This window comes from Oryza sativa, chromosome 5 (assembly GCF_034140825.1).
Source record: "Oryza sativa Japonica Group chromosome 5, ASM3414082v1".
NCBI lineage: Eukaryota > Viridiplantae > Streptophyta > Magnoliopsida > Poales > Poaceae > Oryza > Oryza sativa.
In genome coordinates this window covers 27,039,874-27,142,625 of record NC_089039.1, presented here as the reverse complement: position 1 = coordinate 27,142,625, position 102,752 = coordinate 27,039,874, and the positions used below count along the sequence as shown (strand labels likewise).

Here is a 102,752-nt window from a genome sequence, read left to right as displayed (position 1 = left end):
TCGGCTTACCAGGTGCTATATCTGGGGAGAATCCCATTCCAACCAACGCCAATTTGATATTCCTTGGCTCCTCCACGTTGTCGCTACTTCGTTTGGGTGACCGTTCTGAACGGGTGTTGAGCGGCCGACCGTTTACGCGCTCGAGGGTTGCCGCACCCTGATCGTTGTGTCCTCTGTTATCAGCATGAGAAGTCGATCACATTTTGGTCATGTGTCCGGAATCCCGGCAACTCTAGTGGCTCGTGCTCACAACAAACGGATAGCCCGGTTGCCTGCCAATGAATGAAGACTCCTTTCACCTGTGGATTTGCAATAGTCGGAAGAAGATTGATAAAGCCCACTGATGAGGTTTCAACACCATTGCAACTCTTGTAGTGTGGACGATCGATCTAGAAGGAAAGAAATAATCGGGTCTTCAGTCAACAACAGAAATCTTTGTCCAAGGTGACGTAGGCGATAGCTGCTGACGCAGCACTTTGGCGCTTGGCCAATGCGGTGGCACCGGCGATAGGATTGTAACTGCCTAGAGCCCATGGTCGCCAAATGCTTTTGTGAGAATAGGCTTTGGTTGCTTAGGCTGTGTTCGGCAGCCTTGGTTGGGAACCCATGTCCCGCGCACGGAAAATAGAGTGGTCCATTAGCACATAATTAATTAATTATTAGCTGTTTTTTTAAAAAATGGATCAATACGATTTTTTTAAGCAACTTTTGTATAGAAACTTTTTTTTTAAAAAAACACACCGTTTAATAATTTGAAAAAACGTGCACGCGAAAACGAGAGGGGGAGTTGGGAACCTGGGCAACGAACAAAGCCTTAGTCGTTCCTGTTTCATGTCTCCTTCCTCTTATTTTTCCTTTGAATTACCTTGTAATTAACCTTCATTTCTTTTAATACATATTCCTTGCGTACTCCCAAAATCTTTATGTGCTCTCACAAATTGAGAAATACAATTTTGACCAATCTCGCCCAGACAAGTTCTGGTGAGTTAAGTGTCTGTTGGTCTGACACTAATTGTTCGTGAGCTCGGAACCGGCGTGTGTTATGTTTTCATTTTCTGGATATAGGGAAAAAAATTGCAAGGCCCAGAAAACTCAGAACAGGATCCCGTGCCTTTTCCAAGGGACATGGACTATGGTGAAAATCTGACAAAAATCACGTGATAATTAGTTCAACACCATACCTACGGCTGTGTTCCTAGAACAGTGCAAGCACCCACTATGAGGTACCACAGGGTGACCCGTAGGATGAAGAGTTGCAAAGACATTTTCTCCACTGTGCAAGCACCGATAATGGGACCCACAGATACTACTTTACCAAATCCCCTCGTCAGAGCAGCATCCTCCCTCCTCACATTACGCCCTCACCTCCCCCAACTCCACTAGCTCTCCCCTTGCCCCTCCGCCGGCGCCGGCGCCCCTCCTCCCTCCGCCGGCGCCGGCTCGACGATGCCGCCTCTCCCCTCCCGGCCCTGGGCGGCGAGTTGACGAGCTCCCCGGCCGCCGCGCCGTTTCTCCCTCCTCCCCATCCGTCGGCGCACGATGCAGAGGAGCGTGGTGGCCTCGGGGACGAGCGGCGGCGGCGGTCTCGGGGCCGAGCGGCGGAGCTGGCGGCGGCCTCGGGAACGAGCGGCGGAGCTTGGCGTCGACCTTGATTTGTGTTACCGCGATTTGTGTTGGCGATTTTTCCAAATCCCCTCGGAGCCGAGCGGCGAGCGGCGATTTTGTTGCCGCAATTTTGGTGGGCGTGTTCCTTGATTTGTTGCCGCGATTTTGGTGGGCGATTTTGGGGAAAACCCTTCAATGGGCAGCGCGAGGGCACGAGCGGGCGGAGGCGCGGGGCAACGCGCTCCACAACGTAGAAAAGCTGTCAATTCCTCGCCTGGCATGGGCCTGCGGCAGGGAGGAATCGTGCTTCCCTCCGTGGGAGAGAACGTCTCTGCTGGGGCGCGGAACCTAGCGCCACGCAAAGCTCGATTCCGACGTGGCGCCCCATAGCGTCGGTCCACGGTGTTGCACTGTGAAGGGCCTTACCCCATGTTTCATAACCTATCTCTCTCGTTTTCCGCGCACACGCTTTTCAAACTGCTAAATAATACGTTTTTTTAAAAAGTTTTTATGCGAAAGTTGCTTAAAAAAATCATATCGATCCTTTTTTAAACAATAGCTAAGTTAATTAATTACGTACTAATGAACCGTTCCCTTTTCGGTGCGCACTGTTTTCGATTGGGAACACGCTAGAACACAACCCTAACGTCATATACTAATACTCGTATTCTTTGTTAGAGAGTTTTTTTTATTATTTTAATGGTGAGGAGTCGTACTCGTACTCGTATTCGGATCTTGAGTTATTTATCACGAACGTATAGCTAGTACGCACGCACCTGCGGACCTGCCTCTTGTGAAGGCCGTAGAGAAACCACAGGAACCGGGAGGATCGCCGCCGCCTACAGACAGGATGCCGTCGTCGTCTTCTACGCCTGCAGTAACGATAACGACGAGGGAAAGGTAAACTAAAAGCAACGTATCTCCGTTTTAAAATCCTTGTGTTTCTCGTTTTATCTCAAGTCAAAATATTTATATCTTTAATCATTAATTTTGAAAAAATTATATAGTTTAAAACCACATAATTTATGTTTTTTAGATTCATCATGAGAAACACATCCATAACACGTAATTCACAAGTTGTTAAACTACATAAATTTTAAAAACTTGATGATCAGAGATAGAAGTACTAAGTTCATGGAAAAACTAGAGCGTCAAGTAATTTGAGAAACGAAGCGATTATTTATTTGGTTGGCTCCGTCAAAGTCGAACCAGCAGTGTTATACCAAATTGTTATGGTTATGGATACCACATACCTAATAGTAGTTGACTAAACTTAGCAGGGTCCACCACATACTGTCTTATACGAAAACAAACCTCGTATACAGAAAGAGTTTCGGATAAGAAAGGACGAATAGAGTTCTATATGGAAACAACAAGGACTACTCGTATTGTATCTATATTGGTCTCCATAGGATAAGAAAGGACGAATAGAGTTCTATATGGAAACAACAAGGACTACTCGGATTGTATCCATATTGGTCTTCCTAGTTCTATATGGAGAAGGGGACATCTATGGGTATAAATACAAGCCCCCCTAGGAGGAGAAGGGACAAGTCACAAGACATAACACACACACAAGCCAACACACGCCGCCGGATATCAACATCAGAAATAAGCCTAGACATAACCCATCCGGTGCCTACGTAGGTTATCCCAAATATTGTATTTGCGTGATCCAGATGAATAAAGAGCAACACCTGCCTACGTAGGTTATCCCAAATATTGTATTTGTGTGATCCAGATGAATAAAGAGCAACACCGGCTTTGGCCAACAGGATATATGGCTATTACCTATCAGATAAGATAAGGGGCCCGAACCTGTATAAAAATCCTCGTCTTCATCTCTTTTACCTCAATCACGCATATACTCTGGTACCAACGATCCCCATACCATCCAAATACCGTAGTCGCGATCCCAACCGTCGACACAAATGATATAAAATTTATCAATAAATATAAATACAAGTAATTTAAAGTATTACCCTAACAATCGTCCCTTTTTAAACTTTTTTTCTTATCTCAAACAACCCCTCCTACTTCAATTCATCCCTTATTTAATACTCCCTCCATCCCTTATTTACGTTCTAAATCTCTACTATTATAAAAATTAAAGACGTTTCTGCCGTTACTTTAGTACGTCATCTATGTATGAGTCGGTTTTTAAGTTTGTTTATTTTTGGAAATACATATCTATATTTGAGACTGTTTTTAAAGTTCATTCGCTTTTAGAAATACAGAAGAAGTGAAATACAGAAGGAGTCGTATAAGAAATCTTTCTAAAAAAAACTCGCATGCTAACTTGAGACGAATGGACTCTTATATATAGCTCATGATTTTATAAAAAAATATATATCCAAGCAAATTCCCACAGTAAATTTTACCTTAACTAAACAATAAACAATAATAAGATTAAAATAGTATCCATCTGTTGTAACACATGGGCATTTTTTCTAGTATAAAAAAATACTCCATAAGCAAGGGCTTGTTTGAATGAGGTTTTTAGCTATGTGCCATTAAAAAAGATGACCCCTGCCTCTATGCCACTAAAAAGTTCTAGCCTCCCAGAATGCCATCGTCGAGCTTTATCGCGCCCTACACACCCTTCCGTCCGTTTTTGGTCCTAACGGTGTCAAATGGTGCAGCGAAATGACTATTTTGCCCTTAGGGTGAATAGGCCATTTTAACATGGTAGTTTCCTTGTGTGCCATTCGGACGGCACCCACAGGCCTATTTTTTTGGCGCCAAAGACAGGGCTGGTTGGCGCCAAAGGCAAGGCCCTTCTCCTTCTATATATAACTCTTCCCAATCCATCTCCATCTCATTGTCCTCTCTTCTTCTCCTATCTTCTTCTCACCTCTCTTCTTCTGTAGCCATGTCCCAAGCATCCAACAGCTATGGTGGTAGGGTGAAGCGGGTGCTTTGCCCCAACTGCGGTGTGCTTGCAAACCGGTTCATGTCAACAACAGAGAAGAACAACAACCGTGTCTTTCACAAGTGCCCTTATTTTGCAGTTTGTGCTTCATTCTTTGCTGACATCTTGTATTTTGGTTGTTTTTTTTTGCTCTTTGCTCACAATGTTTTGATGGTCTGGCTTTCAGATTGGGGGATGTCAGTATTATCAGTGGGAGGATGAGATGGTGGACAGTGCAGTGCAGGCACTTCATGCCCTTGCTTCAATGCATGCTGTTCCCATACAGGCAGTGGCACCACCTGGTGCTTTTCCTACTACACTGACTAGAGGCAATGCTCAAGTGGATGCAGCAGATTAAGTGGCTTGAAAAGCTGGTCTATGTTTGCATTTTTCTTGCTATGTATGCTATTTTCAAGAAGTAGGTGGCTCAGTAGTCATGGATGGATGTATGGATGTATGGATGCATGAATGAATGAATGAATGAATCAATGAATCAATGAATGAATTTGCAATGATAGTGTAATTGCCCAGAATGTAAGAAAATATCATAATTAGCTGTTTCATCACATGACAGCACCAAATGTGACAGCACCAAATGTCAGCAACAGACATTACATAGAAACTACTTAAGTGGTGGTTTGCAATGTTACAGACCAAAAGAACAGAACAAAAGATGTTTGACATCACAGAACAAAAGATGACAGAAGTTTTTCGCCATCACAGAACAAAAGAGCCCACAGAATGTTCAGAATGCTTTACTGCAGCTGGAGCTTCCTGCTCCTGGTATTTCTGGCGGGGCTGTCTGGGCTTGATGGAGTGGCTGCAACTTGCGGCTGGGTATCCTGTTCAATGGTCTCATCAGGGCAAGGTGCCACACATTGTAGTGGAACTGGATCATTTGAACCAGTTGCAGACCTTGTGCTAAAACAAAAGCATGATGCATTAGGTGACATGGATGGATTATTTGTTCTGGTGAGTTGAAGACTTGTGGCAAAAAGAAAACAAACATGTTGGACACACTGATTGGTTCTGAGGTTGTGGTTGTAATTGTAGTAATGGCAGATGACCCCTTTTTCTTCTTGTTGGCACCAGATGAAGAAGAAGTCTTCCTTTTTTTGTGGGTTGCATTGGCCACTGCTTCATTGGCTGGAAAGACCATCTGGGAGGGATTAGCCAACACTATACTGGTATCAGTGTTACATGGTACAGCTTTCTTCAACCTCTTCTTTGGTAGACCTGTCACACCCCAATCTGGCACCACCGTACAGCGGCACTTGATAGGAGTGTGTCGTAGGAAAAACGGCGCGAACCGATTCCTACGAAACCGCGATCTCGGTACCAGTCCCAGGACATAGTGCTGGTACCCACGGTGACAAATATGAATCATTGCAAATCCTTAAAATAAATAGATAACTTATTTACCTTAACTTAGGTTGTAGCTCAGCACAGCCCGAGAATGCAACCGACGACGCGGACGAGGAAACACCAACAACAGCAGCAGCAGTGGAACCAACGGTCTAACACCCAACACCACAGGCGACGGCTGGGAACCAGGACGAAACCCTATTCTTCACTTCACTTCATCTTCACTTCAAGGTGGAGGAACAATATATATATTTATATAGAGCAAGGGTGAGTACTTTCGTACCCAGCAAGTCACGGAAATTTAGGTGTTTGATGCAAGCTTGGAAGAGAGGCAAGGTTGTTTTGCAAATCCTTTATTTTGAAATCATTTTGAAATCACTAAGTAGTTTACTTCTTTCTAAGTTTGGGCCGAGAAGAGACTTGCGTCTCGATTCGACTTTAAGAGATGTTTTTCAACAACTCAATTGGTAATGTACCGACCCCCCGGGTCAGATCACTACTTCTCGGCTCCCAGAGCCATTTCACTTGATTAAGCGGCTCCCAGAGCCTTTTCATTTTCTCGGACTCCCAGAGTCCAACTACCCAGCAGTACAACAATCCGCTTCCATTCGGGAAGCCTAGTCTATGATGCCCGTAGACATCCCGAATCACACAGATTCGTTTCTTGACCACTCAGGTCATCCATCTGCCACGTAGGCTGATTCTGGTAACGATTCCCACACCACAACAACTTTTCACAAAGCACATGCAAACAAATCTACACTATAGGAAACACCTCACATCCGCCCATGACCGCAGGCACGGCTGTTCGAACAGTTAGTTAACCTCTGCAGAGGGGGTACTCTTTACCCACACGACATTACTAACCCGGATCACCCAACCCGTGAGATCAGCCACGTCGGGAGACCTTAAGGCTTTCATGACAAGGCATTTTGAAAGCCGACACAGGGTTGCCATATGCCAACGAGAGGGGTCCCAGACAGACAACAGGTTAGGTCCCAGACCATACTGTGCCAGGAAGCCCGAGAGTTCTACCCGACACCACCCCGTTGAATCCACATGTCTCTTGGCATCAAGGCTTCCCTGGTTTGCTATTTACTCAGCCAGGGGCATCCCATTGCACCCGTGTGGTCGCACTTGTTATATGCTCGGATGAATTTCCCACAGGAATCGGTCCTTATATGCGAATACGGGAGAATGCCACATAGGCACAACCCCCGCATCGCGAGTTTTCACAATTTATTTTATTTTCAAACACGCCGACACCATATGTCGTGTTTTTCAAGGTTTCTCAAACCCATTTCCCAAATTATCGACAAACAACGGTGTATGTGGAATAGTTGGTATACGCGCTCAGAGAGCACGAATACCGAAGTACCACAAGGGTGGAGCGACAAGGAATCAGGGTAGTACAGCCTACAGGAATTAGTGCGACTACTTGGGTAGGTCCGTCGGTTTGGCACACAAACCGAGGCCAAGCAAGTTAGACGGGTGATTCTAATAATGCAAGTTGCAGAAAATAATAATGTTTTTCCAATTATAGGAGCAATTGGTCAAAGGGTGACTTGCCTTGCTCAAGGTCTTCACGAAGCTTCACGTATCTTCGAGAAAACCCGCGATCGACGAAAATCCGGTAACCGCAAGTATACGCAAACAATTAAAAACCTACACAAGACCCAAAATAAAGATCCTATTTAGACTAAATAATAGTGCCATTATATAGATCACAATTTTAGAGAAAAACTGGAAGTGGAACGGAGTCAATCGGAATTACGGATCGCGAGATATGAATTTTGGAAGATTAATTGAAATTTCTGGACAAGGGAAGATATTTTGTGGAACAAGGGGAAAATGATTTTTTTTAAATTTATAGAAATAATATTCTCAAGAATATTATTGACAGTCATTGACATGCGGGACCAAGGAAAATGATTCATGGAATTTTGGAATAAGGAATTGATTTATGGAACAAGGGTGGAAAGGAAATCAAGGAGGGATATATACTAGACTTGTTTCGGGTGGCATTGGTGCGGCCCAAAGGAGATTGGCCCATTAGAGCCCGGGTGGGGAGAGAGAGGTGGTCCGGTGGACCAAGTTCACCTCGCAGGGTCCCGAGTGGGGCCCGCTTGTCGGTGAGACGGTCCACGGAAGAATGGGCGCACGCGGGACGCGTTGCCTTGGATCGTTGGATGCGGCTCACACGGTGTGCACCGGTTAGACGGGAGAGCGGCGGACCCACGCGCAGCCATTGGGCTCGCCATGGACCGCGCGCACGGGGGAGAGGGATGGAGGGGGAGGCTGACTAGGCGCCGGCTTGACTCGGTCAAGCGGGCCCGGGGGCTGAGGTGGCATCCACTGTCACGACCGGAAATAACCCAACGGGCGTTCCTTATGTGCGTGTATTATTCCTTGTCCCAGGAGGCAAGGTACACCAAAAGTTGATACAATTCAGAGTTTAACAAGCGGAAGCGTAAGTAAGTAATTTATTACATGGGCGGCGAAGGCCCAGCACACAAGAAGACAAACGAAAAACATCGGAAGACTAGGGCGACGACCACAGGCGCTTGACGGCAGGCACGAGCTAGAGATCAAAGCCTTCATCTTCCAGGAACTTCTCTTCTGGGTTTGGGAAAAATTGAGCAAGACTGAGTACAACCACCGTACTCAACAAGACACACCCATAAGTGCAGAATAAATGCAAGGGAGTACAAGGGGGTTATAATATAAGGGGTTAGTGTTTGCGGTAAACAGCTGTCACACCCCGAAGTTCTCCTCCCAAGCCTAAAATTTAATTTATAAGAGACCCTAAGAAAATACCGGTGCAAAGCAAGAGTAAACCCTTTTAAATCAATGCAAATAATAATCGGAGTGGGCATGTGGAATTTTTCTTGAGTTCTACATGTCGAAATTCACTAACAGGATTTTTAGTGGAATTTTCAGAGCGCTCGAAATAATTTTAACCAATTAAAATTGAGCAAGCAATATTTTAATTCCAGGGAAAATTCTTTTCTCCTTTTTCTTTTTCTTTTTCCCTTCCTTTTCCGAATGGGCCGCTGGCCCATTCTCTCCTTTCCTCCCCCTCCTCCCTGCTGGGCCGGCCGCAGGCCGAGGCCCAGCCAGGCCGCCCCGCCGCCCTTCTCTCCCGGGGTCGCCGACAGGTGGGGCCCACCTGTCGGGTCCTTCCCCAACCTCCCGCCGCTCCCGCCGCGCCGCCGCGCCCGCAACCGCCGCCGCGCCCACGTCTCCGCCTCCTCCGGGCCACGTCGACCACGCCCGCGCGTGCGCCGCGTTCCCCGCGCCCACTCCCCTCTCTCTCCCGCTCGCGCCCGCGCCCGAGATGGCCGAGATTCGATTTTCGAATCCCGTCTCTCTCTCCTCCCCCACTTCCCCCACGTTAGCCGGCGAAATCCCGCCTCTCCCGGCTATGTCCGGCCCCCTCTCTCCCTATTTAAGCTCTGCCGTCGCCCCCTCTCGCTTTTTCCCCATTTCGCCAAACTCCCTCGTGCTCCCCATCGCTCCCGCGCCGTGCAACCACCCGCCGCCGCCGTTTCCGCTACTCCGGCCGCCGCTAGCCGCCGCTAGGCTCGCCGCCGCACCGCGCCGTCGCCGCCGTCGGGTTCGCGTGGCCGAGATCCACCACGTCCACCCCTCCTTCGTCGAGGTCCGCCACCGGAGCGCCATTCCCATCGTGCGACGGTGAGGGTTGCCATGTCCGCCGCCTTCGGCCGGCATTCCCGTCTCCTATGGCCCCTCTCTTCCTCTCTAATCTATTTCTTTTCGTTCTTTAGGTCGTCCCGGTCGCCGTCCGCCGCGTGTCGACCTCCCTCCGTCGCTCCTCTTCGCCGGTCGCCGCCGTCCCATTCGGTGAGGACTCCCTCCCCTTTCCTTTCCTTCCCCGATTCCCCGTGCGTCGCCGCCGCCCGTGCTCGCCGTCGCCTTCGGTCGTTGCCGCCGTCCGCTGCCGCCGCTGTCGCGTCGCTTTTGCGCCGTCGCCTCCACCGCCGGATGCCATTACCGGCAACGCATTCGCGCGCGCGTGCCATCGCTGCTAGCCCTGGCCGGCCGGTCGGCTTTGATGCCGAGCCAAGCCCGGCGGCCGCCTCTATCGCCGCCCGTCCGATCGGCCCAAGGGCGATCTGGGCCGTCGGTCCCGTGGACCGGCGGTGGACCACCTGCGTGGTCCCGGTCCACGGTGAACCGCCCCCCCCTGAGCCGCTGACCAGTGGGCCCCGCTTGCCGGCGCCGCACCCCCTCCGTGCTGACGTCAGCCCTGGGAATTATTGCGCAATAAATGATTTAAGGTTTTTCTTTTATAGTAATAAACACAGTGAATCTTCTAAAATTCATAACTAATTCATCCGAGCTCCGTTTAAGCCCATTCAAGTCTCAGTAAATCAAGAAAAATGTGTAGAATCCATTAAAAATGGTTTTGTTCCCTGTTTCAGTAGTCTTATAGCCTGTTTGCAATGTTTGCTTTGTATGTCGCTAGATTCCGGTTCCTCCGACGCCCTGGTGTACTTCGAAATAGTCGCCGAGGTTCCTCCAGCAGCAGAGCAAGGCAAGTCATGCTTGTCACTTGAACATGTTGATCCTATATTGCAAATGCTCTATTGTTTTCCTTCAAATACTGCATCGTTTTATAATGTTACTAAGGGGTGTTTACCTATTGTCATAGCCATGCTATTGTTGTACCATGTCCCTTTGTCAGCTTGGGGTTATAACATGACTAGAGATTGGACTAGGGATTGCTTAGCCATGCTTAGATCAACTAGTGCACAATGGGGAAAATCTTATTAATGTTTAGACTGTTGGTTCTAATGGTATTGTTGGATTAGTGCCACCGCTTTGGTGTTGGTTAATTAAAATAAATCACATGGTGGGCTATGAGTGCATGGTTTTGCTGGTCGCACCCATGGCAGTTAAGGACCGGTTCGCGGGATGCCCTGGAAGAACTTATCGTACTTACCACAAGCCAGCGTGGGCAACGGCTGGGCTTGTAGCGTAGCTTTCCTCTAGCCGACGCATCCAGGCAAGGGTGGGCGTGATGGAGTTTGGATGGGCCCTGCGACGGCCTATGCGGCTTCCGGATTCACCTAGGCACGAGAGGGGACTGCCCGCTGCATTGCGAGGAGTGGGGGTGAAACCTGAGGTGTGGTGTGCTTGGTTAGAGGGGGTTATGCGAAGGGTCCTGTCACGGCCTCTTTCCGGTATGTCGTGGTGGCATGTCGGCGCACGGAAACGTGTCGTGGGGCTGTGTCTTGTGGGTACAGTTGTACACCTCTGATCAGAGTAAAACTATTCGAATAGCCGTGCCCGCGGTTATGGGCGGTCAACCAGATTCACCGTGATTAGTTTCACCCTAGTGTAATCTTTTGAATTTGTAAGTTTAGGTGGATGGTTGGGCCTGTTGCAACGTGGGATAGCGTTGGACAGTGGATAGTTAATATTAATTAATTATTACAACTGTTTAAATCTTTCAACTTCTGTTTATAAATGCTCGCTTTATGCAAATGAACCACTCTAGCTCTTCTGTGATAATTCCCTGCATCATACCCCTATTCCGGTATGACTTGCTGAGTACAGTGGGTAGTACTCAGTCTTGCTCTATTTTTCCCAACCCCAGAGTACGAGTATGTGTCAGATGGAGGTGTCTCTGAGGAGTAGGCTTCGTCCGTGCCGTCAAGGATGCCTGTGGAGTGGTGTTCCCGCTGCAGTTCTAGTTAAGGCTTAGCTCCTGTTGCCTTTCTTTTCTTCTGCTGCATTTATGTAAGACTTTTATGATGTTTATAAGACGTGGATCTGAATGTCAACATTGTCGTTTGTGTACCCCGGCCGGTCCTGGACGGGGATTTTGATGCACATTCTGCTTGGAATTCTATTCGGGAATTTCTGGGCGTGACAACAGCATTAAAAGACACTTAGTTGCTCAAAGCTATTTTGTAAGCACGATCCTAGAGCTATACGAGGTTATTAATCAAGGCCGTGAACCCACACGAACCTGCCTTAACCCAAGGCCTACGATAATTCAGACCGAACTGGCAACCCGACCCTGGGTCCCAGCTCGTCCCAAGCCAACCCAGACCAACCATTCTACATTTTAGTTGTTAAGCAGGTATTAAGAATTAAAACACTAACTTGGGTACATTGCTCGGCTTGCCCATAACCGAGGGCGCGGCTATTCGAATAGGTTATACTCTGATCAGAGGTGTACATCTTTACCCACAAGACACATCTTTCTCACGTGTAACCACGTGCCACATACCACCACGGTATACGGATGGAAGACGTGACATAGTTTCCAACCCATCCTAGCCATAAACAAGAGTACCGACCCAACCCCACCTACGGCCGGAACCCCCGGGACAGGTAGGCAGGACTGAGCCCCTAGCAGCAGGACACCAGCCCTGTACCATGACATCTCGACTACCGAGCCGCAGCTCGTGTAGCCTTCATTTGCCCTAGAGATGTCCATCGACCCCCAACTTCGTCCATCTCCATCCGTGTACTTTTGTTTATAACCAGACTGAGCCACAAACTAAGCCTTACCCACTAGACATGTGGAAGTACGGTAGTGCTTTGCAACAGAGGCCCGAAGACCGGTCCTTATATGGCCGAAGTGCTACTATCAAAACCATGCACCCCGAGCCCAGCCTAAAACCATTTTGAGGGTTTTGAATAGAGGGGGAGGTGTGAATCCAATTCCACAATAATTCAACCATTCCATAATGTCCAGGTGATGAGAATATTCCCAAAGTCTAGAGTTGTAAAACCACCTAATGTTGCCTAATTAACCAGCGAAGCATCTACCTAAATTCATACTAGTGGTACCATAAATTGAGTACCCACTAGTTGGGGTTTTGTTTATTCTAGGGTGAACAAGGTAATAATAACAATAACAACAATAATAAGGTCATACAAAGGTAAATGGGCATAGCTAAACAAAACAGTGATAACGCGGGAATTTAAGTAAAACGGTAATGTAATAATTTTAAATCAAAATAATTTTATAAACTGGGATTCAATATGTTCAAGGATGATGTGACTTGCCTTGCTCGCTTTCCCAAACGTCGGCTTCAACCTCCACGAAGAGCGGATCTTTCGAAGCTGCAGCGTCTACACGACTAACAGAAAAAAAAAAGTCTTTTACTCTAATAAACTCCATATAACAAGTAGGAACAAAGCACAAAAAAGGGTTTTTGACTTCTTAAGGAAAAATTAGAGACTTGAACGGTCTAATTCCGAGTTCAAATGGCCAAGTTATGGCCATTTGAAGTTTATATGCTCTTTAAATGAATATTTGCGAATTTCTTCATTTAAATTTTAATTTAAAAAGGGTTTATTGCGTCAGCCGAGGGGGAGGGGCGCGCGGACCGGGTCCATGGGAGTGGGGCTCACGCGGCAGCCTCACGGTCCACGGTGGACCGGGCGCACCCGGGCTCGCACCGGCCGGCGCCGCGGGCCCCACGCGTCAGCCGCACCCGAGGGCGCGGGCGGCTCACGGCCGGGCCCCACGCGGCAGCCACTCGGCGGGCCCGAAGGCGGCCATGCCGGCGCGGCCGGCGGGAGGCGGCGCCCGCGCCCCTATGGTCGTCGGCGGCGGCCATAGGCACGGCGGAGCGGCGGCCGAGAGAGGGGAGGGAGAGGGGGAAACGAGGCGGCGGTCCATGGCTCACCCCGAGGCGACGGCGGCGACGGAGGAGGCGCCCGGAGTGGAGGAAGGCGGCGGCGCGGCTCGGGTCGACGGGGACGGCGGCGCTCCGGCGGTCGGCGAGCTCGATGAGGGGGTGGACGGGGACGGCGACGGTGCGGCGAAGCCGAAGGAGGCGGCGCCGAGGCGGGAGGCGGTCCGGGGCGACGACGGCGGCGGACCGGAGCTCGGCGGCGGCGGCGGAGAGAGAGAGCGACGGCGTGAGCTCGATTCCGGCGAGGAGAAGGCGCGGCAAATGGTGGAAACGGGCGAAGGAAGTGCGGGGAGGGTTTAAATAGGGTTGGAAGGGGGAGAGAGCGGCCGGGGAGGAAGGAAACCGGCGCGGGAGGTCCGGCCGCCATCAATGGCGCCGGCGAGATTTGCGGGGGCAAATCCGCCCGTTTGAACACGAGAGAGAGAGGGAAAAATGGGGGGAAAGGGAGAGGGGATCACGGGGAGTATTTCTCCCCACTTTATTGCACGCGGGGACGGCGGGATGCTGCAGATTTGGCGGCGGCGGCAGCGCTTGGCGCGGGCGGGGCGGCGGGAGGACGGGGATGACAGGTGGGCCCCACCCGTCAGCGAGGGTGGCAGGCGGGCCCGCCCGTCAGCGGCGCGCGCGCGGGGAGGGAGGCCGAATGGGCCGCCGGGGAGAGGAGAGAGAGAGAGAGGGGGAAGAGGGAGATGGGCCGAGCCGGCCCAAGGGAGGGAAGGGGGACTTTTTAGGGTTTTTCTTTTTATAAAACCTTTTTAACTTTGTTTATTTCTTAATAATTATTATTTGTGCTCTGAAAATTCCACTAAAATTTATTTACACATTTTAGGCTTTTAGGAAATATACAAAAATCCTCTAAGCCTTGATTGACTTTTAACTTTGCACATTTTAATTTTTGAAGGCTTTCACAAGGATTTTAATTATTCTAGGCATAATTTAAAGGATATATTTTAGAGTCGTTTTGGGACGTGACATCCGCGCTGGCATGATGAGAGGGGAGGGGAAGCGCGCCCGGAGATCGGACGGCGCACGGCAGCCGACGAGTTCCGGCGAGCAGCGGCGAATCGGAGGGGGATGCGGGCACTGGAGGCCAGAGGGGGTCGAGGCGGTTCCATCCACCGGCTCGGAAGATGGGGAGGCAGCGCGACGGCGGCCAGCGAAGACAGTCATGCGGCGGCGGGATGGGTGGCACGGCGCGGGCACGTGAGGGAAGGCCGGCAGCCAAGGCGGCGGTTCGGGGAGGGCCACGGGAGCTCCAAGAGGGCAGAGGCGAGAGGAATCGACGGGGAATGGCCGACAACGGCGCGCGGTTGTGCGCGGCGGCGGTGGAAGCAGAGCGGCGGCGACGGAAGGGGATGGGAGGCCGGCGGCTAGAGGAAAGAGGCGGGGCGGCCAAAGGAGGGGGGGTTGAAGGGGTCTCCGGGAGACCGACAGTGGGGAAAACGTCAAGAGGAACCGTCGGCGACGCATGGCCGAGCGGCGGCGCAGTTCGCACGGCGGCTCGCGCAGTAGCGCCAAGCGGCGGTGGCGGGAGCGACATGGCGCGAGAAAAAGAGGGGCGCTGAAGGGGAGGGAGGAGCCGGGGAGCTCACCGGCAGCCATGAAGGCATCAGCGGCGGTGGCGAGGATGGGAACGCCCGCGGGACGGCGCGGCACCGAGTGAGCACGGCCGGGGAAGAAGAGAGAGGGAGGCGTGGCGCCCGGAGCTCCTCGTCACACGTCCACGCACGCAACGGCCCCTCCGGTGCTCGGCGACGGCGAGAGCGGGGCGACCAGCAACAATGGCGCAGCAACGTGGAGAGTGAAGCGGGAGGGATTGAGGGGAGGGGTTCGGCTTTATAGGCGGCCAGGAAGTCGGTTAGGGAGAGGGAACCGTTGGCGGTCAAGGGAGCTCAGCTGGTGTTCACGGGCGGCAGCGGCGGTTTCGGGGGCAGTGCGAAAGCGGTGTGGATGCGTTGGTCGGCAAAGGCGGTGGATTGGACGGTGAAAAATTGGGTCACGAGCGCGGGAGGAGCAGCGCGGCATGGTCAAAGTGTGGGTGGCAAGCTGGCGACTGGCGTCAGCGGCTCTGCCTCCGGAGCGCAAGGGCATGGATAGGAGAGAGAGAGATCGAGTCCGAGAGGGAAAAAGGGGGAAAAATGGAGGAATAGGGGAGGCTTATCCATGCCGTTCTGGGAGGAGGAGAGAGAGGGGAACGCGAGCACGGTCTCCCAGGTTTGGACGCATGCGGCGTGGAGCAGTAGAGCTGGCGTGGGAAAGAGAGAGCGAGGAAGAAGAAGAGAGCGAGCACTCTCTCCCGAGCGCGGCGCACGCGCGACGCACGTGCGAGGGGAGGAGAAAGAGCGGCTGAGGGAGAGAGGTGGGCTGAGGGAGAGAAGTGGGCCGAGGGGAGGAAATCCGGCCCACAAGGATCCGAGGGAGGCAAAATAGACTTTTTGCCGAGGAGATCGATTCCGAAGGGATTGAGATTTGGAATTTGAATTTCGAACTTGATATTTGGACTCATAGGAATATGGTGGAGTCAAGGAAGGGAGATCAAAGTGAAAACTCAATATTTTCGAATTGGTTTTGTATCTGGAGACCCGAAGAATTATTTGGGGAGGTTTCCGAAGAAAGAGGAAAAAGGAGGAATCTTGGAGGTTGAAGCTCAAGGCTGGGATATGTTTGGATTTACATCCTTGGAGTTGGGACAGGAATTCAAAGGTTGTTAGATAGACAGACGAACCGATGGATAAACATGTAGATAGATAGATAGATGGATGGATAGGTAGATAGATAGATAGATAGATAGATAGATAGATAGATAGATAGATAGATAGATGAACAGGTAGATAGATCGATAGACAGGGAGGGATTCAAGGTAGGGATTTGATATTCTCGGAATCGAGAGAAATATTGGCAAGGAATTTCAAGGACGGGATTGAATATCGATGTTTGACTTTGAAAGATGAATCGGGATTGACATTTTAGAGGTGGGGGATTTTGATGGCGACGGGAGGGAACAACGATGGATTTAAACTGAGATCCACGGCACGACTTAGACTCGCTCACAAGGAACGGAATTTTTGAAATTAGGATTTTTCTGAATTAGTTTTTAACGCCTCACGAAAAGCGGAGCGTTACAAGACCCCTACATAGCAAATGTTTGTAGTTAACAAAGTTATTGATGATGTAAATTTATATGCAAAATAAGTTAGGCAGAAAAGAATACATTTCTGCCTCCATTGCAGCTATATCTTCTGGGTTGCCATTCTTACATGTGTACCGGTGATGGCCTAACAGATGGCAGATTGGGCACTCATGTTTTTTTGATGATTTCTTCTGGCTGCTGCTTCCTCCCTCAAGTGCTGACTTCATCCTATTCTTATGCCTACCTCCAGCTGTGGACTTAAGCAAGGGAGGGTGCATGAAGAAGTCATGAGTAGCTTTGGGCCACATGCTCTTGTCTGGTATGCTAGGGATGGAACCCTCATATGCGGCTCTAAATCTATTGACAGAGAAGTAGTCATCCACATGGTCTTCTAGCTTTTCACCAGCAATGGATGTAATGAAAGCTATGGCATGCTTGCATGGGATGCCTGAGCCCTGCCAAACTCTACAAGAACAGGTTCTATCTTTTAGGCTGACCACATACCTAAACCTAGAGCCATTGCTGCCTTTTGCACACAGTTCTGCCACACCTTCTGGAGAGGCTATGATCACTTCAATATCCAGGTTGTAGCTCTCTTCCTTAAGCCTTTGCAAGATGTGAGGTAGAATTTTTCCATTGAACTTCTTGGCTACCTTCTTTCTTTGGTTCCATTTTATCAAAATTTTCTGCCTTATAGTGTCCAACAAGTCATCCAAGTGCTTTCCCTTCTTTAGCTTGATCCAGTTATTGAATGATTCAGCCAGATTGTTAGTCACATAATCCACCTTTGATGCAGTCCTGTATTGGCTCCTGGTCCACAACTTCTTGTGAGTTTCCTGCAAATACTTCATTGCTTCTGGTTTAGCTGCAGCCATTGCTTGATAGTGCTTCTCAAACATGTATGGGCTCCATGAATAAGAAGAAGCCCATAAATGATCATTAAATACCTTCCCACTGTACCTCTTCTTAAAATTCTAAACTAAGTGGTACATACATTCTCTATGTTCAGCACGTGGAAAAACATCACTAACCCCCTTCATGATTGCCTGCCCACAATCTGTGCTAAATGTTAGGCCATCTGGGGTACCTATTACTTCCTTCAATCTCTCCATAAACCAGATCCAATTCTCATTTGTCTCTGACTCAATCACTCCAACAGCTACTGGATACATCCAGTTGTGCCCATCTACTGCACAAGCTATGCACAACTGTCCCCTAAACCTGCCTGTCAAGAAAGTGCTATCTACTGCAAGATATGGTCTACAGCCTCTAAGAAAACCATCAACACATGCTCTCAGTGCAAAGAATAGTCTACAAAATCTGATTTTCTTGTTTATGGTGTGATGGTCAATAACAAGAAAGGATCCAGGACTAGATTCTTCTAACTGAGCCTTAAGCCTATACAGGTTATTGAAACTCTTGTCCAGGGCCCATAAATCTTATCCATGGCAAGATATTTACCTTTGTACACTCTCTTGTAGGGCACCACAATTTTATGGTGCTCCTTCAACCTCCTCTGCAGTTCTGTTGGGCCAATATTTCCATCTTCCTTCAGCCAATCAATGACCTGACTGCACACCCAGAATTGAGTGACCCCAACACATATTCCTTGCCTCCTAGTGCTCTGACATTTGTGAGGTAAGGGGACTTTTTTCACCTGCAAACTAGAGAAGCAACACATCAATGTCATAGTTCAATGAAAATTGTGAGCAATCAAAGAAAACAATGCACTACATCACCTTCACAGTGTTTCCATTCTTTCCAGTTGAGGCATGAAGTCTCCACTTGCAGCCATCACTCCTTTGTGCGCATTTCACCCTATATCTCCCTGTATCACTCTTCTCAATGTCATAGTTGAACTCATGTTTGATAGCATGGCTAGCTAAAGCAATCTTAAAAGCATCCATATCAGAATAAACAGTTCCTACTGTCATAGGAGGGTCATTCTTATCATAAAAAGCATCAGGCATATTTTCTGGCTCCTTGTCTTTAATTTCATCATCTATGTCTTTGTAGACCCCCGATTTTTGGAAATCGGAAATCTTCTGTGTTTATTCGTACCAATCCCTGGATCAGTAGTTGGTACACACATACATAGTTGGATCACAACATATCACGAATGAATCTAGGCTAAAAGAGTTAAATACTTACATTAGGGCCAGGTAGGCCAACAACTATCAGAGAACAACAGCGGAAGACAAAATAATATAAGGGCCCGGTTAACATGCCACAGGCAGTCGACTGGGGAACGAGACCTAGAACCAGACCGCACTCCGATCATCTTGTGGGATACGCAAGCGTACCGACAAGGGCTTCTCTTCAACACTCTCCTAAAAGATATATAAATAGCAAGGGTGAGTACCAACCGTACTCAGCAAGCCACCACAACAACAATGCGTATGATAGAAGGTATTTCAAGGAAAGGCTTCAGGTTCTTTTGCATAAAGCTAATTTTGCAATTCTTTTCATAAGCCTAAGACCTAGCATAGACTGATCAAATTTTAGTACCAGTGTTCACTTTAAACAACGACGGTTCTGTCCACCATCCATTGTGATCCCAAGGATAGCTTCCCGCCGTTGAATCGTCATGGTTTTCTAAGGATGTCCACCTTCCCTCCTCTCGGGATGTGGCTCCATCAGCATAAAATTCATCATGCAATATCCCATTCCCCACAAGTTAAGAATTTAGAGTCTAGCCAAGTGTAATACATGTCCCGGTGCTCAATAACCGCGAGCACGGCTATTCGAATAGATTTGGTTTACTCACACTGCAGTGGATGTACACTTTACCCGCACTCCGCGACTGCCCAACACATGAGCCTCGTCCCAACACATGAGACGCGTCACGGCAAAGCTTTTCGATAACCTCGCATTGGCAGTACCCGCTCCATGAACTTAAATCCTCATGCACTCTAGGCGTCCATGTTTCTAGCAGTGAGAGGAGTTCTGGCGCTCCCGGGAAAGAGAAGTCTCACACGCATATTAAATTATGGTTCAAGTTAAGTTCTCTCTCTCACACACTCATGGCAGTCCTACCAATGGCGACACCGATGTAGGGCACGCCTCTCGGCCCTACCTCAACGGTTATCCCATTGTAGCGCACCTGCCTCACTCAGGGGTGAACCATCTATGCAGGGATACTGCCTCCGCTCGGCTATCTAATCCGCTAGGTCTATACCCATTCGAGAAGTACGGTTGTACGGGGGTCGTTTCATGCTTAACTTCATGGCTCGGTCCTTAATTGACCGGGGACGGTACTAGCCTTTTCCAGATACCACCCAAATCCTCCGTCCGCCCCAGTCGAAAACAGTTGTTTAATTTTATTTCTCCTTTCACAAATCATGTCATCAACATCATGGCAATGTGGCGCTCATGTCTCCACATGCCGCATCTCAATTACCTTCCCAAAGGTAATTGCCCAAGCATATAGCATTTGATAAATATGAGTATGCATGATTCTAGAATAGCATTTCTAAGCAATTGTCATAATTGACTAGGGACTCATACGTAATCATGGTTACAAGGATTTTAAGGGTAAACAATCATCAAGGCATGGCATAATCACAAGTAGGATGTTCATCATTGCATGCAATTTTATTTGTAAACAAAACAATTTCGCAATTAGGATCAACATGTTCAAGGAATAGTGATGACTTGCCTTGCTCAGGATAATCCTTATTATTGATATAATCTTGATCAACCTTCACCTCCTGGAAGTTGCAGACGTTGCCTCACGACTAACCGATACACAAGGTCTATAATACGCGAGAAAAACCAATATTCAAACAACAATCAAATATGCACAAACAAAATATATTTGCTGAGGTCGAACCTAGGGTTGCTCATATTATTCGCGCTTGCTAATGGACTCTAATCAAGCTAAGAGCTAAGGTTTCTTAGTCTTTCTGTTGTCATGGTGGTTCAGTCTAGCTAATGGCTAAGGAAGGATTATGGTTACACATGCATCTATCTAAATAGAACGGTTATACACTAGAGGTTCTGTTGCCGGATGGATTTTGGATCGGTCAAATAATTACTGTGAATCATTTGTATTATTATTTTATTAATGGAGGCTTTATTTTAATTATGTACATATTTCACTTGTCAAAATAAATTATAAAAGGTTAACAATTACCCATGCTTTGTATGTTGGAATTGTTTAGGTTAATCATATTATGGTTACGGATTATCCCATCACCTAATTTTACAATGAATAATCCAAGTTTACAGTTGATCTGTAATTATACGAGGACAGGATGTATAACTAGTATTTATCTAATATTCATGTTTGTCATATACTCCCTCTAAATTAATATATGCAACAAGCAAATTAATACGATACCATATATCTATAACGGGATGTACAATATATGCGTGCATAATATCTTAATATATTGAATCATTTATTTGAATAGTTTCTATTTACTGCTTGGTTAACTAAGGGTTGCTCACCTTGCCTACTATATGCTATTTTATGGGATATGTCGTTGATTAATTTCATATAGGTGATTTAATCACACTAGCTCTGTTATTATTTGCCATAAACAAGCTTATGACCGATCTATGTGTATCTATATTTTACTTACCTAACAATTATAAGGCTAACTCTATTTAAATAACTAATAAGTCGTGGGTTTTAATTATATTTGGACATAGATTAGTAAATGGCACTAATATTTTCCTGTACACCCATTAATTTGAAGGATTGATTATAACTAATTTATTTAGTTGCTACAGTGACAAGACATGTTAAAGATAATTATGCCACTGTACAATATCCATTTTCGATTTATACATCCTAAACTATTTTGCGGGTATAAATATTTTGTTAGCATAAGTTTTTAATTTAATCTACCCGAGCATTATATCCATATAATAGGGTAGAAATTTTCTATCGCGAGCTAAGTATCGGACGAAATCCTGGAAATATTGTACGAATTAATTTAGTCTATGACTAAATGATTAAATATAATACAAGGGAAAAATCCGAATTTCTACCGTGAATTGATTATTTATAGGGATTACCCAAAAATAATCTATAATAATCTATAATAATTCATCTTATTTGTTTAGTAATTAACTACATCTAAATTATTACCGCGAATTGATTTCTTATAGAAATTGCCAAGAATAATCCATAATTTATATTAAATTTTGCAATTCTACGACTATAATTAATCCATAATTAAATTCTAATTATTTTAAATCTTCTAAACTTCCCTAATCTTCCTCTAATTTCTATTTATTTTTTTTTCCTTCTTTTTCTCTCCTCTTTTCTTTCTTTTCTTTTCTTTTTCTCTCTTTTTCTCTCTTTTCTCTCCTTTCTTTTTCCTTTCTTTCTCTCCTCTCTCTCTTTTTCCCTTTCTTCTCTTTCTTTCCTCCCTCCCGGCTTCTTCCTCCCTTCCTCTCTCTCTCTCGGCTCAGGCTACCCGGGGCGGCGACAGCGGCGGAACGAGGGAAGGGGCGGCGGCTTACCGACGACGGCGGCGGCGACGGCGGCGCAAGGCGAGGCGACGCTCGGCACGGCACACAGCGCGGTGTGGCGGCACCGAGGGCGGCAGCGCGGCGGCACGAGGGCGGCAGCGCAGTGGCACGAGAGCGGCGGTGCGGTGGAGAGGGAAGAGGGGAGGAGGAGGGAAATGGAGTGGGGGAAAGTGGAGAGGGGGTGGGGTATTTATAGGGAAGAGGGGGAGAAGGAGAGGGGAAAGGGCGGCGGCTTAATGGCGACGCGACAGCGGCGCACGGGGCTCGGGACGACGGCGACGCGCGGGCGGCGACGCGATGGCCGCGCGGGACGGCGCGCGGCAGCACGGGGCTCGGGGCTTCGAAGGCGCGGCAGCGCGAGGGGCGACGGCTCGCGGCGCACGGCGATGGCGACGCGACGGCGACGGCGTGCGGCGCGGCACGATGGCGACGGCGATGGCGGCTCGGGGCTCAAGGTGATGGAATGGCGATGGCGCGACGAGACGGCGACAGCGCGGCAGCGGCGGCACGGGGCGCAAGGTGACGCGACGGGCGGCAGTGGCGACGCGACAGCGGGCGGCGCGGCGCGGGGTGCGATGACGCGACAACAACGGTGATGGCGACGCGGCAGCGACGGCGATGGCGCGGCGTGGCACGGGGCTCGGCGCGCGGCGATGGCGACAGGGCGACGCAGGGCTCGAGATGACGGCGACATGACGGACGCAACGCGCGGCGTGGGGCGCATGGCAGCGGCGGCGCGCGGCGCGAGGCAGAGACGGCGACGGCAGGCGGCAGAGAGAGGGGGAAAGAGGAGGGCTGGGTTAGGGGACCACGTCGAGCACCTAGAGTGCAATGAACAGTGCCATTTTCTATTTAACCCGATTTTAGTTTATTTCCCATATAAATTTAATTCTATAATTTCTAAATCTTGCATAAATGAAGTTTACTCAATATTTGTGTTATTCTAACCAATGGATTCACCCTAGATTAATATTACTCATATTTTATTTTTATATAATTTATTTGAGTTTTAATTAGGGTTAATTCTTATTCCATCGTACTTAAATTTAATTGATCCAAATATGGTCGCGATAATATTTTATTTATTTCTATCCACACCTAATCTTTATTTTAATTTGTATTTACTCCTAAGCATTTGGGTGACCATATTAAGTGTTCAAATGTGAATTTGCCCAAAATTTAATATTGTCCAATATTTAAGGTTTATTAAAGATTCTATAATTTTCTAATGAGACCGTTATTAACACAATAGCACATTAGCTCAATTTATTTATATGTTAGTTTATTTTATATGGAGAGGTTTAATATATCAAATTTCAATCCCTAAATGCAATTAGTAACTTGGTGCAATATCGATCTACATATCGAATTAAATACTCCCGTAATTCTATTATATATACAGAGAGCTCAGTTTATTTGAATGATCATCATTTCATGTGTACACCTATTATGGCACCCACCTACATTATTTAAATATTTTAATATTTGATAAAATAGGTTAATAATAACTTTTTCTTTTATTTGATTTTAATATCTTGTGCATAATTATTTGTAGGATTAAATATATTCCCGTAAATCATATCTATTGCTTAAATGTAGTTCTTTTCTTTATTTTCTTGGTGATCATTTACGGTTTGGCAAGCAATAGCAATCATAACAACCAGCATGATGCAAAAGTTTAAAAAGTTCGAAATTTTCGTGATTTTCATTGTCTTGAATTTTCAGGATGTTACAGTCTTCCTCAGATGATTCATAATCAGAGTCAGTCTCATTGCAATCATCATCACCAGAACTTTCACCTTCCCTTTCTTCAGTCCCACCTTGGTTCTGAGGATTAGTAGGAGGAGGGGGCTGGTTTGGACCCATATCAATGTACAAACCTTCATCATCAACACCCACATGCTCATACATTGGATTTGGGTTACAAAGGTATTCAGTTTCATCACAATAGGGTTCAGTAGATTGGTGTTCAGCAAATTGATTGAGTGTGCCACTTGTTGCTTCAACTAAGCTTGGACATGCAATAGAAGGGGTGAATGGGGGTTGAGCAGGGTTCACAGTGCTTTGCTTAGAACAATCCCAATCGGGAATCACAGAAGGCTCACTACTTGGGCTATGATACGCAACAGTCAACAAACATGTTCTTATAGCCCTATGTTTTGCAAACATTTCAACCAAATCTTGGTCATTGCAAACTAGGATGTGAGATTTAGTCTCAGTGCAGAAAAAGAACAAACTGACTTTGTCACCGTATTTATGAGGATACTTCTCGACCAAATCAGCAAGCAGGTCCCTGAATTGAGTGCGGTCTGCATCCACCACTTGGTTCAACGAAAACCACCGCGCACGACAATTTCGAGCAACAATCCGGATTTCTAAGTTGAAGCTACTGTCTGGGTCCATCCTACAGATGAACAAGTAGCACGCAATCATTAAACCCTAACACGGATCGGAAGCGCTTGGCACTAAGCATCAATGCATCATGGGAGGCAATTGGGGCGAAATCAGCGAAATCAAAGGGGAAAGCAAAGGGGGAAGTAAAGAGGGAAGCAAAGAACTCACTCGTCTAGGAACCAATCCGAGCGGTCGTCGGCGCCGTTCCACACCATGGCTGCTCCTCCCCCTTCCTCTGGACGCATTGTCTTCCCCCTTCCTCTCGATGCACGGTCAAATCCACGCTCCCATGCTTCTCCAAGCCCCCGGATCTGCCGCCGCTAGGGTTTCCCCGCCACGGAGAGAGGGGAATTGAGTGGGAGGAAGAGAGAGAGAGAGCGGACTTCACCGCATCGGTCAACGGTAACCCTTATGCCAGCGACTGAAAGGGCAAGATGGACAATTTTCCTACCCGGGCCCATATGTCGGAGCTGTCAAACGGCTCAACCCTAACAGAATAGCGACGGAAGGGTGTGTAGGGCGCGATAAAGTTCGACGATGGCATTCTGGGAGGCTCAAACTTTTTAGTGGCACAGATGCAGGGGCCATCTTTTTTAATGGCACACAGGTAAAAACCTCTGTTTGAATGGGCCTAACTCTCAAGAAAGAAATAAAAAGAAATAAAAACGCCCGTAGTGGGGAGGGGAAAGCAAACAAGCCCTAGTTCCGCCGATGGAGAGGAGCGCCGGCGAGGAGGTTGGCCGTGGCGTCGCTTGCGATTAGGGTGGAGGCGCCGGACAGCAGGAGGGTGGAGGCGCCGGACAGCAGGAGGGTGGCGTTCCGATGGGTACAATCTGTTGTCTCCGATGCCGGCCAGGAGGGCGGCGTTCCGATGGGTGGGAGGAGGGGCGGTGGTGAACTGGTGACGCCGGCGTCGGCCAGAAGGGTGGCGTTCCAACAGAAGATATCCTAGCTGTTCCAGGAAGCTCGCGAGCACTGCTTCTCTCGCTTCTCTCTGATTTCGAGAAGTATATGTCACTCATCTCTACTTCTAGTTATCTCTATCGACATCTGTACATCTTCTAGTTACCGAAATCTGCACAGATTCAACAATTTTACTCTAGACAATATATAGAGTAAGAATGGGGAAATGGTGTACCTATCTCTATCTGCACTGGTTCATCTCATTAACTAGGATATATAGAATAAGAATGGGGCGATGATGTTTTTACCCAACTTAATTTGGTGCTCAATCATGATTATGTCCTCCTTTTTCTTACTTTGTGATTTTGTCCCTGTTTTTTTTTTTTTGCGAACTGAAGCTACCTTTTGCCCCTAGTTCAGACTTATGATAATTACAAAGTATATGCAATGGTTATTTCAGCGAAAGACAATCTTTACTACCATCTCTGGTGCCACTGGGCGACGTTCCGATGGGTATGAGGAGGGGCAGTGGTGGCGCTGGCGCTGACCAGGAGGGCGGCGTTCCGATGGGTGGGAGTAGGGGCAGTGGCGATGCCGGCACTAACAAGGAGCACGGCGTTCCGATGGGTGGGAGGAGGGGCAGTGGTGGTGCCGGCGCTGACCAGGAGGGCGGCATTCCGATGGGTGGGAGGAGTGGCGGTAGTGGTGCCGGCTTCGGCTTGGATTGGGTGTGGGACTGGCGTAATCCCAACAGGTAGAAAATTCTTCCATCAACACTGAAATGATTATTGTTGGTACCAGTGACCAAGCCTGAAATGATATGATTGATTGCGCAGGTCTGTGCCGCCACCACCAACAGAAGATATCCCAGCTGTCCCAGGAAGCTCAGGAGTACTACCTCTCTCTAATCTCCAGAGGTATATATGTCACTCATTTCTACTTCTAGTTATCTCTATCGACATATGTACATCTTCTAGTTACCACTATCTACGCAGATTCATCTAATCAACAATTTTACTCTAACAATATATAGAGTAAGAATGGGGCGATGTTGTACCTATCTCTATTTGCACAGGTTCATCTAATGAACTAGGTTATATAGAATAAGAATGGGGCGATGATGTTTTTACCCAACATAATTTGGTGCTCAATCATGATTATGTCCTCCTTTTTCTTACTTTGTGATTTTGTCCCTGTTTTTTTTCAAATCGAAGCTACCTTTTGCCCCTAGTTCAGACTTATGTTAATTACGAAGTACTATATGAAATGTTTATTATCGGTACCAACGACCTGACCTGAAATGATTGATTGCAGCAAAAGACAATATTTAGTATCATCTCTGATGCTGCTATCATCTCTGCCTCTCTCTGATCTCCAGAGGTATATATGTCACTCATCTCTACTTCTAGTTATCTCTATCAACATCTGTACATCTTCTAGTTACCACTATCTGCACAGATTCATCTAATAAACTATCGTCCTAACACTATCGTAGGGTAAGAACACTAACACCCTAACAAGAATAGGAGTCCAATTTCTTTTTTTTCTTTTTGTAATTTACACTCCCTCGTTGTATGGTGTTTAGACAACAAATACATGCAATGCGCACCAAGTTATCAAGTTTTAAAAATAAGGAAAAGGATTAGTTAATTAATTATGTGTATAGTTATTTTTCTTTTGTGCACACCTATAGTTTCATTGGTGTGTATACTTATAGCTTTGCATTTGGTTAGTCTAACATTTTAAAATTCTGTTCAAATTAGGCATTCTGAGAAATTATCTGATACACATGGATCAGATAAGGAAGATGAAGTGGTGGATTCTTCAGACGATGATTGTGATCCATATTTTAACTATTTGGTTGATAGCTTTATGACTGCAACTAAAGCTCAACCAAAACAGTTGTATGGCAATATTGATCTTGTTGCAGCTGCACAACGTCAGTCTAATGAGTATGCAAGTAGTGCTTTGGATTACTATAACAAGGATGAAAACAATAAGGTAAAATTTTGTTCCCCTTGATTGATTTGAGATGATGGTTCGCGTACGTGGATGCTTAAATTAAATCTCTGTCTAATTAAAATTATATGTTTACACTATATTAATACTTGGTCCTTAGATTATACACTAATGTGATATTGTAACCTTATAGTGATTTTAAATGGTGGTGTCACATATACGGATGCTTAATTAGATGAGTGGTTTTAAACTTCTAGCTAACTAAGATGCTATATTGCACTATATCATCCTCGGACCTCAATATATACTCTAGGTTATAATAGCATTGTATTGATACTAGGTTGTTGATGTGTGAGAGAGAAAAAGAGATTTTCTCGATAAAAAAGGTTTTAAGAGGAGATTTTGATATATTTGTTTAATATATATGTCATGTAGCTAAAATCATCCTATTTATATGCAAAATTATACCAGTTTGCCCACCTTAGGAGACCATATCCTAAAGTTAGATGTCTGGTTTCAAATTTTGTGGTGCTAGATGGACTTCCACTTTAGGTGGGTATATTGACTGTTTCCCTTTTTAACATTTGTACTAAAATGTCTTGCTCGTTTCACAAGTATTTGATTCATTTTTTGTTATTTGCAATGTGTTAGATTCAATACAGCTTAATCAAAGCCTTAAAAAGCAGTACAATTAGAGAGAAGGGTGAGAAATATGGACATGTCAACTTCATAGCATCTTTAGATTCAAAGGAAGAGCTATTTTTCGCCGAAGTTTGTTGGGATCCCAAGAACTATGATATGGTGCCGACCTGCATTGTATCTCTTGAGGAGAAAAGGAGAATTGGTTAGTATGGAATCACTGGTTAAAGTTCTTTGAACCATGTAATTATTATGTTCCTAATCCTAATTCTGTTAATAACAGGGGGACGCTCCTTTATTAATGACGAGTATGTGGTGTGTCTGGATCTCCAAAATCCGCCTATAGATGGCAAGCACTGCTATGGATGTAGCGAAGAGATTAAGCACCCAGAAGATGGATCTACGTTTAAGGCCGGGCATGTAGCCGCCACCGGTTTTTATGATTCTTTCATGTAGCTGCCATCAGTTACTATTCTTTCTTCCGAGTTTGTATAAAAGCTCAACTAATCTACCCTTAACAGCTGTTTTTACTGTTCTATTTATTTTGCATCTTGTCTACACTAGCAGACTTATTTTGTGGCTATGAATGGATGAATATGCTGCGTTATGTATACAGAGTTGAGGTGAAAGCTTTGAATGGATTACGATATTATAAATCATACAATATCATATTACTAAAAAAAGATCCATCCCGTTCATTATGAAAGAAACAAAAATTTTCCATGGGACATGGACTATGGTGAAAATCTGACAAAAAATCACGTGATAATGTTGGGTTTAGTTCACACTAAAATTGAAAATTTGATTGAAATTGGAACGATGTGATGGAAAAGTTGAAAGTTTATGTGTGTAGAAAAGTTTTGATGGGATGAAAAAGTTAGAAATTTAAAGAAAAACTTTGGAACTAAACACGGCCATCATCATGGTTTCATGCGTTTGATTTCTGGAAGTCTGAACTCATTAAGAACGCGGTTATTTATATTAGGATAAAGCACCAGAGATTTGTTAGCCCTGTCGCTCGAGTTCATCCGCGTATGCTTAGCCGCGTGCTGTCGCGTGTCGCCATCGCTGCGCCATCGGAGAAGGAAACAAACACTGATTAAATTAAATTAAACACTGAGAAAATTCCTCCCCAACTTCTTCTCGCAAACCACCTCTTTTATATACCTCCCAATTCACAACTCTGAACATCACAAATTCATTTCACAAGTTCAGAGCTCCCTGAACCTGAAATCTGTTCGAAACAGAGGCCCTCTCAAAATTCTCAATCTGCCACCGCATCAACGAGGTGGGGCCCAGCCTCCGTGACGTCACGACACTGACTTGGTGGGCCCACCTATCAGGCCTGTCCACGTTGACCACATCGCGTCACACCGTCCACGACTTTTTTTTTTCCCCTGATTCCCTCGCAGCCAGGGCACCACTCCTTCTAGAGGAAAAGGATCGATTTTTTTTCTTCCCCAATTTCTTCCTGGTGCTCACCTCCTCCTCCCCCGGGATCTTCCAGAAGCTTCCAGAACTGACCTTGGTAAAGAATCTTTCTCTCTCTGGCTTTCTTGGTGGAGGCTTGGTTTCTCTGTTGGTTTCTCCTGGTGTGATTGGAGGTTGGCGTTTGCAGGTGCGGGCGAGATCCAAGGAGGAGGGTTTCCTGCCATGGTGAAGGATACCGCGTACTACGACACCCTGGGGGTCAGCGTGGACGCCTCCCCCGCCGAGATCAAGAAGGCCTATTACCTCAAGGTGAATTCCTTTTTGCGCCTTTGATTTCTTCATCTTTTTTTTTCTTGATTGATTGATTTCGTGTGTCGTCATCAATGTAGAATTGCAGATAGCTATTGGCCTATTGAGCTAATCTTCGTGTGCCAAATTGATTTTTTTTTAATCTCTCTTCCAGGCGAAGCAGGTGCATCCGGACAAGAATCCTGGGAACCCCGATGCGGCGCAGAAATTTCAGGTAGTTTTTTTTTTCTTTTTCTCCCGTGCCTTCTGTTGATATCTGTGATTCTGTGCTAGTAATTTGATTTGTTGGATTTGATTGTGGAATGAAAAGTAAGACTACGTGTTCACAAAAACATGTTTTTTCTTTATGAATTGGAATAGTTTACTGCAAGTGTCAAAGCTATGCTATAGCTAGAAGAATGTGAATAGGCTGGAGTTTGCTTGATTTTTACCAAGTGATATCAGATTTTTGCAATGCAGCGCCTGTGTTACTTGTTAAGAGGCATAGTTTTATCGTCGGAGATGCCATGATTTTCAGTATGAGCATCTTCTGGGTGTTAAGAGGCAGAGTTTTATCGACAGAGATGCCAGTATGTTTTTTGAGCGGAATGTTTGGTTGTTTGGTGTATATACATTGAAGCTATTGTGTTGATTGTCTATTCGGCATCAAATGCCTGCTTAAATTATTTCCCTCTATGAATTATTGAATTAAATAGCTTGATGTTAACAGGAACTCGGAGAGGCATACCAAGTTTTAAGCGATCCTTCAAAAAGGGAGGCTTATGATAAGCATGGAAAGGAGGGGCTTCCTCAGTAAGTCACGAATTTTTTTTATGTCTGGTAAACAATGGGTGTTCTTCTCAAAAGATAAAAGGGTGGCAACTAAAAAACTGTTTAATCTTTAATCTGAACAAGTGTGCTGAGAATATAGAGCGGGCCAATTTGGTAAATTAATTGCACAGTGCAACAAGAAAATTGGAGTGTATTCAAATGACCTGTCAATTTCTATGGGTTGATACTTGGTAGATCACTATTTCCTTAGCTATAAAAGCACATCTGTTTAAAGGAAAAGGAGACTTCTCTAGGCACGTTATGAAATTCAAACAGTCAGTTATGGAACACAATATTTTCAGTTAAGATGATATTTATAGTTCAATAGAAACTAAAGAAATTATGCGTTGTGCTGTACCCTTTAAGTTGGCGTCTTACACATTTTACACGGCATTTCAGGGATAACATGGTGGATCCTGCTGCTGTCTTTGGGATGCTTTTTGGAAGTGACTATTTTGAAGATTATGTTGGACAGCTTGCACTGGCATCCATAGCATCAGTGGAAGTCGAGGAAAACTTAAACAGTCAAGAAGCAAGAGGGAAGGTTCAAGAGAAAATTAAAGTATGTTACTCTCGAAGTTCCCTACTGTTTTGCTTAAATAGTTTCATTAAAGTTAGCATTCCACTTAGGCTCTAGGATGCTGAGACACAAATTAAAACTAAAGCTTCCTGTGTGACAGGAGTTACAAAAAGAAAGAGAACAGAAGCTTATTCAGAGCCTAAAAGATCGACTTCAACCATTTGTGGATGAGAGAAAGGATGAATTTGTTAACTGGGCAAATGGGGAAGCTCAGCGGTTATCCCATGCAGGTACATCATGTGATTGTGTACTACTTTGTTTTTATTTGAGAGGGCTATATGCTTTCTGCAGTCACTTTTACTTTGTTTGATAAATCAGTTGCTTTCACCAGCAGATTGGCAAATTGGATATGATTACATCCACATAGACATAGATTTTGTGGGGTCTTAATTTTAAAACAAATTGTATAGAACTCATCGTTGCACGTTCCCTAATTCACTTTATTCATACGAGTATTTTACCATTGGCTTATCAAATGAATATTTTTCAGCTTTTGGCGAGGCTATGCTCACCACTATTGGCTATATTTATGTGCGACAAGCAGCGAGAGAACTTGGAAAGAGTAAGTTGTATATGGGTGTACCATTCATAGCTGAGTGGGTCAGAGACAAGGGCCACTGCATTAAATCACAGGTTAATGCCGCTTCAGGTACACCCCGAGACACTGTTTTGTTTCTGGTGCAATATACGATTCAAGTACTCCTTGATAATTAGCTCCTGTTGCAGGCGCTATCGCTCTGATGCAGCTACAAGAAGGGATGAAAAAGATGGAGGAAAGTGACAATAAGGAGGACCAGATTATGAAGAGTTTCGAGGAGAAAAAAGATGCCATGCTTAGTTACCTATGGAAAATTAATGTGGTTGATATTGAGTCAACACTTACACATGTTTGCCAAGCAGTAAGTTTTTGCGTATCCTTGTTAGTGGAAGAAGGCTTGCATAGTAACAATTATGCACTGTGCACGTCAAAGAAGAAAGAACTAAAAACATATGAGTTACTTTTGTGTAATCTTCTACCTTACAGGTTTTGAAAGACGCCAGTGTCCCAAAAGATGTTCTGAAGTTACGAGCAAGAGCATTGAAAAAGCTTGGGACGATATTCCAGGTAAGCTTATGTTAACGCCTTCTGCCTGTTTCAACCAAGTACTCATGGAAAAACCACATCAGATCTGCAAATGTCCTTTGTCTTATACTCTTATGCATGGCCATGGATGGACGATTGGCCAATATGCTTACTCTCTATGTAACCGTGCATCAAACCAAACAGCCAAAAACGAACCATTGTTGATTCACTGTTTCAATATTATTGATCATCAGTTGAAGTTTTGCGCATGAACCATCATAGATGATCAGTTATGCATAAAAGACCTCTAATCAACTAGTTCCAATATATAAGTTATGCATATGTGAGTCTTACCTCATATATATCGTACTAAAACAATAGAAGCAGTGGATTAATCCAGATTTCATACTTGTAGTGTCTTTCCTGTTGCAGTATCTTTGCGTGCAGCTCATGTGTTCTTGTTTTGTAGCATCTTATCTCGAGTGAGTTTGATAGCAGTGCATAGGTGACAGAGCACACGATGATTATATTCACATGGGTTGTTTTTCAATGTAAAAATCAGGGTGCGAAGTCTCTGTACCATCGTGAAAACAGCCTACAGGTGGAAACCAGCCCACGGCAGGGAGCAGCAACATCGAACTGAAGACTGCAAAAGTACAAAAAGGAAAAAAAAAAGTACACCTGACAGACGCAATTTCTGGTTTTTTGGAGGTGTCGTCTCTCGTGTCCGTTTATTCATTTTTGTAAGATTTTAGACGACGCGTATCGTTCTGGATAAAATTTGCTGTTTGATTTGGTCTCCGTTTTCTTTGTAAAAATGGTGATGCTGTCGTGAGCTCTGAACACGAAGATTTTGTTGGTGCTCTGCAACCTGCATATTACTAGCTTGGGCTATCTCGTTGTAAGATTTGCACCCTTTTGTTTTGTCTTTCAAGCTGGATGATCTCGTGTGTGATGATGCCGCCATGGCACCTGGCAGTGTCATCCATCTGGCCACGAGACCACGTGTGGCATCGTGAATAAGCTAAACACCATATTTAAATTTTTATATACATGTTTCTAGTGATCTAAAAACAAAAGCTGAAAAATAAATTTTGAAGAAAACACTAAAATCAACTTCAAGTTCAAGGCTGAAAATTTAAATTTTACTTAGCTGATAAATATAAGTATAAGTAAAAAGACGGGGCCTCACGACGGAGCATGAGCTGACCTCACGGTGCCAAGCTCATGCTCTCGCGGTGCCAAGTTGTCGCGCACTTTAGTGCTTGCCAGTAAGCTAAACCTCACCTCCGTACCCAAAGTATATATCCACCACCATTTTCTTGTGGCTCCTGATCACAAAGACAAACCATAATAACCATATATAATCACAAAACACAAATAGTGTAGTCGTATTAATTAGACAGCACATGAGCGGAGCCCCTCCCCTGGCTGGCTTTGATCATACTAAATATTAATCAGCTGCCTTTCCGCTCACTTGGCTGGCTTAATTGCTCACATGTTGCCCGCAAAAGTAGGCCCGATCGGCGCGGCTTAACTCCACCGCTCGCTCGCTCGCTCGCGTTCGCAGTCGCACGCACGCTCGCCTCGCCTCCTCTCGCGTTGTGTTTGTGTGTCGCGCGCGACGCTCGCTCGGTTCGTTTCGCCTCGACACGCGATTTGATGCGCGCGCGGTAGGATTCGCCGGCTTTTCATCCGCGTGCACACCGTTCACGTTGGTTTTTTTCTCGCGCGGAGATCGACTGCACTCAACGCAGCAACACTGTGGCGGGCGCCCGGGGGGGGGGGGGGTGGCGTGATTTCCGTGTACTTTGATCCCTTCGTTTCAAAACTGGAGTATGATGAAACTAGACATGTCTTACGTGCTGATTCTTAATCCAAGGATGAGTCCAATCTTATTCTGGAGTATTTTAGAATGGTTACGTACTGGTACCTCTTTATTCAACGTTTGGCCATCCATCTTATTTAAAATAGATTAGTAAAAAAATTAGTACATATAAATCATTATTCATATTTTATCATCTAATAACAATAAAAATAATAATCATATTTTTTTAAATAAGACGGACGATCAAAAGTTGGACATAAAAAATAAAAAAGTGTCGTCTTTCTAATACGGAGGGACTAGTTTTGTCACCATCATCGTCTTCGATACTGTGTCCTGGTATGTACGCGTTGGCCCGTCTGCCGAAAGAGACCTATATTTTGCAAAGAGGATTCCACGAGAAGCCAATGCCGCAATGGAGCCCTTCATCATAAATGAGGCCATGAACGGTCACGGACGCATGGATGTAATTAATTAATTAATTAATTAATTAATTAATTAATTTTAGTTGCACGCTACCATAATTGGGTCCTGTTTGGTTCCATGGGCTAATGTTTAGCCCTCACCTTTTAGCCTCAAATTAGCCCTTAAGAATCCAAACATGTGGACTAATTTTGAGCTAATATGAATTAGCCTCTCTCAAAACATTAGCCCCTCCAAGGGGTGCTAATGGGGCTAATTTTGTATGGGGACCATCAACAAGTAGCTCTCTCTCCTCTCTTTCTACTCTCTCTCTACCTTTTAGCCTTGAATTAGCCCATGGATCCAAACATACCACTCTAGGCTAATGTTTAGCCTACTAATTCATGACTAAACATTAGCTCTCAAAATTAGCCCTGGGCTAATCTTTCAAACAGGGCCCTGGTAGTTTCACAAGGAAACGCTAAATTGCAAGATTAGCCTAGCTAGCATTAGCATGGCATTGCATTGGCAATTTGGCATGGACAGTTTTAATCTTCCTTTCTTTAGCTGGGCCACACGTAGTACTACTATTTTTCAAGATGGTATAAGCAAATATATATATGCTATGCTAGCTTCCTCTCTCCGTTTTCGTGAAACACAAATCAAGGGAAAAAAGGCTAAAAGCGTGACAGCAACCTGTGCTGCGAGCTAAGGTTTTGATGATGTAGTAATTGATTAGTTCATCACACGGCGGAGGAGGACAAAAAATCAACAAAAAAGTACATGTGCTTTCTCAGTGACGTGCAGAAATTAGTAGCACAAAGCATGATGGAGGAGACGACTATTTTTCTCTCAAAAAAAATAATATTATTATTATAGTGCACAATGTTCTCGTGTGTATAGTAGTAATGTCTCTTATTCTAACCAACCAGAAAAACAGTATACATTTTCTCAAAAAAAAAAAGAAAAAAGAAACAGTGTGAGTAGAGTCCGGGCTAGAGAAAATTAACATGTAGTAGTAGTAATAATAATAATAACAATCCTAATCTTCCAATGGTTCTTTATCCTGTACGTGTAGAATATACTGTAGTGTGGTAAAAAAAAGGAGTGGTAAAAATTAATTGATCAGAAGTATTCCAAGTTGAAGTCGAATTGAGCCAAGCTCTGCTCATGGCATGGTAGCGAGAACTTGTGCTCCAGCGTGGCGTCGTCTTCCACCTGATACTCGCCGCCATAGCCACTGTGCTGCTGCTCCATGTCGGCGAAGGGCTCTGCCTTGGCGGCGGCGTCGGCGCCGGCCGAGGCGGCCCAGTTGAGCACCTCGCTGTCGAGCACATTGCTCACCTCGGCGCAGGTCCAGTTGCTGCTGTTGCTGGAGCTCTCGCCGTAGCCCAGGTTCTCCGACACGTCGAGCACGCTGCTGTAGTCGGCGACGAACCCGGCGCCGTCGTCGGGGTGGGAGCCGTACAGCGCCGCCGCCATGTTCGCCGCGCCGAGGTCGAAGCCGGCGCCGAAGTCGGTCACCGGGAACGGGTCGAACACCGACTGCTTGGCGTTCGCGGCGAGGCCGTCGGCGGCGGCGGCGGCGGCGGCGGCGCCGTGGGGCTTGTGATCCTCATCCACCTGGGTGACCGCCGACTCCGAGGACGTCGCCGCCGCGGCGGCGGCGGCGATGGGCTTGTGCGTGGCCGGGTCGAGGCCGCGTTGCCGGAGCTTCTTCTTGAGGCAGCTGTTCCAGAAGTTCTTGATCTCGTTGTCCGTCCTCCCCGGCAAGTGCGACGCGATCTGCGACCACCTGCACCACACCATTATTCCCCCTCAAATCCTTTATCCCTCCGACCAACCTCCATGGCTGCCGCCATTGCAAGAAAGCAAGCAAGCTCCGAAACGGCAATGCAGAATCCAAGACATGAAACCGACCTGTTCCCGAGGATCTCGTGCAGCGCGACGATGAGGTCCTCCTCCTGCTGCGAGAAGCTCCCGCGCTTCAGGTCTGGCCTGAGGTAGTTGATCCACCGCAGCCTGCAGCTCTTGCCGCATCGCTGCAACCCTGCACGACCCAAAAAACCAAAATTAGCCCAATCAAGCTCGCCAAATCGGCAATGGCGATCGATCGATCGATCGAACAGTTGGTGTCTCATTTGAATTGCGTGCGTTCTTGCTTGCCTGCGAGCTTGGGGACGGAGCTCCAGCAGCCGACGCCATGTCGGATGATGTGATTGTACAGCTTATCGTCTTCCTCGGGAGACCAAAGCCCCTTCCTCAGCTTCGCCTGCACGCCGCCGCACGACGACAGCCGTCCCATTCCTCCCCCTCCCTGCCTCTACCTCTAGATCGATGTCCACAACCTACGTAGCTACCACCACCACCACCTCGCCGCCGCCGACGACGACAACGAACACTAGCCGCTCGCCACGACGTCGATCGATGGTCGATCAGCCTCTATAACCCTTCTCCTCACTGGCTATATCGATCAACCGTTGCCCGGTGGTGGTCGGGTATATATGGGGAAGCTTGCCAAGAACTCCTGCAACTTCAGTTAGAGAGAGACACAGAGACAGCGAGCTAGAGAGAGAGAATAGGTGTTTGTGTGGTGTGGTGAGGTGAGGCAGCGATCAAGTGGTTTCTAAGCAAGCTGCCACTCCCCTCTCGAGCTCGCTGGATTAGAGCTCAAGATACCTCCATCTCGCTGGATAAAAATACTGCTAGTTCGCGCCAAAGAGCCTCACTTAATTTCTCTCTCTAATTACAGTGTTAGTTAGAGATCAGAGAGAGAGACAGAGAGATTTAGTTTCCATTTTCTTTTTCTTTTTTTTTTTGCCTAAGATTGATTTCTGCTTTGGACAGCAATATAATATACTAATCCAGCTAGTACAGTTAAGAGAGAGACTAAACACTGGTTAATGGCAAGTGTAACTGTAAGCCATCAATGAGCTCGATCGGGGACCTGTGCAGAGAATCGCGATGTGGTACGGAGAAAAATCGCGTCAGATCATCGCGTTTTACTTGTCCAACTTGATCACCCCCTGAAAACGCCCGTCGTGACATGATCGAACTGACTGGGAATCACTGTGTTTACTACTACTGATGACAGTAATCAGCTCACGGCCACTCGCTGATCTTGAGAGAGATAATTAATTTAATTAATTGATTAATCAAATTAAAGTCACTAATCTCACTGATCGTTTGATGGATGTGGCGGAGCGCAGGTGCTGTATTAGTTGATGGAAGAAAAGCGGACACACGGTAACGATCGGATTACAGTGGCGAAGAATGAAAAATGGAGGGAAAATTGGAATTTTAGACGATTTTGCTTTTTATGTTTCTCTAGCATTTCATTTTTTGTTTAAATCAGTGTTCTAATTATGTTTTTTTTCCTAGCATGATCCCTTTGATTTAGGCGTTGGGTTACGTGAGCATGACAACTCTATAACAAGCTTTGTGATCATGTTCATCTTTTTGGTACGGTCTTAAGTAATCAAGGCGGATGCCCTCTTATATATACGTACCTTTATATCTCCAGCTTGCCACAAATAGTTTTTTTTAGAAACAAAATAGTTATATATTTTAAAAAATATATAAATACGGAGTATACTGGCATCTGATAAAAATAAATCTAAACTCTATCTACAAAGTAAGAGGCAGAGAAGGCAAATACCGTAGTAAATAGTTCATGTAACAATCTGTAGATTTTTTTTATCTGAATGTGTAGGCTTAATTTAAACTTCAGAATTTTTTTAGGAAATTTAAGCCTTGAATCTTAGTAGATAGAACATATACTTCCTCCGTTTCACAATGTAAGTCATTCTAACATTTCCCACATTCATATTGATGCTAATGGATCTAGATAAATATATATGTCTAGATTCATTAGCATCAATATGAATGTGGAAAATGCTATAATGACTTACATTGTGAAACGGAGGGAGTATATGATACTGGCATCATCGCTTTTCATACTATTTTATTTTTTAAAGGAGGGCAAAAACCTTTTTTTTTGTGACTTTTACATAGGGTAAACTTTTTTATATCTTATTTACTTAAAAACATATCGGGAGTAATCGTATTCTCTAATGTTAAACTTGATACCCGAGATATCAAATCTATGACCGTAAAATTTCTCTTATACATATGGTTTAAGAAAACGAGGAAAATATCCTCTTAACACGTGAAAACACTCTCCCCATCTCTACTTAAAACAGAAATATCAAATATGGTACAACCACAAAAGTAGCCCGACCTATGTAGTGTATCACCGATCACCTCAAGCAACATAAGTTTACACATCCCTGTTGAAATTTTCTTTTAACATAAAATTTAGTACCGTTGATTTCCGTGGCCGTGCCTTGCCCTGCCGACCTTGGTGTGCCCATCGGGCTGTCTCGTCCGCGCGTCAATACAAATACGCCACATTTTTCCATCCTCGGACGCGGTCAAGTAGCAATTAACCCCGCTGATCGCTGTCTCGCCGCGTCACCCCCCCTCCTTTCCCGCCGACAGGTGGAGCCACCCTGCCATGCCAAGCCATATTTTATAACGTTTGCGTTAAATATGTGTAAAATGTATTATAAATTAAAACTTAAAGATGATAATAGATATAGTGTGTCTGGTATTTACGATCCTTAATCCAGCCAGCTGATCGAGTATCGTAAATACACAGACGCACTATAATTACGCTAAATCAAAAGTAAGCTTTTCGTAATCGGTATCTCAGGATGTAGATCTCGGCTAAACCTGCCTAACCTATAACGTGTCTCTTATGGTGTTCTTTCGTGTTTAGTTACCGTCGGTTTTATAACAACTTTCGAGAAGGACGAGCGCTCACTTGCTCGTGTGCGCGCACGCGCGCTTAGATTAGATAGTACGTCGCGCGCCTGGACACTGCTCCAGGCTGCGTAGGCGATCGTTTTCTGTTTGCGTCGTGGAGGCACGCGGCGACGACGGCGACGGATTTAACGTCTTGCCTGCTCACACCACAGCTGATCAAATCTCCAGTAGTAATCAGCAGTGGAAATGATCGATATGACGCGCGATTTGGGAGATCGACCAGAAACCAATGGGCGATCGAGCTGTGTCTGAATTCTGATCAGCTGTTCATTCTCTGAGCATTACCCTTGCTGTCTTTTATAATCTGTCGTACCGACAGAGAAAAAATATCCCTGGCTTATTGCCGTGTTCAGAGAAGGAATTAATTCAAACACATGTCGATGGAATTGTATGTAAATTCAGGCTTTGGCGCACGTCCTCGCGATTGTCCAGGAGTATGTTCCAAAATATATTACTTTTAATCTTAGGTAGATTGAAGTATTAAAAAAGTTGATAGAAATAATTGGAAAAATACTATCATTGATTGAGAAAAAGAAATGGGTGAGTTAATTAAATGGAGAATGGTTGTTGAGAGGAAGGGATAGATAGAATAGTTTCAGTCGGGGACAAGCTAAATGTGTTAGAAATAGTTATATTTTAGAACGTAAAAAGTACTACTGTAACAAATGATGAGAAAGTAAAATGAAGAAAAAGATGTGATGAGAAAGCAACGTGCGTACCTGCTGTCCTGCTGTAAATTGCAATCATTTTTGGGGGATCAGAAAAAGGAAAACATCGATCGTCGACAGCAGCGTGTCCACAGATACGGCGTTCAGTTTTTTCAACCCCCTTTTGATTTTTCAAAGGCCCAGTTGTTCGTTTTGTTCTTGTTCGTCGGTAGCTTATGTGGCACAGCACCAAATTCTGACCTTACCACGATGATGCCGTGTAAATCGTGTTACTCTTGTTCCCTTTTTTTTTAACAAAAAGGTAAACCGTGTTAAAAAAAACAAATAAGGGGGGTGTTTAGATCGAGGGGTGTAAAGTTTTGGCGTGTCACATCAGATATTATATAGGGTGTTGCATTGGGTGTTCGGGCATTAATAAAAAAACTAATTATAGAATCCGTCAGTAAACCACGAGATGAATTTATTAAGACTAATTAATTTATCATTAGCGAATGTTTACTATAGCACCACATTGTCAAATCGTGAAGCAATTAGGCTTAAAAGATTCGTCTCACAAATTAGTCTCAATTAATCTATGCAATTAGTTATTTTTTAGCCATATTTAATACTTCATGCAGATGTTCAACCGTTCGATGTGACATGGTGTACAATTTTTGGGTGGGATCCAAACACCCTCTAATATTACTCGATCGTAGTATAGTATATATAGCATCGTTTGATTTTTGTCGTGTAACCTGCTGTCACAAGGTTGTCTGCAGACGAAATCAAGAAACAAAAGCGATAGAAGCCTGAGAGTTACTGAAGAAAAAGGGTGAGAATTACACAATGTTTACTTTGGATTCAGAGCAAAAGGGATGGGAGGACAGAAGGACAGCAAATTGGGCAGAGAGGGACCAGAGATAGTAGCAGGGAAGAATAAAGAACAAAGGCACCATGATCCTTGTACTTGAAGGGAAAAGGAGATTTTGTATACAGATGTTGCACGAGGCTGTGATCATCATCAGATAACTCGACAAGAGGAGTAGATGGATAGAACAAAAGAAAGCAAACAGACAAGAAGGAAAAAAAAAAAGGTACAAGGAGTCGCCTGTACGGCATGGTATATGTGTCTGTAGCTTCAAATGTGATCGATTCTCCAATCATCCAGCTTCTGATCGACGGCGCCACCAGAAAGTGTTCTGCACAAATCAAAGTCCAAAACATCACGTTTTGATGAAGCATTTTCAACTAGGAATCTCGAAATGCAATTCATTTGTTTCTTTCTTTATTTTTATTTTTATTTTTCATTCAGGGGAAAGAGCAGAGTAACACGCCATTGCTGCTTTGCAATGCCCACATGTTGATCGAGATCTGCAATTATCAGCAGCCGTACCACACGCTGTCTCCCCACAATTTCTCTCTCTCAGCAACCGTTTCAACACAGGGTCAACCGCGCAATAATCAGAACCTGTGTTCATCTTTTGAATTTCGAGTAAATTGATGCACGAGTTGCACGGCCCTGATAATGCATCTAGGTGTAGCTAGAGCTATGATGACTTGAATTGCAATGTTGCATTGTTACAGTTGGATTTCTGTTGTTAGCTCCGATCCACGGCCGGCTGGTTGGTGAGATGAGGAGGACGGACACTGTCACTCTGTCAGTCTGTTACAGTGATCATCATCAGATGTACCACTTACCTTCTACCTCTACTAGAGAGTGTCGACAGGAAGTAGGAGTACTAATTAAGAACACGTTCTAAAGAGTTAATTGAGCTTAAGTACTTATTTTTCATTAGCATTCTTTTTTAATTGCTAAATTGTATGTTTCGTACGAAATCTTTTTATATAGAAAGTACATTTAAAAATGCAAATAAGTCTATTTTTAAAAGAAAGTTAATAATTAATAGTAATTAATCATATGCTAAACATGTTTCTCAATTAGCGTGTACCTATTCAGTCAAAACTATACTCCGAAAAGAAAGTGCCCTAATTAAGGGTCTGTTTGTCACAGCTCAAACTCCAACTCCACCTTTTCAGCACTAGTGCACAATCAAACAATTTTAGCTCCACGTTAAAAAAATTAGTGTAGCGAAATAAAGTGCTCTCACAAAATAAGTACTTGTTTGGTTTGCTACTATGTCAAAATATTGCAATACCAAACCATAGGCAAATTTTGGTACTACCAAATATTTTGACAACTTATGCGTCATCTTATTGGCATATTTTGATAGCAAATCAAACACTAGTCAAACTACTATTCAAAATACATGGTAGGGCACATTTTGGCATCAAACCAAAATGGCTCTAAACTAGTAGAAGGATGAAGTTGGATTTAGGTTACTTTATAACTCTATTTCAGAACTAACTTAAATTCACGAATTAGGATACTCCCAAATTGGCCATATTTGTACGTATGTACGTAGCTTGCGGGATAACGGCAAATGATAGCGTCTACTCGCTAGCACTACACCGAGAGCGAGTGAGAGATCGATCGAGTAGGTGATGGATGACTTGCAAATGCTACAACCACAAGCCAAGGTTGGAAGAGAGAGGAAAACGGAAGCCGTGCGGCTAGCTAGCGTGAGTTGGGGAAAGCTAGCTAAACCAATTTCTAGCCTGGCTCGCCCGCGTACTCGCGCCCGCGCGCGCGCGTTCGGTGGCGTGTCGCCGTCGCGCCCGCGCGCGCGCTGCATGCGGACGATGCGTCCATCCATCCATCCATGCAACCGGCGCGCGCGCGCGGCGACGGCGCTGGCATCATGCCGCCATCGGCGAGGGTCGCCGTCGTCGCTTCGATCGAGGCTGGTCCAAGAATCGATCGATCGAACGGCAGAAGAGAATGCAGGAGTAGCTAGCTAGCTAAGCTGATGACAACTGTAGCTGCTGCATGAGCTACGCGGATGTGAGTGATCAGCTTTGTTCGTTGCCTCTACTTCCCAGCTTGCCTCTCGTTTTTCGCGCGCACGTTTTTCAATCTGCTAAATATTGTATTTTTTATAAAAAGCTTATATACGAAAGTTGCTTAAAAAATTATATTGATATATTTTTTAAAAAAAACTAATACTTTCTCTGTTTCATAATGTAAGTCATTCTAGCATTTTTTACATCCATATTGATATTAATGAATCTAGATAGATATATATGTCTAAATTCATTAGCATCAATATGAATGTGAAAAATGCTAAAATAACTTATATTGTGAAACGAAGGAAGTACTTAATTAATTATGCGCTAATGGACCGCTTCGTTTTCGTGTGCGGGACATGGGTTCCAACCCAGGCTGCCGAGTCCAGTGTAGCTGGATGGTGAGGCGGCAGGCTACGTAGGCGTACGCGCACCGCCGGTTCGGTGGCCTGGCCGCGCAAGCCGCGGCGAGCCTTGCGTTTACGCGATCGTCGATCGTCGTGTACAATGTACCTAGATCGAGCTAGCCCTGCGTATGTTCGTGCGAGCATGAGACTGACAGTCATGTGATCGATCGATCTCAATCCTCAGGGGAAATGATCAGGGGTTCGATCGATTCGTGTTAAATTTCGGACTCGTCAGGCGACGCTGATAGGATCAGTTGGTACTATTGGTGACTAGCTACCTGGTCCTCTCTCTTTTTTCTAAGAAAAAATGATTTTATTGTTTGAGAAGATAATTAATGAGAGAGATCGCGATTTGTGGTGTTAATTATGGTACATATATATTGAGCATTCTAACATCACCAAGGGAAAAACATTAAAAAAATTGTCGGATAAACACTGTAACACTAAGGTAATAAGAATGTAATAGAAATATATTGAGTTTCAGACTCATCAGACGCTGATAGGATTAGTTTGGTCTTATTGGTGACTAGCTACTTGGTCCTCTCCTCTCTTTTTTTTTTTACAAAAAAAAGTGATTTTATGATTCTTACATATTGAGAGATATAATTTCTGGTGTTAATTATGGTACACCTTGAGCATTGAAGCATCTACAGAAAAAGCATTGTAACACTAATAAAAAATAATAGAAAAATCGGTACTATCCCTCCTGTCAATAATATTTGATGTTAGGATAGGGAGTATCTTTCAGTGCGACTGTAAAAAATATATTAAAAAAATATCTCCTGTATTTTTCGTTTTGTCCTTCTTTTAAGGAAAGTCGTTTCGGCCCTTTGACAGTGCAGTTTGCTCAATCTCAGACACTGCAGCAAGCAACAAAATTCAGGATAATCGACAACTCGCGATATGCATCCATGAGTGAAGTGAACAGAGGCATTAACAAACACCTCTCAGCTGCAAGCATTTTGTTGTCAAATAAGGACAGAGAGCCAGTTACCCATCACACATACGTACTATCAGGGACAAAATTAAGCTCGTAGGTTGTAGGGTTGTATCTTGTCCTGTTCTTTTGGCAAAGTTTCAAGCTACTTCACCAAGGTAGGAGCGATTTCATTTTCCAATCAAAGCTTCAAATTCAGAGCGGTTACAAAAACAAAAACAGTGGCCATTTTCAAACCAACCAAAAAGGCACGAGGAGACTGGGACTGGTGCTGCAGAAAAGGTATCGTAAACTAATCATCTCGTCCGAATTCATAAGTTGTCGGTTACTGATCGATTGGTGCTTCTACTCATTCACAAAATGCATCACTCCTCACACATGCATCTCGAGTGTGCTCGACCTAATTTTCAGATGTAGACTGAACATGATTTCAGAATTCAGTGCTCTAGCTTAGCTCCAATACTCCCAACAGTAATACCAGTAGGAGTTAAGTAGTACTCACATGTTGGGTTTTTCAATCAGTTCATAAACCCATCAAATTAAGATGTCATGGAAAAAAATTTCAGACGTACGTCAGTCGTTAATTTCTAGTCCCATCACAATACCAGTATAATCTGTTGACTAATAAGGCTGTGTGTGTATATGTACCTTTTGTTCTCTCCATTTCTTTAAGAAAACTCCATGCAGTTTGGTACTGGCTACCACAGTGTGGTACATTCAGTATTGCAGACAACAAGTGGACGAAGAACACGAGACCAGGGTATATTATAAGCTTATAATTACCAGTGTGACTAATACAAGGTCGTAGGTCGTGTATATGCAGAGAATTATATTGCAGATTCCATAACACGTAGAGTGGCCAATCGATTAGCTTCTACAAGTGCATGTCCCTATTGATGGACAAAAAGATCCAGCCAAGAATCTTACATGAGACCTGATCTTGACTTGCCTCCTCTAGAAAGGAAAGGGAAAGTGAAAAGCAGCTAAGAGAGAAAGAAAAGAAAAGAAAGCACAGGAAAGAAGCATGCATCATGCTGGCTCCTCTTTGAAGTTATGCAAACCCAAAGCTAGCTAGCTAAACTAAACACAAAAGGAAATTTTATATAAAAAAAACATTAGCATGTAGTAGTGTTAATTATTACATATCGGATTCAGAATCATATAAAACTATAAATTGGAGTAGCCACATGTTGATTGTTTAGTCATTGCGACGTCGCCAGAGGAGAGGAGGTTGGTGTGTGCAGTGCTATGCCGTTACCATCACAACAGATAGCGTGATGTGCACTTGCCTTGCATGAGTAACCTGCATGATTAAGCTGTTCGGTACAATGGCCGGAGAGCTAGTAGACAGTGGTGTTTATTGATTTAATTATATTCAAGCCATGCATGCAAACCAAACTGTGCACTAATTAAGCACCCCCTCACCTAATTTAGGCTGCTCTTTTTTCTTAGTAGGGCTACCACTGTTTCCTCTGTCATCAATCCTTTCTCTTGCTTGTTTATTTACAGCAAACTGATTAGAAAATTGATTGGACTGGTTAAGGTAGGTAATCATAGTAGCTAGTGAATTATCTGATGTCACAAGAAAGTTTGGGAACAAAATGAACACTGTAGTTAACATTGTGCCTAGCTAGCTTTGCTTGTTTTCTTCTGCTTTTAGGCATGCATATTGTGTTTTGGGTGCTGATCATAAAGCTTTCTCTTGCCCTGTTAGCAAGATCAGTTTTTTTATTCAACAACCATTGAGTAATCTAGAAAGGGAATCAATTAGTGTGTGATGAGCTTACCGACTAATAATTCAGTTGATTGATTTTCCAACAGCTGAATACAGGTGCTGACTGAAGTTTCACAGAATCTTCTTATTACCCATCTTGATTCCTGTACTCAAAATGATTTTGTGAAACTGAACATTCAGAATATTTGTACTATTGTACTGTACTGAATTTGACATTGAGCCTCTAGTTCATTACAAGTACAGCTTAGGTGTAAGATGGTACCATAATGTGAATCGCAAGCAACCACTATTGGAGGATCCTGCATATCTTTATCTGCTGGTTAAGCAACGATATATATTGGTTGAACTGAGCTCAACATCAGCAGTATAAGAAATCAATCAGCAAACGAAGTTTTTATTAAAAAAAAGAATAATAGCAAAAAGGTTCTGAACATTGTGGCTTCTGACAACCTTTGCTACTCTGCTCCATCATCTTCATGTGTTGAAGCTTTTTTTTCTTGTTTGTTTTAAAACTACTAGAAGCTTTACATTTCTTGCATTGCATATATAGGGCATATATACTCACTTGTTTCCTTCAAAAAAAGTCCATACACTTTGTGAGTTGTCCCTCTCTCTTGGTCACTGATCTTTAATTTCTCAAGTGATATTTTTGTTGGTGATCAGAAGATGCCACCTCTAATCCAAGTTTCCATCATGCATGTCACAAAGTAAAGGCACAATGGCAATTAAGCCATCGCAACCACCTTAGATAATCTTATCAAATAATCAATCCTATCTCGTCCACACACATAGCCAAGTAATATTCTAGCACTGTAAGGTGCAAGGAAATCTTGCATGACATAGTTGCTTCCCATGAAATCTTTCTCTGACATTGACCTTAAACATTTTCTTATCATTCATGGCAACCTCTGTGCATGCATGACTACTCTGTCAAATTAATTCCCCTTATCAAAGCCGTTGCTGTCCTCTGCTTAGTACTCCTACTACAACTGACAACCAGCAAGGTCTGTACTAGATGACTCAGCTACACTGAATTAAGTGCCAAAAACATCACTGCGTAGCAGTTGCATGTTACATCAGATACATGAGTAGGGATGATAGATTGACGAACTGATCAACACAGCAAATCAAGCCCTTGTTTCAAGCAGCCAAGCATGCATACCAAATGATAATGATATTATCTCCATGGAAGATGAAACTGCAACCGCATATATATATATATATATATATATGCAGATTACTATCATGCAAATTGGCATGCTTGCAGAATAATCTGCAGCAAGATATACTAGCAAATTGTGCATGGACAGGGATAGATGTTCCCTGCTTGCAATTGCAAAGTCGCTGGCGGCAGCACACAAGAAAGCTAAAGAGAGAAGAAAATGTTCAGAGAGAAAATATTCGGAATAACGACCACGACTGCCACCACCACCATGCGTCGTTTTCTCTGCATGGGATCGATGGACGACGTCAATGGCGGGAAGCTTCTTCCCGCCCTTTTGACATACGTGGCACCGGTCCATGGGCCCCACGTGGCATTTTCGGGAGGTTTGACCAGCGAATTCAAGTGTCGGCACCAACAACGAGCGTCGTCTGCATTAGCTGCAGAGAGCCTGCAACCTCGTGAGTGAAAAGGCAGTGCAAAACGCATAGAAATTATGTGTGCTGCTTTGCTTTGCTTTGCTTTGCTTTTGCATGCGATCGATCGTGCTCGTCAGCTGTAACGCTAATCGACAATTGCACAGTGACGCATTGTTCATGGATATAATCCCATGTCTGCATGTGAAAAATCCCATGAATATATCACATGTAAGATTGTTCATAAGGGACAAGGTGTCGGATTCGGAGCATGTACGCACTAAACAGCACGGGAATTAAGATCGATCAGTTCGATGAATCAAACTGTTTCTGCCGGAATAATCCAGCGGCCGGAGAACAGCAAAGTGAATGGGAAGTTTGGACTTATTTTTTTTACCGGGGGCTTGTGCATTGTGATTGATCTCTATCCGTCTTAAATTGGGTGGTGTTCTTGGTGATCAAGAATGCATGCATGCGTTCCTGTGCTAGCTGCTCCGATCGATCGATCAATCAATCAAATCTGGATGGACGTGGTGAGGAAAATGATGAACACCGTACCGAACTGATCCCAACCAGTGGTAAACGGTAGTAACGCAGCGGCATTGGTTGCAAATCGTGGTCGGGGCCGTGCATCCAATTGACTTAAGGGGGCACGTAATTGTATGATTAGCTTTGCTGATTCGTGACCTCTGAAAAAGATTACTCCTTCCTATACGTGAGGTAATTTCGACGCCTGAATCTGTGTAGGATACATTCACAGAGAGAGAGAGAGATCGATCGATGAGCAGGATAAATTTTGCGGTGTTGTTCACTGCAGACTGACTTGGTCCCGTGTCTACGCACCATTGAAATATGGGGGCTAGATATTCACAACATGGAGCTCACGATGATCGCGCTCCGTGCTAGATGGCTCTGGGCTCAGCGGGCCTCCCAATCCTTGTCCTGGTAGGAGCCAGTGGCGGATCTAGGATTTATGTGATGGGTATTCGGAATTCTAAAATAGCAGATATATCGATACCGATTGACGCATTGACTGTACGATACATCATTTTGATGCATAATCTTTACTACGAACTATGCACATATATAATAAAATATATAGAAACATTTACAATTTCCTATAATCAGCATCAAACAATTTTCTATTGATCTAAGTATGAGTGAAGAGTACCAAAGAATTCGGAATTTTTGGAGATTGTATAGCATAGGTGGACAGCTTTATGTAGCAAAGATATTCTGATTTATTGCTAATGAAGGAAAACACTCATAAAACCACGAAGAAACTAGTAGCTAGCAAAGAAATATAACTTATTTCCGTAGGACAATTGATATCAATTAGACAACAACATGTAGAGAAAAACAACTGAGTGGGCAATATATAGATGTATATACAATTTGCAAAGATAACTATTCCCTCTGTTTCATAATGTAAGACTTTCTAGCATTGTCCACATTCATATAGATGTTAACGAATCTAGACATAAAGTCTTACATTATGAAACGGAGGAAGTGGGCATTAAAGTAATTGCTTATTAATTGCCACAACCAAAATGTAAACAAGAAAATCAAATTAGCATGAATATATTACAAAAGAAAGGGAGGGACTAGGAAGACTATTGATCTTGTTGGGCTGAGGAGAGCTAGAAAAGGGTGGAATTGAATTGTTAGGGTATAAATATCACAAATCTAGATAGACTATGGTGGTACATATATATTATGGTCAATATATATTAGGTTTGTGTCCAAAATTCATGGGTATTCAACTGAATACCCATGAATTACGTGGGATCCGCCCCTGGTAGGAGCTTCAAATCCCATGTTCTAGGCAATAGCGCGAGTTTGTTGCCGCTTCCATGACTTGTGTTCTTGGTGATAGCAAATATATTCTCTTCTAGGAGGAGAGATGGCTACAGGGTTCGAGTCTTCGCTCTTGGGCACCCAAACTCTATAGTCGCAACCCGACGCGTGTCCACCGGAAGCTCTCGGTCGCTGATGCGTTGGTCAACAACCAATGGATCCGTGACCTTCGTGGCTCCTTGGGCATCCATTCAATACTGTAATACCTGCAGATTTGGTCGATATTGCGGTCAACAATTCTTTCCGAGGGCCAACCTGATTCATTCATCTAGAGGTGGGAGTGGGACAGCTTGGGGTCGTACTCCACCCGCTCGGCCTACCTTGCCCTCTTCTTGAGAAGTATTTCGTTCCAGCACCTACCTATCTGGCGCTCTTTCACCCCACCTCGGTTGCTCTATTTCCTGTGGTTGGTCACTTATTGGCGCTATTGGACGGTTGACCGCTTGGAGAAGCGTGGCCTGCCGCACCCAACCTGTTTTGTCTTCTGTGACCAAAAGGATGAAACAATAGATCACATTCTAATTGGGTGACCCGAGTCCCTACATTTGTGGTAGACCGTCCTCCCAAGTCTCGGCCTCCCTCATTGCTTCTCCTCTAACGTTGTTTCCTTCCATGAGTGGCACTGCTCCTGCCGACTCAAAGTTCAGAGGGAGCGTCGCCGTAGGTTTGACATGGTCATGACCCTTGGCACGTGAGGAACCACTGCGTGTCCAACAAGTGTTCCCGGCCTTGGTCCGATGTGGTTGTAGGCATGGAGCAAGAGACCGCCCTTTGGCGTCTTGCCCATCCCTTGACGCCAACGCTCTCTTCTTAGCGTGCCAGGTCGTTTGGTCGTTCAATTGTAAACATGAGAATAGGCTTAAGTCCCTTTGTTTGTTTATAATCAATGATTTATCTTTGTGCATGTGTGTGACGAAGACTGCAGTGGAGTAGAGAAAAGATGCGTGCGTTTGTATCGATCGCTTTCGTTTTTGGGTCGCCGTCGTTTTCTCGCCGGTCCGGCTAGCTCGACGTCGATGACTTGAATTGCAGGAGAAGAGGAGGACACCGGCGATGCATATGTCATGTCTACCTCCCTTTCGATCGGGGGGTCTACACGTACGTACGGGGTGGCGGACGGGCACCTGTACAGCCGCCACGGCACAGTTGTGTGTGCCCGACTACCTGCCGCGACGTGCACCGGTGCTCGCCGGGGAAGGGGGGCAGCTAGGCCGGCCGCGCACGAGGATTTGACGGCGGCGCGTCGTGCGGGACCGGGGGGTGGCCCGGCAAAATGTGTTGGGCCTTTCTGATCTGCGCAGCGTGAACGGCCTATGGGTATGGGGTCGTAGTAACTGAAGAGTCCAGGAGAAACCGTGGCCATGGGCCGGGGCTGTACAGGTGAAGGCGTGTAGCAGGAGTGGGAAAAGGTGCACTTGAGGTCCCTCACTTCGTCGTCAAGTTTCAAAATCGCCCTTGAACCAAAATAGTACTAAAAATCTTAAACCTCCAGCTTGTAAAACAGGAATAAATTTGGTGCTCCTGCTCCTGCAGTATAGGTTGTCGTGGTCATGGGCAGGGTTTACGATTTCGACGAAATCGAAATTTCGACGTTTCGATGAGACTCGAAAGTAGAAACCGTCTGAGATTTCAAGAAGTTTCATCCAAATTCAAATTTAAATTGATAAAAAAGAAAAAAATCAAATAAAATATTATAAATACTATGATATTCATAGAATCTATTGGGATATAAATTTTTGAAAAAAATGATGTATTATGTGTATTTACTGAAACTTACATTAGAAAAGAAAAGAATAAAGAATTAAAAAAGGAAAACACTTACATGGGCCAAAACCGACCGAAATTAAAAAAGGAAAACACTTAATGATTGAAATTTTGATGATTTCAATCAGAATTTCACCAAAACCAACCGGCTTTCGAGAACTTGTCGGTAAACTTATGGAATTTGTATTTAAATTTTGATTTATGAAATTTGTTCAAAAATTACCGGTTTTCCACCGGATTTCGCGAAATCTTGAATTCCGTCGGTGCCTGAAACGGAAGGGGCTGTCGGAATCGTAAACCCTGGTCATGGCTCCCATGGCCCCTGCGCTTGGCCAGCACAAGCGTGGTGACTGCCGGAAGCAAAGGCGTAGCCATCTTCCGTCCCCATGAGGAAGACGGACTGGAGGTGCACAGTTGCGAGCTCCGGGGCATAGTTGACAACGCCCTGCAGATCCTTCACCTACACGATGCAGCTTCATCAGCTGCGGGAAGGGCTATGCCGTCATCGGTGGTGTCGATGGTGTGGTGCCAAGCCACAGCTGGACGGGTGCGGTTCCCTGCGTCGGTGATGGGGCCTGAAGCAACTATGTTGCTCTGACGGCGGCGGTACGTGAAAGGGAAGATGATTCGACGTGGCGCGCATCTCATTTTATAACTCATTAGACGATGATTCTAGCCTACTTCACGCGGTGGCCATCTTTTGCCACCACCACCATCGATCTCACGGCAGACGCTCTTGCGCGCCGCTCGGTGCGACCGTCCATGCGGAGAAGAATGCAGCTAGCACCGTCGGTGTATCGATCGGCTGCATCTTAACGTCTGTGCAGACGTATCAACCGATCGAGATTGGGTAACGTACCTCGCGCCTACCGTGTTGCAGCAATCGCTGGCCTTCGATGGCTACGGTCATGGTCTCGATCGACGACGGGATCTAGGGAAAGATAAGAGATGATGGAAAGTAGAGGGCCACTTACATGTGGGACCCACTTATTTTTTTTAATTTTCTTTTTTCTAACTAGGATGCCATGTCAGCAAAACCACCTATCCATATACCTCATCAGTCAAAACTGGGAGCAAAATTGCCTTGGGACCGAATGTGACCCGATTTTGTAAGATTAGGGATGCGTTATATTTGGTATTTCAGCCTAGGAACGATTTTGAAATTCAACGACAACATGAAGGGCCCAAGTGAACTTTTTTCCGCAGGAGTAAGGCTACTAGGCCAACAAGGCCTAGTTTTATGAGAGAACACACAGAGAGTTTGGAAAAAAGTTCACTTTAGGCCCCTCATTGTCGTCAAGTTTTAAAATCATCCAGAATACCAAATATAACGCATTCCTAATCTTAAAAAATATCACATTAGGCAGCCACGTCAAAACAGAACCATAATTAATATGGGTCCCACGCTAACTCACAACCACGTCAGCCAAAAACAGGAGTAATATTGTCTTGGTACTTAATGTGATCTAGTTTTATAAGATTATACCTTGTATTTCGGTTTAGAGACGATTTTAAATCTCGACGATAAGATAAGGGACCTCAAGCGAACTTTTTCTCTAGAGGGTTACAGGCTTACATCCAGTTTTCAACGACGTGGTGCACAATCAGGTAAATTTTGAATTTTGATGATTTGGCACTATATTCGTTGTCAAATTGATTTCATTGACATTTGTAGAGATGATACGCGGGACTATGAGTCAATAAAAGTGAGCCATGAATTAAATAATCGAACCCACTTTTATAGAGGGTTAAATGACCAAATCTCTCTCGCAAATCAACAGTATTCAAGTTGCGTGCCGCAGGTAAAAAACTGTGGTGCTTATGACGACAGAAAAGTTTTATGCTGCACGCGCAATAGCGTGATGGAAGAAGACACGTCAAAATTGTGCGTTGCAATTTGGCTGCGTTCTATGCCCCAGGTTGGAGAGATTTTCAGCGCACCTAATACGAAATAACTTATTAACATATGAATAATTAAATATTACTCCCTCCATCCTAAAATCAAAATATAAGTATTTTTATTGTTCAGATTCATAACTAAAAATACTTATATTTTAGCTAAAAATATTTATATTTTAGCTTGTAATAGCTAAAAGTTATTACATTTTAGAACGGATGTAGTAATATTTATAAATTAAAAAATGTACTTATTTGATTTTTTAAAGAAAAATTATATAGAAAATTTTGTAAAAGACATATAATTTAACAGTTCGAAAAAGTGCTAACAAACAAACGAGGAAGAACTGAAAGTAACTCTACGAAAAACATGAGTAAATTAAACAGTACAAATGTGGCACATTGACAGCTGGAATAAACAACGGAGCACATTGATTCATCGCCACACGTATCTAAAAAAACTTGTAAAACCTCCAGTGCCTCACCTACTCTGCAGTCTGCACTAATGATACCCAGCCGCCTGATAGTGCGTCATCAGGTTTTGGCACTGGACGGCCATGAACGTCTTTAGCTATGACCTCATTCATTCCTCAATCAAACATTTTCCGTCCACTCTCTTTCACCTAAAACTGTACAAGTCATGGGTCCTCTTTAAATGAATTTTTACAAGTTGCAGCATTTCTTAAAATTTCTAACTCCATCGAACACTATAGCTTCTCACCCAATTTCTAATAATATACTTACATCCCACCGAAATCCTTTATATGGATATTTTTATCTATGTAATTATATGGATGAAATCCTATATATTCTCAGACGGAGGTATTAATCTAGAAAATATGATATTGATTTTTGATAAGTTTTATTGGTTTTTATATAAACATAAGCATATTTATTCATATTATTTTTAATCCATATGATTTTAAATAATATAGATCGGGACTGACATGCTTAAACCATCAACTCCCATCTTAACAAAAAAAAAAGAAAGAGGCATCACTAAGGCCTGGTTTAGTTCCCAACTTTTTTCTTAAAACTTTCAACTTTTCCATTACATCAAAACTTTCCTACACACACAAACTTCGAACTTTTCCGTCACATCGTTTCAATTTCAAACAAACTTCTAGTTTTAGCGTGAACTAGGCCCTGTTTAGTTCAAAAGTTTTTTTTCCAAACTTCCAACTTTCCATCACATCAAACCTTTCATACACACATAACTTTTCTATCACATCGTACCAATTTCAACCAAACTTTCAAACTTCAGTGTGAACAAAACACAAACACACCCTTGAGAATGGGCTGGCATCTGGGATGATAGTACTGTGCAGGAGGCCAACACCCAGCAGTTGAGGAGTAGGCCATGACCATGAGGACCACGAGACTGACAGCTACAGTACCCATCAACGTGACGGAAACTATAAAAATTTCCGTTTGATACTGAATTTTGTAGCAAAAAAACGCAGATCTGGATCCATACGAATACTAATGGCATCGTCGTTTTGGCTCGTCTCCTCCCCCGCGACTATAAAAACGGGAGCTTTGCTGCTGCGCCGGCCGCCCCACCACCTCCGGTCCATCTCGGCCGCCGCCGCTGTCGCTGTCGCGATCGCGATCCCCGCCTAGATAGACTTCCCCAAGAACCCGCCGCCGCCGCTGCAGGGGTGGCGTGGCATCGCGGGAGACCAGCTCGAGCCTTCAGCCTCTTTTGCGCCGCCGCCGCCGCCGCCGGTCGATCCGTGTTCTTGGCTCAGGCGGCGTCAATGGCGGCGGCGAATGGGAGCGCCTGCGGCGGAGGCGGCGTGGACAAGGAGAAGGAGGAGTTCAAGCAGATCTACGGGGTGCTCAAGGAGGAGCTGCTCAGGGACCCCGCCTTCGAGTTCACCGACTCGTCGCGGCAGTGGATCGATCGCGTAATGCTTTTCTCCCCCTCTCCTTTTTCATCTTGTGTTGCTGACCGCATGTGTTTCTCCTCCCGGATCGTTTCTTCCGGATTTTCAGTAGGGTTTAGATCGGGTAAATGATTGGTGGAACTGCAATTAATTTAGTCGCAGCACGTGTAGGGGTTCGCTTGTAAATTCTGGATCCTCAGTTATTAGCATTGAGTGATTAGGCCTTTTTGGGAGGTTTAATCTTGGTTAAATAACTAGTAGTGTTATGTTGGAGTGAATCAGCAAGTGCAGTAAAGGTTGGCTCAAAATTCCCTTTTGTTAAATGAGCTGCTCCAATTCTGTCTCCATGTCAAAAGGAGAAAAAATAATAATGCTCACATTTGGAAGGCAAAAATGTGATATTTTGGGTTAAGTGAATTCTTGGGGTGATAAAGCGTATGATTATTAAACCTTGGCCTACTGCTTAACCATAGATGGATCATGGATGGTCGGCTTAGTCGCCTACTGCTTTCTCCATTTGCTACTTTTTTTATTATATATAATGTAAAGCTTCACAATAGATTGGGTGTACGACAGATGATCTTATCAGTTAAATTGTCACTGTTGGGAACTGCTCAATTTAACTTGTTTATTTTCTTTGAAGCAGATGTTGGACTACAATGTACCTGGAGGTGAGATGGATTTGACTTGATTAGTCTATAACATATGAGTAAAAAGTAAAAACACACTAAATCTCCAACCTATTGTCTTTGATATGGTAGGGAAGTGCAATCGTGGTCTCTCTGTGGTCGATAGCTATAAGCTGTTGAAGGGCACCAATGTTCTAAGTCAGGAAGACATGTTTCTCGCGAGCACTCTTGGTTGGTGCGTTGAATGGGTAATGCTTTAACCTCAACTTTCCGAATAATGGGTGCAAATCAACTAAAATTGCTCCTCTAAGCTTTACTGTTGTCTATGTAGCTTCAAGCTTACTTTCTCGTGCTTGATGATATCATGGATGATTCTCACACTCGACGTGGTCAGCCTTGTTGGTTTCGGGTGCCTCAGGTTGGTGAATCTGAAATTGTCCTATCTGAATGGTGCATTGCCTAATTATTTACTGAAACAAAACACTCATTTTACTTTATAGTACCTTTCTTTCACTTGTTACATATGAAACTTTATCCCTAGTGCCGCCATTTGTTGCACAATAGGTTGGCTCCATTGCTATCAATGATGGAATTATCCTTCGCAACCATATCACGCGAATGCTTCGGCTCCACTTTAGAGGAAAACTTTACTATGCTGATCTCCTTGATTTATTCAATGAGGTAATTTTACATTCTGATCTACATACACGGTTAGTCTGAACTTTCAGATCATTGTGGTCTTACTGCTACTATCTTGTTTTGCTTTCCTAGGTCGAGTTCAAGACAGCTTCAGGTCAATTGCTAGACCTTATCACTACTCACGAGGGAGAAAAAGATCTAAACAAATATAACATAGGAGTGTAAGTCAACGTTGTAACAACTTTGGAAATAACTATTTTGCATGCTTTATTTAATCTATTCTTAGAACCATAAGCCTAATGTTTCTGTCATATATGGAATGGATTGGTTTTATCTATTATATCTTCAATAATTTTGATTTTGAGATTGTTGATTCAAAACTTCCTGTATTTTTGCAGTCACCGCCGCATTGTTCAATATAAGACATCCTACTATTCATTTTATCTGCCGGTAAAATTTATATTCCATTGCCATATCTTCGTTTATGCAATCCTTGTTTTGTTAATAAATACTAATTGCGAGTGGTACTGATATGCTGTTATATCAAAGGTTGCTTGTGCACTGTTGCTATCTGGAGAGGACTTGACCAAATATGGTGCTGTAGAAGACATTCTTGTTAAGATGGGAATATACTTTCAAGTCCAAGTAACTCCTATTTCTGCCACATAACAACAGGAGGAATTTGACTGCCACGAGTATTATTCTACTTTCAATTAATACGAATATTTTCTTACAGGACGATTATCTAGATTGTTATGGTGACCCCAAATTTATTGGCAAGGTTAGTGCATTTACCTGTTGTAGCAGCATAGATGAACATCAATATCTATATTGATATTTGTTTAGCTCTTGTAGTTTGATCATTTTTTATGTCATATTATAGATCGGGACTGACATTGAAGATTACAAATGCTCTTGGCTAGTTGTGCAAGCCCTTGAGCGTGCTGATGAGAGTCAAAAGAGCGTTCTATTTGTGAGCCATCTCCATAGTCTTTTTTGATGCTGTGAAGGTTGTTGTCTAAACACTTGTTCTGCTCCTACAGGAAAATTATGGAAAGAAAGATCCAGCCTGTGTGGCAAAAGTGAAGAGCCTCTACAGAGAACTAAACCTAGAGGTTTGCCTTGACTCTATATGCTTTATATGTTTCTTCATGGGGTTTACCTTATTGTCAAAAGAATCTTACTCTCTTGTAAATTATGATTTCTATAGCGGATGTTCCTGCTTTGTATTATCATGGCCTACTTGTTTAGTTGCTCTACCTAGTCTGAATTTCGACATCTCCAACCATTATATTGAGTTCATAACCAAGTCTGATATCTTGTTTATTACTTCATTCTTAGGCGGTCTTTCTGGACTATGAGAACGAGAGTTACAAGAAGTTGATTGCGGATATAGAAGCCCAGCCAAGCATAGCTGTTCAGAATGTTCTGAAGTCCTTCTTGCACAAGATCTACAAGAGACAGAAGTAGGGGGGGTTTCTGTGCAGGAAGCTGTCCATTGTTGCATGTTTCTTCTCTAGCAACTGATGTTGTATGTTGCAATTTGCTGATCTTGGATAATAATGTTGCAAGGTGTTATTTCGGGTGTGATGGACCGCTTGGTGTAGACATTAGACAATAATACATGAGCTGTTTGTCTTGTTATTAGCATCATAGCCGCTTGTTTTCTTTTTTTTTTCTTTGCACGAGTTCAAGCAAGTCAGTTACAGGGTAATATGCAAGTTGCTGTAGTATTTCTTTTTTCTCGAAAACGCAAGAGGCTTGCGCTTAATGAAATTTCATTAAGTAATTCTGAAGGACTGATCTGAGTGGTAACTGGTAAGGCATATCGCGTTATAGAGGTTAAAAAAAACAATGCAAATTCACGAATCCAATCAACACTCAAAAGGAGTACATAATTCAAGGGTCACTTAACACAGATGGAACTCATTTCCAACTCTGAGAAGAAAAAAAAAACAATTTACTGAGCTAGTTCCTGTTCAGTCACAAGGAAGCATATGGTAACAAGGACAAACTTTTTATCCAACTCTATCAGTTCATCTCAAAAAAAATAAAGGGAAAAACCCGGACTCCCTTGAAGATGCTGAAGTCCGCGGCGGTGGGAAAGCACACAATAAAGAATAAAGAGAATATTATGAGATCTTGAGCCCAGAATATTGTGAGATCTTGAACCCAAAAGCTTTAGCAATAAGAGGTTTAGCTTATAATTTTCTAAGCACTAGTGCCACTACCTAATTATGTGGCCATGTTCTATGGATAGTTGCAAGCTTACAATAAGCACCAAAAGATTTGGACCAGCTGTACGATTTCCATTTCTGATGATGCACTGAGAGAAGTGCAAAGGAAGATTTTGGGTGACTGATGCAGAAAATTTTATGTGTATTAACAATAGCCATAAGAGAATACAATGGGAAGGTGTACATCATCATTTTTTGCCACAGATGGTAATAAAGAGATTGATACTTCATACACGATACCCATCTTGTGCAGGAAAGAACAGGATACAAGTGTTTGTTGAATCAGCATATCACACGTTCCATCCTTTTTGCTAGGCACCTAATTCGAACTGGAATTGTTGGGAATCCAGAAAGTTAGGGCAGTTGACGCAGTTGCAAACATTGCTCGACGGGGAGCCCACTTCAAAGCAGTGATAGGACCGATGTGACTGTTCCAACAAGCAATCTACAAAAGGAAAAACACTTAAGAGGCAAAGAACAGCATATTAAAAGCATGATTTAAGAAAGAGCACCTCTTGTATTGTATTGATGTTCCAAGCATGCAAGGTACCATCACCAGATCCTGCAAAATCAAGCAAAAAGGTTTTCAACAAAAGCTTTGGCCACAGCCTGAAATATTGGTATCAAAAAGTTCCAAGTTTTGTTAAATGTTAGAGCATATATAGGCCTTCACTTTCAGCAGTAGTGGAACTGTCAATAGGCAACAGAAACTATAGCATATATAAGTTATATTGGTACATAAAAAGCAGTATGAGCATATCATGCCAACAAAATATTTCTATTCGGATGGTTAAAGGCATGTTGAAGGCGAAATATATGCTCCAATTATCATTAGGTCTGTTCTTAGTAGAAGCGACGGTCGCACAAGGTAAGTTAGGAGCACTTTTAGTAGAAGTTTTACTTACAGGGGAACCAGTTGGGTAAATTGTTGTGTACTACTAGTTCATATCGGAATATATATATGCCAAATGATATGGCATACAAATGGAAAAACAAGAATATCATACCTGAAATTACATATTGGCCATCTGGAGTAAAAGCAGCTTCAGTTGCTACATTGGGAGATGACTCCAGACTAAAGCCACACCTCTGCAAAAGGATTTTGAGGGTGTCAATGATTTGATTTGAGGAAATTATGCACTTAGTTCAATTTGAAGCATTTTTTTCTGCAACAGAAGTAACTGACCTTATCCCCTCCATATGCATCCAGAACATATATATGGTTGTTGGTTGTTGTCAAAAGCATGGACTTGCCATCATTGCTAAATTTGATGTCAGAAACTTCAGCTGTATCTCCACCAACCAAGAAAGTGTCAAAGGGACCCTGAAATTGTATTTGGCACCCAAGATAAGAACTTCCGCAAGCCTTATAGGAATTTACAGTTTTTGAGATTCAAGCTGAATACCAACTTTGTCATATGACCGGGAATCAAATAGCTTAATAGCACCTCCTTCCATTGCCACGGCAAAAACAAGTCCCTGCTGATCATATGCAACAGAAGGCCTACCACGCAAACGTAGTATACCCTAATGCTAAACAAGTAAGCATGGAAAGCCCTGAGATGACAAATGGTACTATTACCCTACTAAATGCAATTTGTGTATATATGATTGATCACATTAAACAAGGAATGGTGTCCGAACCTGACAAGCATTTACACGAAGATCCCATATCCTGACACTGTGATCAAGTGATCCTGACATAAAACTATCGTTGACAGGTGACATACATAGTGAAACAACCCTGAAATGAAATAGTGCACCTCTCATAATTTATCCTAGACATAATCGCTAGACAAGAAAGAAACAAGAACATAGCCAACCTGTCTTTGTGTCCTTTAAAATATCTTAAGCAACGGTTGTCATACAGTGATAAATAACGAAGTGACTCTGCTGACTCTAGATTGTATCTTGATGAACATAAGATAGAACTCGGATGGTGAGTGAAACAGACACGGTCAGCACCATGTTTCCTATGATATGTAGTCTTCAACAACCTAAACAATAGCCCCCCATTTATAACATCAGTTCATCAGAAGAAAGAAAATGTACACAACACATTATTGAATGCTCTCAACAGTTTGGTTAACATCAAACAAAGCAAAATTCGAGCAATTCAGAGCATACTGCAGGACAGGTTAAATCTAATGAAAAAAAAAAGCAACGATTACATTAATAGAGAAAAGAAGGGCAAAACAAATGCTGCCAGTATGACTGCAATGCATATCCCTAGCAATGTTGTTAATCAGACAGAAAACGATCGCAGGTCATAAAAAGTGCATCAGTATATATCCATCAAGCAGAAGCACAGAACTGACACACATGAAGTATGGATTCTAGCAGCAAGATATTGACATCTCCCGAGTTCCGAAAAGTAGAACCCACCACACATAACATCCCCAACACAAAGCTAACCATCAAACTATGGAATCTATAAGCCAAACTGAGAATGCAGCAGCAGAGCTCACCACTCTCGCATCCACGTACTGCAACGATCTAACAATATGAAGGTCTAACGAACAAGATGCCCCAGGGGAAACAGAACATAGGTAAAACTAAAACTAAAAAACAAAAATAAAACAAAATCAGTGCACTCACGTGGCGCTGGTGATGTTGTAGAGGCGTATGGAGTCGTCCTCGCTGGAGGTGACGAGGAGATCCTCCTTGCGGTGGAAGTCGAGGCAGTTTATCTTCCCAGCCTGCCACCACCACCAGTTCGATTAGGAAACCACGGCGAATCAGTCGAAACAAATGGGGGATTTTCGCGGCGGGAGAACTCACGTAGTCGGTGAATACCGCGCCGATGGCCATCCCGCGGACGATCCCGTCGTCGAGCTGCGACAGCGTCGCCGCCATCTTCTCCTTCCTCCTCCTCCTCCTCCTCGCGCTCGTCGCCGGTGTCCGCTCGCTTACCCGCGCCGCCGCCGCCGCCGCCCGCGAGGTTTCCGATCTGTTGTAGAGTGATTGCGAGCGGAGGTGGTGGATGCGGATGCGGGCTCCGGTGGCGCAATCCACGCCGTTGATCTGGGAACGTGAGGTAGCTTCGTGCGCTTATCTACCGTTGATTGTCCAATGAGTTCTCTCCAGTATTTTGGTTGGACGTATTTCATACTAATATCGTCCAATTTTGAGTAAATTTTGCAAAACTAAATTTTTTTAACCAAATTGTAGCAAAATTATGTTAGATTGTAGGTGGTGCATTATAGACTTGGCTTTTAGTTTGTTTCTCACATTTCTCGAGTCCTACTTCCTTGTTTTCCACGGGTACGTTTTCTGAACTACTAAACGATGCATTTTTTAAAAAAACAAAATTTGAGTGAAATACGTGGACGGTGTTTGAACTTGTGCGGGTGTGTTATTGAGGTCCCTAAACTCTTAAAATATATTTTTAGGTCTCCGAACTTGTCTTGTGTGTCATTTAGGTCCAAACGGGTTTTGACCCGCTCCAAGTGCTAACGTGTCATGCCACGGTAGCGCCGACGTACTAGTGGGACCCACATGTTAGTCATACATATACAAATAGAATTATAACTAGATTTTCTCATCGTAGATAGAGAGGAAAAAAGATATACTTTTTTTAAAGTGTAGATTTCAGAAAACAGCAATTTTAGTGACAAAACTATCAGTTTGCTGCAACATTAGCGTCACGTTTCAGTTTGCTGCAACAATAACGTGGTAAATTATAACAAAACTGCAACTTTTTACGTTATATGCTGCTACAATGTCACCTATATGTACTTTAGCAGCATATAACGTAAAAGTTGCAGTTTTATGATAATTTCCCACGCTATTGTTGCAGCAAACTAAAACATGTTGCCAATGTTACAGCAAACTGACAGTTTTGTCACTAAAGTTACAGTTTTCTTGAATTTACTCTTTTTTTTTAAAAAAAAAAACTAAGGTAGAGAGGAGAAAATATGTTTTTAAATGTTATTTTCTCCATGCGACTGACATGTGGGTCCTACTAATACATAAGCGCCACCATAGCATGCCACATCAGCGCATGGAGCAGGTTATAGTCTGTTTGGACCTACATGACATCCAAGACAAATTTTAAAACCCAAAAATATATTTTGAGATTTTATGGGCTTAGATGACACACCCATACAAATTTAAGAATCACTCACTCAAAAAAATCTATAGAAAAGTTGCTTAAAACAATCATATTAATTCTTCTATCAATTCTTTTTAACTAACAAAGTACTTAATTAATCATGCTCTAATGAGTTATCTGTTTTCATGTGCAGGAGGGATAAGACATGTTTTTAGCACCACATTTGCCATGAAACTACATATTTGTAATATGTGCTTGCACTTTAAGTACAAATCACATACGTTGTAAATATGTACTTTTTTGGTATAAACTCAATGTTAAATTTATAGTTTTGCGATATATCATCTTATAGTTATAATTTTGTAGTTTTGTGATAGGCAAAGTAGAAAACTAGCAGGTTCATGTGTGTACGGTTACGCCCTTTTTACGGATACTATACCACTATATCACGGAATAGTAGCAAACAACAACAAACACACCAACAAAAGATGTCACAGCAAATGAATGCCAATGATGCAAGGATCCAGCTACAGCTGACCTTTGGTCTTGACTAACCAGGTTGTTGCTAATACATGAAACAAATTCTAATGGAAGTTACACAGGCATAGATAAACCACCAGGCTATAAACCATCTGCCTGCAGTGCGTCTGTTCAAACATCAAAGTGAAAGTACAACCTGGCAGCAAAACGTTTTGAAGCTAATTCAAGAAAGAAAAAAGATAGTTCAAGTTTAACCTAAACATGACTAATCGTCCTGCTCAACCTTCAGGCTCTGAAGCTTCGAGTCCAGCTCACCGTCATCCTCTTCCTCCTCTTCCTCTTCCTCATCATCTTCAGCCTCCCCCTCAGGGTCGTTCTCATCTAGTGGACCAAGCACCTCCACAGAGTTCTCACCACTCTTCAGAATATCTTTCACCTCATCAATCCCTTCGTCCGAGATGAAATTCCCGTTTATGTTCAGTTGCACAAAACCTGGCTTGTTTGCGATTGCCTGGGCAAAGCACCGAGCTCCCACCCTCTGCAGCATATTCGTGCTAACATCAAGCTCCTTCAGATCCTGGTGTCCATCTTCCAGTGATTTTGCAATCACCACAGCACCATCATCCTTCAGTTCATTCTCTGCCAAGGTCAACTTCTTAAGTGATTGCATTGCTGTCAGGCATTCTGCTAAAGCTTGGGATGCTTTGGCGTTAATTTCATTCCCAGCCATTTCAAGGACCTCCAACTGGGGTGCTGACTGTTTGAGGGTATTGATAATTGCTACAGTGCCCTTGTTCTCAAGATTGAGATCACTGAGATACAGCTCAACAAGATCAGGAAGTTTTGAAAGGGTTTTGCTGAGAGCCAACCCTGCCTCAACTCCAAACAAGTTGTCCCTGAGATCAAGTTTCTTCAGACGAGTACAAGTCCCTAATGCCTCAGCCAGAGCCACCCCACCATCAGATCCTATCCTTGTTGCTGAGCACCTGAAACTCTCTAGATTAGGAGAACGTTTAACCATCTCAGCAATAAACATAGCACCTTCATCCCCCGTCATATTGTTGTGGAAGTGGAGGATCTTAAGCTTCTCAGTTGAAGGAATAAGTTCAGAAAGAGCTTGTGCGGCTTCCTCTGATATACCATCATTCATCACATATAGTTCTTCCAGGTTGTCCTGTGATTTCAGGAGCTCTTCAAATGCTCTGACACCCTTCTCACCTAAAGCATTATCAGAGATGTTCAAGTATCTCAGTACAGCGCCTTCTAAAGCTTTTGAGAAGATGCGCATCACATCAAGGGCTTCATCCTCAGGTCTGCCAGCAACAAAATCTGATATATCCACCTCTGTGAGTTGCTTTTTGATTGATTCCAGAATAGGTCCAGCAACATTGGCAGCACCAATACCAAAGCTCCTGTTGCTGAAGCAAATCCGTTTATATGCATTTCCTGGTTTGATAAGCGGGCTCAAAAGTTCCTTCGCTTCATCTGCCTCAATAAACGCACGCTTGCCACCAGATATATCAAATACAGAATCAGCAGGCTCAAGAGGTGTATCAGCAACAGGTACTTCTGGTTCCACAGTGGTCCTTGGCCCTCTTTTCAGAACTTCCAGCATCAACTTGCTAGTTTCCTTTGCGTACAGCTGGACAGCAGAACTCCCATCCCCATCAGGCTCCTCCTTGAAATGCTCGTCTGCAGAGGCAAAGCATACCTCTTCGATCCTTTTAGCATTATCATGAGCCTCTTCCTTGCCCAAAAGGCCGTACTTGCGAGAAAATATGGACTCTGTGGAAAGGTTCTTGGTCATCCTCTCCACAAGCATGAGACGAGTGCTTTCACTTGGTGGCCACAGTTTGATGGAGAATGTCCGGGGTTGGAAATCTTGCTTAGTCGAATCCATGTGAAAATATGGCAGTAACAGCAACCTAAATGACAGATGATCAATTATTAGGATGATTGCAATAATAGAACATGAGGCAATAGCTGCAACATTTTAAAAAAATGCAAATAGTGTGGAAAACTAGTACTTGGAGTTCTATCCACCAAAGCATAGTACCAATGGGAGTAAACCTAAACAATAGCTAGCAAAAAGAATAATAAACTCTGCACTGTAACAGCAGGAAAAATAACAATTGTTATAATAGCAGGAAAAATAGCTATCACCAAGTGATTTCTCTGAAAATTCATTCAGCAGTTATAGGATGAGTTGCTATAATAGAAGATGAGGCAATAGCTGCAAATTTAAATAGAATAATGTAAGCAGTGTTGCATACTAGCAACTGAAGTTCTATCCGCCAAAACATAGTAACAATGGGAATACAACTAAACTAGCTAGCTGAAAAAAAAAGCCTGCACTGTAACAGCAGCAGCAGCAACAACAACTGCTCTTTTAGCAGGCATCACCAAGCGCTTCGTCAGAAGATTCATTTAGCAGTTATAGGATCATGATATCAGAGTTTCACTGAAAGAAAAGAATCAAAGCGAAAACGTGTGATGCTGCTATTCCATTATCAATCAGGCTAAACTTGCTTATGCTACTCACCCTACTACAAGCAGGGGCGGATCCAACTTGGGACACGAGGGTTCAATTCAGTTGAACCCCAAACTTTTGGGGAACAAACAAACAAACTGTTAATTGTATTAAGGCTAAGGATCTGAAATTAAGAGAAGAGCTTCTTCCAGATCTAGAAGAGAAGCTAGGGTTAACGAACGCAGGCAAATTCCAGGCAAAGGTAGGTCGGGGGAGAGAGATGGATCATCAGAAAGAGGATGCGGATGCTCACCAGGATCCCCTCCCCTGTTCAGCCGCGAGATGGCACGAGGAGCGGAGGAGACGACGAGGAGGGATTTACCCGCGGCGGAGGCGGAGGCGGCGGCGGGGGATGCGGCGCGCTAGGGTTTTTGGCTCTTTGGAATTTTGGTTGATGCGGCGGGCGCGGACGGGGCGAGGCGAGGCGAGGCTTATAGCTCGGTGACCCGGGCCGTAGCCACTGAACCGTGGGTCCCACGGCCCAACAAGTAGCGGGAGGGGAACAGAAAAAAAAAAGTAAATTTTACTCCCTCCGTCGTATAATGATGCAGCAACCTAAAATACGATGGATCTCATCCCGTCCTAGGTTGCTATATTATGGGGCGGAGGGGGAGTATAGAACTAGCGATGCTTCGATTAGACTATCACAAAACTACAGAATCGATACATTACAATATAATTTATCATAAAACTACATATTATAGAGTTTAATCTGTCATGTTATAGCTATAGATGCTATGGTTTGGTGATTAAATTGGCACTAAATCTATAGTTTTTATTACTTTTGTGATACTCTGTGGTGAATTTGTATACCTCCTCACTACCAAAATATTGCCCATCCTAAATACCCCATCCGTTCCATTATAAATACAATCGTAAGGGCATGTTTGGTACAGCTCCAACTCCTAAATTTAACTCCAGGAGTTGGGTCTGGAGTGGAGTTGTGGAGCTGCCTAAACCCAGCTCCACAACTCCAGTTCATTTTATGAGAGAGCTCCACCCAACTCCACTCCCAGTTTTGGTGGAGCTGAAACTATTTGGCTGAGCTCCAGCTCCAGGAGGGGTGAAGCTGGAGCTGGAGCTGTGCCAAACAGGCCCTAAGTTTCCGCGCCTAATTTTGATCGTTCGTCTAATTTGAAAAAAAATTTAATTAGTATTTTTTTTGTTGCTAATGAGATGATAAAATATGAATAGTACTTTACTCATGACTTATGCTTTTAATTTCTTTCAAAAAATCTATTATATTATTAAAGGAATAGAAAAGGAAGCCTCCACGTTCGCTCTCATGGCCTAGAAATTCTCACATTAATCGGAGAAAAAGAAAAAGCAGAGTCCATATAGAAATACAATTTAGAAATAGCTGAAATTCGGAATTAAAAATAAGAAATATTAGAAGAGGAGACTAGAGTCCATATAGAAATACATTTAGAAATAGCTGAAATTCGGAATAAAAAAAGGAATATTAGAAGAGGAGACTAGAGTCTATATAGAAATACATTTATAAATAGCTGAAATTCGGAATTAAAAAAAAGGAATATTAGAAGAGGAAACTAGGGTCCATATAGAAATACATTTAGAAATAGCTGAAATTCAGAATTAAAAAATAAGGAATATTATAAGAGGAGACTAGAGTCCATATAGAAATACAATTAGGAAATAATTGAAATTCAGAATTAAAAAATAAGGAATATTAGAAGAGGAGACTAGAGTCCATATAAAAATACAATTAGGAAATAACTGAAATTCGGAATCAAAAATAAGGAATATTAGAAGTAGAGTATAGAGCCCATATAGAAATACAATTAGGAAATAACTGAAATTCGGAATTAAAAATAAGGAATATTAGAAGTAGAGTATAGAGTACATATAGAAATACAATTAGAAAATAATATAAATTTGGAATTAAAAATAAGGAATATTAGAAGTAGAGTATAGAGTCCATATAGGAATTTAAAACTAACAAAAATTTGAAATAAACATGATAAAATTAAAAGTAGAGTTTGGAGTCCATATAAAAATACAATTTATAAATAACTAAAATTCGAAATTAAGAAAAACATGGGAAGAAGAGTTTAAGGTCAATATAGGAATACAATTTAGAAGTAACTGAAATTCAAACTTAAAAATTAAAGAATATTGAAAGATGAGTTTAGAGTGAACATAGAAATACAATTAAAAATAATAAAAATTTAGAAATAAAAATAAATAATATTGGAAAAAGAGCATAGAGTCTATATAGAAATACAATTTATAAAAAATTCGAAATTAAAAAAAAAGAAATATTAAAAGACGAGTCTAGAGTCCATATAGGAATAAATATAATTTACAAATAACTAAAAATTGATATTAAAAATGATTAATGACTAACAGATATATAAAATATAATATGAAAATTCAGAAATAAAAATAAATAATATTGAAAGAAGAGCATAGAGTCTATATAGAAATACAATTTACAGAAAATTCAGAATTAAAATAAAATATTAAAAGACGAGTGTAGAGTCCATATAGGAATATATATAATTTACAAATAACTAAAATTTGATATTAAAAATAATTAATAACTAACACGTATATAAAATATAATATGAATATTACATATTAGTGGTTTTGTAAAGTTATTGCAAAATTTAAAATTATGTTGTTATTTTAATATATTTGAATAATATAATGAGAAAACATATATGCTATTATATGAGAGAAAATATAATGATGCTAGCGGCGCAATCTGCACGGGCCAATATGCTAGTTTTTAAATAAAATGGACGGTCAAAGTTAGGCGCGGAAAACCATGGCTGCACTTAAAATGGGACGTAAGGAATAGCAAACATTTTAAGACGTAGTTCTAGAGAAATTTCACGTTAAATATATAGTTTTATATATCTCTAGTTTTTTTTATAATAGTTTTGTGAAATGTAATCAAAATAATTCCTGAATCCATCTAACTCCAACGTCGTCTCCGATCTCCCCGTCCATCTCCCTCTCCGCCTCCGCCAACGCGAACGCCCAGAGGTGCACGAGAGCGCGCGCGCCGCGCCGCGCCTCGCCTCGCTGATCCGGCAAGCAAACCGCGGCGCCGCGACGCGACGCGAACCCCGCCGCGCCGCGAGTGTGGGGGAGCACGAATGGTAGCCGGCCGCGGTTAGGTAGGTGGGCGCCGCGGGGTGTCGATAGCTCCGGAGGGTGGGGGTGGGGGGAGCAGATCCAGATCCAGCGAGGGCGCGAGCAATGGCGGCGGGGGCGGTGTCGGCGCTGTTCCTGCTCGACATCAAGGGCCGCGTCCTCGTCTGGCGCGACTACCGCGGCGACGTCTCCGCGCTCCAGGCCGAGCGCTTCTTCACCAAGCTCCTCGACAAGGAGGTAATGCAATGCCCCCTCCATTTCACCTAGATCTGTGCAAATGCCGGGCTTCTCGATGAGCTTTTTGCCCTGTGTGATCAGAGCGACGCGGAGGTGCTCTCCCCCGTCGTCCACGATGACGCCGGCGTCTCCTACATGTTCATCCAGCACAACAATGTGTTCCTCCTCACCGCGTCCCGTCAGAACTGCAACGCCGCCAGCATACTCCTCTTCCTCCACCGCGTCGTCGATGTATGGGTTGCTGCCCCCATCTTCACAGCAACATTCTGCGTTTGTTAGTATGGACAATGCCATTGGATTTTGTTCATATGATTTGTGTGTGTGTGGGCGTAGGTGTTCAAGCATTACTTCGAGGAGCTGGAGGAGGAATCATTGAGGGACAACTTCGTCGTTGTGGTATGTGCGCTTGCGTGTTACGTGAACTGAGTACTGGGTCTGGTTCAATCGGAATTGCCGTGTCACTGAAATTGGAGGGTTGATGTCATTTGCTGTGTGTGTAGTATGAGTTGCTTGATGAGATGATGGATTTCGGGTACCCACAATACACGGAAGCAATGATCCTGAGCGAGTTCATTAAAACGGACGCGTACAGGATGGAGGTCACTCAGAGGCCGCCCATGGCAGTGACAAATGCTGTGTCATGGAGGAGCGAGGGGATTCGGTACAAGAAGAATGAAGTCTGATACACTACACCTGTATTTTTATTTTTTTGGTTCACATGAACGTGTGATGGATTTAGAAAATTATCAACATTTTGTGCTGCAGGTGTTCTTGGATGTGGTGGAGAGTGTCAATATCCTCGTTAACAGCAATGGGCAGATAGTGAGGTCTGATGTCATCGGTGAGCTGAAAATGCGAACCTTTCTAAGGTAGTAACTGCATGGTCATTCTCATATCACAAATTCACATTGTGCTGATAACTCAGCTGCTTCAGTAATAATTTAATGGGAGTTGCAGTTAGAGGGATGCGAAACACTGTTTTTATATGATGTATCCAACCCATTATTGTGAACTTCTAGTTTAACTGTTTATCACATCACTGAAGCAAGTTGATATTGATGAATAAAGACTATTAAATTGTGTATACAATATTCTGCCAACTATGAGTCTACGACATATATGTTGCAACCATGTCAAATAAATGTAGGTAATGTAATTCTCATCCAGATAATAGCATCAAACAGTACATAAAAATGAACTTTGTTGCAGTATGTAATAATGCTCTAATTGGACTAGTCATTGACCTGACTAGTTTGTATTTCAGACTATCTGTTGGATTGTCCAAGATATCGTTAGACTATATGTTTCCCAAGTACCCAGTTACGTTATGAATGCTAAGTGGACTAGCCATTGAACTGACTAGTTTGTTTTTCAGACGATCTGGTAGATTGTCCAAAATATATGTTCAACTTATGCATCATAGCTAATATCCATCTGCTTGTACAGTGGAATGCCCGAGTGCAAACTGGGGTTGAATGATAGGGTTCTCTTGGAGGCTCAAGGCCGAACAACTAAAGGAAAAGCAATAGATTTGGACGATATCAAATTCCATCAGTAAGATACTAACATACAGTATAACTATGATGGTTCTTTATCAAATGTAATTCATTTCTATTACATCATCCATGTTACAACTCTGAATTGGCCAAACCTTCGTTAGGTGTGTTCGGTTGGCCAGATTTGAGAATGACAGGACTATATCCTTCATTCCTCCAGATGGATCATTTGATCTGATGACTTACAGACTTAGCACCCAGGTTTGTCCCTGCTTGATCTTTGCTGCTAGTATAGCGCTAGGTTATGATCTATATTTCACCTAATCTATCTTCCTCTGGTCCCTCCCACAGGTGAAACCTCTTATCTGGGTAGAAGCACAAGTGGAGAAACATTCAAGAAGTCGGATACAGATCACAGTGAAGACAAGAAGTCAGTTCAAAGAAAGGAGGTGTTATTTTATTTTATTTTCTTAAAAAAGCGATAATGTCTCTGCATCAGTGTCTTAGTTCCAGACAAGTTACTGTTATTGTTTTTTCTCATTTCCAGCACAGCAACAAATGTAGAAATTGAAGTACCAGTGCCTGAGGATTCGACAAACCCAAATATAAGAACTTCAATGGGCTCTGCGGCATATGCACCTGAGAGAGATGCGATGGTCTGGAAAATAAAATCATTTCCTGGTGGCAAGGTAAGTGCTGAGTTGATACCAACTTACCACTTTGCCTTTCACTTTTGTGCTATGTCCATCAACTCTAATTTCCTAGAATCTCTCCATTAGGAATATATGTGTAGAGCAGAATTTAGCCTTCCAAGCATAACATCAGAAGATGGAATGCCTGAAAAGAAGGCTCCGATACGTGTGAAATTTGAGATACCGTATTTTACCGTGTCGGGTATTCAGGTAACATACCAAATTATGTTGCACATCTCTTACCACTATGTTTGGAACTTCCTTTGGTATCCTACTCCTTTATTGACTTTGTGCTTTTGCAGGTTCGCTATCTGAAAATCATCGAAAAGAGTGGATATCAGGCCCTTCCTTGGGTTCGATACATCACAATGGCTGGTGAATATGAGTTGAGACTCATCTGATTTTCACACCTCTGGTTGCTGGAAGAAATGATTGATTTCCTGGAGTCCAAGCCTCCCAGGGGGCGTTTACAGAGGCAACTCAGACGAACATTCACTCGCTGGATGGGCTCCCGAGGCTTCATGGTTCCATCTCGCGCAAGCGAGGAAAGCTGCTGACAGCCATGTTATTGATTTTACCCATGTTTTGCTGCAAGTTTGTCATCAGTATAGGTCCCCAGAATCTTCATTTCTTTTCTGCGTTTTGTTCCCAGCCGATATCTCTTGTATCATTGTAAAATTTATTTAATCAACTGATGTCACAAGCTTGGATTTTTTTTTGTATCTCCTGTACCTAATTAACAAGCTTGGATCATGTATACCACTATGTATATCTCTCCTTTCCATCATGCTTTCTTGTGTCAAGTTTGATCATGTCAGGTTGATGCATGGGCATGAACAGTGTAGCAAGATCTTAGCAGCGCTACGGCAAAGCCTCTGCACCAAGGGCATGTTTGGTTGCTACCCTGAGTGTATGCCTGAGTAAAAGTGGTACTTGAGACTTCAATGAATTTTTTTTATGCTTTTTGCCTGATGAGGCGTCCCTGAGTTTTCTCATTTTTGTAGAAGGCCTGGAGCCCTGGACTAAACAGGATTGTCGCGCTTGAAATTAGCTCCGGCCACTAATTTCGAGCGCATGAGCCAGGCTAGTGAAATTGGCGGATAAGCTTAGGTCAGGCAGGTGCTTTAAGCATCATCAGGCGTATCTCTGGCATGCATCTGGTCAGGCAGATGTTACTCAGGCTATGTTAGAGTTTGATAGCATTGCTTTCTCGTATGCTCCTCGGTCCAGTAATTCTTGTGCTCATGATCTGGCCCAGATGAGGGTGAAGGGGGACCCGGATTGGTTCGGCATATGGACTGATCCCCTCCCCGAGTTTGTAACTCGCCTGGTTGCTCGTGACATCACTGAGCCAACCGCGAAATAAAGTTGGGAACCTGAATATAAAAAAAAAAGGCCCAAATCACTGATGTATATGCAGCCTTCGACTGTCACTCACCGATCTGCCAAGCTGGCGGGTCCTAGGGGTGGTTTGATTTACTCTCAAACTTTGCTAGAGGTTGTCAATCTCATGTTAGACAAGTTTGATTAAGTAAACTTCTTGTTGGTTCATAACCATACCTGTGGCATGATTCTCTCTCAGTCTCATGGTCCATATATCGCCAACTAAAAAAAGTATGGCACTAGCTAAGATGTGTCTATTTTTTTACTAGCTATACAATTTAGATAATTGTGGAAAAAAATGGTAATTTTAGTATAGCATCCAAATTCCAAACAACACCTTTTTTTTTTCTACCGGAGCAGCATGTTGAGCGGTCAAAAAATATTATGTGGCATGTAGGGGAGCCTATGAGCATGTAGTGATTCTATCAATGTCTAGTGATACTTTTCATGAATGTCATGTTTGGTTGCCTGTATCAAGCCTGGCTCGCATCCCTCATGCAGCTTTGGGTCGTTTGGTTGCCTACACCAGTCCATGTGACAAGCTAAACGGATAAAAAAACAATGTGTTTTAGTTCACGCTAAAACTGAAAATTTGGTTGAAATTGGAACGATGTGACGGAAAATTTAGAAGTTTATGTGTGTAGGAAAGTTTTGATGTGATGGAAAAATTGAAAGTTTGAAGAAATATTTTGTAACTAAACAAGGCAAAAGTTGAGCAGGAATGCTTGATTTGAGCTGTGCTGCTCGATCATGACCGTACGTGGGTAGGAGATAGGGCCACCACCCTACCCCTTGTCCCCTTCTTACTTCTCCTGCAAGTGACGAGGCAATGAACACGACGATGACGAACCCGACGGAGGGCACGGTGTACGACACATCCACCTTGTCGCTACACCCCTCCTGTTTTCAGAGCTCCAGAAATTTACTAGCTCATTGACTCATTGAGTCATTGGTTCTGAATTTCTAATGAATGATGAATACAATCATGTCCATTGAAAATATTCTTTTATTAATCAAGATGCCTAATATATATTCACTTCATTGTATAATACTCCCTCCATCCCATAATATAAAGCATGGCCAAACTTGGCATAATCTTCGACACTAATCTTTGACTTATAATTTCTCATATACTATAAGGTTTATTGTAACAAAATTATAACCATCTTAAAGTAAATTTAAATGTCAATCCAATGATATAAATTTTAGTAAAAAAATAATTTATATTATAATAATCATTGGTCAAATGTTTTTAAAGTTGAATTTTGGAATGTGTGCACGCCTTATATTATAGGATAGAGGGAGTATATAACATCTTTAATTTGACTTTTGAATAGGCATTTCATCATTCTTCTTATTCAATTCTTTTACCAATAAAATATAAGTCATGTTTTTCAATTTATTATACAAATAAAATTTAAGCCATGTATAAAATACCTTAAATGATAAAACAATCATTAATAGTAAATAAATGACAATTACGTGATAGTTTTAAATAAAATAATTAGTTAAATATATGTCTAGAAGTTAACGGACATTGTATCTTTATCTTTACCTACTTAAAAAATTGGTAGTGTTTTTACGTCCATCAATCCAACGGTCATGACCTCCAACAGATCCAACAACTAGATCGCTACTCCTCGACTCCTTCCCCTCGCTTACTGCCTCTGCCCCCACTTCCCGAGTCAGAGTCGAAGTTGATGAGTAGGAAAGAAGCCATGTCGGACATGGAGAGGGAAAGAGGAGTGTTGATTTGTTGATGGATCCGATTTCAATCACCCTAAACAAAATCAGTATTACCAAAAAAAAGAGAGGAAGAGATCGACCGATTGATTTCTTGGGCTGAGGTGATTTGGACGATATGAGTAGGGGTGCGATGCATGGCCAACATGCAGCAACATGTGGCGACAAGAGAGCTCTCGGTCAGTGTCGGCTACTTTGTGAGGAGGCGGTGGAGGGGAGGTCTGGCAATGGCTTCCTATCTTATCGATGAACCTTATCGATGTTGCATCTTTACAATGATAAGCTACGTCATGTGATTATTATTATTGTTGTAAAAACGTGAAATAATACGTGGTTTAATATGTTTGCCTTCACTCGTTGCAAAGTAAGATATTCTTGTTAGTACGTTAAAAGAAAAGAGAAGTGCATACGATGTCGGTCGTTGAATTCGCCATATATATTAATCACCTTAAAAATTAAGATAGCATACTACATTTTTGTTCTCCAGCCTTTTTTTTATATTTTTTTTTCACAAGTGCGAGATACGCCACCACTTCTGTGATCTGTTGATCGATCTTACACATATGCATGCGTGCGTACACACATAACGCGCGGACGCATGCATGAGCTAGGTGTAATTTTATAGTTGATCAATCATTCATATCGATTGATGATCAGTTGGCTAATTATAGCTTGAGCTTGGCGGCGATGGCGAGGGCGCCGGTGACGACGCGGTTGACGTTGTTCTTGGTGGCCTTGAGCGCGAGGCTGGGCTCCAGCTCCCGCTCCTCGTAGGCGTTGCCGCAGTCGCCGGTGAAGGTGGTCGCCGCCGACATCTTGGTGATGAGGCTCGCCTTGCTGTCGTTGGCGTCGATGCAGCGCTGCACCTCCTGCAGCGCCGACACCGTGCTGTCGTACCCTTCCTTGCAGGTGTCCAGGATGGACTCCATCGGCGTCCCCTTCTCCGCCGCCCTCGCCGCCGCCTCGAACCTCGCCCTCGCCGCCTTCGCCTTCCTCATCGACAGCTTCACCGCCGCCGTCAGGAGCTCCTTCGGCGAGCTCACCCCCGGCAGCTTCCTCAGCGTGTTGCACATCTTCTTGTTACCCGCCTGCATCAACATCAATAGACAGACTGTTCATCCATGACATGAGCAGTAAGTAATTTTCTGACCATTTCTGGAGCGGGAGTGGATTTTAATCCCTCGAGGAACATCATTCCCTCATTGTTTACATGTCACTCAAATAGTTATAAAAAAATTAAAAAAAATTCGAGAAGATGTATTAACATGTTATATATCACTTCACAAATATCCAAGTTCAAATTAAACATCTATATTTGGTTTAATTTATTTTTTTCGTTGCGAGATACAGAAGTTGAATTTGAACGTGTATGTTTGTGGGGTGATATATCACAGGTTAACACGTCTTCTTAATTTTTTTAATTTTTTTATAATTATTTAAGTGACATATAAATACGAGGGACCCTCTCGAGCGATCAAAATAAGCTTCCATGGACAATAGTGTCGTCACTCACCGCGACATGATCGCAGGTCCAGGCGCACTCGTCGACGACGGCGCCGGTGATCTTGCGGCCATTGTCGATGATGGCACCGAGTGGGTTGGTGATCAGGTTGGTCGGAGCGACGTCGATAGGTCCAACCCGGGCCTCAACGACAGCGGCAGCGGCGAAGGCGGCGACGACGACGACGGAGATGATGACGAATCGCGCCATGGTGTAATGTGTTATTTTGCTCTTCCTTTCTCTCTTTTTTTTGGCCGCCCTCGATGGTTAAATTGAGGGATATAAGAGAGACGGCCAAGAAAGAGAGTAGAAAGAGAGGCAAAAGGCTGAGAAGCTAAAAGGTTTGGTGATGGCTTGGCTTCTCCGACAAGCTGAGTACGGTTTATATAGGGGAGAGGTAAAGGTAAATGAATGGCCATGGTTTCTTTCAGGTTGGGTGGTTGCATGCCATGGGTCATGGTTATTTTCAGATTTTGGTGGTTGCATACCATGGGCTCTCCTTGGTTTCAGGCTGTCTTGGCTAAACTTGGTGTTGCCTTTTTTTTTTCTTTTATTGTTTATAAGAACTTTGTACATATTTTTTAAAATTAAACTTGTAACTTATTTTTTTTTTATGAATGTTTCGACAACGCCAAAATTAGCGATGTATGATTTGTTTTCTAAAAATAAATTAGATCTAGCCGTATAATTTGCACCACCATCCAGCTAGTTTATTTATTTTTTTATAAGAGTACAGAAGGGCAACATGTCAAAAATCTATACCATGATTTCCGCAATGCTTGCCCGCCATAACATTTTAATTAAACTAGTTGGCACCATGTGTGCGCCTTACAGTGGGATTCATTAGTTCTATCGTCAACCAAAATCAAAGTTCTAAAGGATTAGATGCAACTCTATGGTTGTGTTATTTACCCTATCTGCCTAACTCATCTCCCTCATTTTCCATGTACACGCTTCCCAAACTACTAAACAGTATGTTCTTAAAAAAATCTATACGAAAGTTGCTTTAGAAAATCATGTTAATGCATTTTTTAAAAAATAGTTAATACTTAATTAGCTATATGCTAATAAATCTTTCTGTTTTACGTGCGTGACGGATTTAGTTCCCAACACCAACAACCGAACGCAGCCTATGTATATACAAAATACTAATGTAGCTTCATATGTACCTTCAATATTACAATACAAGTATTGATATATGAATGTTATTGTTCATATGTAATCTAGATATCGTTGTAATTACTACAATCTCAAGTTTGATCTGAAAATGGGTTTGGGTTAGTGACTCCCAATAATTATATGCTATCTAATTATTCATAATAAAACAAAGCTCACATCTTAAACAATAATTGGAATCGTATTAAAAAAAGATAAGTTAGCATTATATTTGAGGACTTAGGAAGGAAAAGCATGGTGCTATGTGCAAAATGGGTAAAGATTCTTGATCGAGCGACAGTTATCTTTTTATTAATAAATTTGAAGGCTTACTACATGTTTTACTCTATAGAAGTAAATGCTCCTAACTAAGAGTACCAACTCCTACCCCTCTCTCAAAGTAGAGGGAAATTTGTCCATGTAACTATATGTGCACAAAATCCCAGCTTTTTTGGAATGCAGGATTTTAGAAACACACGAATGTGAAAAAATATGGGTGAATAGCTAATTTAGTCCCTCAAGTTTTAGCGAAGGCTCAATTTGGTCCTTCACGTTTCATTTTGTCCACATAGGTCCTTCAAATATTTGTTTTGGCTTAAAATCATCCTTGGGTCCACTTAATATGCCATATGGCTATTTCTAGTCAATATTTCTATTAGAAAATATCATTTTTGCCCTTAATTTGTATACATCTATATACTAGAAAAGAGAAAGCCAACATGAATAAACAACATTATAGATGTACTTCCCATTATTTCAATATGTGCACATGAAACTTAAGCAATGGCTATCGTATACACTTGTTAGTGCATAATTTTTTTTCGTTTTACATAATATACTATGTATTATCTATAAAAAATTCAAGCATGCAATTTTTCTCTTATATATGTGAATGATGAGGGATATAAGTGTCATTTATGAAGAGAGTTGTTGGTTCAAGGATAAGTTTGAACTAAAATGAAAGAGCAATTTTACAGTCCTTGAGGAGGTACCATGAGGTACCAAAAATTTAGTGTAAAATTTGGTACCCCATGGTACCTCATAGTACCTAGGTACCAAGAGGTACCAAATTTACAATAGAAAAAAGGTACCTCATAGTAGCTCCTCAAGAACCGTAAAATTGCCCAAAATGAAAACTTGAAAGACTAATATGGATAGATTGAAACATCAAGGACTAAACCGAACCTCAGATGAAACTTGGAGGACTACTTTGGCTATTCACCCAAAAAATATAGAATTACAGTAGTGTAAATCAGGAAACCATAAGCTCCAAAGTTTGTTTCTCGATTTATCCGCATCAGCCAAAGTTTCAATTTTAAAAACATTAATTTTGATGTTTTATTTTCTAATATTTTAATTTATCTTTTCAGCATTACTAGCTTTTAATTGCTGATAACAAATATGAATGTTTTACTCGCAAATTATTTTTTCTGCTAATAAGCGCTATTACCTCCGTTACAAAATATAGCAATCTAGAACGGAATGAGACCCATCCTAAAACTACGAATCTGGACATGAGGCATGTCCATATTCATATTTCTAAGATGGGTAGGTTGCTACATTTCTTAATGGAGTGAGTATATCTTATAATTACCGCTCAACGCGCTAAGCACTTGAAAGAAAAAGAGTAGAAGTAGCAAGATGTACGATGAAGCGTGCGTAAATGTAGAGAAAATGCTAGTCAATCTGAACAACCCAATCATCGCCTCCTTGCACGATAATCTCATCCTAACATCGTGGCCGTCCTTCTCTTGTTTTATTAAAAGTTTTTTTTTTACGATTACACGATAGATACATGGTATGTGGGTTCTAAACTTTTATTATCCTCACACGTTAGTACATGTAATAATAGCGTTATTATGGTAAAGGATGTGAACACGTCCACTACACACGCTGACTTAACCTGCCACGGTTTCACCGATCGTCATCTTCTCCTCCCTTCTCCTGCGTTCCGCCGCCGGCGGCGGCGGCGGAGGCGGGGACTTGCCGGCGGAGGTAGTCCTCCTTCCCGAGGCACGAGTCCGGGACGACGACGCCGACGCTCTTCCCGAACGCGTGGTGGCAGTAGGCGGACGCGTTCTGCCCGCCGGCCATGGTGATGTTCACGTTCTCCAGCGACAGCTTGCTGCACGGCGCCGCCTCGCTGCACGCGAACGTCACCGCCCGCTCCGACGCCGACGTGCCGGTGATGTCCGTGTAGCTGATCTCCCCCACCGTCACCGCGCTTCCGTTCTGCACACCATCCAATCCACCCCAAAAAACTCAATGTTCAGAGATGTTAGGCAAAATGTTCAGAGATGTTGATCTTCTACTATGTGCTGATCAGATCAGATGCTGATCATGAGCTCACTGTACCTTTGATCCGCAGGGAATTTCGTTGCTCGAGGAGTTCTGCTGATCGATGACGATCGGGTTCTTGACGTTCTTCATAAGGATGTCACCGAACTTCATTTTCCGGGCGGTGCCGCAGCCGCCCTGAAGAACAACAGCAGAAGTTAGCTAGCTAGGCAGTTTTGAGTTCAGAGTTCAGTGTAATCTTGGGTGTTTCTGACGAAGATTCATGTGAGAAGTGGGCGTTGGGTTTACGGTTAACCTGGAAGGTCTTGACGCGTACGCCGTTTTCAGTGTTGGAAATGAACAGGGTGTCCATCTTGATCTTTTCTACCCTGTGGTAACTTCGGTTCTCGCCTAATCCTCCAATACTGACAAGCACAAACTGTTAATTAGCTCTGTTACGAACTGCTACTATAAATGGATGTGGTCATGTGGAGTGTGTTTGGGTGGAGTCATTGTCTGAATTTAGTTCAAAATCTGATGCAAATTCCACTGAAAAGATGGAGAAAAAAATGCTAACCTGATACCATGGCCAGGTCCACATGAGATGGCTCTTAGACGAACATCCGTAGAATTGCCCACAATCGAGACACAATCATGACCTTAAAAAGGCAAAAAGAAGGGGAAGAAAATGTTCTTTGTGAGCCTTTTTACTGTCCTGCAAAACATATCTGATCAACTAATTTCAAACGAGACATCTGTTTCAGCAACAGACATCATTCAGAAATTCAGAGCAAAGCTCCATTTCTTCAGAAGAAAAAAAAATGTGTAGTACCTGTGGAGATCGAGTCGTCCATGATGTGAACATTGCGCGAGCTGACGACGTGAACTCCGGTGGTGTCCGGGCTGTCCTCCGGCGAGGTTATCCTCAGGTAGTTGGCCTTGACGTGCGAGCACCGGGTGAACGTCAGGTGGCTCTCCTGGCTGTTCTGCAGCGTGATCCCCATCACGCTGATACCCTGACAATCCTCGAAGTGCAGCGCCTGCAAATTAACACCGCGAAAATGCAATCCATGCATGAATTCTCCATCTTTTTGGTCCAAATCCTCTCGAGCTAGCCAAGATCTCTGATCAAATTAAAGCGAAAATCTCACCTTTGGAGCAGCCTGGGTAGTGCAATTCTGCAGAGACAAGATTGTTCAGAACTTCAGAATAATTCAGATATTTCTGTGTTGCAATTGGCAACATCATGGTCATGGAGGAGACCATTGGTTACCTCGGTCGCGTTGTGCTTTGCCTTGCACGACCGGGCCCACCACCGGTGGCCACGGCCGTCGATGACGCCCCCGCCGCTCAGCGTCAGGTCGCTGACGCCGACGAAGTGGAGCCATTCGCCGCCGCCGCCGCCGCCCTCCGGCCACTCGTCGGGGCTCTCCGGCGCGACGATGTTGCCGGAGATCTGAGGAACCGGACGCGATTAACGAAGTGGATAAGGCACAAGAAATGGAAGAGGCGGAGATAGTGTGTGGTGGTGTGTGCGTACGAAGAGCTTGATCTCCTCCCTGCAAGGTCCGGCGAGGGTGACCGGCCAGACGAGGTAGGACTTGGCGGCGGGGACGTGGAGGAAGGTGTGGTCGCCGGTGGCGCAGGCGGCGCTCCAGGCGTCCACCAAGGCCTGGACGAGGCGGCAGAAAGAGTGAAGACGCCATTGTGAGCTGAGCTAGTGAAGCTGGAGTGGCTAGCTGCTGCTCACCTGCGTGTCGTTGGCGACGCCGTCGCCGACGGCGCCGAAGTCGTCGAGCGAGAGGAGAGTGCGGGGCTCGGCGGCCTCCGGCAGGAGGAGCAGGAGCGCGGCGGCGACCACCACCACGCCGGCGAGCGGCGGCGGCGCCATCCTTGAACTAGGTGGCATCCAAGATCAGCAGCTTCGACTTTCTGACAACAAGTGTCCAAGTCCACGAGATATTATTTTGACGAAAATCTGATCCACGATTTATTTTTTTTCTTTTCTTGGGAGAATCTTGGATCCACAATTCCACATCACCACGTGGACATCGAGAAAACACGTGGGCCGTGGGCCGTGGGCCACCGACACCTTCGTTACGTGGGGCCAATATAATTGGGCCATCGGCCCATCACTGCTAGTAGCAGAAACTCCGGTAAAATTATGTTTTTTTGTATCCATTTTAACTTCACATAATGCCCTCTAAAAAATTCTTGACACAAACGTCGTATACAGCTTACAACTCTCTGTACTCATACACTCTCCCAAATACGGCAACAGTTTCTACACCTACGTGTACGGTATTTATACTTCAGCTTTTTTCCGGTGATCGTTGCCAGGATCGGGCATTGCCGGCGGCGATCAAGAACCGACTCTGGCCGCCGGCGTGGCGTCGCCGAGCATCCTGTGGGGCGCCTTGGCGAGGCAGGACGCCGGCACGACGGCGCCGGCCGCCTTCCCGGACGCCCTGTGGCAGAACGCCGACGCCGCGCCGCCGCCCACCATGGTCAGGTTGACGTTCCTCAGCTCCAGATCCCGGCACGGCACGGCGTCGCTGCACGCCAGCTTGATCGCCTGCTCCGTCGCCGACGTGCCCCGGATGCCCGCGAACTCGATCTTGCGCACCTCCACCGCCTGCGTCTGCATCCACAGAGACGAAAAATTCCCAAGTTTCAGAGATGATGAACTAGTGCTCTGAACAATGGCAAAAGTTCAGAGTTTCAGAGATGATACGATGCTTTGCAGGTGAAAATGCAGATTATTACCTGGTTTGCACAGGGTGTTGGTTGGTCACAGTAGTACTGATCGATGATGATTGGATTGGAGACGTTCTTCATCACGATGCCCTCGAACCTCAGGTTGTGAGCATACCCCATCCCTCCCTGATCAAGCACAAAGTTGCATTTTGTCATATAATTACTCCTTTTTCTGAATAGATTGTTCTTGTCAGAACCAAGAACTGCAAGTGTTTTTTCCCCTCATCAGATTGTTCTTGTGAGAATTCAGAAGTGTGATGTCCTGCAACTAACCTGCCAACTCTTGATCCGTACACCGTTGGTTGTGTTTGTCAGCAAGCAGGTGTCCACCCTCACGTTCTCTATTCTGTCAGTGGTCCGGTTCTTGCCTAAGCTTCCGATACTGTCAATCAAACAAGTGCCACGTGTCAGTGACATTGGCAGTTCCAGTAACAGAATCCTCTTTAGAAACAGAAAAATCTATTGTTATACTGATCAGAGATCATGGGCAAAGACTGGCATGGAATCCTGGAAAGTACTGCAACCTGATGCCATGTCCAGGCCCACATGATATGTCCTTCACTCGGACGTCAGAGCAATTGCCAACCATTGACACGCAATCATCTCCTGAAGAAAGTGATTAAACAGCAGATTAATTAACCAATCATCCAAATATCAGCGGTAATCACTGCCTGCTTCAAACTTCAAAGGAAGCCCAAGATTCTGACCAAGAGCAGCAATGTATGACCTGATCTCTTATCAATCAACTACATTAATTTAACAACTTTCAAGTATTCCTTTTCCAGGTCAATTATTCGATTTTGGGCGCCGACTTGGCGGATTTGATCTTATCTTGAATAACAAAATGCGAAAAATGGAATCAGATAGCTGAATTAGTTTGACCAGAAGTAGGAGAGACACTGACACACTGTCTCAGAAAGTCAGCATCTGAAACTGAAGATTAGTCCAAGCTTGCAAGCAAGTACATTCCGAATTTTGTCATGGCATTGGCATGCACAGCACACTGACCTGTGGAGATGAGGTTGTCCATGATCTGGGCATGGGTGGTGTCGTTGAGGTGGATCCCGTCGGTGTTCGGGCTGCTCTCCGGCGCCACGACGCGGAGGAAGCTTGCCTTGACGTCCGTGCACCGGGTGAACATCAGGTGGAACTGCGGCCCGTTCTGCATCGTGATCCCCTGCACGCTCACCCGCCTGCACTCCTCGAACTGCAGCGCCTGCAATTCAATGCAATGCAATCGCAGAGAGAAGAATCAGTCACGGTCGCCGCCGGCGACCGTACTCCGGCGGCCGGAATGGAGGAGCGTTCGCTCTCGCTCACCTTGGGAGCAGACACCGTGCTGCAAGGCTGCAAGAACGCAAGAAGAGCAAACGTTCAGATGATGCTTTGATGGTTAACAATGGCGAATTGGTTGTTGTTGTTACCTTGGTCTTCTTGCGCTTGCAGGAGCGCGCCCACCACTCGGCGCCCATGCCGTCGATGGTGCCGCCGCCGGAGACGGACAGGTCGTCGACGCGGAAGACGTAGAGCCACTTCGTCGGGTCGCGCCCCGCCCACTCGTCGGGGCTCGCCGGCGCCGCGATCGTCCCGGAAATCTGTCACAAACACAATGCAGCTCGCGTCATCGAATCGAACAGACGAACGCCGCCGCCGCCGCCGGCGCGCGGCGCGACACGGGGCAAGCACGTACGTACCATGAGCTTGAGCTTCTTCTTGCAGGGCCCGGCGAGCCGCACCGGCCAGATCTGGTACGTCTTCCCGGCCGGCACGGCGAGGACGGCCGGCTCCGTCGAGGCGCAGGCGGCGTTCCAGGCGTCCAAGAAGGCCTAGACACGAAAAGACAGAGTGCACCGTCGTGCCAGAGTTCTCGCCGACCAAAAAAAAAAATTGCACCGAGCTCGAACACCTCACCTGCGTGTCGTTGGTAATGCCGTCGCCGACGGCGCCGAAGTCGTCGAGGGTGAGGAGCACGCGCGCCTCGCCGGCGCCGGAGAAGAAGAGAACACCAGCTGCAACAGCCATGGCCGCAACAACCAGCCGCATCACGGACACACGAAGAATCGCCATTGCTTCCTGCACCAAAGAACCGAACAAGGAGACGACACGACACGATTGAAGGAGAAGAAGAAGAGGAAGATTAGAGGAAGCAGGGCAACAAAATAGCAGGACACCTAGCAGCTGCTACTAATAGCAGCGCATGTGCTGCCTTGTACTAACTAGGTTGCTTTTGCGGTTGAATCATCCATCCATGGCGATGGATAGCGAGATTTAAGCATGCAAAGCGAGGGGGGGGGGGAATTTTGCATGGCCGTCTGTGGATTGGGCAATTGCACATTTGCACACCCTGATTGCGACTTTTGCTGATTGATTTGGTGACTAAAAGATTCCAACTTTTGTGCTTGTGTACGTACTTTGTGTAGGTTGGTAAGTAACTGAATGTGATGGCTAATAAATCAGCTGCATAAGTCATTTCCTTTGTGCTATTTATTAGAGATTTTTTTCAAGGTAATTAAATAGACATAAAGGTAGTAAGAATTTCTCCAAATGGGGGAAGGAATCAGGGCCATTTGGTGGCAACTGGCAAGGTTGCATGCATGACATGAGGCATGTAGTAATAATTTATGCACTGTTATGGTAAAATGTTAATATTATTTTTTTTTGCATTTCAAACGGTAGCAGAGCAAGAGTTGCATTCCATATTTCCATGCCTGCTATGCTGCTTAGCTGTTTAGAGCTCTTGCGTCAAGGAACTGAAAGCGCTGGAAGCTGAAAGACCGATCGGCTCTTCTTCAGTTTCACCTCTTATTTCACTTTTTCTTTTCTGAAGTTTATAAAACAATGATGAAAGCATTTACCTGTTATGACCTGACCTAACCAAACAGCTAGTTACAGCGTGAATTTACTGTAATTTTGTTCTGTTGTTTGTCAACTGTCTGTACCTTTTGTTCTATTATCTATCAATCAGTTTGTTGCTTTAAATCCTAACTACCAAACTTTGCCCTCTCCAGAATCCCATTCTGATTTGTCCTTGCTAAGCATTATTCCACTACTAATGCACCGATTAGACACCTGCCCTTTTCCTCCCTCTGAATCAAGTAGCCACTTTTCTAGCTCTCGTTTTCTCAGGGACACTTTTCTAGCTCTTGAAAAGCATCAAATGATAAAAACATCCACATGAGAACATTATCCTGCTTCTGGCACCTTAAATGAGTGGCTCAAGCGAATCTAAGCACTCAGTTGCTTTTGTCAGATAATCTAGGTGTAGGTGACGTCTTGCATAATTTCTAATCGGAGTATTTGAGATGCATTTGTCTGATTCTAGTTTTGATCCACTGAACTCAGTTAAAAATGTTATTAGTGAGCTGAAGCCTTCGTTTACAATATGAGAAGCAGAAGCATCAGGTAAAGAAAATTCAGTACGTACTTGCTACTGTACGGTTTTGCATTTACAGACATAAACCAAACACACGCTCAAAAGTCCACCTTCAACTACCAAACAGTGCAGTACTGTTCTATGTGCTAAGAACACAGAATTATTTGGCCGGCATCCATCTTCATGCTGTCAAAATGCATCCATCTTCATGCTGTCAGGACTGAGAGTAACTCTGTTACTAGGAACAGAATCATTTCTGCATTGAAAACACTAGCTGATAAAGAGCCGCATAGATATCCAGGGTTGGCATTGCTAAATGCTCTCCTCTTTTGCGAATTATTTGGCCGGCAAGTTTGAACACGATCTGTCCTTGTGCAAATGGCAAATTCTGAACAAAAACGTTCAGCTTTCTGACTCCTGAATCTTCAAAGGAAGCAGCTCACCATCATCGCAGGTGCCGTGCTTCAGAAGGGTGCTGGAGGATGATTAATGCCACGCGTAACAGGAAAGAAAGAAAGAAGAAAAAGACGAAGAAATGCCATTCATTATTAATCCAAATTACAGAAAAGGCCAAACAAGTTTCAGAGAATTCAGAAAACAAAAAAGTTGATTCACACCAGCTGAGGAGCAACTTGGGTAGCTTCAGGTTTCAGCTCTCCTTCGTCAGAAAGAAAAAATGAGTTTCAGTTTCAAGCAGCACAGGCATAACGCCTGCCAAATTCTGCACTAGCACATGAGGTTCCAAAAAAAAAAAACTATACAAAAAGTGGAGGAAAAGGATATTGCAGAGCAATTTTTTTCCCAGATAACACAACATTTAGCACGTCGTTGCATATGAAAAAGAAAATCTGATATCGTCCGAATAGATTAATTACAAGAAATAAGATTATCAAGCTCTGCAGATGATACTCCACGGACACATTCACTGTTCACATGAAAAATACTTAATAGTTCATAGTTGCTTGCACGTCATAGTTTTCTAGTGCTAATCACCTACTTGACATGAAACAATTTACAAGATAAGCAAAGAAACTATATGAAAAAATAAAAAGGCTACGAAATGGACTAATGGATTGGAGCATGATCCGATCAGATGGGGAATTGCATGTATGTACAGATGATGAGACGATGAGTCGCTCTAGCTCTCGACGGATCACGACGACGAGTGGCGCCTAGCCTTGGCCTTGCCGCCGGCGACGGCGGCGGCGGCGCCGCCGCCGCTCCTCCCGCCCTTGCCGCTGCCGCCGAAGAACCTGCAGAAGCCGCACACGGCGACGCGCGGCGACGGCGGGTCGAGCGCCGGCTGGACGCGCCCCGCCGCCCTGTACCCGCCGTGCCCGGCCGACCGGCTGCGCTCCACCCTCGCCGCCGCGCCGCCGCCGCCGCCGTCCGCCGGCTTGATCTCCCCGGACAGGTGCCTGTCGTCCCACACGAGCCCCGACGAGCCCGACCGCCGGAACGTCTCGCTCGACCGCTGCAGCCCCGCCATGGATCGATCGATCGATCACAAAAATTCCCGAAATTCACAGGATCAGAGACCCAGAAGATCCGCTATATACGAAGAAAACACGGGGGGTGGTTCACCGAGAACCGAAAGATCGAATTCTTATTGGGGAGGGGAAGATAGTGGATGAAACCGATCGATGATGAAACCGAAAGGGACGGCGACGTGTGATGACGATGAGCGTAAAAATAAAAATAATTCAAAAAAATATAAACTAAAAAGGAAAAATAATGGCCGCCACCGGTCACTTGGCTCCGGAGATAATCTACTCTGATCCGGCGATCGATCAGCTCAACTGTTCCGAGGCGAAAAAGGAGAGAAAATAATGGATTTTTTTTTCTCATCGGCAACGCTGGTTGGCGGGTGGGCAAATGGATATAAACGGTGGCGGCTTGGTCCAAGAACGTGGACCTACTCCACCGCAGGTAGTTCATTCATATTTGACCAGAAGAACAGGCATGGATGATTTGATCAAGCTCTAATCCGTTTTGGGTTAGGTTAACCACGAGGTTAATTCTTTTTTTTAGTTTTATAGAAAAATGCCCGTGCATTGCAACGGGTGAAGACTATTTTAATCTTATTATTGTTTTACGGTTTAGCTAAGGTGAAATTCACCGTGGGAATTCGCTTGTATATTCTTTTTATAAAATCATGAGCCGCAATTAGGGGTCTGATTGTCTCAAATTAGCATGCAAGTTTTTTTAAAGAGATTTCTTATACAACTCCTTTTGTATTTCTAAAACGAACAAAATTAAAAACCGGCTCAAATACAGATTTATATTTCTAAAAACGATTGAATTTAAAAATCGATTCAAACATGGATGACATACTAAAAGCTGACGTTTTTATAATAGTAGAGATTCTGACCTTGTGTGTGTGGGAAGAATTATTCTAGCACTAGTCCACTGTAGTGTGCAGTGGAGATTGGGAAAAACGGATGTGATTCGAGCGGACGAGCACCATCCAGTGTTTGCACACTTGCACCGTTGGTGAACCTGGAGCTGCATTTTGCAGCTTTCATGATGGATTCGTTCGGCCTAAACAATGATTGGACGTGGATATAGGGGGTGTTTGGGAAGTAGGGACTAAATTTAGTTCCTCTCACAAAAATATAAGTCCCTATGATAGGGACTTATGTTTTTGTGAGATAGACTACACTTTAGTCCCTACAACCAAACACCACCCTAGGTGGCGTCTAAGCTTTCATGAGTAGTACGGCACGGCTCCGATCTGGCATCCTCCGTAACTTGGACGCGAGATGTATTGTCTCGATCGATTTTGCTTTCCAATTCGATCATTACCGGGTGGCGATGTCAAAGAACAGGGGCAACACTGGCCCATGTGATGCTTGAAGTGTGAACCTTGGAACTGATAGCTTCTGCCGGCTTCCATTCCAAGGTGGGACATTCAGTTTCGTTCACGGAAAAGCTCCAAATACATTTCCATGCCATGGCACCACCACTGAAACGAATCCGTCATCTGTCGAAACTGCAGGTCGACAGCATGTTGTCGTCACTGGACAAAGACCCCATTGAATACCATGGTTCAAGTACAGTGGATAATTGCAGATATACTGATCATAACAGAAGTCTCCATGCATTGTATACACAAAATACTCCCTCCGTCCCATAATATAAAAGATTTTAAGTTTTTACTTGCAACGTTTGACCACTCGTCTTATTTAATTTTTTTTAAAATTATTATTTATTTTATTTGTGACTTATTTTATTATCTACCGTACTTTAAGTATAACTTTTCGTTTTTTATATTTGCAAAACAAATTTGAATAAAACGAATGGTCAAACATTGCAATCAAAAACTTAAAATCTCTTATATTGTGGGACGGAGGGAGTACTTCCTATCCAGTCAATGTCGCCCACTTGACACTTTGGCAGCAAGTGTGCCTGAGCATTTCAGCTTTTGGATTGGTAATAGTACATGATCTGTTCCAACAGCAAAGCAAAAACAAGCTTCGTCTTTGCCTGCACGGGAAATGCATTGCATCTTAATTAGCAATAGCTCAAAGAAAGCAACCACCCCAGCACAAACTACAAGCTCATGGAATAAGCCCTCGGAAGGGAAAGGGATTTGGCGCAAATTAAGCAGCAGCGCGAGGAACAGCAGTACAAAGCCAAGGGAGGCCGCAGTAACTTTTACAACAGCACTGGTGCTGAGGAGTTGAGGTATGTACAAAGCCACTGTACACACCTTCATACACCGGAAAAATGGGGATTGCAGATAGCAAGGGGTGGAACCGCAGCTCACGATATTCACCATGTCAAGTGAACAAGATTGAAATCAGGAAGCCTTTCTCCGGCCGGTGCCGCTAGGACTTCTGGGGCTCATTTGCTTATCCTGTGCCATCAGAGAACTGGTGCCACTAGTCCCATGATACATCAAGCGACGAGGAGAATCATTTCTCATGCTCTGGTTCTCTGCCTCAAGTTGTTTAGCCTCCTCCATTAGCATAGATAACTGTTCACAGAACCAAGTAGCCATTAGTGGCAACTCCCTTTAAGAGCAGTGTAATAAGATGCAGGCTCCACTCACCCGAAGTTCATTTTCCTTCAGACGATCCTGAAGTACAGTTATAGCAGGGCTCAAACTAGAATAGCAGAATGCAAGATAAGTTAGCAGAGGGCTGCACATAAATAAACATATCAGCCAATTAACAGACAGAGATTGTGCTACTAACCAATATTCCATTAATTTGCAGAGAGATGAGTTGTATGTAGATGCATGGTGAATAGATGTAAGTGGGTGGATCTTCCCATCACTGCAAAAGAACCATACAAGATGTGCATTTTACCACATAATAAACACGTAGTACTATATAAGGCAAAGTAAGTAACTTTAGTTACCGAATATTTTGATGCATGGCTTGATTATATGCTGATTTTTCCTCTTCGAAAACGACATGTTGCATATCACAGTAAGAAGTTAATGTGGTGTCCAGCTTTAGCAGATGCCTGGTCGGAAATACATAAAGTGGCACCTCCTTTCTTACATATTCTGCACCACTATTGGCAACACATTCTAGTTAGAAGTTAATATATGATTATATTGCACCACACTAGCTAAACTGTTTGGCATGTACAATTTTGATATATAAAAAAAGACAATAATCCAAATACGCCCTTCTGGTGTGATATATCATACACTATTTAGAAAATGCAGAAAACTACAGCTGTTCTTTTATAGTAGAACATGCTTAGAATTTAGACAAGAAGTAAAATAAAGCACAGTCTATTAGATAGCATCTTAGGGATTGCCATGCTTTGCTCAGGAAAAAGAAAAAGGACACTGCCATTTGGCAAACTTAAGAGACCATAGATCAGTCATGCTACAATTGGTTTGTTTCAAAACAGAACATATGTGACGTGGATATAGCTCCATGAGAAAGAAGTGTCACTGGAATTGTGTTTATTAAATGTATGTTTCTAGCTGATAGGGACTTAGAGATCCTATAGAAGCAGGTGTCACAGAAAGTAAGTCAGCCTGATCATTCAACTGACATTTCTACAGCATAAAAAGGATAAATGCATTTTACGGGAATAACAAGTTTTCAACTATAATACCTAATGTCCATGTTTGACCTGTGCAACGCCTCCTGGATGCTTGGGGTCATATCTGATTCATCTAGATCAACAGGGGTCTCAGGTGCATTATTGGGATCGTATGCAACTATAGCATTTTCTTTGGATTGATGTTTTGCTGAGTGATTGGCGTCAAAATGAGGATAGAAATCCACATCAGAAGATTTTGCCCACACCTAGATAATAAGCACAAGCACAGTAAGTTTACCAATATTAATATACTTGCAGGAAGGCACACAGACAAATTGTATTGCATAAATAGACATCTAAACAAAATTATCATCTCCCATTTTAACATACATAGTATAGAAATTTCCATGCTTCACACCTGTCGCATCACAATAAGGAATTATCATTAAATGATACCTAAAAGCTACGTAGATTCAACAAAGCTGTGTAATTTTCAGACAACAATTACAGTAGAGGTAAAATGTGTCTCCAATTGATATGGATCAGTGGACAGGGTTGCCCAAACAATGTAGTGCATGCTATCTGTTAATATCTGATGTACATTGGTTCATGTAAAACCATATCAGGACATGTATAATCCATCAGAAGAATTGGTCATAGTCATAAATGTCAGCAGTCATCCTGTGGATGTTATATATCAGGCTGGTGTATATTCAAGAATGAAAAAGCATCTGCCAGATACTACTGAGCATAACAATCATAACTGTTATGGGGCTTGGCTGATTTATTGGTGTCAATACTTAAGATACAAAACCCATATACAATATCTTTATTACATAATGTTTATCACTTATAAGAGACAGTATCATATCCCAATGTAAAATCAGATGGATATTTTATGACTACAAATATATATCATGAGCTTATTTCAGTTTGTTTTCAAAATGTTCTACATCATGTCATGATGTTCATACCTAAAAAAGAATAGAAATTCTATGTTTTCCATTGACAAGTGATCGCTTTTAGAATTGCCATCAACGAACATAAGTTACACAGAATACCATCGGTGTCAGTTGACCATTAGTTTAACTCCATTAACCCTGTGCAAACAGTCCATTTTACCCCTAGAATATACTCCCTCCATCTCAAGATATAGCTACTTTTGGAATTCAAATTTTGTCTCAAAATATAGGTACTTCTCCACCTACCCCCTCACATTGACCAATCAAAACCATCCCCCATTCAATCTCTCCACCTCATTTCAACCAATCACAATCATCCCCTATTCAATTCCACCTACTTTCTTAATATTCCCGCAAAAACCTGAAGGTAGCAATATTTTGAGATGGATGGAGTCCAAAGGGTAAAATGGACTTTTTGTATGGGGTTCATGGATGTCAACTAACGGTGATGGCAATAGGGAAGGAAATCTCTTGTGCGATGGTATTTCATAGAACTCACGTTCGTCGATGGCAATTCGTAGGATTGATCACTTGTCAATGACAAAACATAGAATTTCTCAAAAAATCAAACTAGGTTGCTATTAATAAATGGCAAAGCCCAAATGGATTTGGATCTTTGCACATTTCCTATTTAGCTAACTGTTTCATCTTTATTCATTCATTAATTAGATGTTTTATTTAATCCAAAAAATGTAACAATGCCACTTAGGTATCCTTGCATACTATGCTATGACAGTGCAACGACTAACATTGCCACATGATCAGGTAGTTGTAGAACATTGCTAGTGTGGTTTAAATGTTGCCCATCAAAAGGGAAGGCATGGGAGGCTTCTAGAAGGACACATATCACTGCTATGTAAGAGAAAAGGTCATTCTTGGTCTATATATATTGCCCAAACAGATGGAACTGTTAAGTTTCATAAACATAATTTCTATAGCGCCACAAAGAGCCAGATCTAAAATCCACTTTTCACTCTTATTGCTTACTTTTTTAGTACAGAAATTGCGGTTGTGGAATCCTATCTTAGAGACCAGCCCTATATTTTCTTAATAAAATTGAAAAGAAATTTCATGACATGAGAGTACAACGAATACAAGAATAAACCTTGCTATTTCTTGAAGATTTAGAATCCCCCGTGTCTTGTTCAATGCCTTCAATCAATGCCGGATGTGAGGTATCATCCAACGAACTCCAAGATGATTCAAGGTTAATGACTGGATCATTAACAGGAACAACAGATTGCTGATTTCCACCAAGTGACTGAAAAGCAATCACTTGGATTTTTCCAACCTGTGGGAACCAAAAAAGAAATCAATTCAGCAGGGCTAATTAAATGTCATGGGTGCCCCAAACTAGAAGTAAACATGATGTGCATATGAAGTACAAGAATCATACCTTTTGAGCATCTTCGCTAAAACAAGAGAATATCAGACCCACAAAACCTGGCTCCATCAACTGAAACATTGCCTGGGTCCGAACATCTGCAGTATATGACTCATGTAAGTCAGATATAACAAGCAAAGTCCAGCCCTCACTGCAAACGGGCAGCATCTCATAAGAGACAAATAAAGCATAAAAGCAGATGCACTAGCGAATTCCCTAGATCTACATTGTCATCGTCAATTTGTCCTGATATGGACCCTCTACTGCCTTCGTACTCAGGGAAGTATAAGTTGGTGCCATAACGGAAAAAATGGAGTAAACCCACATGCCTAAATATAGCATTCCCAAATACAAAAAAAGCATACATTACCACCAACAAAAAGGAAATGGGCTCTAGCATAATTAACATTCGTTTTCCAAACATCAGATAGGATAACGAAAGGTTTCACATCACTTCAAATTCAAAATGGCATTAGTACAATAACACAATTGCAATCAAATTTCAAAACCGTGCAAAGTTCCATATCATCTCACGACATCACAAATACGGAATGCGACAAAGTACTGCACACCAAGGGGGTTATCAGAAGGCGCTCCAGCCTTAGTGAAGCACAGCAAATTGGAGGTAACTTGAACCACCTACCTACATGGGAAGGCAGAACGGTGATATGCGGGTGCGAGTGGTACCATCCAATCACCCTCGTTTTCTCGCCGATGGTGGCCGACAAGCTGTGCGAACAGAGTTAAGTCCAACTCCAACTCCCGAAACCCCAACATTAGGCTTCTCAACACAAAACCAAACACACAAAATCACAGAAATGGAGGGGAAAAAGGATATCTCGGCCTGCGCCGTCGCCGCCGCGAGCAGCTCGGGGTTGACCTCCACCCTGTCCTTCTTCCGCTCGCACCTCATCTGCGGCGACGCCCCCCATATCAGAGCAGTCACCCCGCCCCTGCTCGAATGCTGCGAAGCAGGCAAAAAACCACCATGATCTCAACACCAGCAAGCGCCACGCATTCGCGCTGGAGGAGGAGCAGGAGAACGGGGAGAGAGGAGAAGCAGGTGACCTTGATGTCGCCGAAGAGGAGGCCCATGACCTCCTCCGTCTCGGTGGTGAGGGCGTGGGAGAGGCAGGTGAGCCACACCTCCTCCCCGATCCTGACCTCCGTCAGCGACATCTCCTCCGCCCGCCGGCCTCCTGCCGCCGCCGCCGCCGCCGATCCGGTGGGGTTTCGGGCCGCGGCGGAGGAGGGGTTGGGTTTGGTTTGGTTTGCCTCTTCGATTTGGCTTGTAGCGCTGCGCCTCTTTGAAGCTCGGTTTTTTTTTTTCCTTTTCTTTTTCTTTCTCGTGCGAAATGGGCTCTCTCGCTCGCCTCTCGGTCGGATGACGGCTGCGCCGCTGGCTCCCTGGCCTTCTGTTACGTGTTTCGCTGCAAAGTGGGGCCCTGGTCTGATGTAGCCGGCAGATACTGCAGGTGGGGCCTACCTCAAAGTAGATTTTGCTACGGCTTGTTTGGTAACTCGACGTAAAGGGATTAGGAGTTTACACAAGGGAATTAATGATGAGATTAAGATGGGAATTTGATTTTTAATCCCAATATCTTGTTTGACAGGGGAGATGGAAATTGATAGGGAGTTTAGTTGGAGATTAGGTCATTAATAAAAACATATGTCTGATATTTGCTTAGACAAAATAAAGGAGGAATTCCCTCCTAATTACCTGCCCCTACCCAGTTATTGAAAATGAGGTAGTTCCTTTCTCAATTCCCCATCCCTATCCCACCAAAATTTTCATGTCTCCCAACCAAATAAAACACTTAATAGCCCATCCCTCTAAACTCCCAATCCCTCCTTAAAAACTCACTCCAACCAAACGGGCCGCTATAGTCGTGACACTTCGATTTGGCACGTCAGCAGCAATCCCGCTTATTAGGCCCCACCCCTATGTTGGAGAAGGCTAATCCACGACCAGTTCCCCACTGTGAGCCTGCCTGTTTAGGTCTTTAGGGGAGTTTAAGATTTTGAGAAACTATTGTTGAAAAACTAACTTGTGGGAATCTGAAGAAGCTAGAAAACCTAGTTTCTCGCTTTTTTTTCTCGCTTCTAGTTCATTTTTCAGATTTTATAACTACAAATTCTCAAAATTTGGGAACCTTGAGAATTTAGGTAAAAAACTGGACTGTTTGAGAGAGCTGTTAGCACCTAAAAATTTTAGGAGAAGCTGCAGGCGCTAAGTTCGTTTGGAGAAGTTCCCGACCTTTCCCTATGCACAAACAACGGAAGTTCAGGCCCAAACTACATGGGCCACACGTCAGCAGCGATCCCGTTACGGCCTAGTACATATGGGCCTCACATGAGCCGCAATCCCGTTACAGCCCAATATATATGGACCGGAATCCCCGTTCCAGGCCCGACTGAGAAGAGCTGCAAGTGTGTTACGGCCCAATTAACCGATGCACCGTTGTGGTCGTGGCAGTGCCAAGCGTGGTGAAGTGCTGGCTTGCTCTCGGCCGTCCATGGTCGATCCAACGGCTGACTAGGGGAATCACCTGATCCCCTTAGGAGGGCCTCATCGTTTGGCTTTTTTTTTTAATAAGCCAAAACGGTTTATTAGAGAATAAAAATAAATTTGTTGGTTAAACTTTTATATATGTTCTCGTTGACTTAAATACCAATGCTGAAAAAAATACATTAAAAATATCTCAAAATCAATGTTACAATGTCAAAATTAAGTTTGAAATTTTAAATTTTAGCTTTCTCTTAAAATTTAAATTTTAAATTTTAGCTTTTTCGTTGGCTTAATAAATAGGGCATCTAGGGCATCCGATGAGAGCCTCTTATGGTCGAGTGTATAAAAATATGAATGATCCAAAGTATTTTTTAAAAAAATTCTGTGATCACGAGTACAAGGGAAGATGATACGGTGAATGTAAACACATCGAAATGATAAACCACAAATGCGGGCTTTAGGCCCAAACTTTTATTATTGTTACGCCATAATAAACAGAACACAGACGAGAAACTCTGACGAAAACAACTGAACATCATCAGTACACATCACCCACACCCGTCAGAAATCCTCCCCTGCGACGACCACCACTTCATACAGCATCGATACAGACTCAAAACGACACAAAAACAAATTCAAACTTGCACCGAATTTGAAGTGAAAACATACATAAATAGACCCAAAGGGAAATCATTCACGGCGTCTAGTGATCCCTCGCCGTCGTCTCCGTGGCGGCGGCGGTGGCAGAGGTGTCCTTGTTGGCGCCGTCGTCGGTGCCGGCCTCGTCTTCGGTCATCCCCAGCGTGCTCATCACCGCGTCCTTGGCGCCGACCACCGTGCTCTTCACCTGCTCACTCGCCTGAAACACAAACAATTCTCCTCAAGATCCACAACAATGGTGTTCGACGAGGAGAAACTAATCAAAGAGCAATTTTACAGTGCTTAAGAAGGTACTACTTTTTCTATTGTAAATTTAATAACTGGTACCGTATTTTTTTATCTCACGGTACCTCTGCTCCCCGCAAAAAAAAAAAAAAAGGAGGTAGAATTGCTTTTAATCCTGTGTGTACCTGTTGGAGGACGCTGCCGGTCTTGTCCTTGCCGGCGATGGCAGAGTCCTTGGTGTACTGCGCCGTCTCGGCGGTCTTCTGCTTGGCGGCGCCAGCGGTCTCGGCGGCCTTCTGCTTGGCCTGCTCGGTCTTCTCGCCGAGGAAGCCGCCGGTCTGGTCCTTGCTCTCGGCGGCTTTGTCCCTCGCCGCCTGCGACGTGCTGGAGGTCTTGTCCTTCGCCGCCTGCGCCGTCTCCGACGCCCTCTCCTTCGCCGCCTGCGCCTTCTCCTTCGTCGCCTCCTTGGTATCCTGCCCCTTGCCGGCGGCGTGCCCCGCCGCCTCCGACGCCCTGTCCTTCGCCTCGCTCGCCTTGTCCTTGCTCGCCCCCATCACCTGCCCCGCCTTCTCCTGCACACCAAGAACAATCAAGTGATCAACAAATTAACTGGAAGCTCGCCGGAGCTGGAGAAGATGGCCGGCCGGTGGTGGCTGACGCTGACCTCGGTGTGGGCCTTGGTCTCGCCGGCGCGGTAGCTAGCCTGGTCCTGGTGGGAAGCCATTGATCCTAAGCTTCAAAAATTAACCTCGAAATTCACGCGCGAATGTTAGAACTCTGATGGATTTTGCTCGATTATCTTGATCGATCAGATTTGCACTGGCTGTGGCGATGGGATTGGAATGGAACAGTATTTATAAGGGTTGGCATCGAGACATCCTCCGGGACACGTAGCATGGCGAGACGCCTACACGATGGCCACGTAGAAAGGACACGCGTTGTGTAAGGTTCCGTACCTTCGCGAAGCCCTCTCATGCGATCCATCCATCCATCCATCGATGCAAGCTAAAAGCCAAACAGGAGAGGACTACTATAGTATACTGTTGCTACTAAACAAGTGTATTTATGAGCGGCTGAGAGCTCAGGCACGTGCCGATCTCTCGACACGTGGGCACAGCGAGTTGAAACTGATCATGATCAGATCGATCAGTGTGTCGATACAGGCGATCGAAACGTCGATCGATCGGTGGCTGTTTGGCGAGTACAAGTTGGATGCGGCTTTAGTTTTTACACTTGGTGATCGATCGGGTGTCGTTGCCATGTGCGGCGCCTGATGTCGCCGATCAACGTGTTCAGGTCTGATTGTAAATGGTGTTGTTGTTAATTTGGATGCCTGATGTGTTCTGCTACCTTTCGCTTTTGAGTGTACTTCTGCCACAAAAGTTTGGAGTGTGTAGTAACCACTTTGGCGGCAAAGGGAGTAAACAATGTTAAGGGGACACATGTTAGGAAGGTCTCGCACTCAAATGAGTAGGCACAGAAGCTTCGGGAGATGCATGGCATTGTTAACGATTGTTATCATTACATGGGTGGCAGATGTTTGCGGTTTAATTACGAGTATCTGCTCATCTTTTCGAGATCGAGAGAAAAAGAGAAAGACAAGGTCAATCATGGGGAATGGATGCCATGGGCTCACCATGGGCCAGTAATTCGGCCTGACGCTGTGACGAAGTGGGCTTCTCAAACCAAAATTACTGGGCCAAATTCAGCCTGGCCCTGACCTCAAACCATGGGCTGGGCCTTGCCGATTAACTCAAGTCGATCACCACAGATCAACAAAGGATGAGTGGTGTGTCACCGTACGATGACACATTGAGCGGCCATTATTGATCGCACACAAGCATCCTTTGGTCATAGTGGCAATCCTGACCTGCACTGCACTGCACACACCGGCTAGGCTACATCGATCGTCGCCGTCGCAGCGTAGCACGCACTAACCCATGCAGATGCAGGATGGGCACGCACTGTGCCATCCATCGTGCTAGGGCTAGGCGTAGGTTATGGAGGCCCTTTCGTGCTGCTAGCCTCGGTGCAGCATCGACCATACGTACATATTGTGGCATCGGTACACGCGCGTATCTCACCTGACACGTCCAACTTCGGGGCTCATGGGTAAGCCCCATAGGTCGGTCAGTCGGTGCGCCGTAGTGCTCCCTCCTCCCTAAATATAAGGGATTTTGGTTAGATATGATAAATCCTAATACGATAAATCTAGATATGAAATATATCACATCAAACCAAAATCTCTTATATTTAGGGACATAGGGAATACTTACTTTGCACGAGTGCGATTAAAACTAGGGTGAATAGTTAATATGGTCCTTGAAGTTTCGTTTTGAGCTCAGTTTAGTTCTTGAGATTTCAAATCGTCCAAACAAGTCCTCTAAATTAATCATTTGGGTTAATATAGTCCTTAGACCAAAAAAAATGCCACGTGAGCATGCCAAGTCATCCTCAATGAAATGACTATTCTACCATTATATACCATATAGAAAAGAAAGAAAAGACAAACAGGAAAAATAAACAGGCCAGCCCATGCCCAATATTATTGCGGAGGGTGGCCGACAAAAGAATTTATACGATCAGTGCTTGGTTGTAGCAATCATAAGTGACAATTGTAAAACGATCATACACGCGTGAAAACATTTGTTTTCTTTTTTTATTCTTTTCTATATGGTATATAAGGGTAGAATGGTCATTTCATTCATATCGCTGCATGTGAGGATGACTTGATATGCTCACATGGCACTTTTTGTGAGTCCAAGAACTACATTAACCCAAATGTTTAATTTAGAGGACTTGTTTCGATGATTTGAAATTTCAAGTACTAAACTGAACCCGAAACAAAACTTCAGGGACCATATTAGCTATTCACCCTTAAAACTATAAATTCCTTACCACTGCACTATTAAGTGCATCTGATATTCTGATAAGTGACGTAACTACAACCTACACAAAGTTAGAGGATTGTATTTTCTGGCTGGCTACCTTACGTACGTTGCACTTGTAGTCGGTAGTCCCCTTCCATTTGGGTCGACGACTAGCACCATAGCATCGATTCTAGGTACTGCTATACAGATACAACGTAGGAGTACTGCTATACAGATACAATGCATGCAACTATATATGTTTTACGTTGGCCTGCCATGTGTAAGTGCAACTGCAACCAACAGGACCAGCTCCACTATAGAAAGCACTATGTAGACGAAGACACTTATATTATAGATGATGAAAATATAATGGTGGCGAAAATTTCAGGCCGTTTTTTATTTTATCTATATAAAAAAGTAACTTTTACAATTTCTATCACAGACGTATGGCAGTCATCATTAAATAGTTAAATTGACAAAATAAAAAATCCTTGACCGACTGACTATCATTTCTATAGAGATGATATTGATACAAACTGTTTTCATACATATATGAACTGCGTCCATCTTTGAACCTCTCATAATATATAACAGAGGGAATATGATATTAAATAAATACACATTTTAATATATCTGAAGGGAAAGTATTCTAAACCCTCAAGGGATGTCCTCTCGTCTTTTGCATATCACCTAAATAGTTATTAAAAAAATAAAAGCTTGGCGAGATACACTAAAATGTGATATGTCATTTCACAAATATGTGAGTTTAAATGGCTTCTTACAAGTTGTAACAAAAAAAATAACTATAAATATACACGTACAGGTAAGAGTTTAATTTGTCTTTTTTTGTTACAACTCGTAGAACATATTTAAACTTGTATATTTGTGGAGTGACATATCACACACACACACACACACACACACACACACACACACACACACACACACACACACACACACACACACACACACACACACACACACACACACACACACACACACACACACACACACACACACAAATATATATATATATATATATATATATATATATATCTAAGTTACTATTTTTTTACAACTATTTTCATGACATGCAAGAGACAAGGGGTAATCACCTTGAAAGTTAGAATCCTCTTTTCATGGTGAATTCGAATGAAAATAATTTAGTGATGTACTATGTGAAAGGGCATGTAGCCTAGTGGTTGCAGTGACCTAAGTAACACCACATGGTCCTAAGTTCAAATCTTCATAAGAGCGAATTTCAGATAGAGTTATTTGAGGGCTAAGTTCCTAATTTAAAAAGGCTGCATATATCCGGTTGGATGTAGAGGCCAAGTAAAAAAAATACCCTTCTCTAAAAAAATAATTTTCTTTTAGCTAAAACAGTACTCTACAATCTACATTCTAAAACGTTGAATTTGTGGAAAACTGCCTAACTATTATCAGCAAATTTCCATACAACTGATCAGCGATCAGCGATGACCTGCAGCAAAACAGGGTATAGTGGACTTACACTCGCCACCAGCAGCGTTCACCACCGAAAGCCTGGTTGTACTCGTACTTGCCATGATCCAAAGACCTTAGAAGAATGCTGATACCTGATAGCTACCCAATGCTAGCTATCAGATTCCCCCATATATAGCGCTCCCACTAGAATGTGCATTGTGCAAACGACAGTACACTACACTACACCTTACAAGACAGCAACAAGCACGAACTTAAACTGCCCCTTAATTAATTGCAGCTAATTAATCACCAGTTCTCTGAAAGAAGTTAGCTCAAGATTAATCCTGTCAGTATTACTCTTTACTCTTTTCGTCCTAGGTTAGTGAAAAAGTTGAGCACTTGCATAAGCAATAAGTGGCTAAGTGACTTCTTCTTCTGGTAGTAGTTTCTGAAGATCGAGTCGATCTGGTATCTTTCTGCAGGTAAATCATGCAAATGCATGTATGATAGTTGACCCTGCATTTGGGCCGGCTAGGTAGCGCATACATGTGGATTGTGGAGTTGTGGACTTCGCTATCATCGCTATCTCGTAGAGCAAAATCATTGTTGGTATGCACCATTGCACCATTGACAAAAGGCTGCTGCTGTTCACTTGTCCTTTCCAGCTGTAGATCATGCAAATTCATCGGATGGCCATCGGTAGTATATAAGCAAGGGCAATGGCACTGCAGCTCCTCAACCAACAGTGCAGTCACACTCTCGCACACTATCTGCATAAGAAGGGGATAAGCTACCTGATTCATGCCATCAGTTTCAGTTGCATCCAGCATGAGCAAGCTCAAGTTCTTGGTCACTGTCGTCCTCGTGATCCTGCTACTGTTCGATTCATCGTCTTCAGGCATGTTGTTTATCATGTTCTTGTTCTTTTGTGTGTTGGTCTGTCGGGCTGTGTAATACTGATCAGTGATTTTTTTTCTTTTTTGCTTGGTCCGTAACTGATTAATGGACAGTTTTAATTTATCTGTCGTCTAAATGCAGGGCAAGCTGAGACAGCATATACCAATTATGAAGTGACTTCTAAAGTGAAAGAGGTATGTACTTAATTATCCATCAATCTTTGTAGTGACCATCAGAGAGATGTTAGGGTAATATATATTTCAGATCTATCTTGGTGCTTTTCACGATTCCGGTCTTAATCAATAACTCCGTATGCTAGCTGACTTTAATTTTTGAAGGACCCAACATGATTCATGACAGCTGACTTAGTATTAACGAGAAGAAAACTGTATAACTTGCCCTGTTGTGCATGCTAAATGTGCAGAGGCGTGTTAGCTGATAAAAAAAATGACTCTGAAACTATCTAATGTTCGCTGATAAATACATGTGCTGGCTGCTGTTGGACACAATAATCATCAGAACTGTGCTATGATCAGTGATGTTTTCTTTACAGAAACTACAGTTTTCAGTCAAGTATGTATGTACTAATTAAGTTTCATATGTCCTTACCACCTCAGAGAATTCAGAAACATAGCAGGAGGGTTCTGACAGATGTTCAGGACTATGACTATGGAGGACCCAACCCTAGACATGAACCACGTAAGAAGCCTGGAAATGGACACTAATCGCCTCTTCTCCACACTGAAACCTTGACAAAGATAAGTCAGATACTCAGATGATCCCAAATGCTACAATCACCAGACCACTATCTTACTGTAATGTACTAGAATTAAGCAGAACTGTTAGGTACTATTGTGTCGTTAATTACCTTGTAATATGTTGGTCAGGTGCATGGAGTTCAGGTCATTTTAGACAGTACCTGCGTGTATTCAGGTGTGTGCTTATATAACTAGCAACTGGTAAAATACAACTACTGAGGACATTTTGTAAGTTGAGACTTCAGATATGTGAGCTATCTTGTTTGCAAATCTTCGGTTGTGTTTTGAATAAAACGAGCATTTTGGCTCCGTATAAAGTTTGAATGTTCAGAGTACTCGTCAAGTTGAGAGCGTTGCTCGTAAAATTCAGTTAAGCTGTATGTATTACCCTCCACAGCCAGCGAAGATGTAAGAATATCAGTAGCAAAAAATCTGAAACACATCTTCTCTCTTAACAAATGTGCCCTTCTTATATCTGATAAAAAAACAAGATAATATTTCACGTGTAACAGACATCCTTAGCTGCTGAATTCAGAACCGAGCAGTCATACTCATCTGCAGTAGTTCAGCAGCAGCAGATCCTCTCGTCCTCTTCTGAAACACAAAACAGACAAGCTTCTCTCGTTACTCCACCCTACACCATCCATTTATTTCTTCATTCACCTCGTCATTAGGAAGCCATGCAATCCTAACTAGTTTAGACCAATTCATACATCCAAAGAAAACGCTCCAATATATATAATATATTCAGGAAGCATCTTAGTACTTGCGACAAACTCTGAAGACTGTTAG

At 43.6% G+C, this 102,752-nt stretch overlaps 14 protein-coding genes and 1 long non-coding RNA gene across 15 annotated transcripts; 6 read left to right on the top strand and 9 right to left on the bottom strand.

Moving 5' to 3' along the window:
- Positions 1-25,250: 25,250 nt before the first annotated feature.
- On the top strand, positions 25,251-28,683 carry LOC4339492 (uncharacterized). Its single transcript, XM_015782317.2, has 7 exons — positions 25,251-25,578; positions 25,935-26,228; positions 26,311-26,391; positions 26,789-26,854; positions 27,238-27,475; positions 28,085-28,277; positions 28,356-28,683. Exons 2-7 carry the CDS (start codon positions 25,984-25,986, stop codon positions 28,526-28,528), a joined length of 996 nt encoding a protein of 331 aa, XP_015637803.1. The 5' UTR covers positions 25,251-25,578; positions 25,935-25,983; the 3' UTR covers positions 28,529-28,683.
- Positions 28,684-29,486: 803 nt separating this feature from the next.
- On the top strand, positions 29,487-33,180 carry LOC4339491 (chaperone protein dnaJ 10). The gene is made up of 10 exons (XM_015781940.3): positions 29,487-29,600; positions 29,691-29,812; positions 29,967-30,026; positions 30,522-30,604; positions 31,022-31,184; positions 31,303-31,432; positions 31,693-31,851; positions 31,929-32,101; positions 32,227-32,307; positions 32,828-33,180. The coding sequence occupies exons 2-10, from the start codon at positions 29,726-29,728 to the stop codon at positions 32,906-32,908; spliced, it is 1,017 nt and encodes a 338-aa protein (XP_015637426.1). The 5' UTR covers positions 29,487-29,600; positions 29,691-29,725; the 3' UTR covers positions 32,909-33,180.
- A 2,156-nt stretch (positions 33,181-35,336) lies between these two features.
- On the bottom strand, positions 35,337-37,145 carry LOC4339490 (myb-related protein Hv33). Its single transcript, XM_015782699.3, has 3 exons — positions 36,659-37,145; positions 36,413-36,542; positions 35,337-36,287 (listed from the first exon to the last, which is right to left on the bottom strand). Exons 1-3 carry the CDS (start codon positions 36,795-36,797, stop codon positions 35,618-35,620), a joined length of 939 nt encoding a protein of 312 aa, XP_015638185.1. The 5' UTR covers positions 36,798-37,145; the 3' UTR covers positions 35,337-35,617.
- Positions 37,146-54,600: 17,455 nt separating this feature from the next.
- LOC4339489 (farnesyl pyrophosphate synthase) lies at positions 54,601-57,845 on the top strand. The gene is made up of 12 exons (XM_015781808.3): positions 54,601-54,954; positions 55,580-55,604; positions 55,695-55,810; positions 55,894-55,980; positions 56,127-56,243; positions 56,334-56,422; positions 56,600-56,651; positions 56,751-56,846; positions 56,938-56,982; positions 57,085-57,174; positions 57,245-57,316; positions 57,543-57,845. The coding sequence occupies exons 1-12, from the start codon at positions 54,805-54,807 to the stop codon at positions 57,669-57,671; spliced, it is 1,068 nt and encodes a 355-aa protein (XP_015637294.1). The 5' UTR covers positions 54,601-54,804; the 3' UTR covers positions 57,672-57,845.
- A 715-nt stretch (positions 57,846-58,560) lies between these two features.
- On the bottom strand, positions 58,561-61,400 carry LOC4339488 (protein ANTHESIS POMOTING FACTOR 1). Its single transcript, XM_015782377.3, has 9 exons — positions 61,220-61,400; positions 61,037-61,137; positions 60,262-60,435; positions 60,083-60,182; positions 59,849-59,965; positions 59,625-59,762; positions 59,446-59,527; positions 58,951-59,000; positions 58,561-58,883 (listed from the first exon to the last, which is right to left on the bottom strand). The coding sequence occupies exons 1-9, from the start codon at positions 61,292-61,294 to the stop codon at positions 58,758-58,760; spliced, it is 963 nt and encodes a 320-aa protein (XP_015637863.1). The 5' UTR covers positions 61,295-61,400; the 3' UTR covers positions 58,561-58,757.
- Positions 61,351-62,831, top strand: LOC136356447 (uncharacterized). The gene is made up of 2 exons (XR_010741269.1): positions 61,351-61,475; positions 62,686-62,831. It is a non-coding gene; the product is annotated as an uncharacterized lncRNA (long non-coding RNA).
- Positions 62,832-62,983: 152 nt separating this feature from the next.
- On the bottom strand, positions 62,984-65,907 carry LOC4339487 (RAN GTPase-activating protein 1). The gene is made up of 2 exons (XM_015784667.3): positions 65,756-65,907; positions 62,984-64,897 (listed from the first exon to the last, which is right to left on the bottom strand). Exon 2 carries the CDS (start codon positions 64,870-64,872, stop codon positions 63,238-63,240), a length of 1,635 nt encoding a protein of 544 aa, XP_015640153.1. The 5' UTR covers positions 64,873-64,897; positions 65,756-65,907; the 3' UTR covers positions 62,984-63,237.
- Positions 65,908-68,457: 2,550 nt separating this feature from the next.
- On the top strand, positions 68,458-71,853 carry LOC4339486 (AP-1 complex subunit mu-2). The gene is made up of 11 exons (XM_015782448.2): positions 68,458-68,862; positions 68,944-69,093; positions 69,196-69,258; positions 69,363-69,539; positions 69,628-69,731; positions 70,309-70,416; positions 70,523-70,619; positions 70,710-70,807; positions 70,906-71,047; positions 71,138-71,260; positions 71,353-71,853. The coding sequence occupies exons 1-11, from the start codon at positions 68,731-68,733 to the stop codon at positions 71,449-71,451; spliced, it is 1,293 nt and encodes a 430-aa protein (XP_015637934.1). The 5' UTR covers positions 68,458-68,730; the 3' UTR covers positions 71,452-71,853.
- A 2,737-nt stretch (positions 71,854-74,590) lies between these two features.
- LOC4339485 (uncharacterized) lies at positions 74,591-76,065 on the bottom strand. Its single transcript, XM_015783378.3, has 2 exons — positions 75,690-76,065; positions 74,591-75,264 (listed from the first exon to the last, which is right to left on the bottom strand). The coding sequence occupies exons 1-2, from the start codon at positions 75,885-75,887 to the stop codon at positions 74,842-74,844; spliced, it is 621 nt and encodes a 206-aa protein (XP_015638864.1). The 5' UTR covers positions 75,888-76,065; the 3' UTR covers positions 74,591-74,841.
- Positions 76,066-78,555: 2,490 nt separating this feature from the next.
- On the bottom strand, positions 78,556-81,043 carry LOC4339484 (probable polygalacturonase At1g80170). Its single transcript, XM_015784936.2, has 9 exons — positions 80,860-81,043; positions 80,650-80,781; positions 80,383-80,565; positions 80,261-80,287; positions 79,942-80,149; positions 79,687-79,768; positions 79,426-79,534; positions 79,188-79,307; positions 78,556-79,064 (listed from the first exon to the last, which is right to left on the bottom strand). The coding sequence occupies exons 1-9, from the start codon at positions 81,016-81,018 to the stop codon at positions 78,747-78,749; spliced, it is 1,338 nt and encodes a 445-aa protein (XP_015640422.1). The 5' UTR covers positions 81,019-81,043; the 3' UTR covers positions 78,556-78,746.
- Positions 81,044-81,251: 208 nt separating this feature from the next.
- On the bottom strand, positions 81,252-84,106 carry LOC4339483 (probable polygalacturonase At1g80170). Its single transcript, XM_015784937.3, has 9 exons — positions 83,778-84,106; positions 83,561-83,692; positions 83,291-83,461; positions 83,187-83,213; positions 82,875-83,082; positions 82,391-82,472; positions 82,140-82,248; positions 81,876-81,992; positions 81,252-81,750 (listed from the first exon to the last, which is right to left on the bottom strand). The coding sequence occupies exons 1-9, from the start codon at positions 83,931-83,933 to the stop codon at positions 81,472-81,474; spliced, it is 1,281 nt and encodes a 426-aa protein (XP_015640423.1). The 5' UTR covers positions 83,934-84,106; the 3' UTR covers positions 81,252-81,471.
- Positions 84,107-86,165: 2,059 nt separating this feature from the next.
- Positions 86,166-87,091, bottom strand: LOC4339482 (uncharacterized protein At1g15400). Its single transcript, XM_015782535.3, has one exon. It carries the CDS (start codon positions 86,726-86,728, stop codon positions 86,393-86,395), a length of 336 nt encoding a protein of 111 aa, XP_015638021.1. The 5' UTR covers positions 86,729-87,091; the 3' UTR covers positions 86,166-86,392.
- A 1,532-nt stretch (positions 87,092-88,623) lies between these two features.
- LOC4339481 (uncharacterized) lies at positions 88,624-93,911 on the bottom strand. Its single transcript, XM_015785044.2, has 10 exons — positions 93,664-93,911; positions 93,434-93,559; positions 93,239-93,326; positions 92,608-92,693; positions 92,317-92,502; positions 90,322-90,515; positions 89,605-89,763; positions 89,439-89,519; positions 89,294-89,348; positions 88,624-89,218 (listed from the first exon to the last, which is right to left on the bottom strand). The coding sequence occupies exons 1-10, from the start codon at positions 93,772-93,774 to the stop codon at positions 89,042-89,044; spliced, it is 1,263 nt and encodes a 420-aa protein (XP_015640530.1). The 5' UTR covers positions 93,775-93,911; the 3' UTR covers positions 88,624-89,041.
- A 1,609-nt stretch (positions 93,912-95,520) lies between these two features.
- On the bottom strand, positions 95,521-96,816 carry LEA19 (late embryogenesis abundant protein 19-like). Its single transcript, NM_001402621.1, has 3 exons — positions 96,654-96,816; positions 96,175-96,561; positions 95,521-95,963 (listed from the first exon to the last, which is right to left on the bottom strand). Exons 1-3 carry the CDS (start codon positions 96,711-96,713, stop codon positions 95,808-95,810), a joined length of 603 nt encoding a protein of 200 aa, NP_001389550.1. The 5' UTR covers positions 96,714-96,816; the 3' UTR covers positions 95,521-95,807.
- Positions 96,817-101,016: 4,200 nt separating this feature from the next.
- On the top strand, positions 101,017-102,297 carry LOC9268161 (uncharacterized). Its single transcript, XM_015783397.3, has 3 exons — positions 101,017-101,203; positions 101,344-101,396; positions 101,820-102,297. The coding sequence occupies exons 1-3, from the start codon at positions 101,107-101,109 to the stop codon at positions 101,925-101,927; spliced, it is 258 nt and encodes an 85-aa protein (XP_015638883.1). The 5' UTR covers positions 101,017-101,106; the 3' UTR covers positions 101,928-102,297.
- Positions 102,298-102,752: the final 455 nt, after the last annotated feature.

What these genes read in the sequence shown, in the direction of transcription:
- LOC4339482 (XM_015782535.3), bottom strand. Translation starts at nt 86,728, where the DNA reads ATGGCGGGGCTGCAGCGGTCGAGCGAGACGTTCCGGCGGTCGGGCTCG.
- LOC4339481 (XM_015785044.2), bottom strand. Translation starts at nt 93,774, where the DNA reads ATGTCGCTGACGGAGGTCAGGATCGGGGAGGAGGTGTGGCTCACCTGC. An exon ending in TTAGCGAAGATGCTCAAAAG is followed by an intron (nt 92,503 to 92,607) that starts GTATGATTCTTG and finishes TGGTTCCCACAG; the next exon opens with GTTGGAAAAATCCAAGTGAT. An exon ending in TGAAGGAAAATGAACTTCGG is followed by an intron (nt 89,219 to 89,293) that starts GTGAGTGGAGCC and finishes TTCTGTGAACAG; the next exon opens with TTATCTATGCTAATGGAGGA.
- LOC4339489 (XM_015781808.3), top strand. Translation starts at nt 54,805, where the DNA reads ATGGCGGCGGCGAATGGGAGCGCCTGCGGCGGAGGCGGCGTGGACAAG. An exon ending in ACCCCAAATTTATTGGCAAG is followed by an intron (nt 56,983 to 57,084) that starts GTTAGTGCATTT and finishes GTCATATTATAG; the next exon opens with ATCGGGACTGACATTGAAGA. An exon ending in GTCAAAAGAGCGTTCTATTT is followed by an intron (nt 57,175 to 57,244) that starts GTGAGCCATCTC and finishes CTGCTCCTACAG; the next exon opens with GAAAATTATGGAAAGAAAGA.
- LOC4339488 (XM_015782377.3), bottom strand. Translation starts at nt 61,294, where the DNA reads ATGGCGGCGACGCTGTCGCAGCTCGACGACGGGATCGTCCGCGGGATG. An exon ending in ATTCCCGGTCATATGACAAA is followed by an intron (nt 59,763 to 59,848) that starts GTTGGTATTCAG and finishes ATACAATTTCAG; the next exon opens with GGTCCCTTTGACACTTTCTT. An exon ending in TGGCCAATATGTAATTTCAG is followed by an intron (nt 59,001 to 59,445) that starts GTATGATATTCT and finishes TTGATTTTGCAG; the next exon opens with GATCTGGTGATGGTACCTTG.
- LEA19 (NM_001402621.1), bottom strand. Translation starts at nt 96,713, where the DNA reads ATGGCTTCCCACCAGGACCAGGCTAGCTACCGCGCCGGCGAGACCAAG. An exon ending in AGACCAAGGCCCACACCGAG is followed by an intron (nt 96,562 to 96,653) that starts GTCAGCGTCAGC and finishes CTTGGTGTGCAG; the next exon opens with GAGAAGGCGGGGCAGGTGAT. An exon ending in CCGGCAGCGTCCTCCAACAG is followed by an intron (nt 95,964 to 96,174) that starts GTACACACAGGA and finishes TTTGTGTTTCAG; the next exon opens with GCGAGTGAGCAGGTGAAGAG.
- LOC4339490 (XM_015782699.3), bottom strand. Translation starts at nt 36,797, where the DNA reads ATGGGACGGCTGTCGTCGTGCGGCGGCGTGCAGGCGAAGCTGAGGAAG. An exon ending in CTCCGTCCCCAAGCTCGCAG is followed by an intron (nt 36,543 to 36,658) that starts GCAAGCAAGAAC and finishes TGGGTCGTGCAG; the next exon opens with GGTTGCAGCGATGCGGCAAG. An exon ending in CACGAGATCCTCGGGAACAG is followed by an intron (nt 36,288 to 36,412) that starts GTCGGTTTCATG and finishes GGTGTGGTGCAG; the next exon opens with GTGGTCGCAGATCGCGTCGC.
- LOC4339484 (XM_015784936.2), bottom strand. Translation starts at nt 81,018, where the DNA reads ATGCCACCTAGTTCAAGGATGGCGCCGCCGCCGCTCGCCGGCGTGGTG. An exon ending in GGGAGGAGATCAAGCTCTTC is followed by an intron (nt 80,566 to 80,649) that starts GTACGCACACAC and finishes CCGGTTCCTCAG; the next exon opens with ATCTCCGGCAACATCGTCGC. An exon ending in CAAAGCACAACGCGACCGAG is followed by an intron (nt 80,288 to 80,382) that starts GTAACCAATGGT and finishes TTGTCTCTGCAG; the next exon opens with AATTGCACTACCCAGGCTGC.
- LOC4339487 (XM_015784667.3), bottom strand. Translation starts at nt 64,872, where the DNA reads ATGGATTCGACTAAGCAAGATTTCCAACCCCGGACATTCTCCATCAAA.
- LOC4339486 (XM_015782448.2), top strand. Translation starts at nt 68,731, where the DNA reads ATGGCGGCGGGGGCGGTGTCGGCGCTGTTCCTGCTCGACATCAAGGGC. An exon ending in CCAAGCTCCTCGACAAGGAG is followed by an intron (nt 68,863 to 68,943) that starts GTAATGCAATGC and finishes CTGTGTGATCAG; the next exon opens with AGCGACGCGGAGGTGCTCTC. An exon ending in GACGATATCAAATTCCATCA is followed by an intron (nt 70,417 to 70,522) that starts GTAAGATACTAA and finishes AACCTTCGTTAG; the next exon opens with GTGTGTTCGGTTGGCCAGAT.
- LOC4339492 (XM_015782317.2), top strand. Translation starts at nt 25,984, where the DNA reads ATGGGTATGAGGAGGGGCAGTGGTGGCGCTGGCGCTGACCAGGAGGGC. An exon ending in CCTCTCTCTAATCTCCAGAG is followed by an intron (nt 26,392 to 26,788) that starts GTATATATGTCA and finishes GATTGATTGCAG; the next exon opens with CAAAAGACAATATTTAGTAT. An exon ending in ACAAGGATGAAAACAATAAG is followed by an intron (nt 27,476 to 28,084) that starts GTAAAATTTTGT and finishes GCAATGTGTTAG; the next exon opens with ATTCAATACAGCTTAATCAA.
- LOC4339491 (XM_015781940.3), top strand. Translation starts at nt 29,726, where the DNA reads ATGGTGAAGGATACCGCGTACTACGACACCCTGGGGGTCAGCGTGGAC. An exon ending in TCAGCGGTTATCCCATGCAG is followed by an intron (nt 31,433 to 31,692) that starts GTACATCATGTG and finishes AATATTTTTCAG; the next exon opens with CTTTTGGCGAGGCTATGCTC. An exon ending in TTACACATGTTTGCCAAGCA is followed by an intron (nt 32,102 to 32,226) that starts GTAAGTTTTTGC and finishes TCTACCTTACAG; the next exon opens with GTTTTGAAAGACGCCAGTGT.
- LOC4339483 (XM_015784937.3), bottom strand. Translation starts at nt 83,933, where the DNA reads ATGGCGATTCTTCGTGTGTCCGTGATGCGGCTGGTTGTTGCGGCCATG. An exon ending in GGGCCTGGACATGGCATCAG is followed by an intron (nt 82,249 to 82,390) that starts GTTGCAGTACTT and finishes TTTGATTGACAG; the next exon opens with TATCGGAAGCTTAGGCAAGA. An exon ending in TACGGATCAAGAGTTGGCAG is followed by an intron (nt 81,993 to 82,139) that starts GTTAGTTGCAGG and finishes GTGCTTGATCAG; the next exon opens with GGAGGGATGGGGTATGCTCA.
- LOC9268161 (XM_015783397.3), top strand. Translation starts at nt 101,107, where the DNA reads ATGCCATCAGTTTCAGTTGCATCCAGCATGAGCAAGCTCAAGTTCTTG. An exon ending in GTTCGATTCATCGTCTTCAG is followed by an intron (nt 101,204 to 101,343) that starts GCATGTTGTTTA and finishes GTCTAAATGCAG; the next exon opens with GGCAAGCTGAGACAGCATAT. An exon ending in TGACTTCTAAAGTGAAAGAG is followed by an intron (nt 101,397 to 101,819) that starts GTATGTACTTAA and finishes TTACCACCTCAG; the next exon opens with AGAATTCAGAAACATAGCAG.
- LOC4339485 (XM_015783378.3), bottom strand. Translation starts at nt 75,887, where the DNA reads ATGGCGCGATTCGTCATCATCTCCGTCGTCGTCGTCGCCGCCTTCGCC. An exon ending in GGACCTGCGATCATGTCGCG is followed by an intron (nt 75,265 to 75,689) that starts GTGAGTGACGAC and finishes ATGTTGATGCAG; the next exon opens with GCGGGTAACAAGAAGATGTG.